The sequence below is a fragment of the Notamacropus eugenii genome, chromosome 5 (assembly GCF_028372415.1).
Source record: "Notamacropus eugenii isolate mMacEug1 chromosome 5, mMacEug1.pri_v2, whole genome shotgun sequence".
NCBI lineage: Eukaryota > Metazoa > Chordata > Mammalia > Diprotodontia > Macropodidae > Notamacropus > Notamacropus eugenii.
This window is the reverse complement of record NC_092876.1, coordinates 255590076-255734254: the sequence shown is the minus strand read 5'-3', so window position 1 is coordinate 255734254 and position 144179 is coordinate 255590076. Positions and strand designations below refer to the sequence as shown.

At 35.9% G+C, this 144179-nt stretch overlaps 1 long non-coding RNA gene and 1 pseudogene across 1 annotated transcript; both read right to left on the bottom strand.

Annotated features, from left to right (window-relative positions):
* Positions 1 to 76811: 76811 nt before the first annotated feature.
* Positions 76812 to 123838, bottom strand: LOC140505983 (uncharacterized). Its single transcript, XR_011967723.1, has 9 exons — positions 123731 to 123838; positions 120241 to 120300; positions 110322 to 110486; positions 102505 to 103680; positions 102243 to 102348; positions 87519 to 87741; positions 80721 to 80898; positions 78600 to 78719; positions 76812 to 77844 (listed from the first exon to the last, which is right to left on the bottom strand). It is a non-coding gene; the product is annotated as an uncharacterized lncRNA (long non-coding RNA).
* Positions 120816 to 121774, bottom strand: LOC140509133 (ubiquinone biosynthesis protein COQ9, mitochondrial pseudogene; annotated as a pseudogene).
* Positions 123839 to 144179: the final 20341 nt, after the last annotated feature.

Here is a 144179-nt window from a genome sequence, read left to right as displayed (position 1 = left end):
TTTAAAAGAGTTTTGTATGTACATACTTTTTTTTTCTGGAGAGCCAATTATTAAACATCTACCAGCATCTCTGATTAAAGCTGGTATATAACTTTCAGTTATAGCCACCTTAAATAGTAGGAAAATTTGACTTTTTCCCTTTAGTTCTATCTGCAGAGAAGCAACAAAGGGGGTAAAAGGTGAGTACCTCTATTTAAAAGTTGAATTTTGTGTTAGGGAACCAGATGTTTTTGTCTCTGTATGCTTGTGTCTTGCACATTAAATGCATCTGGCTTATCTAAATTCTCTGCTAAATAAATCCAGTATTATCCCCATCTGCACCCATGTAGAGTGTCAGAGTAATACTCTAGTGAATTGAAAAACACAGGGAGATATCAGGAGTTCAGAAGCAAACAAAAAAAGGGAATAAATCTTACTGGTTGGTTATATTTCTGCCTGGAAATTAGATTCTGTATTTTTCTGTTTTGAGGGGTAATAGGAATGAAAATATACCAAATGCCAATTAAAATCAACTGAACATTTTGTATTGAAATTAAAATAAGCCTTGACCTCAAAGGAGGGAATAGGCAATCAATGAACCATTACTGATTAAGCACTTGTAATGTGCTAGATACTATGCTAAGTACTGAGAATGCAAAGCAAAAATGAAACAGTTCTTGCCCTCAAAGAGCTTATATTCTAATAGCTGAGATGGTATGCATAGATTATAGTGATTAATCATAAGCATTAATCAAGAGAACTACCAAAAAGAAGATAAAGTCTATTGTGTTTCTGTCATGCAAAACAAAACCTACAGATGCACAAAGTATAAGCAGAACTTTGGGGTGAAGTGAAAAAGCAAGAGAAATACATCTCTATTGATTCATATGAGAGTAAATGAAGTCATGAAAGAGCAGAAGTATTTTAAGTTGGAGACAAAAATGAAATAGAAGTGAAGATAAGATATGAATTCTTACCTATATCAGGATCTATGAAAGATGGAAGAATGTCCCTGGAGAAAGAAAAGGAGAGAGACCACTGAACATTTGAAGCTAAGTAATAAACATGTAGCTCTTACTGTAGAGGGGAAAATAAGCCATCTCTGGAGGGAGTACTTATTTTGCTTCTGGTCAGTCACAACCAAACAACCAATCAATTAATCAAAAATGATGATATGGATCAATCAGGTCTATCAAATGAGAGATCCTTCAGTAATAGAGAAAGAGACGAGTAATGTCAGTTGGCACTTCTCTGATGATTACTTAGGAAAGTATTTATACACCTGATGTAAACTGTTCTTTGCCTTTGGGTGCATATCTTGGACATGGAAGAGAAACTAACAAAATTTATACAATGGGGTACTAGTATATGCCTAGAGTGCCTCAGATGATGTTACTAAATAGAAGATGCTAGGGAAAAGATGACATTTCTCCACATGGAAGTTAGCAGAGATTTACCTTCCCGAGGATTGTGATGATATGAGAAAGAAGTACTTTGGAGAGGCAGACTATGGAACATGTATAGATATCCTGTAACTGGTTCTGGTTAGCTTAACCAAGTGTGAAAATGAGGCTATTTGATTAGACAAGAAAGCATTCCAAAAGATCTCTTGGTTTTGGCTATGCTCTTTTGTCCTTGTAAAAAGACAAGTGATCTTAGGTGGAGCTTAGTGGCCAGTAAAAGGAGTGGAGTCAGGTCTAGAGGATGCCTAAGTAAATCATTGTTCAGAATTTGATCTTCATAGCAAGTGCAGCATGGATGCTATGAGAAGCAAAGAGCAACCCTTGGAAGTGACCTGTGGGACCCTAGCCCAGGACTATTGAGATATGGATTCATCCAACTTTCATGCTATACCTAGATATGAATCTTGTAGGACAGATTCTATACAGGAACTGAGATGTTTTCATGCTTATCCTTGTTATCTTTGAAAAATGTCCCTTTGTATGGAACTGAGCTGCTGCTGCTGCTGCTACTACTACTACTACTACTACTACTACTACTACTACTACTACTACTACTACTGCTACTTACTATTACTACTACCATTAGCTAACATTTATATAGCACCTGCTATGTGTCAGACACTGTGCTAAGTGATTTATAATGATAATCTCATTTGATCCTCAACAACAACCTTGGGAGGTAAGTGCTGTTATTATCCCCATTTTACAGATAAGGAGATTGAAGCAGGAAGAGGTTAAGTGGCACACAATTAATAAGTACCTGAGGCTGGATTTGAACTCAGATCTGTCTGACTCCAGGTTCAGAACTCTAACTATTACACAACTTGGACCCACAACAATTAAAGGAAAACAGTCAACAGGGGCTAAAGCTATTGGCAATCGAGAAAAAAATTAGCCACAAACCTTTCAGAATACACTTGAGACCTAAGAAGAATGTAACATGGCTCACCCTGTCACAGAGAGCTAAAGCCAACACCTTATATTTATCCAATCCCATGCCCACGATTCATTTCTTATGACTCATTCAGGGACCAATGATACCACCAGAAGGAATCTAGAAAAGATTGCTAAGGATTAGGGAGTCCTAGACAAAAAGCTGAAGGAATTTATGCCCACATGGTATTTTCATAACTACTTGCTTATTGAATGGAGTAGATTTAGAAGAAACATATATTTGGGAAGTGAATCGCTTCTGAGCTATCTGAGAAAGTAATCTGGATTTCTGGAGCATGACTTAAAATACAGGAATATGGAGCTATAAGGTATGACATTTTTACCTACCAAGGTCTGGTTAAAACACAGAGGATCATCAATTTAGAGCTGGAGGAGAGCTTATAGATCATCTATGCCAAGACCCTCATTTTATAAATGAGAAAACTGACTAGCCCCAGATTACATAGTAGGTCCTCAGGTTCCAAACTCCAGGGCTCTTATTGTTATCCTATTTGTCTGGCATCTTATAAATCTGATTAAGAGAAATTTAAACTAAAAGAAGAGAGATGTATATGGAGAGGCAGAAAAAGGGAGGTTGAAACACTTCCATAAACTAGGAGTCACATATGGAGAGGGAAATTAATGATCTACATACTCAAGGACAAAAGTGTCCTTCTTTAGGGATGAAGTGTGCCTCTATGGACCTTGATCCTAGGAGCCCTAACATCTCCGGGAACTTTGTAAACATAAGCCATGCTTGTCTAGGGAGGAGGAATTGCTCTTGGTCAGGGTTGTTGCCCCAAAAGATGGTGCTCTTCACTCCTTCAACCCCATCTCTGCTGACCTAGAACATCAGGGTTGAGGCATTCCGTGGTTCAGAACACAGGTTGGTTTCAATTGATCAGGATATGTTTAGGCAGAGTGAGATCCCTAGGGCAGGACATCTGTACTAACTACTGTCTTCCAACAGCAGCTGCTCTGGCAGAGTGGTAGGCCTAGCTTTCCACTTTGTCCTCTTCTGGCCTACCTTTTACCCTTACTCTCTCCCAATGTCCACCAGCCAAGGGAAATAAAGTATATCCACACCGTCTCCCCCCAAAAAGATATCTCTCCTATGTCAGCACCTGACCAATGCCCCACTGCCCCACACAAGTTATGATTCTGCCTGAGCTACTATTGGTTCTCCATGAGGGGTCTCAGAGAATGTGATGTGCAGTAGAGTGAGGAAAGGGAAGATGTTGGCGTGATTTTTCATTGTAAGGTAGAGTATGCAAGCTATAGACCAGGGATTTATTATTATTCTTGACAGAGCTTTAGAATTTATTAAAGAGATGGCTTCTAAGCAATGAGAAAGGGAAACAGTGATCACTAAAACCCTGATGACTTCATCAAATCTAGGTCATCCTACACCCCATTAGATTGTCAAAATGACCCAGAAAGGCAGATTACAATAGTTAGAGGACATGCGCAAGGAAAAGCTCACTAATTCACTGATGGGACAGTTTTGTTTGATTCAATTATTCTGGAAAGCAATTTGGAAGGATAACAAATCAAGTAATATACCTGAAAGAGGACAAATTCTTGAAAAGGACCTATTATGTATCAAAATAAACATAGCAGTACTCTTTTTGTGTCAAAAAATTGGAAATAAAACTATTTGGGTAGTAGCTTTTGTGCCATCAGAAGTGATACATTTGATAGGTACAGAGAAACCTGGGAAAACTTGTCTAAATGAATGGAGAACAAAGAGAACAGAACCAGGAAAACTTTGTACCTATATAATGTAAAGGAAAACAACTTGGAAAGACTTGAGAACTCCAGTCACTACAAGGACCAATCCCAGCTTCAGGAAAGGGATGAAGAAACGTTTCCCACCTCTTGATAGTGAAGTCATAGACTAGTTGTACAGAATTTTCAGATACAACCAGTGTATAGAAGTACTTTGCTTGATGACTCTGTTTATGTCTTATATGGTAGGATTTATTTTTGAAAGACAGAGGATTGGGAAATGGGGATGGGGAGCTACCTTATGGTGAAAAAAATGTTGACAAAATGTTTCAAAAGGACAAATATCGCACCTGATTGTTATACTTATCTTAAAAGGTTTCTGCACTGTACACACAGAACAAAGTAGTTCAGATGGACGCATATAAGCAGAGTAATATACAAACGCAGTTTGGGGTTCTAGATACAATTCTTTCCCCACACCGTTGTATTGAGATGCTCACAATTGTCAATAGCTGTTAATAATAAAAAAAGAAAAGTTAAGAATTTAAAAACAATCAGTTGACTGATATTATTTCCTCTTTTTTTGGAAAGGAAGAAGGTAAGGCAACTGGGGTTAAGTGATTTGCCCAATGTCACACAACTAATGTCAAATGTCTGAGGTCAGATTTGAACTCAGGTCTATCTTGACTCTAGGACTGGTGCTCTATCTATTCACTGTGCCCTGTAGCTGCCTCATAGTGTTTCCTTTTTTTGACAAGGTAACTAGATGGGTAAATTAGGAGAATTCTGCAGATTCCAACAAAGTATTTGTCAAAGTCTTTCATGCTCTCCTTAAAGGTATGATGAAGAATTGTGAATTAGGTGAAAGTACCGCTAGGTTGGTTTTAACTTAATTGTGCGACCAGGCCCAGAGAGTAGTCATTTGCGGTTCAGCGTCTAACTCTAAGGAGGATTCAAGCAGTGTCCCAGACATCTGTTCTAGTAATGAAATGGTACTTAATTTCACCAAATAGAGTGCTTTCCTAAAAAAAGGTGTATGTTATTCAAAACACATTTCTTTTTTTTTTTAAATTTTATTTTTATTTTTTAATGTTTAACAATCACTGCCATACAATTGAGATTTTATCCCCCCCACCTACCCCCCACTACCCCCCTCCCTCCCGCGACTGCATACAATTCTGTGTAGATTCTACATATACTTTCCTATTGAGTATATTTTCACTATAGTCGTGCTATGTAGTCAGACTAAAATAAATGAAAGAAATCGTATAAAAAATCAGAACATGATACACAAACACATACACATACACAAACATGATCTTCTACATTTTGTGAGTGACTTCCATATTTCTTTCTCTGAGTGTGGAAGGCATTTTGCCTTGAGAACCACCTTTGGGATTTTTTTTTTTTATAAGAAGTTCTTGCGTTATTACAAAAATCCAAGTCTACCAGAAAAAACTCTCACACACTGTGGTCGTTGCTGTGTACAAAGTTCTCCTGGTTCTGCTCCTTTCACTCAGCATCAGGTCATATAAGTCCTTCCAGGCCTCTCTGAAGTCTTCTTTTTTTTTTTTTTTTTTTAGCATAATTTCAAATAGCATTCTTTTTTTTTTAATTTTTTAATTTTTTTAATTTTTTAATGTTTAACAATCACTGCCATACAATTGTGATTTTATCCCCCTCACCTACCCCCCACTCCCCCCCTCCCTCCCCACGACTGCATACAATTCTGTATAGATTCTACATATACTTTCCTATTGAGTATATTTTCACTATAGTCATGCTATGTAGTCAGACTAAGATAAATGAAAGAAATCGTATAACAAATCAGAACATGATACACAAACACATACACATACACAAACATGATCTGTTACATTATGTGAGTGTCTTCCATATTTCTCTCTCTGAGTGTGGAAGGCATTTTGCCTTGAGAACCACCATTGGGATTTATTTATTTATTTTTTGTAAGAAGTTCTTGTGTTATTACAAAAATCTAAGTCTACCAGAAAAAACTTTCACACACTGTGGTCATTGCTGTGCATAAAGTTCTCCTGGTTCTGCTCCTTTCACTCAGCATCAGGTCATATAAGTCCTTCCAGGCCTCTCTGAAGTCTTCTTGTTCATCATTTCTTATGGCACAATAGTACTCCATTACATTCATATACCATAATTTATTCAGCCATTCCCCAATTGATGGACATCCCCTTGACTTCCAGTTTTTGGCAACTACATAGAGTGCTGCTATAAATATTTTTGTACATGTGGGACCCTTTCCCATTTTTATGATCTCTTGGGGATATAGTCCTAGTAGCGATATTGCTGGGTCAAAGGGTATGCACATTTTTGTAGCCCTTTGGGCATAGTTCCAAATTGCTCTCCAGAATGGTTGGATGCGCTCACAGCTCCACCAACAATGAATTAGTGTTCCAACTCTCCCACATCCTCTCCAGCATTTATCATTTTCTTGTTCTGTCATGTTTGCCAATCTTATAGGTGTGATGTGGCACCTCAGAGTTGTTTTGATTTGCATCTCTCTAATCAATAGTGATTTAGGGCATTTTTTCATATGATTATAGATAGCTTTAATTTCTTCCTCTGAAAATTGCCTGTTCATATCCTTTGACCATTTATCAATTGGGGAATGACTTGTATGATTATACATTTGGGTCAGTTCTCTATATATTCTAGAAATGAGGCCTTTATCCCCGAGCTTAGCTGTAAAAATTCTTTCCCAATTTACTACATCCCTCCGGATTTTGGTTGCATTGGGTTTGGTTGTGCAAAAACTTCTCAGTTTAATGTAATCAAAATTATCCATTTTGCATTTCATAATGCTTTCTATCTCTCCTTTAGTAAAGAATTCTCCCCTTCTCCATAGATCTGATAAATACACTATTCCTTGCTTTTCCAGTTTATTCATGGTATCAATCTTTATACCTAAATCATGTACCCATTTGGACTTTATTCTTGTGTACGGTGTCAGGTATGGGTCTATGCCTAATTTCCGCCACACTGTTATCCAGTTTTCCCAGCAATTTTTGTCAAACAATGGGTTCTTATCCCAGAAGCTGGGGTCCTTGGGTTTATCAAACAGAAGGTTGCTATATTCCTTGCCTACTGCATCTTGAGTGCCAAGTCTATTCCACTTGTCTACCTCTCTGTTTCTTAGCCAATACCAAGTGGTTTTGATAATTGCTGCTTTATAGTACAGTTTGAGGTCTGGTAGCGCTAGGCCACCTTCCCAAGCATTTCTTTTCATTAGTCCCTTTGATATTCTGGACCTTTTGTTTTTCCAAATGAATTTTGATATTATTTTATCCAGCTCTAGAAAGTAATTGTCTGATAGTTTAATTGGTATGGCACTAAATAAGTATATTAATTTAGGTAGAATTGTCATTTTTATTATATTAGCACGGCCTACCCATGAGCAACTAATGCTTTTCCACTTACTTAAATCTGACTTTATTTGTGCAAAAAGTGTCTTGTAATTGTGTTCATATAATCCCTGGGTTTGTTTTGGCAGGTAGACTCCTAAGTATTTTATACTGTCTACCCTAGCTTTAAATGGGATTTCTCTTTCTATCTCTTGCTGTTGGACTTTGTTGCTAATATACAGGAACGCAGAAGATTTGTGTGGGTTTATTTTGTACCCTGCAACTTTGCCAAAGTTGTTTATTAATTCAAGTAATTTTTTACTTGAATCTCTGGGATTCTCTAGGTAAATCATCATATCATCTGCAAAGAGTGATAACTTAGTTTCTTCTTTGGCTATTCTTATTCCTTGAATATCTTTATCTTGTCTAATTGCTACAGCTAACATTTCTAGTACCATATTGAATAATAGTGGTGATAATGGACAACCTTGTTTCACCCCTGATCTTATTGGGAATGCATCTAGCTTATCCCCATTGCATATAATGCTTGCTGAAGGTTTTAGATAGATACTGCTTATTATTTTATGGAAAGTTCCCTTTATTCCTACGTTCTCCAGTGTTTTTAGTAGGAATGGGTGTTGTATTTTGTCAAAAGCTTTTTCTGCATCTATTGAGATAATCATGTGGTTTTTGTTAGCTTTGTTGTTGATGTGATCGATAATGCTAATAGTTTTCCTAATATTGAACCAGCCCTGTAGTCCTGGTATGAATCCTACCTGATCATAATGTATTAATCTCGTGATAAGTTGCTGTATTCGTTTTGCTAAAATCTTATTTAAAATTTTTGCATCTATATTCATTAGGGAAATTGGTCTATAATTTTCTTTCTCTGTTTTGTCTCTTCCAGGTTTGGGTATCAAAACCATATTTGTATCATAGAAAGAATTTGGGAGGACTCCTTCTTCCCCAATTTTCAAAAATAGTGTATGTAGTATTGGAATTAACTGTTCTTTAAATGTTTGATAGAATTCACTTGTGAATCCATCTGGCCCTGGAGATTCAAAACACATTTCTAAGTGACTTTGCAAGAATGATATTTGAAGGAATCTTGCCCTGAATTATTTTCTAAAGGGAACAATCACCTCCAATTTTTGTAAATTCAAAAATTAGATTATTTTAAAATGATCAGAAAGTTTTCTTAAACTGTGGCACACCAACAGTTTAAAAAAGAAAGCAAATTTGGCTTTTTTTTTTATAGCCCTATAGTAGTAATAACTTTTCACAATATGTGCTGGGTGGATGGAGAAGAGGGCAGTAATTTGCTGAAACTTTTGGTTTGCTATTACAATTTAGAATGAATGATGGATGGCCTTCTTCTTTTAGACATCCCTAGGTTACAGTAGAATTGTTGGATTTCCTTTCCTCAGGGTGCCTTCCAAACCTACATTTCCCAACATCCATTTCCTTTTTATTGTAACTGAGCTAAATAAGTAGTGCATTTTCAAAAGCCACCCACTGAGTTATAGTAGGTGTCCTAAAATGGCTCTGCCTCAATCAATCTCCTGTGCTGTAGGTAAGGGCAATTGAAGTATTTCTGTTCATAAATTTATTAATTCATCCTCTGAGTGTTCTCAGGATGTTTCTGAAACCTAATAACACAATTGTCTACTTGAGTTAACTGCCCTTTAGAATGAATAAAGGGTGTTTTGAGCACATTGAAAATCTTGCCTTCAGTCAAACCACAAATTTAAAAGTTCTATTTGTAGAAAATTTTATGAAATTGTACTAAGAAATCCATAGGTCTGAATTCAGTACAAGTGAAATTAAATTCTATTCATAGTCACATTTCCTAGGATGCTCTGAAATTTGCAGTGACTTTTCCTTTAATTGCAGAACATATAATTTTTTAAGTATCTCTAATATTAAGCCCTACAGAAAAGGTAATCCAAGGAAAGAATTCGAATTACTTTGGCTTCCCTAATATTGAATCAACCTCCTTCTCCTCCTTCTCCTCTTTGCCCTAGGAAGCAAAAGGAGCTCTTTCATGATACTGTCTGCCCCAATTATAATATGATAACTCATCCACGAAAAATCTGTATTTGTGAAACAGAAAATATCTTTGTCTTCTGAACATCATTTTATCACATTCTACTGAAAGAACCAGAGGATTCCAATAAGTTATATAGAAACAAATATATTCTCTTTAGGGAAAATTCCTTGACAGAAAGAACAGATTTAAAGATATGCTGATACATGAACTTTGGGGTATTGCTCAAAATTCACAGAGCATTTCTCATGAAAATGTAGACGTTTCAGTCCTTTCCTCATTTAACCCTCCCCACCCCCCAAAACCACTCAAACTGTTAGGAGCTAAAGTAGTTGAGACTTAGTACCAGGAAATCCTGGACTCAGCTCCAACCATTGCTTGAGTTCAACAAGAATACAGCAGAAGGCTCAGGGAAATCATCACCATGCTGGAGGCCTGGGAACTGTAGTCTAACAACAAGAGGCATTTATACAGTGCTTTAAGGTTTACAAGACACATTATATCCATTACCTCACTTGAGCCTCACAATATCCCTGGCTTAGACAGACCAGATCACACTGACCTCTCTTCCATGAATTCCAAATGCACTTACTATCTATATGAGTGGTGTCAAACTCAAACAGAAAAAGACGGCACAAAAGTGTACAACATAAGAATCCCTGCTGGTCACATGTTGACTTAGAAAACCATATATTAACATTATCTATGTTCTATTTCATCTTATTTATCTTCTTAAATATTTTCCAGTTACATTTTAATCTGGTTCAGGTGTACTCAGGAGTGTGTGACAGCAGAATGTTTGACACTACATTAGACAACCCAACATTTTATTGGTTCGTAAATACAAAGTTAGAAGGATCCTTAGAGCTAAAAGGATTATAATCCAACTTTCTTACTGTTCAGATGAAGAAATTGAAGCCTAGAGATATAAAGTAAAATTAATAGCTTTATGATATTATATGGAAAATAGTTCAAAATATCCAAAGAAAGGAACTTGCCACTTCTGAATTTTTTCGGTGCTTAAACCTAAGACCACCAGAGTGGTTTTCTTTTTGTCCAAATAAAAATGCAAATCAAAGTTCCCCAAAGTATGATCCACATTTCCTTTGTCTAGATGCTTTCAGTTACTGGCCAGCAATGAAGACAAATATTTATAATAAATCCATCATTGGTTTTTATACTGTCTCTATTTTTTCTGGCTCCCAGCTGGACTGCATATCTACTTATTCGGATCTTGTTATTCTATTTAACTGAGTTTCTTAAGATGGAACTTAGAATTAAGAGGCTGCCTTTAGACTTTTTGTTGTTTTTTACTGAATTTTCTTGGATAAAGTAGTCAGAATGCATACCACCATCACCACCAAAAAAAGTGACTTAAAACCAAAAGTGAATCTACCTGATGAGACTCAGTATATAGAAGGCATCTAGGTGGGGATAGGGGATAGAGCACTGGGTCTGGAGTTCAAATCCAACATCAAACATTTACCGGCTATGTCTATCTGGCCAAGACACTTAACCTTGCCTCTGTTTTACCATTTGCAAGATGAGAATAATAATAGCAGCTACCTGGGGAGGGGATATTGCTGTGAAGACCAAATGAGGTAAGGAGCATTTTTCATCATGAGTCTATTGGAATTATCTTGGATCATTGGGTTGATCAGAATAGCTGTCTTTCACAGTTGATCACTTTTACAATATTGCTGCTACTGTGAATAATATTCTCCTGGTTCTGTTCATATCACTTTGCATCAGTTCTTCTCAGGTTGTTCTGGGTTTTTCATCATTTCTTATTGCACAATAGTATTCCATCATAGTCATTTACCATAACGTATTCAGCCATTCCCTGATGGGCATTCCTTCAATTTCCATTTTTTGCCGCCACAAAAAGAGCTACTGTGAATATTTTTGTACAGTTGAGTCCTTTTCCTTTTTTCTTTGACTTCTTTGAGATATAGACCCAATAATGGTGTTGTTGGGACAAAAGATATGCACAGTTTGATAACCTCTGGGGTATAATTCCAAATTGTTTTCCAGAATGGTTGGATCAATTCACAATTCACATCAACAGAACATTAGCTTTTTTTTCCTATTTTTCCATTGGTCCTCCAGCAATTATATTTTCCTTTTCTTTCATGTTAGACTATCTGATAAGTATAAGGTGGTACCTAAGAATTGTTTTAGTTTGAATTTCTCTAATCAATTGTGATTTCAAACATTTTTATATGACTACTAATAGTTTTGATTTCTTCCTCTGAAAACTGCCTATTCATATCTTTTTCTCTGTTGTAGTTTGGTAAGAGTGCCTCTCCTCTCCACAGTCATGAAAGGTTTAGATTTGTTTGTCCTTTAGTGGATATTTTTTGTTTGTTTTTTTAAAAGAGAGACTCCTCTTTTTCGTATTTAGGTAACTGTATCATTTGGAATTTATTGTATGGGATGTTGCTAATGTTACTATATTCCCATTTTCTACCAAACTACTACATATTTTCCCAAAAAAGTTGTTGCATAATGGACATATTGACTAATGTTTTATGATCTTAGGCTCATTGAATACTAGAGTGTTATATATTCTAGCTCCAACTTATTTTCTAATCTGCTCCACTTAACTATTATTGTGTCATGTGAGGTAATCTTGGTAATTATTGTTATATATTATAATTTGAGATATGAGATGTGAAAGCCCTCCTTACTTATTTTTGATTTTCATAATTTATTTTGATACTCAAGTTTTTGCTCTTCTAGATGAATGTTATTGTTATGTCATTTTATAAAGCAAACAGTTAGTATTATGATCAGTATGAAATTAAATTTATATATTAATTGGTGCAGCATGTTCACAATTTTGGTGGCTCATCCTAACCAAGCACACTTAATATATTTTCTAATCATTTAGCTATTTCTAGATTTTGATAAAGATCATTTTACATTTCCCTGTTTTAAAAAAGTACTATTTGTGTCTTGGTCAGTCAGTTTTCTGATTTTTAATATATTTTGTCATATTTAATTTCACTTTTTTTCTGACTTTTCCCCCAGACTTTTTTATTCAATTTGTCTAGGGTACCCTTAACAATAAAGGAGAAACTCCCTCCAATGAAACTTCCTAACTATTCTGAAATTGATAGTCTTAGAAAATTTTCTGGGGTATTGAGAATTTACTTTACTTGCCCAAGGCTGCATAGTCAACATATGTCAAAAGTGGGATTCCAAAGTTAGTTCTGTATCCCTTATATCCTGATGACATTCCAAAATTTTTTAGTAATGTGTTAACATGCTAATAATTTGTGTGGGTTTTTCATATATGGCTGCATAAATAGAATTCATAGTGCTATTTTGACTTACAATAGTGAGCAGAGGCCACTTTTATTGTTATTGCAATTACACTAACTTCTTAATAATTAACAACCTTTCTGTCCCTTGTATGAATCAAATTTGATCATAATGAGCTTCTTTTGATTCATTACTATGTTATTTTTGTTAGAATTTTATTTAATATTTTTATCAATATTCATTAACTACATTGGTCTATAGGTCTCAGTCTTTATCACATATCTTCACTGGTTTAGGAATCGGGACTATATTCCATCTTTTAGAAAAAATTGGGTTGTCTTATTAAGATATGGTATTTATATGTTATATATATGTTTTGTCATGATCCACATTGTATTATAGATCTCAGTTTTCCACGGTATATGTGCAATAATAATAGAAATAAAATCTAGAGGCACCTAAGAGTAGACCATCCTTTTCCCACCCAAAAATACATGCATACATACACATGTATGTATGTACATATGTGTATGTGTGTACATATGAGTGCATATATGCATATACATACACATACATACATGTAAACACATATAGCTTGTGTTTTAGGAATAGCACTCTTGCAACAGTGAGTAGTATAGTTTCATAGAGGAGAAAGACTAGAGGTGATAAGACCAGTTCAGAAGGCATTACAGTATTCAGGGAAGAGATAAGGATGGTCTGATGGAATGAGAGGTGGGGTGTAGAAGGGAGGTATAGGACATTGAGAAGGTTGGTTTGATAGCACTAGATACAGGCAAGGAGAGAAAAAGAGAAGTAAAGATGTCCTATTTGGCTGTATGTCTCTAAAAATGTTGTTGCTGTGAATGGAAGCATAGTAAGAAGAAATAACGCTCTGGGTCTGTTCATATAAAGCAGGAAAGGTTTAATGACAAATAGAATTTTAGTTACGTTGAATTAAAGGTCCTGATAATTATGCTAAGCTGGAAATGTCTAGCAGGAGCCTAGAAATGAGAAAAACTCAGCAACTAATAGTATTGCAGATAGCTTTGAACTGGTCTGATCTACAGATACGGTACAAGATGAAAGTCAAAAGAAAAGGACAAAAAAAGACAATGGCTGCGGCTACAATAGTCATTCCTTTTCTCTGCCACTTGCTGGTGCTAGATTTAAGACTAAGAATTTTCATGAGACATGAGCTATGGCAATCTTTAAGCAGCACCCCTTTTCAATTCTGTAGTTCCTGGGATCAGTTGGTATGTGAGTTATACCTCTGTGTAGCAGAGTTTATGGGCTGGTGGGGCTGGTGACCCTGTTGTGTAGTATTTTCCCATAAAGCTGAGGCAGAGAATTCATCAAAAGCTTTTGCAGTATTCTCCAGTTCCAGTGTGGAAAGCCATTGAAAACTTAAGTGACTATATCCTTTTCAAGTGGGAGATGTTGATTTGTGATAATATGTTTAAATTTTGAGTTGATTCTCAGGCAACTCAAGAGGGTGAAAAGATGGAAATAGACTCTGGGCTAAAAATGGCAACTAGATGACTCAGTGGATAGAGCTCTGCTCCTGGAGTCAAAAAGACCTAAGTTCAAATTCAGCCTCAGATGCTTACTAGTTGTGTGATCTTGGGCAAGTCACTTAACCTCTGGCTTCATGCCCCTGGAGAAGGAAATGACAAACCACTCTACTGATTGCCATGGACTGCATCAGTTTGCTCTATGTCCAATAGGGTCACAAAGAGTTAGATATGACTGAACAACAATTGTCTTGGGTGATATAAATGAAAAAGAAATTGAAATTTTGTATTCTATGACATCATAGACATCTACTATTTCATGATTTTACTATGATTTTGTACACCTAATACAAATATTTGCCATCTGAAATAAAAGATTAAATTAATGTTAACCACCTGGATCTACAAGTGACAGTCACCAATGAGTGAGAGGTATAAGCCAATTATTGTGAAGTAATAGGAGATAGATGGTCTAGGACAGGTATACCAAAGAAATTAATTAGTTTGAAATAGTTATCAGAACATATTTTCAAAACAAGTTCATGGATCCCAGGTAAAGAATTTCTGGTATAGCATATAAACATATAACCCACAAAGCAATGCAAACCAGTGCTCATCATCCGTGTTAGTGGAAGAGGCTGTTGTCTCTTATACATGTGGAAATGATGTATCACATGTGAAATATAATAAACTACCACCTTTTGCATAGATTAAGAAATTATATTGCATTTACTCTGTCTATTGACCATAAGCAAATCACTTCACTTTCTGGGTCTCAGTTTCCTCATCTGTAAAAGGAAGCTGTTGGTGTGGTGGCCTCTAAGATCACTTGAGTTCCAAATCTATGATCCTAGATTCCTGCTGAAATGGACAATTGTCTGTTTCCCTTGGTTTACTCTGCTCTTTTCCATCTCCATGCATTTATCTAAATCATCTCTCATACCTAGAAAGTAATTACTCTTAATTTTTGTTATTTCATTACTTATTCCTAATTCACTTATTCTTAATCCTCCTCTGAGAGTCATGTTCATATTTTTTGTCAGTTCTCCAAAAGAAAGATTACTAACATGCTTGAAGGTCTTCTTCTGTGCCTCTGACCCTTGTATAGCTACCAATTTAAAAGATGAGCTATCCTTTTTTTTCCCCATTCTTGCTAGGACTGGCACCTCTCCTTTCCTAATAATGCATTTCTTTGATAATATATACTATATCACTTTTCTTGTACCGTTCTTCTTCACAATATGTTCATTCTCCCCTGAGCTCTGTGGTATTGATTTATAGCTATATAACATCACTAGAAGAATATTGATGTTAAAATATGGGCCTATCTTTCAAGGAGAATGAGGGCATTAAAAGAAATCCATTCTACTCTCTTCCTCCTATTCATTCATGAGCTCTATTGAATTTCCATTTGCATTGTCTGACTAAGATATATGCACTAATAAACCAGCTCCAAATGTTTTTCATGAGTATAATAAGCATTCTTCATCTACTTGTTTTCTCCTTTATAGTTTAGTAAGGCTGAATTTTTGAATGATTATGGATCTGTTTGAAGAGAATTTATGTGATGGGTAGGCCAAGCCGATATAATAAAAATGATCATTCTACCTAAGTTAATTTACTTATTCAGTACTATATCAATCACACTACCAAAAATTATTTGATATGGCTAGAAAAAAAATCATCTGGAAGAATAAAAGGTCAAGAATATCTAGGGAATTGATGAAATTTTAAAAATGTAGAGTTAAGTGGCGTAGCCATACTAGATCTCAAATTATATTGTAAGGCAGTAATCATCAAAACTATCTTATACTAGCTAAGAAATAAAGTAGTGGATCAGTAGAATAGATTAGTTTCACAAGACACAGTTGTAAATAACCATAGTCATCCAGTATATGATAAACTGAGAGACTCTAGCTTTTGAGACCAGAATTTACTATTTGACAAAACCTTCTAGGGAAACCAAAACAGTATGGCAGAAACTAAGTATAGACTAACATCTTATACCATATACCAAGATAAGATTAAAATGAATATATGATTTAAACATAAAGGGTGATACCACAAGCAAGTTAGGACACCCAGGAATGGTTTACCTGTCAAATCTATGGAGAAGAGAAGAATTTATGACCAAACAAGAGGTAGAGAGCATTATGATATACAAAATGAACATTCTTGATTATATTAAATTAAAAAGTTTTATACAAACAAAGCCTATGCAACAAAGATTAGAAGGAAAGCAGAAAAGTGGGAAATAATTTTTATAGCCAGCATTTCTGATAAAGGCCTCATTTCTCAACTATATAGAGAACTGTGTCAAATTTGTAAGAATATAAATCATTCCCCAATTGATAAATGGTCAAACAGGCAGTTTTCAAATGAAAAATCAAATTTATCTTATAGTTATATGAAAAAATGCTCTAAGTCACTATTGATTAAAGAATTGCGAATTAAAACAACTAGGTTACCACTCCATACCTATCAGGTTGGCTAATATGACAGCAAAGGAAAACCGTAAGTGTTGGAGGGAATGTGGGAACTCTGGAACACTAATACAACTGTTAGTGAAGTTGTGAACTGATTCAATCATTGTGGAGAGCAATTTGGAACTATGCTCAAAGGGCAATCAAACTATGTATACTCTTTGATCTCTCAATATCACCACTAAATATCTGCAAAAGGGAAAAGAACCTATTTGTAGAAAAATATTTATAGCAGTTTTTTCTTTGTGGTGAACAAAGAACTGGATATTGAAGGGATGTCCATAAATTGGGGAATGACTGAACATGAGAAATTGTGAGCAGATTGATTTTAGAAAAGCCTAAAATGACACAAACTGAGGCAAAGTGAAGTGAACAGAACCAGGAACACACTACACAATAAGAGCAAGATTGTAAACTGATTAACTGTGAGCAATTTGGCTGTTCTCAGCAATATGATGAGCCAAGGCAATTCCAAAATGCTATCCACATCCAGAGAAATAGCTGATGGAGTCTGAACGCTGATTGAGATACACTATTTTTCACTTTTTAATTTTTTTCTTTTCATCTATATTTTCTTTCACAACATGACTAATATGGAAGTATGTTTTACCTGATTGCATACATATAAGCTATATCAAATTGCCCACTGTGTTAAGGAGAGGTGAGCTGAGGGAAGAGAGATAAAATTTGGAACTCAAAATTAAAAAAAAACAAAATAAATATTACAAATTGTCAACAGGAAATTGAGAAAAATAAAATACTATTTTTAAAAAGAGGCTTTACAATGTTCAGGGTTTATATATAATCACTACATCTATCATATTGAAATACTTCTCTTTCTTCAAAGTCCAAATCAAGTGTCACTTCCTCCATGAAACCTTTCCTGACCTTCCCATCTAAGAGCCTCCAAAGGCTGACACATTTTGTCTCAGCCTCTCCTTTGTGCTGATCATATTCTACCTTGTATCATTATGTGTATGCATCTTACCGTTAGCTTGCAAGCTCCTAGAGAACAGGAAATATATTACTGTTCACCCTTGTATTCCCAAAGCCTAGAATCATACTTTGAACGCAGAAGGTACTTAATAAAAGTTTCTTGAATTGAATCCATTATGCATGGAAAGGACAGTTGCAGTTGAAGGAGAGTATATTACCAAGAAAGATTTCCAGTTCATATGATCAACAAGATGGAAGACTAAACATTTTCTCCAATATGTGCAACCTCTCAAAATGCTCCAAAGCAAGGTTTATGCACAAGGTATAAAGCAATTATAACTGTCCCCAGGGATTAAAACAACAAAAACCATGATGAATTAACAGAAGACTATTCTGTAACTCTCCCATTCAGCATACCTTCCTCCAACAACCCTCAGTCTCTGTCAGGGCTGCACAATGGAACTTACAGGCTTGTGCTATGGTATTTACTCAGCTATTTCCTTGCTGCTCGTGAGTTTTCAGTCAAAACATTCCTCTGCCCCTACCTTCACCCAATTATTCTGTGGCAAGAAGCAATAGAATTTAGTTCTGCCTTCCCAACTCCCTGTGTGGAGGAGGTTTTGTTATTTTTCAGTCCTTTCAGTTGGATCAAATTCTTTGTGACACTATCTGTGATTTTCTTGGCAATGATGCTAGAGTAGTTTGCTATTTCCTTCTCCAGCTCAATTTATAGAGGAAGAAACTGAGGCAAACAGAGTTAAGTGGCTTGCCCAGGGTCACACAGCTAATAAGTGTCTACAGTCAGATATGAACTCTAAAAGATGTGTCTTGCTGACTTTATACCCAGCACTCTATTTACTGCACCACCTAGCTACCTCATACAGTAGACAGAAGTGTAGGAAAGTAGGAGAAACATGCTCTTCCTGGAGTGGCAAAGTGTAGTACTACATAGTAGCAATGAGCAGTGAGAACTGGGGAAGTATTCTGGTATGGGTGAAAGGGAGAGGCCATGCCAGATCTGAAGGAAAGAGAACTGGAATCCAACTGAGGCCAGTTCTGTCCTTCAGAAATCACTTGGAACAGGGAATGAGATGGTGAAAAGGGAATTCTCCAGCTTTGGAAGAGATTCAGACAACTATGTGGTACAGCCCCCGGGGAAATCATCAACGGAGAAGAAATCAGAAATCAGGCTGTATGGAAAGGAGGGGGAAAGTTTGAAGTGACCAAATATCTTAGCATAAGAAAACTCAGTCAAAACATTTTAGCACAAGCTAATAAATAGAGAATATATTAATGAAAAAGGGAGGATGACCTACAAAACATTAAAAGGAATCCAAGTATCTTGGAATAAATATTGCAAAACAAAAAAAAAAGTCATTCAATGCCTGGTGAAGCAGAAGATCATGTGATTTCTCAAGGGAACACGGAACCATAATAGGTTGTTCCCAAATGATCTGAGAGAAAAAAAATTAATCACAAGAGATAAATTTTTGGCTTGCACAGCAAAAATAATTGGTAGAATTGAAAAACTTGAATCCATGATGCTGAGGGGGGTCTACAAAGAAATAAAAGAGATAACAACTGAATGGGAATATAAATATACAGAGTGAAGGACAATCTAGAAGAATAAAAGGAGGAAAATCACATTTTTAAAAGCACTTATGATCTGTATAAAAGTTAAACATTGATTTCAAGGATAAGATGCATGGAGGCAACTTGAGAATCATAGGTCATCCAGAAGATCAAAACAAGTGAAAAAACCTGAACATCATGATGGAGATATGACACAGAATTGCAAGAGGAAAATAATATAAGAGAAAATGCAAAAGAATTGATGATGGACCTTTGGGTAATACCTATATATAGGAAGGCAGAGGGATAAAAGGAGTCTGAAAAACAAAAAATTTAAAACCTTTCCAAACTTTAGGAACATTTAAAATTAACACTACCAAAGGGACATTAGCCATTTCATGAAAATATCATTGCCTGTGCATATATTCATGTTGAAATAATGTGTATTTCTATCTACATAGTGCCATATAGAAATAGTTTGAACTTGGAATTGAGCTTGAGTTGAATGTGGAGCATGAGGTCCAGAAAATCTGTGTTCAAATCCCACTTTAGACCTTTACTAACTGTATGACACTTGGCACTTAACATCTCTGAGCCTCAGTTCCTCATTTATAAAATGGAGCTTCTTTAGTTTACCCCATAGGATTATTGTGATATTGATTGTCAAATAACAATGATGTTAAACATTTGGCAAGAAGTACTTTATAATTGTGAGCTATTATTATATAAGAGTAGGCACAGGAAAGAACATGGACCAATAAAATCCATAGAAAACCTGAAAACCTTTATGAAGTTATAAACACTTCCCCAACCAAATACTGCCATATTTGGCAACTAGTAAAGGGAAGTTTGAAACCCCTTATCCCACCTCCTTTATTTGTTTTTTCCTCCAAGCAGGGATCTAATGAAAATGGAAATTGGGTCAGCCAGAAGGGAAAATAAGAACATCAAACCTTTGTATGACTAATAACTATAATAAAGCCCTTAAAGCACTGAAAGCTGAATACATAGTCATTAATTACCATCCCCTACACTTCATGAGACATGAAACCCAACCCTTACAGCATACCACAGTTTCAGCAACATTCAAGTAAAACAAATTAGTCCTGACGTATATGGATATATCTACATATATATGCACATATCTAGCTTACGTATATACATATATACAACATGTATGAAATATAGCCTGATTTCAGTTAGTATCAACCATGAATCTCCCAAAGTGGTTGCTTGTATCTGAATTCATACTATTCAAAATTATAATTGTATAAAATATGTATGTAATTTTTAGTCATTGGTTCCAGCTCAGTGAAAACACAGAATGTGAATTCAAATAATTCATCCATTTCAGGGGATTCATTATTCACACTGATTGGTACCTAGCCATACTCCTTTCCCCTTCAATACAGCAAATGCAAATACTATCTGTTTTAATACAAATGACGCATGACAGAACCTACACAAATTCACTATAGGAATTGACTCTAAAGAAGTCATCGTATGTCTTCTTTTTTGTGATAGGGTAATTCCTCTTGAGCACTGACTTTGGCATTTTTAGTATGTTATTCACTACTAGAGAACTTGTTATATCAGTTTCACACAATTCTCTGCAGGGAGGAGGAATGACTTATTCAGTCATATATTTCACTTGCCATTGATTCCTTTTTGTCCTTGTAGGCTTGACAATGTATCCATTTCTTAAGTAAAATTCCCTTTCATTTGTAGGATTTCATGTTACGGTAGCAGTAGAAATTATAAATTACAAATCAGAATTCTGTGAGAGCTCCTCTTTCATTCCTTCATTTAGGCTATATAGTAAATGGAGGAGAAACACTCTTGACACAATGATTGCTATGAAATCCTTAGAACCAGGTTACCCAGCAGGTGGATGTTGTTGTCAGTGTTGTTGCTGTTGCTTATTCTTTGTTTTGGAAGAGGACCAATGACATCATGAGGTGACATCTTGACTTTCCTATGAATTGGATTTAAGTGAGGCAAAGTGGTACTCTTCCAGAGTCAGTGAAATCCAGTGGCAAAATGAAAGTCAAGATGATCCGTGATTGGCCTGGGATGCAATGGATGACTTTGTCACCTTTGATGTCTGACCAAGCTTCACATGCTCCACAGCACCTTGCTTCTACCACCTTCATGGACATTAGAACAGATTGTTTTCATCTGCCCATTCCACCAGGGGAAGTCTTCACATGGTTGGAGTAGACATTGCCCCAACTCACCAACAGCTCAAAGACTATCAGTTGCGCTCAACCTGGTGTAGTCCATCCACCAAGGTGATTTTACTGGAGTCTAAGCACTGCACATGTTACAGCTTTTTGCAGACACGGGTGAGAACTAGAGCCTAGGAGATGATTATGCAATGACAGATTCTATATTTTATTATTGGTCTATGGTACTGAGAGACATTGAGATGCCACCAGACACTTATGAAATACATGTTGGATTGGAGTAAGATGGATAGGATCATAATACCTTAGGATTCCATAAAGCTTTACAATTCACAAAGGGCTTTCCTCAAAAAAACTCTATGACTTAAACTGTACAACTATTATTATCCCCATTTTACAGATGAAGGAATCAAGGCACAGGTATATTAGGCTAATTACAAATGATTGGATTAAAAGATGCAAGAGTCAGAATTTGAACCCACATCTTCTAACTACAAGATCAGCCTCCTTTATGCTTACCTGAATCTGCTTCTATCAGCTTCCCAAAGATTAAGTCCCTTACTTTTCTTTCCCTTTGCAAGTCAACCTGTAAAACAGTTAGCAATAAACTCTTACACTTAAACCATCTTAACAATACAGACAGTCTCCACTGTACATTTACCACATTGCATAATGAGTCAGAAGCAATTCATCAAGTATTATCTTTTGGAGATGGAGATGTCCTTCTGAAATTGATTGTATCGTCAATTTCTTTCTTCCAAAACTACACATGAATCACTTTTCATGGACTCCAGTTTATCAAAACTAACAAGGGATAATAGTCATCTAAACTTTTCTTTTTTGTTTCATAATACACATTTTCAGATCTGTCATATCCATGGGTAAGATATAACCCAGATGACCTCTGGTGAATCTGTGCCTACTGTGGAATCCTTAATATCATGACTCTAAAAATGATGCTCATCTTTCCATTTTGAAGAGAGCTTAAAAATGCTTTGTGCATTTTTATATTATTTTATAGAAGCCAATGTGGGGGCTGACCTTTTTGCTTATCTAGGGGTGATTTGGAATGAGTCTTTCAGTACTACAGTCTGGCATTTAATCAGAGGGGAATACTCTTCGGTGGACATGAGCTCTGCATTTCCAGTTATTAAGTTATTATATCACTGACAGCTAGGGGAAATGTTTATTCTCATGTCTGTTCTTTAGAATTTGTGTCTTGTTTTTAAAACATGCTTAGAAGAGAAAACTGAGTGAATTTGTAAAACAGCAACCAAAAATTTCACCTTTTGACTTATTCTTAGTCACTGTTATTGTAATATGCATTTTGGGTCTATCCAGCTATGCTGGCCATGTCTCAGGAGCATGAGTCACCATTTGCTGCCGTTCACAGATGGAGAGGGCTGAAAAGTGTATCTCTTTTAATTCTTCTGTTTATAGTATCAGCTTGAGGAGAAGGGGGAAAACCTGATTTTCCCATGAAACATGATGACCCAGATTATTTCTATTTGTGAATAATACCGATATTTTTTGTTAATTGTATGAGATCAAAGCAATAAAATTGGGATGAGGAGACACTCTTCAGAGCAATCTCTTGATTATATCTTAGCCAGCAAATCCTTTGATGAGATCAGAAAACTTTTTCCCCTTAATTTAAGTGTCATGAATGCAAGAGATAAAATTCAGATTGCATTTTTTTAAAGTTCATAAAATCTTGAGGTCATAAGCAATGGTAGCATATAGAGAGTTTTCCTTTCTACTTCCTCACTCTCTAGGATATCACTCTGAGGTTTCAACTGTTGCCATTCTTAGAATTACATAGTTTGAAACCTGGAAAAGTCCCCAAAGTTTGAGTCTGTGTTCAAGATTTTAAAGATAAGAAAACTAACACCCAGAGAAAGGAAATCATTTGCTTAGCTAATTAATGGCTAATTAATGGCAAAACCAGATTCACAGCACAAGTCTTATGACTTCTAAGTGTTCCCTATACTACATCTCACTTTTTTGTCATTCTGTTGTCCAATAACCACTTTTTTTTGCACAAAAGTTTTAATAAAGCAAAAGAAAAAAGAAAAAATATCTCATGCAATTCTCAAATTGATATCATTCAGTTATTAACAGGAGGTCTGACAATTGCAAATCAAACTAGGGTTTGCATTTAACACAAGTTTCAATAAGTGGCAAAAGACTTTGATATAATATCAAGACTCTTCACTTTGATTGAAATCTGTAAAAATGGGCTACAAAAAGTGGTAGCTTGAGAAGTAAGCATATGTTATTGTCATTCAAAATAAAGGTACACTGATAATCATACACACACACTCATGCTTAAATGATGAGAACAGCCAGCTGGCTGACAGTTCCATTCAACACATTTCTCCATTCCCTAAAGAGGATAAGAGTTAAAGAGGCCAAGGGCAAAAGTGAATTTGAGGATGAAGACACGCCACGTAGACTCTCAGTAAAAAGACCAACAGAGAATGCTTGAAAGTTTATTTGGGAATGAATCCTACATTTTTAATAAATCTTTCTACTGAGCTTGACCAGTGAGTTATGGTGATAGTTGTTTTAAATGATTTTAATTACGTTAACCCCTTTAATACAGGCATTCTCGATGTTGATTCTATAACCTTGCTTTTTGAATATTCTGATAGATGCATTTCAATTTAATTAATTTTTTTTAATTTCTTGCATTTTATTGTATACATTTAAGTACATTCTGGAAGTGGTCCTTAGGTTTTCCAGACTGTTAAAGGGATCTAACACCACACACACACACACACACACACACACACAAACACACACACACACACACACACACACACATACACACACACACACACACACACACTTTATTTTAATAGAGTCAGTAATTCTCTTACATAGCCATGGCCATTCCCTCCAGACTCAAAGTTGCTTTTCAGGCTGAAGATCACAGAATTAGGGTTACTATTTATGAATAAGTTACCGTTATTCTTCCATATAATTGCACAATATACACAATATGTGACACATGCTTTCTGTGCTATTCTACTTTATTGAACAGTTGTTCTTAATATATGAAGATGATACTGTCTTCTTTGCATGGTCCAGCAGTGTTTTCCATGTAAAAAGTTAAAAGATCTGCTCTTTGTTTTGTGACTAGTTTCAATGACTATGGAATGCTGTACAGGACTTATACATTATAAATGAGCCAGAAAGGACTTTACAGTATCTAAGTCAATCTCTTTTGTTACAGAATAAGAAATGGAAGACTTAGAAATGTTAAGTGATTTGCACAAGGTCGAAGAGTAAAGTGACAACAGGATCAAGTTTTGACCCCAAGTCCTTTTGACACCAAATATAGTACAATTTCCCATACCCCACAGTATATCTGGGATCAGTGATTCCATCAGGGTGGTTCTTCTCTACAATCACAAAGCTCAGATTTCCTGAAGGCTTCAGTAGATTCTATCACATTCCATTCCTTAGTCTTCATGACTTCTTGTGGCTTAAAAAAATTAATCACCGGGAAGCCAATCTGCTGGTGATGAGCTTCTCCAGATAGCCTGAATTTTGATGACAAAGAAATCAGTTTCTCTATGTTAGTATAAATGAACATGTGAACAAAAGAAAAAAAATCCTTTACTACATACGTTTGTCCATTTTTCTAAATATTCTAATATTAATAATTCTAATTTAATTCTAGTAATTCTATATTTAGCATGTTATTTTTTTCCTCTTAGGGGATGTTCTTGATATTATTATGTGTTTATAAGCTGATTGTCAGTAAATTGTGTATGATGTAATTACTTTGACCCATCAAGCACCTCTGATTACATTAGTGGGTAGTACTTCTACAGATACTTACCATCTTTTTCAATTTAATTTTTTTTCTGGACAGTATTCATAAATATCTAGAGCCTACAACAGAAGTGTGAAATATGTGGCTCCAGGCCCAAAACACTTTCATGTGCAGCCTATACCAGATAAAAATGTAAGTGGGATATATTTACCAAAATAAATAAATATACAATAAAACAAAACTAATATAAATATGTGGTTTTCTAAGTCATTATGTAACCCACAGGGATCCTTAGGTACAGTTTAGCGGTCTCTGTTTCCATTTGAGTTTGACACCACTGACCTACAAAATACATTGCCTCATGTCCAATCCTGTGATAACGAGCATTTCCAAAATTATCCAGAGCAGTTTTGGTATGACTGACATGAAAGTTGTGGTCAGGCTCATACAGGACACGTTTATTTCTACTTAGAAGGACTTAGGACTTAGAAGAACATGTGCTCTGCTGGAGTTGCCTTGAAGAACTTAGGATCACCTACGTACTACAATCAGTAGAGGATTTTTTGAAAAACATGCTGCACAAAAAGTATCTAGATGTCTTTGAATGGAAGATTCCTTCAATTTAGCTCTAGTCAAAGGACAGTTACATTTCTCCCATGGTCAGACAAAAGAAATTGGTTTTGAAAAATGCAGAACAAGAAAAGGACATTGAGGAATTTAAATTCCCTTAAACAACCCTGACATACTATTGTCTTTGCTATTAAATGGAAACAAACCAATATGTATTTTCTTTCTTTCTTTTCTTTCTGACTCAAAGGGAAAATGTTAACTGTATAACCATAAAAATTTATAATTTGACAAAAACATTCAAGAATGAATACTTCCCAAGAAAGAATCCTTATAGACCTATGCTAATGAAACTTGAAGATATTAAAGTTTCTTTTTTTTATAATTAAACCCAATAAGACCAGTGTGATGTAGTTCCTGTTTCCATATCTATAAATTAACTGGGATCTGTAAAATACCTTATAGCTTCATGATTCTATAACTTGATGGTTCTAAGTCTTAAACACATCAGGTAATTACACTAGCATACCTGCTCTTAAGATAAATTTGTGTTTGGGAATATGTTAATTAAAAGCTCTCCTTTTATGAGTACATGGGATTGTAGCCTTGTTTATGACTGACTTTGGTAGGAAAAGTTTTATTTAGAGATTTTCCATAGCTCACATTTACATGACAATATATATACATTATCTCATTTGATCCTCACAATAATACCATGATGTAATATGTGGTTCAAATAATATTATTCCCATTTCACACATAAAGAAACTGAGGGTGATAGGTTAAGTGAAATGCAAAGGTGACATAGTTAATAAATGGCAGACCTAGAACTAAAATACAAGTCTCCTGGCTCATTCCCAGGATTCATTTCACTATGTCATGTTTTTTTCATATCAATTTAGAATGGCATCCTAATGCCAAACCAATCACCAACTCAATTGGGCTGTTGTTTATCTGAAAAGTGGGATAATTCCTTTATAGAAGCAATCCTTTCAGATATAAAGGAAAAAAATCCTGTAAGTGGGGGGCCATGGAAAAGTGACTACATGTGGCATGACACCCTGTAATGATAATTTAAATGTGAAGATCTTTCCCATTCATTAATAGGCCCACATGGAAGCCTGAGTTGCATGAGTCTAAGTCACATGAAACAGGAAGGGTGGAACAGGAAGAGGCAGAGCTACAGAGCAGTCAGAACTGAGGGAGAGAGAGGATGCAGATAGCTGGGCTCCTGAGTGTTTGTGGGAAGGCCCCAGCAAGGGAAGGGAGACCTGATTGGGGGAGGGTACAGCCTGGGAATGCCTTAGTCCCATGAAGTGATAATGTGTATTGAGTTCTTGATCACTATGAGGTATTTAGCTTTCTGGTGTCTGGATATATGTTTTTCTTCTGTCTTCTATATGAAGAGTCTGTTATACTTTGTGATTCCGAACTATGCTGGCATATTCATAGTCACTCTAGGTGCTGTGAATATTACCTGGAGGATACCCCACCTCCCCTTCTCCATATCATTTATGGCCTCCCTTCCTTCTCAAAGAACAACAAATTGGATACTAGGGGAACACAGGTGGTTCTCAGACTGGGGAAATGATGATCCTATTTTAAAAATCAATATTTGGGATGTATTTTCTAACAAAAACAATCCTTTACAAATCTTGTTTAAAATCTTGTTAGAAATATGTTTTTCTGAAGTTGAGGCTGTCCCAGGAAATCTGTAATATGTGATTACCATAGTCAGGAGCAGCTGGTGTTCCCACAGCTGGACTCAGACTTTTCTTGTATTAGGCCAAACAAGCAGTGGGAGAGATAAAAAAATATGGCTGGATTTAGCTGGGACTCTTAATGACCAAACCAACCCCACCATTTTTATTAGTCTCCAATCAAAGGGGTGTGAACTAATGGAAATGTAGGGATGCTTTTATTTCATTTTTTCAGCCTGATAGATTCATGAAACCCAGCTAGGAAAGCACTTAGTTGCACCAGTTTTATTCTGGCCTTTGGTCTCATTTGGGCTCCCTGGTTGTCCCACCCTTGGCTAAGGAACAGTGCTTTTCCCTTAAATCTGACAAGTCTCTGATTCGGCTATTCTTCTCTAGCATTGTTTGTTTGTGGATTTTTTTTTCGTGAGGCAGCTGCACTGACCTCCTCTGAGCCTCTGTGTTGGTGAAGCTAACATTTAAAAGAGAGGTAGTAATAATGATTTTGTATACATAGAGTCCACAAAATGTTAACTCAAACTAATTACATTTATTGATTGAGACAGGTACAAAATGATTCTTGGAAGCCTAAACTTCAATTTACTTGAAAAAAGAGAGAGATTCAGTCACTTCCGAGAATTTGGAAAGTAAATGATAAAAATGATGGTCACCACCATCAACTCAGCCCCAAATTGTTTCACGGTCATGTTGATTTCCAAATTCAAATGAACAATGGTTAATTGAGCACTTGTCTGGTGGGAATGCAAAGACTGGTGGTATTTTGGAAAGAACAATGTATTGAGGTTCAAGAGCTTAGGATCTGAGGCTAAATTCTTTCAAGGTCTCTCTCTCTCTCTCTCTCTCTCTCTCTCTCTCTCTCTCTCTCTCTCTCTCTCTCTCTCTCTCTCTCTCTCTCTCTCTCTCTTTGTCTCTCTGTGTTTCTCTCTCTCTCCCTGTCTCTTAATCTGAAAAAAAAATAAGGGCTTCAGACCAGAGGGTCTCTAATGTCTCTTCCAACTCTGAATCCTATAAAATAACAAAATACTTCACTGGCAATTTAGAGCTTACTAAGAGGTCTCCTAGGCAGCAACTTAGCTCAATAGGCAGCTACATAGGATACTGGATATTGCTGGGCCTAAAGTAAGGAAGATTCATCTTTGTAAGTTCAAATCTAGCCTCAGAAACTTACTAGTGATGTGAATGTGGGCAAGTCACTTAACCCTCTTTACCTCTGTTTCCTCATCTGTAAAGTGAGTCACAGAAGGAAATGGTGAACCATTCTAGTATCTTTGTCAAGAAAACCCAAAAGGGGTTCATGAAGAATCAGATATGACTGAAAACAAAAAGTGCTCTCCTGAAACTCCATGATGTAGATAACTCAAGTATTATTTCTTTAAGTTTGAGGTTCAGAAAGACTTGAATTATCCATGGTCTTACAGCTAATCATTATCAGGGTCCAACTTAAGCCCAGATTTAGCAATCCTCCCCCTCTACTATACTACTCTTATAGATGAGCAATAGATGGTCTCTAGTCGTGTGGCTATCAGTATCTGATAGCTAAGAAAATTACTTTTCTTTTTCACAAAACATGCATCCTACTAATAACCAGAAAAATGATCACAAACATATCCATTTTTATATAATGTAAAACAGGTGATGTATAATTTTAATTATATAATGTAAAACATGCGGAGCAGAAAAAGTTCAGGAAATAAGATCTGTAGGAAAATCAACAACATCACAGAGGCTTAAAGGGATCTTTGAACTACAGGGAAAAATAGAACTAGAAGTCACTACCAAGACTATAGCAAATACCAAATGAATCCAGTTATTTGTTATTAAATCAGGGTGCCTTCCCTAACTTTAAATACCGTTAATTCACTCTTTCATCTTATCAGGATGCCATTCAGTAGACCTCCTGTCTTTCACTGCCAGACAGCTCTAGTTGCTCATCCTACTCGTTTCTCAAACTGACTTCTCTCCCCACGTTTCTCTCAAAAGGTGCCAGTGATCCCTTAATTCTAAATTCTATGAGTGGTCTTTTATTACATTTAATCCTCCTTGACCTTTCTTCACATTTTAAAGCTATTGCTCATCTCAGTGTCCTAGATACTCCCATTCCATAACTTTTATGATACTACTTTCTCTTGGTTCTCCTTCTACTAATCTAACAACTCCTTATCAATCTCCTTGATTGGTTCACCTTTGTCCTGGACCCTTTGATCTCTCCACTTCTCTTCCTTTGTTATCTCAACAGCTAACAAGGGTTTAATTTTATGTAGGTAACTCCCACATACATATCTCACTGAACTCCATTCCAATATCCTCAGATACCTCTTGGATAGCTTTACTCATCAGTACCTCAAATTCAATATGTCCAGAAATGAACTCATCATCTTCTCTTCTAAGCCCATTTTTCCTCAAAACTTTTTTTTTGTTGCCTTTAGCATCTATCATCATTCTCCTAGTCACTCAGGTACAAAATCTGGAAGTCATCATTGATTTTCCCTTCTTTCTCAGAACCACTCCTAACATATAATCAAGTTACCAAGTCCTTTCAAGCCTATCCCACAGTGTGTCTATATGCTTTTCACCATTCATATGAACACCATCCTCATTCAGTTCTTCATCATCTCTCACCTATACTATTATAATTGTCTTCTAATTTATCTCCCTACCTTTAGTTTCTCCCTTTCCAATCAATCTTTAACACAGCTTCCAAATGGCTCAATGGATAAAGCAGAACACAGTAATTGGTTCCAGGGTTGAAGTCAGCAGGAGCTGAGTCCAATTCAACCTCATACTTACTAGTGATAAGACCTTGGGCAATTCCTTAGCCTCTGTCTTCCTCAGTTTCCTCATCTATAAAAATGGGAATAAAAATAGCACCTTTCTCCCAAGATTGTATGATGATCAAATGAGATAATATTTATAAACCACTTAGTAAAATATCTTGTATATAGAAAGTACTATATAAATACAAGCTCATATTATTAGCTTTTATTAGCTAAAGAATAGATCTGACTGTCACTCCCCATCAAGTACTCTCTATGGTCTTGTGACAACTTCTCAGGCAGGCATTCTAGACCCTCTACAGGCAGATCCTATCCTTCTTTTATAGCCTTAAATCACATAAAAATCAGGCAACTAGAGCTGGAAAGGAGTTTAGAGTCTGTTGAGATAATTTCCCTCACTTTTTTATGTAAAAGAAAACTGAGGCCTGAGGAAGTTAAAGAACACTTGTTCAAGCTCACACAGGAAATGATTGTCAGAGACAGGATTTGAACCCAGGTATTCTAGTTCTAGATCCAGTGTTCGCTTTACTGTCCCATATTGCATACCCTCTGTTCTAGTTAAACTGCACTACTAGCCATTTCCTGATTTCTACATTCTGGCTCCCACTTCTGCTCATTTGCATGGTCTTTTCCTGATTGTACTCTCACCTCATCTACAACTTTCAAGACCGGGTCCTTTGACATTTCTCTTGTAGAGCCTTCATTGGTCCCCTAGATGAAAGTAGCCTTTTCTGCCTCAGTTTTTTATCTGAATATCTACTTTTGACTCATTACTCTCTGGGGGAGTATACAAGTATACTCCCTAGTATACTTGTGCATCCTCTGAATTGCAAGCAGGGTTACTTCATTGAGCATCATCATGCATATTTTTACATGCTTCCTAGCAGGCTCATAATAATAACTAATAATAATAGCTAACACTTACATGACACTCATTATGTAGCAGGCACTGTGCTAAGAATTTTAGAATTATTATCTCATTTGATCCTCACAACAGCTGTGAGAGATAGGTGCTATTATTATCTCCATTTTACAGATGAGGAAACTGAGGCACACAGAGGTTAGATGACTTGGTCTGGATCGCATAGTTAGCAAATGCGAGGCTGGATTTGTACCCAGGTCTTCCTGACTCTATCCAGTTTACTACCTAGCTACACCAATCCCCGACACTGGTTAACTGCAGAGCTCCCTGCACCTGCTGCCAGCACTGGATCTCCAAATGGTTGGTCCCTTCCTTATATTTATCTGTGTACATTCTATATCTCCACTCCACTCCCCATTAACTAACCCAGTACAATGTACCCCTACCTCCAAGACAAGGAATGTATCATTTTAATTTGTGTTTTCTCACTGCCTAGCTCAATATTCCTCATATAGTAAGAGTTTAATTAACATTTTGGAGGATTTTTCTTCACTTCCAATTAAGATGGTCACTTATGTTACCTTTTTGAATCAACATTTTTGTTCTTATTTCCAGGTAGCAAATTGGATTTCTTAGGGATTAGTTTGAGAAATTAAGAAGACCCTAGTCAAGTGGCAGGATCTTAGAATAAAACTTGCTGTGGTCCATTTTTGCTGTCTATTTTCACGAAATAAAAATGTGTAAGCTCAAGAATTCCATAGCAAATTACATTTACTTTGGAGAAATTTGCTTCTGGATTATACTAAATTGTAAATTTCAGTGCATCCTTTCATATTCATAGATGTTAAAAGCTCACCTCATGTGTTCTCAGTTTTATGTAGTAGTACAGTAATGAACCTGTTTCGATTCACTAGTTACTGTTCCCCCCACTCACCTCCATGCTCTGATTATGTCTGTCATATTTTATCATGTTATTTTATATCATCATTATTTGAATATGTCTTATGTACTCCCCAGTGGACTCCATAGGGGCAACAACTGGATCTTCTTTAAATTATATTTCCTTTCCAGATTCATTGAAGTGCTCTACACCTGGGAGGTAATTATTAATTAAGCCTTTATTGAATTGAATTCTCACAGGATCCCTAACCATTTGAAGACAACTGCGTTAAGCTCATTTGCCAACTAAGAGGCAGAGTAACATTTATGAAATGTAAAGCCAATTAAAGGCCTTTGTGTTGTAAATGGATGCCTAAACATGATGACAAATACTAATTACTGTAGATTTAAATAATTTTACCAAATGGCAGTTGTTTTCAGAGTGCACTCTCTGCATGTATTCAAACATTACCCAATACTCTGCCTTCCTCCCATGAAATTAAAAGGGAAGGAGAAATTTGTTGAGAATATACAAGCTTCATTTAGGAAATAACTAAAAAGATGTGGCATAGTAATGTACCTCACTGGAATAGGAATTAGGAGACAAGGCTCTCAAGTGTGTCAATAATGAACTCAATTATCTTTAAGGAGTGACAGTTTCTTGGGACCACAACCTATCAGATGGTGATAGGAATTCAAATTCAAAACCAATCAACATTCATTAAATTCTCTATGTCAGTTTCTGTGCTACTTTCAACCCAATCTGTCAGACTGTTGTGAGCATTAGAGGAGATCAAATATGTTAATTTCAGTAGTACAAAGCCATATAAATGAAAAAGAATTATTCATTAAAGGGACTATAATGTCCTTTTAATAGTCAACCGTATGATTTTACAGATAAGAATGTTATTATCATTTTCACTAATGTCTGATTCTTCATGGCTCCTCAGACCACACTATCCATAGGGTTTTTTTAGCAAAGATACTGGAGTGGTTTTGCCATTTGCTTCTCCAGTGGATTAAGACAAACAGAAGTTGAGTGACTTGCCCAGAGTCACATAGCTAGTAAATATTTAATTTGATATGATCAGATTTGAACTCAAGTATTCCTGGATCCAAGCCCAGTACTCTGTCCACTGAGCCATCTAACTGCCTCATGGATGAGAATACCAAAGCACGGTTAAGTGTTTGATCTAATAAAACACAGATTGTAAGTAGCAAAGCAAGGATTTGAACTCAGTGCCTGTGATTCCAGGATCAGAGTTCTTGCACCAATATCATATGTAAAGCTTTCCATTCTTCTATTATATTTACCTCATTGAAATATCTTAAAAACCAATCTCAAATGACTTTCAAAATCTGTCAATGTTGGAGAAGGAAATGGCAAACCCTTCCCAAACCCTTGCCAAGAAAACCCCAAGTGGAGTCATGAAGAGTCAGACAAAACTGAGAATGATTGACACCTATGATATAATTTCTTTTTTGCATACTTGATCAGGTCTAGCCACTCCCTTCAGTCTCATCCAATTTCAAGCAGTTTCTCTCTGCTCAAAAAGCACATTGATTGTTTAAGTGTTAGAGTTCAAATGAAACTTCCACTATCACCACTGCTAAGACTGATCACTTTTGAAAAACTATTAATCTTAAACCCATTTTGCATTAGTAGTCCTTCATATTTTCCCTACAAATGTCCTCAGGATGTTCTAGCTAAACTGCATCTCACACCAAATTGTCTGCTGACTAATCTTCTCTGTTGCTTTTTACAGCTTTAGGAGCCAACACTTCATACAGTGTTCCTTCCTCCTTCAAAGTAATATATTGCAAATAACATTGCAATCAGACAGATTTCATCCTACTCACTTGAAAAATAGGCCCAAAGTTTCTGGAATGATTCAGTTTGTGGGCCCCTTTGACTTCATTTTGTGGGATTGTATTACATTTCTTAGACTTTTATAAGAAATGGCAACAATCACAATCTCGTTTGAACAATTTTGTGTTTTTAGAGTTCACAGCTTGCTCAAACAAGTAGGATGGAACTGTTGGAAATGTCCATAGTCTCTCATTGTTCTTTTATGCTTTTCTTTTAACTTGTGAATTTTGACCTCATCATCAAAGTGGTCCCCTTATCTACTAACATTCTGAGCATCATGTGATGAAATGAACAGTTACATGAAATGATATTTCTCATTGTTCCTGAGCATATGATGGCACCACTTCTATCAGTTTCCCTAGTTGTCTTTCTGAAGAAAATATGGAAAATAGTTTTCATTTAGCTGGAACTTCTCTATGTCTTCTAGTCTCATTTATGATTGAATGTCATTATGAAGTTTGTTTCCTCTATTACTGTATCAAAATATTGGTAGTTGTATTTGGATCATGAATATTATACATATGTATGTGTGTGTATGGAGAGACTTTTGCCATATAACATTTATAACACCAAATATTAAATTTACTTTTGCAAATGGCCTATAACTGTGATGCTTAGGCCCCTTTGTGTCCCCTTTTTTGACTCTACCACCATCATTGAGGAAGAAGAAGATTGTATGGGACAGAGGACTATTTAGCATTTTTTTTCTGTTTCATGGATTGTTATGGCCAAACAGTTAATTTACTAATGGAGAATATGCTCATGATGAGTCTGAACTTAACCTGTCTTATATAGAAGACATGTTAGCTTGCTGGAACTGTATTTGGAGCATGTCTAAATTGTTAGAACTTACTAGAGCTTATGCTACACAAACATGGCCTTTAGGAATCCAATCCACTCCATCTGATGAAGCATCAAAGTAGGAAAACTATGAAGGTATTATTATTATTATCAGCATTATTTTTCTTGTTATGACGAACATTTGATATCATTAATTTCTTTTATTTCACATATGTAATGAAACACATTTCTGAGCATAAATCCATGATTCCAGGCAGAGTTGGGAAACTCAGTGGAATGCATCTGAGAGGAAGTAAAAAGAGCAAAACATAGGCAATTCTGTGGTTAAAATGTCCCAGTACCATCTGCCCATACAGATGGAAAAAATTAATGATAAGTTCTTTGTTTCAGACCAAAACTGGAGTAGAAGTAAGTTATAATAATGATGACTGACTTTAATTACTCTCTGTAGAAGTCACATAGCCTTACAAGCTCAGTATCTAATAAATTCTTGATTTTTCCTCCTGTCAATTTGATTTTTCAGAAGAATGAGGAAAGGAATAATACTCAATGATGTGAAAGAGCTGGTTTATAAAGACAGAGTTAGGAGAGTCTTGGAAGAAAGTAAAAATACTTTCAGTCATGTGCATGATCACCATGGAATAGGAGACCTGGGTGGGATTGCACATATTTAGGAAAGAAGATTTCAAAAAGTCCATAGAAAACCTGGGCATGATTCCATGGCTAGAAAATTAAAATTGGCAAGCACAAAGGCTAGAAGCTTCTTTAAATCAGATTCAGATGATACTAAATCATGAATGATCCTAATAAGTAAGAAAGGTGAAGGCAGATATCAATATCAAAAAAAAGATCTCAGTGCAGCTTCATACAAGTTCTACAATGAGCTCAGACTCATGAAGGATATTCACTGGTAGTTGCAAGGCAACTAGTATTTGTTAAATACCAAAAAATGTGCTAAACAATGACAAAAATTGAAAAGAAAGGCTTTGTCCAAAAAAAAAAAAAAAAAAGCCAGCAAGCTAACACCTATAATTTCCTTGGAATTCCCCTTAGCAGCCAAATATAATGCAATGATATCTTAAGTGAGCATTGAATAAGATTCTAAAATTAGGATAGATTTTAGAACTTTAACAGTCACCTGGTCCCACCGTATCACAGGGCCACTGAGGAAAATGAGGGCCTGAGAATTAAATGATTTACTTGCCCGTGTTCATCCAGAGAGTAACTAATAGAGCAAGGATTTGAACCTTGGTCCTCAAAATCCAGTTCTCTTTCTCCGGATCCTGTTCTTAGCAACAATTAGGTTTGGACAAGTCACTTGACCTCTTAAAGCTTCAATATCTCTCATTTGTTAAATAAAAATGGTGGGGAAGTGAATACAATTATTTACAGGCTTTCATTAAGGCAGAACTATTAGTGTAGAAACAGTATAAATGAGATTCTATGCAAGTATTACCCATCATGTTTTTTCACTTGTCACTTCTATCCATCCATCCTTTTTTTAAGTTAATTGACTGGAACTAAATTAAATAAAAATGTTGGTAATTGGATTTTTGCCTTGTATTTCAAAGTTATAATATTGACATAGCTAGGGGAGTGAAAACATGAAGAAAAAGCAGATGGGATGTTCCAGTAACTTCTTTCCTACTGTAGATATCTGTATTTTACTATAAAATATACACAGTGCTATGATATCAGAAAGTTTAGTGCTCCCAATTTTTAAATTTGTATTAATTTATTTATTTTAATCAATATTCATTTCCATAAGATTTTGAGTTCCAAATTTTCTCTCCATCTCCCAATTTTTAATCTACATCAAAATCTGTATTTGAAAGGACCAAAGAAAAAAATTGGGAAATTTGTACTGACTCAGACCTATTGGCTATATTTTTAATAGTTGATTTCCTTAATCTTATTAGGAAAGCCTATTTTTGTGTTTAATTTGGTGCTGAGAGCCAAGAGAGAAGCATCTGCAATATTGACCCACTCTATTGGGGTATTTACATTTTATATTAAATATATGTGTGTATAAGACAGTACTCTCTTTCATAAGTAGACTTCACATTCCCACATGAACTCAACTGCTAGACCATTAACACTTTGCCTAGGGTTTAGTTTCTTACTTTAACCACTTCAGTTATTCACCACACTAAATCATACTAAATACTAGAGTCCCTATTTCTGAGAACAGGCAATCTATGGCATCTCATATAATTACCACTCATGTTCCTTTCCCACAAACCTCATATGTGTGTGTGTGTGTGTGTTTCTCTCTACTTTTGCTTCTCGTTTCCTGCTTCTCCTTATTGCCCATTCTTTCTCCCTTTTGCTATGGTTCTTAATATTTTTGTCTCTGCCTGAACCCTGCCAGTGGCAGATAAGGTAGACTGCTCCCCTAATCTATTTTACCTGGTTGTCAGATTAATGTTTCTGATAAACAATTTCAATCATCTTGTGGCTTGAAAACTCATTATTCCTTTAAAAGTTTCTTCTGAAATATCCTACTCCAAGCCCTTCGTTCATTTAATGTTGAAACTGCCAGATCCTGTGTTATCCTGATTGTATTTCCACATTACTCAAATTGTTTTTTTCTAGCTGTTTGCAGTATTTTCTCCTTGATCTGGGAGCTCTGAAATTTGGCCACAATATTCCTAGGAGTTTCTCTGTTCAGGTCTTTTTCAGGAGCTGATTGATGAATTATTTCAATATTTATTTTGCCTTCTGATTCTAGAACATCAGGGCAGTTTTCCTTGATAATTTCATGGAAGATACTGTCTGGGCTCTTTTTTTGATCAGGACTCTCAGGTAGTCCAATAATTTTTTAAATTATTTCTCCTGGATCTATTTTCCAGGTCAGTTGTTTTTCCAATGAGTTCTTTCACCTCATCTTTTATTTTTTTAAATTTTTGGTTTTGTTTACTAACTTCTTGGTTTAATGCATAGTCATTCTTTTCCCTGGACTCAATTCTCTCTTTCAATGAATTATTTTTTCCATGAGCTTTTGAACCTTCTCCTCCATTTGGCTAATTCTGCTTTTTAAACCCTCCTTCTCCTCGTTGGCTTTTTGGACCTCTTTTTCCAATTGAGCTAGCCTCTTTTTAAAGCTGCTATTTTCTTCAGTGTTTTTTTGGTTCTCCTTTAGTAAGCTGCTAACTTGATTTTTAAGGTCTTCTATTGCCTGAGACAAGTTTAATTCCCCTTTGGAGGGAGGGCCTTTGACTTCCTCTGACAGTATGCCTTGTTCTTCCTCATCTGAAGGGATGGGGGGAGACACCTGTTCCCCAAGAAAGTAACCTTCTATGGTCTTATTTTTTCCCCCTCTTTTCTGGGCATTTTCCCAGCCAGTTACTTGACTTCTAAGTTCCTCTCCACACCCATCTCACCTCCAGTTCCACCCAGCTAGTGCTTGGGGGCTGAGATTCAAATGCTGCTTCCCAGCTTCAGGGCTTTCGGCGGGGGTGGGGCTGCTATTCAGTGTGAGATTAAGTTAAGGTGCTCAGGTGGGGGCAGGGCAGCCACATGGGGGCGGGGGGGGGGGGGGGGGGGGGGAGAGCTCAGTTCCCTCAGGGAGTTTACGTGGAGACCTTCAACTATGGATCTGAGCTTCTGCCTGCTTTGGGAGCCCTTGTCTTCTGCTGCCTCTGCTGCTGCCTCCCCAGGGGGCCTGAGTTATGGGGACACCCCACTCCCCTCTCAGCTAGCCAAAAAGACTCTCTCACTGACCTTTGGCGCCTGTGGGTGGAGGGACCTGCACTGCCACTGGAAATTCTGCCCCTGAAGCCTGCTCGGATTTGTTCCTCTCAGTGCCATGTGGTCAAGGCAGGGCTGGGCTCTGCTCTGGCTCCAATGCACCACAGACCTTTGGTGTAGGTTTTTCAGGTCTCTCTGGAACACAAATCTCCTCCACTCCATTGTTCCGTGGCTTCTGCTGCTCTAGAATTTGCTGAGAGTTCTTCTTTACAGGTATTTTATGGGCTGTGGGTTAAGAGCTAGCATATGTGTATCTTTCTACTCCGCCATCTTGGCTCCTCCCCCGTAACAGTTTCTTAATGCTTATTAAATAGAGGTCAAAATTTTTTAGTCTGGCAATGTGCTCTATAATTTAGCTTTGGCTGTACCCTTCCCTGAAGCACATCCCCCCTTTGCGTTTCTGCCTATTAGCATTCTCAGGATCCATCTTAAATTCTATATTCTTCATTAATTCTTCCATGTTTTTTTAATTAAGATCAAGCCCTTGGGTTCTTGATGTCATCCTTTATTGAATTCTTTAGGAGTTAACTTCTTAATTTTTTTTTCTTTCTGTCTTCTTCACTTTCTCTTCATCCCCCACACCTAAAACATGCCTATGTTTCTTCAATCCTAAAAAAAACCCCTTTTATTTGACCTTGTTATCCCCTCAAATTATCATCCTGGATTTCTTCTTTTTGTTGAAAAAGTTGTCTGCTCTCCTTGCCTCCACTCTCTCCCCTCTCTCTTACTTATCAATTAATCCCTTATAATATGGCTTCCAAATCCACTACTTCATACAACTTACCTGCCAAGACATAAAATAGTATAATTTACAATGGTGCAAATAGATTAACTAAACTATCCATAACTTTTGACCTAGAGATTTATCTGAGGGACATACAGTAACAATGATGACAATGTTGATGATAGCGAACGTTTGTAGTGTTCCTTAGGATTGGCAAAGTGCTGTACAAATATTATCTTATTTCATTCTCACAAAAATCTCAGGAGATAAGTGCTATTTTATCTCTGTTTTACAGATGAGAAAGTGAGACAGAGAGAGGTTAAAGGATTGGCCAAGTTCACATAGATAGTAAATATCTGTGGCCAGACTTGAATTCAGGTTTTTCTATCTCCAGGTCTAATGCTTTGTCCACTGTGTGTAAATACTCTAAATACACCATATATACCAAAACATTTTTAAGAGCATTTTTTATGGTAGCAAATAAACAGAAGCAAAATAGATGCCCACTGATTGAAGAATAATAAACAAATTTGGGACATGAATGCAATGGGATATTACTTTGTAGTTAGCAATGACAAGCATGGGGAATTGAGGAAAGTACAGACAGACTTACATGATCTGATAAAAAATGAATTAAGTAGAACCAAGAAAATAATAGACATAATGACCACATCAATGCAAATAAAACAAATAAGAACCACAAAGCAATCAAAGATGAATGTTGCAAAGTTACAAAACACAAACCTGGCTCCAAAGAAGAGATATGAGAAGACATGGCTCCATCAGCTACTTAGGGTCTTCAGGTATGGAACATTGCATATTATTTAATAATTTTTCAGTATTCATCAGTTTTCTATGATTTTTTTCTCTTTACATTTTTAAAAAGGAATTCTTTGTTATTATAGGTAGCTGGAGATGGAGAGATACAGTATAAAATTTAGGTGACATAAAAACAAAATATATTAATAAAACTTATTTTAATAAATTATATTGATGTACTTTAGCTTGGTTGTTGAGTCATTTCAGGTGTGTCCAACTCTTTGTGACCCCATCTGGGATTTTCTTGGCAAAGACAATGCCATTTCCTTCTCCAGTTCATTTTACAGAAGAGGAAACTCCAAAACCTCTCAAAGAAAATATTAAGTAGGTTTAAGATATCACACATTTGGCATTTGACCGAATAACATAATGTAGATGAAATATTTTAATTACAGCAATAAAATGCTCATATAAACTTAGGCCCTTGGTAAAGTCAGTGAGTCACTCAGTCACTAAGCATTTATTAAAGATCTGCTATATACCATTTATTTAGGGTCTGCTATACTAAGCACTAGGAATGCAAAGGGAAACAAGAGGCAGTCCTTACCCTTAAGGAGCTCACAACCTAATGGGGAAAAAACAAATATGTACAAACAAAATATATAGAAGATAAAAAGGAAATAATTATCAGAAGGAAGGAACTGGAATCAAGAAGGATTAGGAAAGTCTTCTTGTGAAAAATGGGATTTCAAAAGGGACTTGCAGGAAGCCAAAGAAGCTAGGAGGTAGAGATGTAGAAAAAGAGTATTCTAAGCATGTGTCACAGCCAGAGAAAAGGCCTGAGTACAAGAGATGCAGAGTCTTGTTCCTGGAACAGTAAGGAGGATACTACCAGTGGATCAAAAAGTAACTTAAAAAAGGAAAGAGGTTTAACTTGTAATATGAAAGGTAAAAGGTGGGATGGGCTATAAAGGGTTTTGAATGCCAAACAGTGAGTATTCCATTTGATCCTGAAGGTGACAAGGAGCCACTGAATTTTGTTCAGTAGGTGAGTCACATAATCAGACCTGCAATTTTAAAAGATTACTGAGTGGAAGATGACAAGACTATTAAGGAAAAGGTGATCAAAAGTGTCAAAGACTACAGAAAAGTCCAAAAGAATGAGGATTGAGAAAAACCGATAAGGATTCCCACTAGATTTGGCAATTGGGAGAGCACTGGTTACCTCAGAGAAAGCAGTTTCAGTTGAAGGATGAGGTTGGAAGCAAGATTGTAAGTAAGACAAGGGCAATGGGTGAAAATGCAGCCAGTGCTGGAATGAGTGGCCAGAGTGACCATGTTTTCAATGAGGATTCAGGTCTGGATAATAGCCAGGAGATGGAAGGAGTGGGAGATGTAATTTATGAAGGTGAGTTTTTTGCCTACGGAAAGGGTATTCCAGAAGATGCTGTGGATGGGCTAGATTATTTTTGTCTTTGGGTTGGGGAGGGGGTGGTTTAAGAGGGAGGAAGATAAGGAATTAGATGTTGGAGGATGGAGAATAGGAAATGGCTGATGATTTATAGTTTTAGACTGGAATCTGTAGGGTATGACCAGGGCTGTGTTAATTATTAAGTGGAGGCACCTCTCCTCTTCCTTCCAAAATCTAGAGATCAAGCAGGAGACAGCTATATTAAGAGATGGGACTAGCAGGAAGTGGAAGTTCCTGCTCTCCACAGACTTTCCTCTTTCTTTACTCTCAGGGGATAGGCAGCAAGAGATGAAAGGCATTATTAGAAGCCTCAGGTCACATCAGAGATCAGGTGGCAGTTCAGGTGGGTTGGCAGGAGATGGAAGTTGAATTGCAGAGGGAGAGATGGAACCCAAATTGATGCCAACGGAAAGTTCACTGGATTGTGCTGTCTTTTCTTTTTCTCTGTGTAGCAGATGATGGAAAATAGTTGGTCATGTGGAAGTTCTTTCCTCTGGAGGCTGGAGATCAGGTGGTACAAAAGGATGTGGAAGTTGCGCTCAAACCTTTCCTCTTCCTCTACTCAGCAAGAGATGGAACCCATAGACCAGAACCTAAAAGTAACCAGATGTTACACTCATTCAGAACTTAAACTATTTTGGAAAGTCTGAAAGAGAAGGAATAGAATGAACAACATTGCCTCATAAAACTATAAGCAGTGGACCTAAAATAAAATTTAATGAAAGCTTAATGAGAGTTCCAATGAAAGAAAATCATCCTGAGGGCATTTAAGGATCATACTGAAGGAGGTCCACAAAGAGATGAAAAATGTAAAATGTCAATAAAAAATTTTAAAACAAATTCTTTTTCACCACCAACAAGTAGAGAGTCCACATTTGAACTCTTGTCTTACATTCTCAGATTTGCTATGTAAGGGAGTAGTAATGCTAATAAAGAAAACCAAGAACGGAAAACCAGCTAGACAAACTCCAACTCTGCTATGTGATCTTGAGCAAGTTACCTGACCTCTCTGAAGCTCAGTTTCTTTATTTGTAAAATAAAAGGGTTGAGCAGGGTGGCTTCTTAGGTCTTTATCAGCTCTCAATCTATGATCCTATAATCTTATGTTCCATTGTGCTTGGTATTTGGGATACAAAGAAAAAAATGAAAGAATATCTCTATTCTAGAAACTTACCTTCTATTGGGAGGAGCTATACAAATATAAACAAAGACAAAATAAACTGTGATTTTTGAAAAAAAAAACTAACAAATGTGGTATCTGGAATAGTCTCACATAGGAGATAATATTTGAGTTGAGCATTTATTGCTATTAAAGTTTCCAAGAGATTTCCAATAAAGAGATGAAACATCCTAGGCAAGGAAAATACTCTCTGTAAGGACATGTAATCAGGAAATGGAATGTCATATATAGAGAACAAATCAAACATAGCTGAACCACAGATCATTTAAGAGAGAGTAATGTGCAGTGACTAATTTTGAGGTTTAAAATCTCAGTAAGACTCCATAAGCATCTGTGAACTCAACAATGAAGTAAGGAGTTCCACATAAAAGATCACTTTACAACTTGACTTACATCATCTTGTCTAAAGCACTGCTATAAACTTTATAATGTTCTAAGACATAAGCAACATCTGCACATTCTCATTTTTAAAAATGCTTGGGTTTCTGTGACATTGGAATTCTTCCTCTTCTTAGTCATTTTACTGCCTTTACTACTTCATGTTGCTTTGACCAGATGATTTCAACATTTTGTTTGTTGCTGTTCACAAAATCATAACTATTTTTGTAGATAGTGAATTTTTGCTTTTTTGTTTACTTCATACTAGTTGATTTTTAACATTTAATTATTTTATTTTTCTCCATTATGTATAAGCAAATTTTTTTAACATTCATTTTTTAAAATTTTAAGATCTTTACTTAAAGTTTTGAGCTCCAAATTCTATCATTGTTTCTCTTTCTCCCTCCTTCCTGAGATGGTAAGCACTCAGATTAGGTTATGCATGTTCAATTACGTAAAACATTTCAACATTAGTCATGTTGTACAAGAAGACCATAATAAAAAGGGGAAAAATGAAAGAAAGTGAAAATCACACATTTCAGTCTGTATTCAATCAATATCAGTTCTGGAGGTGGATAGCATGGTTCATCATTGTTTTGAGATTATCCTGGCTCATTGCATTGTTAAGAATAGCTAAATCATTCATAATTCTTCATCAAACAATATTGTTACTATGTAAAATGTTCTGGTTTTATTCACTTTGTTATTCATCAGTTCATGTAAGTTTCTCCAGGTTTTTCTGAAATCATCATGCTTGTCATTTCTTGTAGCACAATAATATTCCACTACAATCATATACCAAAACTTGTTTAGCTATTCCCTAATTGATCCCTTTGTTTTTCAAGTCTTCATCACTACAAAATGAACTGCTATGAATAGTGTTGTACAGGTAGGTCTTTTTGCCTTTTTTAAATGTCTTTTGCATATAGACCTAACATTAGTATTGCTGGATCAAAGTGTATGCACAATTTTATAACCCTTTGGACATAGTTCCAAATTGCTCTCCACAGTGATCAGATCAGTTCACAACTCCACCAACAGTGCATTGGTGTCCCAGTTTTCCCACATACCCTCCAACATAGAACATTTTCCTTTTTTATCATATTAGCCACTCTGATAGGTGTGAGGGGGTACCTCAGAGCTAGTTTAATTTGTATTTCACTGATCAAGAGTGACTTCAAGCATTTTTTTCTTATGACTATAGATAGTTTTCATTTCTTTGTTTGAATACTACTTATTCATATAATTTGACCAGATGGATTCAAAGGTGAATTCTACCATGCATTTATAGAACACTTAATCCCAATACCATATAAAAGTATTTGGAAAAATAAGTGAAGTCCTACCAAATTCCTTTCATGACATAAATATGGTGCTGATACCCAAATGAGGAAGAGCCAAAACAGAGAAAGAAAATTACAGATGAATTATCCTAATAAATATTGATGCAAATTTTTAAAAATAAAATACTAGCAAAAAGATTACAGCAATATATCATAAGGATCATATACTATGACCAAGTGGGATTTATAGTAGGACTGCAATGCTGGTTCAATATCAAGAAAACTATCAGGATAATTGACCATGTCAATAACAAAATCACTAGAAATTATATCATTATCTCAATATATGCAGAAAAAGGCTTTGACAAAATACATCACCCATTCCTATTAAGCATATTAACATAGAAATAGATGGATCTTACCTTAAAATGATAAGTAATATTTATTTAAAACCATCAGCAAACATTATCTGTACTGGGGATAAGCTAAAATCTTCCCAGTAGAGTCTGGGGTGAAGCAAGGATGCCTATTATCACTTCAATTATTTAATATCCTACTACAAATGTTAGTGATAGCAATGAGGAGGAAAAGAAATTAAAGTAATTAGAATAGGCAATGGGGAAACAAAACTATCACTTTTTGCAGCTGATATGATGTTATACTTAGAAAATCCTAGAGAATGAACTAAAAAACTACTTGAAGTTATTAACAACTTTAGCAAAGTTGCAGGATACAAAATAAACCAAACAAATTACCACAATTCCTATATTTTACCAACAAAGTCTAGCAACAAGAGATAGAAAGAGAAATCCCATTTAAAGTAACTGTAGACAATGTAAAATATTTGGGAGTCTGCCTGACAAGACAAATTCAAAAACTATAGGAATACAACTATAAAACACTTTTCACACAAAGTCATCTGAACAATTGGTTCATGGTTAGGCTCATCTTTAGACTAAGCCAATATAATAAAATGGCAATTCTACCTAAATCATTCTATTTATTCAGTGCCATAACAATCAAATTATCAAAAAAAATATTTTATAGAGCTAAAAAAATTAAGAAAATTCATCTGGAAGAACAAAACCTCAAGGATATAAAGAAAATCAATGGAAAAATATGAAAGAAGATGGCTTAGCCATATTAGATTTCAAACTGTTGTAAAGCAGTAATTATCAAAACAGTCTGGTACTAGCTAAGAAAAAGAGTGGTACAAAGAAAGGTACAAAATATATTATAGTAAATGCCCATAGTAATCTAATAGATGATAATGCCAAAGATCTTAGTTTTTGGAACAAAAGCTGATTATTTGACAAAAACCTGCTGCAAAACTGAAAAAAACACTGTGGCAGAAACTGGGTAATATCTCATGCCATATACCAAGATAAGGGTCAAAATGGGAACATGATTTACACATAAAGGGTGGCACCATAAACAAATTAAGAGAACATGGAATAGTTTATCTGTCAGATTTATGGACAAGGAAAAATTTGGAAACAAAGAAGATATGGAGAGCTTTAAAAATGTAAAATAGATAATTTTGGCTATACAAAATTTAAAAGTTGTTGCACAAACAAAAACCAGTGCAAACCAAAATGATAAAGAATGCAGAAAGTTGGGGTGAGGGGGAAATTTGCAACAAGTATTTCTGATAACGTCCTCATTTTTCAAATCTTTAAAGAACTGATTCAACTTTATAACATTTGTTTTTTTAAAATTTTGTATTCCATATTCTTTCCCTCCATCCTTTTTCTCTCCTGTCTTTGGAAAGACTATCAATTTAACTTAGATTATACATGTTCACTTGAATAAAACATTTTCTTATTAGCCACATTGCAAAAGAAAGCTCAGACAGAAGAAATATAAAGAATATTTACAAAAACATGTGCTTCAATTTGCACTTAGAATTCATCAGTTCTATCTCTGTAGAGGGGTAGCATTTTTCATTGTTGTTCCTTTAGAATTGTCTTGGATCATTGCCTTGATCATAGCAGCTAAATCTTTCACAGCTCATCATTCTTAAAGTATTGCTGTTATTATGCACAATGTTCTCTTGGTTTTGCTCACTTCACTTTATATCAGTCCATATATATCTTCCTATGTTTTTCTAAAGCCCTCTTACTCATCACTTCTTATAGCACCATAGTATTCCATTACAATACAGCACAACTTGTTCAGCCATTCCCCAATTGATGGGAATCCCCTCAATTTCTAATTCTTAGCCACCACAAAAAAGAGCTTCTAGAAATATTTTTGTACATATAAGTCCTTTTCTTTTTCTTTGATATCTTGGGGTACAGATCTAGTAGTAGTATTACTGGATCAAAATGTAGATATGGTTTTATAGTCCTTTGGGTGTAGTTTCAGAATTGAATCAGTTCACAATTCTACCAATAGTGCATTATTGTCCCAATTTTTCCTACAACTTTTGTTATTTTCTTTTTCTGTCAGTGTTAATTAATCTGATAGAAATTTGCGTTTCTTTAACCAATTTAGAGCATTTTTTCATAAGCCTATAGCTTTGATTTTTTCTTCTGAAAACTTTGTCTTTTTTGGCCATTTATCCATCAGGAAATGCCTTGTATTCTTATGAATTTGACTCAGTTCTCTATATATTTGAGAAATGAGGCCTTTATCAGAGAAACTGGCTATAATTTCCTCCAATTTCCTGCTTTCCTTCTAATTGGTTGCATTGGTTTTGGTTGTACAAACCTTTTTAATTTTGTGTAAGCAAAATTATCCATTTTACTACCTGCTATACTCTCCATTTCTTGTTTGATATGCTAGTTGAAGTTAAGCAAAATTGTGAGGGAGGTAGATTGCTTTTGGAATAGTTTCTCAACCTAGTTTGACCTCTCTTCTTCTTTACCTTTATATAATGAAAGATTTACTAGAGGATCACGATATGATCTCTTTTGTATGCTTTTTAAAACTATATTTCATTATATGTTCTTCAGATCAAAAGCATTTTTTCTACTTTGAAAATCTAAAATGGAAAATCAAATTTGGCCTTGGTGCTGTCATGTTCATGCTCTATCCAGTACCACATCCTTATCCTAATAAATAGTTCACATTTATGGAGAACTTTCAGATTTACAAAGTACTTTTAAAATGCTGGAATTTTTTTACTACACAGAAATTTTGAATTCAGAAAAGCAAAATGCCACTCTAAAGGCCCTCTTCCATCAAGGTATCTCCCATGCATAAATCAAAATTATACAAAATTCCTTGAAAGATATAAAATAAAAAAAAAATCTGATCATTCATATTAGGTAAAGCATAAAACATAAAAACATGTGCTTACCAAACTCCTTTAGCACAGTAATCAAGGATATCCACTACAGAACTCAAGTTGAAGAAGGATTCCTTCAGTTTCCAGACTCTCCTGTTTTGTACATGGCATTGTGATGACTGCATAAAGCATGAGAAGTAGTAGAGCATGCTGGACAAGACCCATCACTATTCAAAAGAATTTGACAACCATTCATACAAGAAAAATCAAGTGGATAAAGAATATTTGTTTTTGCTTGGTCCTTTCAGTCATGTTCTACTCTTTGTGACACCATTTGGGGTTTTCTCGCAAAGATACGGCAGTGGTTTGTCATTTCCTCCTCCAACTCATTTTAGAGATGAGAAAATTGAGGCAAACAAGGTTAAGAGACTTTCCCAGAATCACACAACTAATAAATATTTGGGCTGGATTTAAACTCAGGTCTTCATGACTCCAGGCATGTAGCTCTACACACTGTGCCACCTAGCTGACCTGAAAGAATACCTATTGACATACAATTTAATTAGTAACCTCTGTAGGTTGCCTATAAATAAATGTATCTCAGATAAACATGAAAAATGGACAGTTAGTTGAAACCAGAATTAAATGAAAAGGGGAAAAGTAGGAAAACAAAGAGAAGAAAGGGGAAGAGGACAAGGAAGAGAAGGAGGAGGCTAGATTGTCTACAGGAAATTGTAAAATTCTTTTAATAACCTCAAACATCCCTGAAACAAAGCCACTCCCCCCTTTTTAATACCAGTTTTTTACCCCAGGATAACAGAATTTAAGTGCTGAGAGCAACTTCAAGGACCATATAATTAATTGATACACGACATAATCCCCATTATATTAAATCTAATCCCTCCTACACAATACAATCCTTCAGACACTTGAACAAAGCTATCTTCTTCCCTCTGAGTCTTCTTTCCTCTAAGTTAAACATGCCAAATCCCTTCAAACAATCCTCACGTCTCATTCACTCACCTTTGATTGCTTTCCTCCATACATTTTCCAGTTTGTTTCTGTCCTTACACAGTGGTGCCCAGAACTAAACACAATACTGCAGAGAAAGAATATGATGATTTTATTACTTCATTCTTCCTGTAAATTATCACCCAACTAAAATACTTAGGATCACAGCAATTTGACTCATATTGAGTTTATAGACCACTAAAACCCCCAAAGTCAGTCATGTAATCAACAAGATGGAGGAACAGATACTTTCCCTGGTTCTGCTAGCCTCTCAGAAACTATATGTGAAAGACAAAGTTATTTTAGCTCTTTCCATGATGTAAGTTATTCAGAATCTCAAAGAGGTCATTAATATTAATAATAATACTAATAACAAAAACCCCATAAACTGATATCAACAATGAGCTCGACATCCCACAGAAAGTGGTTGCACTATATGACCAAAGGATCCAGTACCGGCTCTCATAATAAAACCCAACCCTACACTTCAGTCCTCCTGCCTTCTCTCCATTGTCATGCACATCGTAGCTTCAGTCTGGCTGTTCCCTAAGCCTAGAAAACTCTCTTTCCCCTGCTCTGACTGTTGACCTTTCTGACTTCCTTTAAGTCCCAGTTAAAAACTCACTTTCTAGAGGAAACCTTCCCCAATCCCTCTTTCTTTCACTTTTTTTTTGAATCTCCAAAACATTTGGGTTTTAAAAAATTAATTTATTTTATTCTTAAATACTAAAACTTAAATAAAGAATAAGAAAAGTAAAAAAGCATTGCCATGTGCATAGCAGAATGTGAGAGGATTCAAAATATACAAAAATAAATTTCAGTTTCAAGAAAGACTATAAATAAATACCATACATTGTGTTGAGAGCTGTCCATTTTCACTTCCTTGTAAGTTTTCTTTTGTTCTCTGATGTGTACTTTTTAATTTGTTTCTTTTCCTTTACTTCCTTCCTCCCTCTCCCAATAAGGCTACAACTAAAGCATATACATCCCCACACATCCTCCCCACACTTGTAAATAAATATATATGTACATGTGTATACATGTGTATACACATACATACATATACTCACACATATACTTATATATCTATAATAATATGATCACACATTAATATGCATCTATGTAAGACTGTACTATACTTGTCTGTCCTCTGCTTCTCTGAGGATGGATAATATCTTCCTTCCTAAGTCCACCAACTCATCCTTTTCTGCCCCACAGCAATATTCTACTCTTATAGTGCTTGGTTATTTTAAATAGTCTGAAACAATATTGATTAATATAGTTGACATATAGTGTAGTTTCCCTATTTTTCCCTTTTGTTTGAATCTGTTTTAGTTTTAACTTTGTCTGAGATCATGACTACCTCTGCTTTTATTTTCCCTAATAATTTCTGCTCCTGATCTTTATTTTATCTTTCTGTGTATCTCTTATTTCCTATCTCTCCTACCTCCTTTACTTTCCTTCTACCACCACCTTGACTTCCTATTACTTAACCTGACCCCCCTCCAAAGGTCCCTCCCATATCCCCACCCCACCCTTTTCCCTTACCCTCTCGTTTCTGTAGAAATTTAGAGGACTTTTATAGCCTTCCAAATATATGTTATTCCTTCTTTATCCCATTCCTGTTCATCTAGACACCCCTCTATCTCCCTCATTCTATTTTCTCACCTTCTTATTTCTTTATAAATTTAGAAGACTTTTATTCCCTTCTAAATGTATATGTTGCCCAATGTCTCTTAATTCCAGTACTTTCCCTGTTAATTATTTCTCATTTAGTCTGTATATAGTTTGCTCTGTGTGAATGTATATGACGAAATATATGTGTATCACTTTATGTACATGTACAAATATGTGTGTGTTGTTAACTTCCCCATTTGATTATGAGTTCCTTGAGGGCAGGGTTGTTTTTTCTTCTTTTTGTCTCCTCAGTACTTATTACCTATAATAGCTGCTAAATAAATGTTTATTGAATGATTGTAGAAATTTGCTTGGGCCTTAGCAGTCAGCAATGCAGCAATGCTATAGGTGCAGAAATTTTCATAGGGGAGTTGGACAGCAGTCTATGCTACAAAAGATCTATGCCACAGATGATAGAGGGATAAGGATAGGTGTGAAATAGAGCTCAAGACCACACCACATACCCTTCCTTCCAGATGGTGACGTTGTGTTGAGTGTGATCTAGGGGATTTGGTGCTTGTAAGAACACTTTTTACCTTGGAAGGTAGGGAGTTAGAACTCCTTGGGGCAACTGACACTTGAGGTCTTAGGAGGGCTTGGACTGAGGAAGATGATTTTGAGGAAAATGGGGAAAAGAAGATAATCAGAGGGAATATATAAATCAATGATGGCCTAACTGGGACATGGGGAGGAAGATTCTTACCATGGGAAATTGTCTTTTTTGTCACCTGCAGGAATAATCTTGTGGGATTAAAGCACAATGGAAAAGAAGAATTCAAAAGGCAACTCAAAAAAGCAGTAACAGAAGCTGCCTAGAGAGCCCAGAATGGAAACTGTGGAAGTGTTGCTGATTCCATGGGGAATATAGAGAATAGAAGTGGGAGTCAAGAATTCCCGTAGGAGTCTGATCAGAGGATGAGCGTCTAGGGTAGACAGAAAGAAAAGATGGAAAACGAAAAAAGTGGAAGTAAGTAATACACAGGTCTAGTTGAAGAGGAATAGGGGAAGGAGGAATCTACTTGACTGAAAAAGTGAAAGGAAGGGTGTGCAAGGGAATTGTGTGCATGTGTTTGTCCTTCGTTGCTAAAGAAGACTATGCCATCAGAGAAATGATGACATGATTTGCACTTGACTTTGTTTTGAGTGAGGGAGGGCTGTGCAGGTCATCAGCCTCACTTCTCCTCCAGAGCCATCTGAACCCAGTGACCAGATATTCATCAGGATGACTGGAGATGACCCAGGATGAGGTAATTGGGGTTAAGTGACTTGTCCAAGGTCACACAGCTAGTATATGTCAGGTGTCTGAGGTGAGATTTGAACTCAGATCCTCCTGACTCCTGCACTGTTGCTTTATCCACTGCACCACTTAGCTGCAAGGGAATTAATAACCAGATGAAAGCAGGAAAGATAAAGGAACTAATAAGCAAAGTACAAAAGGAAATGATTGACTAATGAGAGGGGAGAATCAGGGGTGAGAGAAAGAGAGCCAGCGAGAATGATAATACCTTTTTAAAAATTAAACTAAAGTAACTGAAGGACCATAGTCTTGTGTTTACAGCAGAAGAGGGAAAAATAATTATTTAAAAAAGAATATTAGAGACAAATGGAGGAATATATAAAAATAACAACTTTAGATGTGAAGTGATTAAATAATCCAATAAAAACAAAAAAGTGATATTAAATTAAAAAAACATAAAAACCTATAATAGGCTGCTTATAAGAAGCACATTTAAAAAGGAAAAAAACATACAAAACAAAACTAGATGGGAAAAAATTACCATACATCAAAACAGCATTTGCGATCATGCTATCTAGCAAAGCAAAAGCAAACATTCATAAAATGAAAAGGAATAAACAAGAGCTACATTATAGTGAAAGGAACTATAGGCAACAAAGTATATCAGTAATACAATTATATACTATAAATGTGTTAATGCCCAAATGCATGCAGGAAATATTAATTGAGCTACAAGAAAACATAGGCAGTAACACATCAATGACAGGAGACTTCAATATTCTTCTCTGTTTTATATTAGTCTAACAAGAATTTTTCTTACAAAATAGGAAAAATATGGAACTGAACAAATTACTAGAGAAGGTAGAGTTAAAAGACTTTTGGCATCTTCTTGAAAGGACTGCAAAGGAATATACATATTTCTCAGCATCACATGGAAGCTTTACAAAATTTGACGATGAATTAGGGTATAGAAATATTGTGAACAATGTAAAATGGCAAAAATAATTAATACATCCTTCACAGAGCATAATTCAATAAAAACAGTCGTTGGTTCAGAGACCATGGACAAAAAAACTAGATCTCAATTGAGACTTAATAAAACCCTAAATAATGAGTGAGTTAAAGAAGAATTCATTACAATTGATAAGTATGTGAAAGAAAATCACAATAATGAAACAACATACAAAATTTCTGCCATATAACTGAAGCAGTCCTTAGGCAGGATAATTACGCCCTTAAAATATACATTGACCAAATAGCAAAAGAGAGGACTGACAAAAAAGACTGTTCATTTAAAAATTAAGCACTTAAACACAAAACAGAAGATTTTAAAGGGTATGTGAGAAATAGATAAATTGGGGAAAAACAGGAATGACAAAACTAACAAGTGTTTCTTTGAAAAGACAAAATCATTAATTTTTAGCTAATCTGATTAAAAAGAACACAGAAAACCATATCAATAGCAAAGAAAAAAACAAGTTAAAATCACAACAAAACCAGAAGAAATAAAAATAGTTATCTGAACACATTGTGCTCAAGTATATGCTGACAAAACTGAGAACACAAAAAAAAGAGAAATGTCTTCAAAAATATAAAATAGCCAAACTATAAGAGATCTTAAATAATCTAATCTCAGAAAATGAAATAGATCTAGCCTAAAGGAACAATGGGGGGAGAAGGGGGGAGGGATTGAGGGCAGAGGACTCCTTGTCCTGGTGAATTAACAGGAAAATTCCATCAAATTTTAAAGAATAATTAGTAGCAGATACTTCAAATATTATTCACAAAAATTGAACAAGAAATCCATAACCCTGTTATTAGACAAATATAGTCCTATTATCCAGGGAAGAATAAGACAGAAGGAAAACTATAGAATAAGATTATTAATGAATATTGACTCAAAAATTTTAAACAAAAGTCCTGTCAGATTGCATCAATCTGTCCAAAAAATAATTCATTATGACCAAGTGGGATTTCAGTGGGGGATGCAAAGATGGTTCAACATTAAGAAAGCAATTAATATAATTAATCAAATTATAAATCAAAACATCCACACCTTGACAAATTATTTATTTGAGCTAAAAATAAAATCTAAAAAGTATTAGCATAGACCTGTTTTAATATCATAAAAACAACTATCTAAAATCTACATTAATTATTGGTAAACAGGAGTGAAACAAGGATGCCCACTTTTATTTGATATAGTTCTGAAAAAGTTAGAAAAGCAATAGGACAAAAGAAAGAATTAAAGGCATAAAGATTGGTGAAGAAAGACAAAACTATCCCTATTTGCTGATGGCATAATGATATACATCAAATATCCTAGGGAATCAGCAAGAAAATACCAATTGAGACAATAGTTTCAGCAAAGTTGCAGACTACAAAATAAACCCTTAAAAATTCAATATAGAGTAATAAGAAAACTCAAGAAGGAATAATAGAAATGAAAACAGCATTTCCACATGACTCCAAAATTCATGAAGTATCTTGAGACTTAGGTAGATTCAGTTATCAAAAGCTCCTTAAAGAGATAAAAAGCAGCTTAAATAGCTAGAAGATACTCAGTGCTCATTTCTTGGTTATGCCAACCACTACCAATGCTAATTTGTCATGCCATACCAATCTAATTACCAATGGAAAACTTTATAGATCTTGATAAACTAATAATAATATTCATTTGGAAAAACAAAAACTAGAATGTCAGGGGAAATGATATAAAAAGTAGGGATAAAGCAGGCATAGAACTTCCAGACCTCAAACTACATTTTAAAGCAGCTGTCATCCAAACCATCTGGTATAGGTTAAAAGAGAGACACATCAATGGCACAGATGAGATAAGTGAGAATCAGAAACAATGAAACTCAATAACCAAGTGCTTAATAAAGTGAAAAACATAAAACTCCTTACATGATTAAAAAAAAAAAAGAACTGCCAGGAAAACTGGAAACAGTCTGGTAGAAATTAGTTTTAGACCAACATCTTACACCATGTTCCATAATACATGTTAAATAGATATATGTCCTTAATTATTAATGATTCATGAGCATAAAAATTAGAAGAGAAGCAGACTATATATCTCTCATTGATGAATTCTGTTTTGTTTTTCATCTGTGGAATAAAACAAACATGTCAGTAACATAGTTTAATAAAAAAGATGATCGCACATAAAACTGCAAGTCTATTATGTACAGTTTGCTATTCCTTTTAAATATATAATAAGGTTATCGTGTAAATTTCTTTTTCTCCTCCTCCCTCCACCCTGCCCTAGAAATGGTTATCATTAGAAAAAAATATGTATGAATGTGTGTATATGTATATATGTACACATATATGTATATTCTATCAGTTCTTTCTCTGAGTACAGATCACATCTTCCTTCATATATCCTTTGTAGTTAATTTGGGTATTTATAATATCTAAAATGACTTATTCGCTTAAAGTTTTTCTTAAAACAATATTGCTTTTACTGTATACAATATTCTCCTGGTTCTGCTCATTTCACTCATTATTATTTCATGCAAGTCTATCCACGTTTTTCTAAGATCATCGAACTCATCATTTCTTATAGCAAAGTAGTATTCCATCGCAATCATTTACCACAACTTGGCCAGTCATTCTCCATTTGACAGACATTCCCACAATTTCCAGTTTTTTGCCACCACAAAGAGAGCAGATATAAATATTTTAGAACACATTCATTTCCTTTTCCCCTAATCATCTTTAGAAACAGACCAAATAATGGTATTGCTGAGTCAAAAGGTATAGACATTTTAATAACTCTGTGTATAATTCCAGATTGTTTTCCAAATGGTTGGATCAGTTCACAATTCTACCAGTAATGAATCAGTGTCCCACTTTTTCTACATCCCTCCAACATTTGTCACTTTCCCTTTCAATCATTTTAGCTAATCTGATAGGCATAAAATGATATCTCAAGATTATTTTAATTTGCATTTCTCTAATCAATGATTTAGATTTTTTAGTCTTTAAATTGTTTTCATTTCTTTATCAAAACCTCCTGCTCAAGTTCTTTGACCATTGGTCAGTTGGGTAAAGACTTGTATTTTTATAGACTTGCTTGACAAAGTTCTTTATATATTTGAGATGAGACCTTTATCAGAGAAAGTATCTATTAAAATTTTTGCAATTTTCTACTTTCCTTCTGATCTTGGCTACATTTGTTTCATCTATTCAGAAACAGATGTATTCTTAAGTGAGAATAAGAGGCAATCACAAAGATAAAATGTAAAACTTTGATTACGTGAAACTTAAAAACTTTTGGACAGATAAAATTGATTCATGTAACCTAAGAAGGAAAGTGTTTGAATGGAGGAAAATATTTGTATCAAATTTCTTTGATAAGAGTTTTTATCTATGATATGGCAAAGAGTCATTCCCCAAAATATTAATGGTCAAAGATTATGAACAAACACTTCTCAAAAGAGTTGTAAATTATTCACAAACATGAATGAATGTTGCAAATTACTAATACTAAAAGAAATGCAAATCAAAGCAACCCTGCGGTTTCACTTTAATAACCTAAAAATTGACAAAGATGACCAAAAAAAGCAATAGCCAATGTTGAAAGAGTTGTGGCATAATAGACACACTAATGCATTGTTGGTGGTGAAAACATTTTACAAAACAATTCAGAATCATGTAAATAATGTAATTAGACTGTATGTACTTTTTGAGACTCCCTTGCTGAACTTACATCTCAAGGAAGTTATCAATAAAAAAAAGTCCTCACATATATCAAAGTATTTATAACAGTGCTTATTGTGTTGCCAAAGAATTAGATACAAAAAGATGCCCATTGATTGAAAATATCTAAACAAAATGTGGTACATGTATGTAATGAAATATTATTGTATTTTAAGAAATTACATCAGTGATGAATACAGAGAAACATGGGGAAAACTTACATAAATTGATGCAGAGTTAAGTAAGCAGATCCAAGAAAACAATATGCACAATAACTCCAGTAACAAAAATAGAACCTTAAACCAAAAATAAAAAGTGAATGTAATAAAATTTTAATAATTAAGTATGACTGAAGTGAGGATATATGAGAAGACACAACCAACACATCCCTTTGTTGTAGTGGGAGGTCCACATTTGTTACATATTGCACACATTTTCAGACTTTTTTCCATATAACAATCTATTGCTCTGATTTTTTGCTCTTCAAAAAATGTACTATTTTTTAATATGCCTGGATCTCTGGTGGGGGGAGGAAGTTTTGAGGGGAAAATGGAGCAGGATAGTAGTGATAAGTAGGATGATTTAAGAAAGAGAAGACATCAATAAAAATTAGTTTAAAAATAATATACTTTTCTTAAAAGAGAGCTTGGACTACAATATTTAAAAAGGAGTAAGAGTCAACAAGCATTTATTCAGTGACTACTATGTGACATACACTGTATTAAGCCCTGGGGATGAAGAGAAAGGTATAGGGCAGTCCCCTGTCCTGAAGTTGTTCATAAACTAATGGAAGAAACAACATATAAAAAAGAAGCTGAAAAGGCAGGGGGTGGGGTTCCTGATAAGGGGACATGATGAAGTCATACTACTATGCCTCAAAGTGATCCAAGGTGCTGTGAGTTTCTGAGTTGATTTCATCTTATAGAATGATGAGTTCCTGGAAATACTGAATGAAGTCCAGGAAAGCAATAAGGTGGTCAAAAGAAAAATAGATAGGCTTACAACCAAGAATGACTTACTCTGCAAAAATGAGTATAATTCTATAGGGGAATAAAAAAAGATCTTTAATGGGATAGAAAATTGTAAAATATTTGATGAAAAGACCATAGTTGACTAAGAACTTTGAAATACAAATGCAAGAATCCAGAAAAACCAAGAAACCACAAACCTACTTAGGTAAATGCAAGACAATACATATGATGTTATTATTTAGGTGTTCTAATAGAGGAAGGAGTGGTCACCCTTTGGAACCTTAATGTATCTAAAGGGTATTAAATAAGGAAAGCAGAGGTCTTAGAGGTTGTTTAGTTCTACTTTAAAGATGTGAAGAGGACAAAGGGAAGGGAGACTGAGGAGAAAGACACTAATAGTATAAGGGGAAAGAAGGGTTGGAACTTACTATTTCTCATAATTTGAATACCTGAGAAAAAGAGCATAAAAATATAGAGAAGGTGGGAAGTGGACCTCAGAAGATTCTCACTCTCATCTGAAATGAACAAAGGAAGGACAGATATGTTCTTGTCCACATGCATTCATAGACATTTTGGTGAGGAAATATATCGAACTTAGCAAGAAAAAAAGTAGAGATAGAGAGGGGAGAGTTCAGAGAGAAGATGGTATTGTGGATGGCATAGTCTCAAGCAAAACAAACGCTGATACTGAAAGGACTAAAAGGGGAAATGGACAAGAGTTACACAATATTGGGCATGACTCAATGGGTTGCAATCTGTAATGCTGGAGGATTATTTATGTGGATAAGATAATAGGATTCATTTGAGTTTTAAATATATGAGTTTTCCTCACAATAATTCAGTATAATAAGAGATATGGAAGCCTTTTCATCATCATTTAGTTGCTGCTCATTCTTCATTTTCAAAGAGCACCAATGACACCGTGATGAAATGGGTGATGTCTTGACTTGCACATGAATTGGATTTAAGTGAGACAGAATCTGGCAAAGTCATCCTCTTCACTCTCTCCTCCAGAATCATCAATGTCCAATGGCAGGACAAAAGTCAAGACCCATGGCCCAAGACGATGTTGGTGTCTTCAATGTCTGACTAAGCTCTAAGTGTTCCACAGCTCCGCCTTCAGCCACCTTCATGACCATTGGAACAAATTGTTTTCATCTACCCATTTCATCAGGGGAAGTTTTTACATGCTTGGGGACTGTTCAGTTATTCTCAATCTGGCTTAGTCTGTCTACCAATATGGTTTTACCAGGATATGGCTGCTATAGCTTCCTGGAGCCATATCTGAGAGATGGGTGACAAATGGGGACCAAAAGTAGATAAGTAACATGAAAAGGGCTCAGTAAGTCCTTACTCTAGAGGTGCTACTCCTCCCTGGGCACTTTGTACACCCTTTTAACTTCAATAGACAATTTAAGTAGCATTTATCTGCTTTGCACTATCTTCCATTGTTTTTAAATAATATTTTATCTATTTTATATATTTATACTCTGATTTTTTATTTGCCTTTATAGATGTTATATGGTTATTATGTTTCTTTCCTTACATGTATGGAAGAGCAGTGTTGTTTTATCTCTAAAAGATGATTGGATCAGTCTTTGTCCTAGAATAGAAGAGTTAGGCCATAATCCTGACCATCACTAGGTTCTTATTTAACCTTGAACAAAGCACCTGATCTTTGGGAACCTCAATTTTGTCATATATAATGTGAAGGGTTTGACTGGATGGTTTTAAAGGACCCTTTGACTTCTAGAATTCTAAGATTATGTCTTAGAGAAAAGAATTCTGAAGAGCCTAGTGAATTACTAAATTATATAGGATTTCTGTCTGCAGAAGGCTAGGTAGGACCTGTACCACATAGTGTAAATCATCTTACTCCTACCCCCATTAAGAGGTCTCACTCTAAAATCCTGATTGCTTGCTCTTTAACATAGTTTTTCATGATAATTTTGGTTTCTGAAATTTCCAGTTAATTAAAAAGAATTTTTGGATATAGGTGAATATGTAGTTTGACCTACATAATATTCCATTTCCTTACGTGGAAATGAGAAAACATTTGCTATAAAATGTTGGCAGTGGAGGTATAGTAGTAATATCTTAAGACATTTAAAATGAAAGAAAATTCACAGAAGGCTTCAGTAAACACTACTAAATTGGAGTGCATCTGCAAGCTATCTGTACAAAGTTCTTTCCCCTTTCCTCAGCCCACAGTTCAAAGTCTTCCTGTGCCAGATTGTGTACAGTAATAAGGAACATGCTTGTCTCAATTATGTGGTCTGAAAATGGAAAATTTAGTAGAAACCACTTCAGAATAATTAATGTTGGAGTAACAGTTTCTTCTATATTATCCTGGTAAAAATCACACAGAGCATAATTGTAGGTACTTCTATATCAAAAAGATCCCCCTAAAAGTTGGTGGGAATTAAAAGGAGGATAAAATGAAGATGGGAGTGCTGCATTGAAAATCTGGGACCAATTTGTGAAAACAGATGAAAAGAGCTAAATCTTCTCAACAAGGCCAACTGATGAGTAAGAGGAAAGAGGTCTAAAAGTATCTGAAGGGTGTGAACACAAAACAAGGACAGCAAATGTTTAGGGTTATGCAAATACTATGGTAAAATTCAAGGGAAAAAATGAAACACTCAAGCTAAATGCTGGTTTTAATAAAGGCATTCTTGGGCACAGAAAATAGATTGTCCTTGGATGGAAACTCCGTTGCCTGGAATATTCAAACTTAACTAATCAGATATGTCAAATGGAGGGATTGTGCTTTAGCAGCTGGAAGGCATCTCCAGCCTGGTCATGGGGAATAAGACCATGAGGATGACAACTATACTTGGTACCACTTTTTCTTTGCCATTCAAAGCTTGCTCAAATATACTAAAAACTAAAATTTTCTGAAGCACTTAATCTCTGGAAGATGGCTAATCAGTAGTCTATACATGTTCTGCTAAGGAGCCAGAAACACTGACTGTTAGATCAGATTCTCAACCATAGTTTTTAGTCACTGATTTCAATGGGCCTCCTTCCACACCTTACTTGGACCATTCATCCATTTAACATTCAATGGGCATTTTATGGACACCACTGTGCTCAACACATTGGGTTGCATGAGACTACATTGTGACATAGAGGTAACCCTGAAGTCTTAAAGGTTACCTAACACAGCACAAGCTCTGGCAGGCATACCAAAATGAGTATTGAGGTTTTGAGTGTGGACTCTATAATAGAGAATATGTCTGTTGATTGAAGACCAGGTGGGCTAAGTTGAGAGAGGATAATCACTAGGCTGACCTAGGTGATTAAGTTTTTGGGCGTGGTTACTCTCTAACATTATCTATGAAGTTATGAAAGGACTATCTGCTGATTGATATGTGCACCAAGGAAATTATGGATCTTTTGAGTACGGAAGCAATTTTAATTAAGATACCTCTCTTGCCCTAAAGAGATTGTTTGTTTGTTTTTAATAATTTAGTACAAATGTGTGCTCAGCCAAATGAATAGGGATGCATGCATATATGTATAGATAGCTATAATAATATTAGAATAATATAAGTGCAGAAAAGGAATAAAGAGTGCTATAGGATCAGATGAAGGAGGGATGGTTTACAGATATCTTAAGAGGTGCCTTATTTGTCATTTCAATAGTATTTCTGCTGATGCCACAAGCTACCTTGTTTGTGGTTTAATATTCATATTTACCTCACCACTAGGACATCTAGATTGTGCAGTGGAATGAGTGCCGGGCTTGTAATCAGGAATACTCATCTTCCTGAGTTCAAATCTGGCTTCAGCTACTTACTAGCTATGTGCCCCTGGGCAAGTCACTTAACCCAGTTTGCCTCAGTTTCCTGACCTGTAAAATGAGCTCGAGAAAGAAATGGCAAACTACTTCAGTATTATTTTGCTAAGAAAACCCCAAATGGTCACAAGGAGTTGGACACAACTGAAAACAATGGAACTCTAGCCATTTCCTCCAACAAAACCAATCCCAAACCCTGGTTAAATTTCACTGCCTTCTTTGCTCCTGAGTAGCTAAGAAGTGTTGTAGATGGGGCCAATTGGCTCAGTACAGTCCAGAAAGTCTTTTATTTATCTCAAAAGGCCCTCAATATGATTTGAAATCTTTGTTTATCTTTCAGATGCTTCCTGTAGAATTTCACACTAGAGTTATTCCAAGGAAGCTGTATTCAAGGTCCAAACCCCACCTCTGACCCTTTCCCTCTCTGCAGATGACTTTGTGTTTTACTTTTATTAAGATGATCAAACAGAAGATTATTAAACATGAGCTAACTTAGCTTAGCTTCCCGGCTCTCCATCTCAAAACTATTTGGTCTAAATGTTTTTCCTCTTTACTCTAGCTGGGGAGGAGGGAGGGAGGAAAAATACTTTTGCCAAAGTTAATCCTTTCATTCAAGTTCTTGTTCCCATCCTTTCCTATCTCCTCCAGGATCTTACTCCATCATGCTTCTCCTTTGCACTTATAGGTTCAATACCCCCCCTTTCTCAGTGGATTCTTTCCCACTTACCTAAAAGCATGTCTGTATTTTACCTACAATTTTTTTTCTACTTGTAACCTAGAGAAAAACCTTTCACCCAGAAAATTCACTCCACCCCTGGACTTTTCGTTGGACATACCCTTAGCCCCTGCAGCCTCATTCCATTATTGACTGCTTCCTCCCAGAACTGCAATTAAAATAAAAGTCCAGGCCAGCCATGTTTTCATCCCTTTTCAGGCTACACTCCTGACTCATGACTATCTCTACCATCATTGTACCTGAGTACTTTCCCACCTCTCTCATTCCCTAGCTTTTTAGATTCTTAATGTGTGTTGACTTCCCCATTAAAATGTAAACTGCTCATGGGCAGGGACTGTTGTGTCACCACTGAGAACAGTACTTGGAACATAGAAAAGACTTAATAAATGCTTCTTCACTTGCCTATAACTATCACCCTGTCTTTCTCTATTTGGCTTTCACTGACTGACCAACAACAGGCCTCAACTCAAGCCTCACTCGGTCACTGTTTGGGTTTTGATGGCTTAGAGTGAGTGCAAATAGCAATTGTTTCTCTTTTGGCCAGAAACTCTGAATGTCTTTCCCTTCCAAATTGATTTTTTTTTTAACTAGATAAAAGAGACCATTCTTTCCTTCATTTGTTACCTAGCCTTAATCACTTAATGGGTGTTGCCTCAATCAAACTTTGACCTGGGAAAGACCTTAAGCTTAAAAAGGCCAAGGTCCCCCACTGCATCCAGGACCATCTCCAGTTATCCTGATCTATATCTTTCCACTGGACTCCCCATGGCTCCAGAGGAGAGAGTGAGGCTGGTGACTTCGCACAGCCCTCCCTCACTGTAATCCAATTCACTTGGAAGTCATAGCATCACCTTTTTGATGTCATTGGGAAGGACAAACAACAATGACTGTATTCCCACCACTTAGAACAGTACCTGGAACATAGAAAAGAGTTGATAAATGCTTCTTGATTTGACTATAGCTACCATCTTGCCTTTCTTTGGTGTCAATCATCTTGAAAGGGCAGTTTACATATACTTCTTCTTCTACCTTACCATCTGCTTATTAGTAGTCTAAATTTCTTCATTATACTTCTGAAAACTCCCTCTCCCTCCCTCCCTCTCTCTCTTCCTCTACCTATTCCTCTCTCTCTCTCTTTCTCTCTCTCTCTTTGTCTCTCTGTGTATTTGGGTTTATCTCACTGTCTCTCTGTTCTTTGGTATCTCTTTCTATCACTCTGTCTTCTATCTCTTTTTCTCTATCTTTTACTATTTCACTATCTCACTCCCTCTTTCTCTGTCTCTCTCCCTCTCTCTCTGTCTCTCATCCAGCCTACATGCTACTTCACAAATAATCTTAATGAACATCTCTCATCGTTTTATTGGCCCCAATTCAAAAACCATCAATGTTCTCCATTGCCTGTAAACTAATATCTGAAATTGGATCATTATCAATCTGAAATTTGAAACCCTCCATGATTTGTCCACAACCTACATTTTTCAGACTTATGTTGCTTATTCACCTTCACATACCTTTCATTCCAAGTAAGCTTAACTATTTTTCATTACCTAAACTCTTGACGTGTTCTTCTTCCAGTTCTATCTCTTGGAAACCTGCCCAAACTTTAAAGCCCACCTCTGAGCTATCTTTTTGATGAATGTTATCCTGCATTCCTCTAGCTAGAAGGAACCCTTATTCTTAAGTCCCTTATCTTGTACCTCCCTTATTTCCTTTCTTTCAATTCCCAATACCAACAGTTTCATAGAGTGGTCTAGATACTACTCACTTGAACGACTTCAATAGCAGTCTAATCAAAATGAATACAAATATGCCCCATAGCACTTTTAGAAAAGATCTCTCTCTCTCTCTCTCTCTCTCTCTCTCTCTCTCTCTCTCTCTCTGTCTCACACACACACACACACACACACACACACACACACACACACACACACACACAAACTTCCCCAAAGGATGGGAATCACCAGAATAGAATATTAGGGAAACCACAGAATGAGGGAATTCCCCTTTAGCTGGTTAAGTTCCTCCAACAGTCTGGCCCACAATGGGTTGACATACCAGAAAACATATTACTTTCATGTTTATAATTAAATGGGAATGGTTTTTTTCCTCATTTCTCAAGACTGCTGATTATATATTACATAATCAGTTATATATTTCTTCTAACTAGAAACAGATTGCAGCATTTGACAATGCCAAAGATATGATATAATCCATCTACAAAATGGGTCAACACATTCAATTCAGTTGAGCCAGTGTTTTTAATGTATATTTTTTTCAATTATTTATCAACAAATTTTTTTACCTTTTTTTGAGTTGCAAATTCTCTCCTGTCCTCTTGCCCCTCCCCCTCCTTGAGAAAGCAAAGAGTCTTAAATAGATTATACATGTGCAGTCACACAAAATATTTCCATCTAAGCTTTGTTGCAAAAAAACAACAACCCAGAACACACCCTCCAAAATCCCAGGAATAATAAAGAAAACTTTTAAAGTATACTTCCAACTGCATTCAGATGCCATCAGTTCTTTCTCTGTAAGTAGATAGCTATTTTTATCCTAAGTTCTTCAGAATTATCTTAGATGATGGTATCGCTAATTGTTTACAGTTGATCATTGTACAATATTGTACAATCATTGTCAGTATGTACAATGCTTTCCTTGTTCCATTCATTCCAATTTGTGTCAGCTCATGGAAATCCAGGTTTTTCTGAAAGCATCTTGTCATCACTTCTTATAGCAAAATAACATTCCATCTCATATACCACAATTTGAACAAGTATTTTTAAATATCTACTCTGTGCCCCAAATTGAGTTTTGCATATTGAGGTAAACAAAAGAAGTATACGACAAAGTCATTTTCCTGAGGAACTCATTCTTCCATTAATTCTGTGCTAGGAACCATATGTGTTCATCCTTCGTTGCTGCCATCAGAGAAATAATGACATGACTTGCACTTGATTTTGTTTTGAGTGAGGGAGGGCTGTGCAAATAATCAGCCTTACTTCTCTTCCAGAGCAATCTGAATCCATTGACCAAATATTCATCAGGATGACTGCAGATGACCCAGGATGCACTGGGAGACCTTGGCCCCTTTAGGCCAAGGTCCATGCAGGTACTTAGGGTGAGGTAATGCCCATTCATTGAATAGGCCTGTTTAAGAAGTAGTCATGGCACGGCCCCTTTAAAGAGGCAAAGAAAAGAAAGACATCAGGCTGGGAGGGAAACAACAACAGTCATTATTGATAATCACTCTAAAGCCAGGAGGGTCTAGAAGGCAGCCCTTAGGCAGGGGGCAGGGCCCCATGGTGCCTGAGCTTCACAGTGCAGTAGGTTAACATTCAGGTCATCTGTACAAGCAAAGATACCAAAGTAAAAATGTATAGCATTTTCAGGAGTCAGAAATTAGTCCAGTCGCCTTGGAGTGAAAAATCTCTTTATAAGAGTAGTGGTAGATAAAATGGGAATAATAGTCATTCTGGTTTGAGGAGCAGAGCCTTGAATACTACATAAAATAGAATATCCTTATTCTATAGACAATGAAAGCCTCTGGGAAGGGAAGGAAAGAGAGTCAGTGACAAAAATTGTGAACCTGTGTATGATAAAACAAAAGTCCTATTTTGGTGAAAATTAATGCGGCCACAAGGTTCAGGTTGTGGTGGACTGGGTGGGGAGCTGATGGGGGAGGACTAATTTGGAGGACCAATTAGAATGCTATGGCAACTACATAAGATGAGGTTAAAAGGGTCCTTGAAATAAGGTAGTACTGGTGGGAATGAAAAGGAAGGGATGAACGTGAAAAATGTGAAGAACTCACAAGTCTTATTTCATAAAGATCAAAGAGTTTAAAGCTTCAAGAGACCTTGGCAATCACCTGTTAGTTCCTTCATTTTATTGATGAGAAAACAGGGCCAGAAAGAAAGCAGTAATGTTTAATATACCATGCAGGAACTACGTAGCAGAATCAAAGTCCAAAGTCAGGTTTTCCTAACTGCAAATTTATCTTTTTACCACTACATCATTCTATTTCTAATTTTTCATTTTTCTCAATTTTGTCTTTTATTTAAAAGAAATCTATCCCTGACATCCATTTGCCTACATCTCAAACCATGCACATTTTAAATGTTTCTATGTTTCTAAATGTTTTTAAAACTAAATTCATTAACTCTCCTCCAAAACATTGCCCTGTTTCTAACTTGTCTATTACCGTCAAGTCTACAACCATCTTCCTGGTTACCCAAGTTCACAAGCAAGGTAATATCTTCTTCTCCTCATTCCCTCACCACCCATATCCAACCTCTTGCAAAGTCCCATCAGTTCTTTTTCAACATTTCTGGAATATACCTCCTTCTTTCCTCTAGTACTGTCACCATACTGGTCCAGGCCATCATGACCTCATGCCTGGACTAATGCAACAGCCTGCTGGTTGGCCTTTCTGCTTCAAATTTCTCCCTGGTTGGAGAATCCATCCATCAGCTATCTAGTATCCCCCAACTCCCATTCAATAAACTAGAGGACTTATTCTTATCTTGTTTGTACTGTGATAAATTTCTGGGTAATTAATCATTTTATTAACTATGACTAGCCAATAATTAATAAAAAGATAGTCATTTGGCTTTTTCTTATAAGCCAAAGATGAATCTTGGGGGCCTCTGATTTCTTAAAAAGCCTTTGGAAAAGAGGGTGTACCTGAGGGTAGAAATCAGCTCTGATCAGTTAACAATCAGTGAGGGGGTAGACATATTAATGAGGAGGTAGGCAAAAAGTCCTTAGTTCCTGCTATAGGGAGTGTGACCTAATCATGAGATTCAGCCTCCTCTAGCAATCTGGGCCAAGGAATCCAAGAACTTACCAAGAACTCACTGGTTGGTTTTCTCCTTCATAAGCTAGGTCACACTAAATTCTAATGAAAGGTTCCAAGACAGGGGCTTAGACTGGATTCTGTTTGTAACATCTCCTGGGTGGGTAGAGTCCTACTTGAGATCAAAAAGCGCATACCCTGAGGATTTGGGCCACCTCTTCTATCAGGAATGTCCTTCAGATGCTGGCTGAAGAACTTATAAGGGATTGATTTCTGAATGGTTAGTATCTTTTTTTCTATTACTTTTATAATTCAGCTGTAAAAAAAAAAAAGCATATCAATACCAATTGATATCCATATCAATTCTACTAAGTTTTGACTTTGACCTAATGTGGATATATGACTTCAAAGAAATGTATAATGCAAAAGTAATAGTCTTAGAATATATAATTACTTGACTATGAATTAGGCAGTAAGTCCATTGTAGGCCTTCTATGTGCTGTATTTGATGTTGCAAAAGATACAGAGGAGAAGACATGATCCTTGTCTTTAGGGAGCTTACAATACGGGGGTAGGAAAAAGGCATGAGCTAGTGAAACATTAAATAATAATAAAAGCTTTAAATACCAGATCAAGGGAATGATAGAAAAGAGTTCAGCAGACAACTGTGAATTCTTATCTATCTGACATCCTGAGGAATATGCTGCTCTGGACAGACAGATGTTCTAAATTCCTGAGAATGCATGTCAACTCCTAGAAGACAGGGAACACTCTACATTGTCTTTTTATCTTCAGGGCCTACTTAAGTGTTTTGCAGGTAGTAGATAATTCGTTTTTGTTTAATTCAATTAAATAGAATGAAATATATAGTACAATCCTCTGTCTTCTAATATTACTGCAACTTGACTCCTAAATCTCCTACTTTGTACTCTCATTTCCCCTCCAAATGTTTTAATGGTCTGAGCCATTCTAGAGGAATTGGTTGGTCCTCCTTCAAGCAATCCTAGTCAATGGAGTTCCTGTTATGTTTTGGCCACAGTACTGGATACTGGAGATACTAAGGCGGAAATGAAAAAGTTATTGCCCTCAAGGAATTTATATTCTGTGAAATAAAATTTATATAGATATATATATGTATATGTTTGTGTGTGTGCACATGCAGAGTATATATATATATATGTATATCACATATGTCTGTATGCATGTGTATATACACTTATATAATGTATATAGAATAGATATAGAATATTTTTAAAAATAAATATAAGGCAATTTGGGGGGATAAGGAGACACAAAACATTAGGTGGATCAAGAATGTTCTCATGAAGAAGGTGGCTCTTGAGGTAAGCTTTCTGAAGGAAGTCATTTTCTAATAGGCAGAGAGGAGAAGGGAAAAGATTCTAATCATTGGGTATAGCCTGGGGAAAAGCAAACTTCATCTGTATCTTATATCCTATCCTCTACTATGTCTTCAATGATCATGAATCATCAGTTATCTCTTCTCATTCAGATATCTTCAATCACTCTCTCAATGGAACCTTACTCAATCCAAAAAACACATTGTATCTGATAAAATCTTCTCTAGACCCTACCATTCTGTCCAACTCTCAATCTTTCAGGGGCAGCTAGATGGTGCAGTAGAAAGAGCTCTGGACCTGGAATCAGGAAGATCTGAGTTCAAATCCAGGCTCAGACACTTGCTAGCAGTGTGACCATGATTTAGTCTACTCATTTGGAAGTATTTTACTACTGGAAAAGGAAAACCACTCCAGTATTTTTGCCAAGAAAACCTCAAATGGCATTACAAAGGGTCTGATGCAACTGAATAGCAATGCCAACCTTTCTCCCCATTTTTCAGGTGAAGAAATCTAGAGTCAGAAGGATTAAGCAATTTGCTTGTGATTGCACATTTAGTAATTGATGAAGGTGGGAAGTCTACCCCTTCTTCCTACTATTCCATGCTGCCTCCCTTAATACTATGGATCACCCATTTCCTTCTCGATAACATCTTTGACTATAATTTCTTTGACATGATTCTTTCTGGTTACACTCTTACCATTGTGGCCTTCCCTCTTTTTCCTTTCTTCCTCCTTCTACCATTTAAATATAGGTTTTCCCCCAAGGTCTTTTGAGCCCTTTATCTCACTATATTATCCACCTTTGAGGTCTCATCCATTCCTTAGGTTAAATTATTACCTATAGGCACAGGATTCCTAGACATATTTCTTAACTCTCAATTTTCTACCAGAGTTCCATTTTCATATTTTTGTCACTATTGAGACTGCTACTGATACTTCAAAATCAACATTTTTAAGATGAATTTTTCATCTCCTTTCAAAACTTTCTTTGTCCTACCTTCTCTATTTCTGTTGATGGTACTCCCAATTCCCTTTTCATCCATCAGACTCATTTTTGAGTCTTTCTTATTCCTTAGTCCACAGCCAAGTTCTGTCAGTTCAACTTCCCCAACATCTCCCACATCCATCGTATCCTGACCACTCCCACTCCCACTTCCCAACCTTAGATTCTCTTCTCTTCCTGATTAGATTATTGTAACAGATTCATGACTAGTTTTCATTGTTCCATTTATTTCTTCTTTAATACATTCTTTACAAGACTGACTAAATAATTTGCCTAAAGAATCACTCTGATGTCACTCCGTGACAATACTCTTGAATGATTCCTATTAACTACATGAAAGTTTGAATTCCTGATCCTGGCATTTAAATTCTTTTACAAACTAACTCTAATTTCCCTATGTAGTGTTAGCTAATTTAACTTTGTTTTGAGCCAGAAAAGGGTAGAGATGAGACTTGTGGTTTTGTTGATATTGAGTTTTATACTGATTTTGCTGAAATTTCCTAGCGGGAGCCTACCTCTGCCGATGTTGTTCTAGATTTCCTCTGCAAATTAGAATGTTTGAGAGTTTCCTAGATCACTGAAATGTAAATAACTTACTCAGGGCCACACAGCTGAACATGTCAGAAGTAGAACTTGAACCCAGGTCTTTCAGGCTCTAAAACCATCTCTTTTGCACTTAGCCATGGCTGTATCTTACCTATTCCACATAAACTAAATTAATCTTCAACCTTCACCCCTTCTCATTCTTCCCTCTCCTTTCTTTTTTTGCCGTGATATCCCCTCTACCAGAAATTGATTAGCCAATATTACTATACATTGAAGACCCTTGTCTCTCTCTAATACCAACTCTGTTACAATCTCAAGGGGTCTTCATGACCCCTTCTGTTGGGACTGGAAGCTCAATTCCGTGTGGACAGTCTCGGGCAGGTAAAAGTGGGACTTCTAAATCTTGGAGTCTTACGAGGCCCTCCATGAACAGCGGGGGTTCGAGAAGGTCAGACTGAGCTAGCTCAGGTATTTCTGCCTCTCCCCGGGAGATATGTGATGGGTGGAGTCTCCCTGCCCTCGAGGTCGTCCCGGATTGGAGCACACCTAGTTACCTAACAGCACGGTATTGAGATGCAAACTGTGTGGCTAAAGGTTAAGTAGGATTGAGGAAGCCTAAAAGCTCTCTTAGCACGTGTGGAGCCAAAGAGAAAAGAGGGCTCCGCTTCTTTTCTTTCCTCTCTCCCCTCCCCCTCTCTCCCCGCTTGTACTTCTACTTCCAATCCCTTAAGCTTAACCTCCTTAGGAAATCTCCCCCTCTTCCTCCTAAGGAAGACTCCCCTGCATTTGTAACCCGGACCCTGAAATAAAGCTCAACCCCTGTTTGACTCTGGAACGTCCTTTCTCTCATACGTTTATCCAGTTTGGCCAACCAAAGACCTGGGACAGGTAAGAAAGACTCGGGTAGCCCAATACAGGCCTCTAGGCTTGGCACCCTTCAACTGAAAATTATTTCTTTTATCATCATTCTCATATGTATCACTGCTTTTAATTTTTTTCATTCTCCCTGATATCTTTAACTTTATCTATTAGTCTTTCCATGATATAAGACTCTGAGCTGCTTGAAGCAGAGTCTATTTCTTATCCTTCTTTGTATCTCTCATATGATGACTTGCACATGGTAGTCCCTTAATAAATGTTGAAGAGCAATTAAGTGCTCTATTATAGCTCTGGCCAGGGATGCAAATATAGATGATATGGCAATAAGTAACAGAGTATCACTCTAATCCTATATGTAATGGAGCCCCTACTGCCTTCAGACTACTTAACTGTTCCATTAAACTGCCTGGCATATCTAAAATATGGCACATGCAATTTTTTCAAGAAGGTAGTGGAAAGAGTGATGAACTAGAAGCCAAGTACCACTGGAAATGTGAAGCTCTGCACTCTTCCAGGGTTTTTTAGTGGAAATAAGGATAAACTAGAAGTCTGGAAAACTATTAGTTATATGAAGCTCTGCACCGTTCTGTTGGGTTTAATGGAAATAAGGATGGGATAGAAGTCAAGAGAAACAAATGGCATTAGTTATGTGAAGATCTGTCCTCTTCAGGGACTTTATGCAGCTAGCATTTCTGAAAATAGGAGCATTGAGAAGATTCACCATCTACGGGGGTGAATTAACATTCTGCACTAGACCTCCTCCATGATTGCGTTGAACACCTTAGGTGATAAGTATGTGCTATTAGCTATAAATGAGGAAGGGAGACTAAGACAAGCAGGTCCCTTAGCTTTTCTGAACTTCCAATTCTTTATTTATGAAGTGAGGGTTTTGTGCAAGGATATCACCAGTGACCCTTCCACCTCCTGTGTTTTATGTTGGGGCAGCTAGGTGATGCAGTGCATAGAGCACCAGTGCAGGAGTCAAATCTCATCTCAGATGCTTGACACTCACTAGCTGTGTGACCTTGGACAAGTCACTTAACCCCAATTGCCTCATCCTGGGTCATCTCCAGTCATCCTGATAAATATCTGGTCACTGGATTCAGATGGTTCTGGAGGAGAAGTGAGGCTGGTGACCTGCATGGCCCTCCCTCACTCAAAACAAAGTCAAGCGCAAGTCATGTCTTTATTCCTCTGATGGCATGGTCTTCTTCGGCAACGAAGCACAAACACACACACACATTTATGATCTTATTTGTGATGTCAAACACAATCATACACTATCAGCTTCATGATGAAAGATAGATAAAAGATATATCTATCTGTCTAGAGATATCAATAGATAACTTTAGATAGATACTAGATAGCTATGTATTTATAGATAAATAGATTGATACCTGTATCTATTTTATAGATGAATGGATAGCAATTGATAGATGAAAGATGACAGTGACGGAGACAGTCAAACAGACTTTCTGTGTGACCAAGTTAATGACACAGACTCTAGTTATACAATAAGATTTTGTTTGTATGAAGTATTTTTTTCTGATATATATTGGTAGCATGTAAAAAAATAGAATGTCATATCCAGAAAACATAGTTTGCAAGTTCATGTATGGGTCATAATTATGATCCTGTTCTCATTAATGGATACTCCAGGCAACTGAGCTAGCAAGTTTAGATTGCATGACAATAGGCTTATAAATGATATAGAAGGATAAAAATGAACTTAAGTAGAAATAGAAAATTAATTATTAAAGAGACCTTTAGAGCAGAATTAATGCATAAGCAATTTATAAGTCCTTAAGCTTAAATTATTGTCATGAAATAAGTTATTTCAATAATCTTGGAATTGTTACTAGCTGATTCAATGGAATTGCATTGTTTCAAGGTGTTTAATTTTTGGCAAGAAAAATTATTCTGGAGAAACAAATGATTTTTCTTGTAAGTATGATTTTTACACATAATCCAAAAAACACTGAGCTGCCAAATACACTAATCTTTCCATCTATAAAATGGAGGTAGCAATCACATTATCTGCCTCACAGAGTTGCTGTTTTATAACCTTTAAGCATTATGTAAATGTGAACTTTTTCTTTCCTTGGGAGAAAAAGCATTGGATTTGGATTCAGGAGCTCTATCTATGACACACACTTGTGTGGTTCTGGGTATGTTAGTTAACCTTTCTGATCTTTATTTCTTGAGATAATATACTAACCAATTCATAAGATCCTTATGAGAAAGTCCTTTGTAAACTTTAAAAAGGTTATTAAAATATGAGTTAATATTATTTCCACCTTTGAAAAATAAAAGATATAAGACAATGATATGAATTAGTTTGGCATTAGTTTTGTGAATGGGTGAGTTTTTTAAAAAAATTATGTATTGTTTCAAAAAATACTTTTTTCACTGAGATTTGTCAGTCTTTTCTCACAAGTATTCATATTTTCAGATTAATGTTCACTACTTCACAGTTGTTGAGTTGTTTTTTTTTCCATACTTTAGTTTCTATAGTGTTGCTGTGGGGAATAGTCTCCTTTCAACCATCTGACTAAATAGGGATTGAATCAGTTATCCAGGTGATCTGCATACTGATGAAGCATTTGCATTTCAATTCCATTTCTTCAGAGAACCTTCCTCCCAAAAGTAGCCACTACTATTTCAGAGTTTATGGGAAATAGTTTCTTTCCTATAAGCCTAATCCCAGCATACCTTTGTACATCTACTGTCTAAAGCAAATCAGAAGATTATAGACCTAGATCTGGAAGAGAACTCATAGGCCATCTAATCTGACCCTGTTATTTTACAGAGGAGAAAACTGAGATCCATGGTGACTGGAACTTGCTCAAAGTCACATGGGGATAAGTAAGTATTAGAAAATTTAGGGGGAATATTAAAGTTAGTTTAATATATTTGGAAGGACATAGATTTGCTCCACTTGGTCTCTGAATGTAAAGTTAGAACTAATGAGTGAACCCGGCAATGATATAAATTTAGTCCTAATGTGAAGAAAAATGTTATAACAGAGGTCTTTTAAGTTCAAAATAATCTGACAGGAGGTGGCCCATTCACCTTTGTTGGAAATCTTTAAGCAAAAACAGGATAACCATTTGTTGTATGTTCCTTTCCAGTTATGGGTTGGATTAGATGGCCACCATCTTCTTCTGAAAGTCTATGGTAGTTTTTCTATGTTTGAGGGAATTGGAGGATCCCTACAATCCCCTTCATTCCCTGGTGTCAAAGGAAACTACTTGCAAGGGCTGAGAAATATTGGGAGAAATGTGAAGCAGCCAAGATTGTGACATGGGAATTCTCTAGAAGCTAGAATATTTAAGTAGTGAGGTGGTTCAGTGAATAGAGGGATGAGTCTAGAGTCAGGAAGACACCTCTTCCTGAGTTCAAATCTGGCCTCAGGCACTTACTAGCTTTGTGGCCCTGGTCAAGTCACTTAACTCTGTCTCAATTTCCTCATCTGTAAAATAAGTTGGAAAAGAAAATGTCAAACCACTCCAGTATCTTGCCAAGAAAACCCCAAGTGGGGTCACAAAGAGTCGAACATGACTGAAGAACAACTGAACAATAATGATTTTGAAAATTGTCTCCTAGCAACATCCATGGCAATAGCCTGCTTAGTGCCTCCATCCTCCCTGAGAAGTGCTGAAATGCTCCATGCTGTGGACATCAAGGGGATGTGGGATACTGGTCTTCAGAAAAAGGTGAGAGAAAACAGGCTAAAAAGCTAAGAAGCAGTGTGTTATAGTCAAAGGTACACTCTTCTTGGAGCCAGGAGAAACCAATTTGCTTTCCTAGCTCTGCCACCCAGTATGTGGCAGGCTGAGTTAAGTAATTTTGTCTTTCTGAGTCTGTTTCTGAATCAAAAAAAGGGTATACTTGTTCTGCCTGCCTCACAGGGTTGCATTTTGCAAACTTTAATGTGCTACATGAATATAATTTGCTTTTTTTTATCCTCTCCATCTACACTCAGATCAAAAATTCACAGAAATGTGGAATCTGAGAGCTGGAAAGAACCTTCGGGGCCATCCAGTCCAGTCCAAATGTCACTTTATGAAAGCTTCATTCACAGCAGCATCTGTCTCATAAGGGAAACAGAATTCCTCTTCCTGAGCCTCTTAGCATGTCCTTAGAGAGACCCTGGGTATTTCAGACTCCCTTTATTGTTACTGTTCTTGTTCATGTGTTTGTTTTTGGCAAAAAGGAAGGAAGAAAAGAAAGAAAGAAAGAAAGAAAGAAAGAAAGAAAGAAAGAAAGAAAGAAAGAAAGAAAGAAAGAAAGAAAGAAAGAAAGAAAGAAAGAAGAAGAAGAAGGAAGGAAGGAAGGAAGGAAGGAAGGAAGGAAGGAAGGAAGGAAGAGAAGGAAAGAAAGAAAGAAAGAAAGAAAGAAAGAAAGAAAGAAAGAAAGAAAGAAAGAAAGAAAGAAAGAAAGAAAGGAAGGAAGGAAGGAAGGAAGGAAGGAAGGAAGGAAGAAAGAAAGAAAGAGAGAGAGAAAGAAAGAAAGAGAGAGAGAAAGAAAGAGAGAGAGACAGAGAAAGAAAGAGGGAAAGAAGGAAAGAAAGAAGGAAAGAAAAAGGGAAAGAAGGAAAGAAAGAAGGAAAGAAAAAGGGAAAGAAGGAAAGAAAGAGGGAAAGAAAGAGAAAGAAAAAAATGGATCTGCTATGTTTTTTTATTAAAGGATGACCCCTAGAAAGAAGACAATATGGTTTATTCTTCTATCATCAATTTATAAAACTTAGAAATTTAATTTTTAACTCATGAAGCCTTATAGAAGTTTTTGTGTTCTATCCACAGAACTATACACAGTTTATTGTATCATTCTTTTCAACCCAAAATGTACTTCCATTTATCCATACATTCCTCACCTTCTACCCCTCAGCATCTGGATAAACACTTAAAATTTCCCACCCCAAAGAGACATAAAACTTGGAAAAATCTGCCTGGCAAGAAATAAAACTTTCCCATTTCTTTCCAATTAAGTTTTGCTTCACAAGGAAGCAGAGATAAATATGGACCATTGTCTAATTATGTTTTAATTTTCTACATCTGCTATGTTCATTTTGGAACACACAGGTTTTCCAGTCTTTCCTGTGCCTCATTCCTTGTTCCTGAGATAAGTATTGAATGTTTTCTTTTCATTTAATTCAACAAGCATTTATTATTAAAGACTTAGTATATGCCACAAACATAGTATGTCTCCCTACTACCCATTAGGCAGTGGAGTGACACAGACAAATATGAAAACATCCTTTGTCTTCGAGAAGCTCACTTTCACTGTGTGCTGAGGCATGTTATGTGGCACACTTTTTCCTGACCACTGATGTACATTTGCCTTTTCAAAAATAAAGTATGTAATTAGAAAGATGCTTAGTATGGTTCCTTGGCCGGGCTGCCAAAGCAACTTTCTCTTCCATAATTTAATATATTTACTTTTGTGTTATGGCACCTACCTATATGTCCCTAATGTTTCATGGCATAAGATAACAGTTTCTGGAAACATCCTGGGCCTAGCTCATCTACGCCAAATCAGTACTAGGATAGTGAAGCTGTACACAATGCATTTTTATTTGTATTGCCAACAGTCCTGATGTAAGCTGTCATGAACTAAGTGCCGACAGGGAGCTAGCTGTTAGATGGAAAAATGTAAGACGTGGCTGTTTAACCATCTAATAATTTCAGATGCACAAAAACCAACCACCCAGCAAGGAGGCATCTATACTTTGTAGAGTCACGAGAACAGGACAATCAGTGCTGTGGTTGGAATCAGCATCATTTCCCCCTCTGGAGCCTAAGTCATTTTCCCTGCAAACCAACATTTAGAAGCTCGTAATTTGGTCTCCACATTTCCTATTACTCCAGTACCCTTTGGCCCCATTCTGTTCTTGTATGTTTGTCCCAAAGGGCTTCAGGTTCAGACCACAGATGGTACTAGGAAAGCCCATGCTTTCTGCAAAGTATGCTGTTTTGTAAAGTGTTTTATAGCGTTGTTCTGAGCAAAATGCTCCTTGTCCACAATGGCCATGGAGATTATATAAATATTTTAACTAAAAGACAATCTTGCCAATACCCTTTATCTGTAGCATAGACTGAGTCCAGCTTTTGACAAGTTTGAAATATTCTTTACAGAGGTCATTTATTCTCTTGGGGTACTATAGCCTTGGATTTCAGAAATGTACTGAATTTGAAAGGATATTGAATTATGAAGTTCTCTTAGAGAACTAGAAGGGTGGGGATTGCGCTTACTCTTCAGTCTCCTGACACCATTTTCCTGGCCTTGGTTATGGGCCCCCACCCCTTTTTTTCTCCAACCTTCATCAGCAGATTTTCTGGAAAGATATTTCCTCGTAAGAGAAAAACACAACCCCATCATCATTCTGTAAGATTTTAAAATGCAAATGAACCAATCAATTACAAACAATTATGGGCCAGACAAGGTGCTACATGGATCAGTGATCAATCTTTTTCACTAAGTACCTTTCTAGGTTTCAAATGATGCTAAAGTAGATAGAGAACCCATGTTCCAAGGCTTGGTTTTGGAGTTAGGAAGACCTGGTTTTGCATTCCACCTTTTATGTTTAATGGCTTTGTGAGCTCCCCACCCTCACCCATCCCCTGTAGCAAGTTCCTTGTCCACCCACCAGACAACTCTCTGAGAACAGAAGTTGTAGAACAGTTGCTGTTTCGGTACAGGTTTCCTCTCAGGGAGTCCAAGAGTTTCCCATATCTAAGAAATCATAGATTTGGCTCACACAAAAAGAGTTTTGTTCCATATCAACTCTTATGTCTTCCAAGTATCATACTAGAAACTCACATTTAAATAGCGCTTGGTTATTTACATAATGCTTGACCTATATTTTCTGTGATCTTCACAATAATCCTTTATTTTAAGTATTATTATCCCCGTTTTATGGAAGTGAAACCTGAGGCTATTAGAAGTAAAGCAACTTGTTTGAGGTCAGACAGCAGAGCTGGAATTTGAGGCCTTCTGAGTCAGTGGTGTTCAACTCATAAGAATCAGATCCCTGTAGGTCACATAATGACTTAGAAAATCACAAATTAACATTATCTATGATATTTGGCATTTTTATTTTTTGTCTTAAACATTTCTCAATTATATTTTAATATGGTTCAGGCTGCACTTGGGAATTTTGCAGGTCATTACCCATAACAGTTTGACAATTTTGCAATATATCATATTGAAAAACACTAATTAACTTAACTCTGCAGTCCAGGGTCACTCCTCCTTTCTAGGCTTAGCTCATATCCCTATCTTCATATCCTAGCCCAACCAGACTACTGTCTGATCTTTAAACTTATCCTAATCTTTCTTATCACTGTATCTTTGTTAAGATATAACTAGCAAAGTATAAACATTTCCCGACTTTTGGACGATCTAATCACCTTAGTCTCTTGAGGCAGTGCACTTTCCACAAGGTTGACATCCAAAAGTAGCATTGCTATCTGATTCAGTTGGGCTGGAAACCCAGACACTTGGTCCTCAGGTTGCTGGGCTTATGGTAACACTTGGAGTAGATTCCTGCACTCTCAGATCCCCATGGTTCATCTTCCTAGTCCAGTTAGGATGCTCTACTCCGTATATCTAGAATTAAAAAGAATGAACTAAAAGACCAGAGACCCATAACTGTTTACCAGGGGCTATATGCCTCAAGGGGTCTGCTGGGGAAAGTCCCTTAGCTTTTTCCCTTAACAACAGAAAGTCACTTATGAAGGAGTCACCTTGCTCCCTCAGATATGATGCAACAAAAGCCACTACAAGGTGCTGTTGTGGGCCATTTTTGAAGACAACAACAAGTTGAGTTTTGCAACAAATTGAAAAAAGCTCTTTCTAACAATAAGGTGGACTAGTACAGAATGTTCACACAGACTACAGTCCTCACAAGTATCCCTGAAGCAACTGAGTAGTGCCCTCTCAGTGGATGATGCCTTCTTATCACACTGGATGAGGACTGTACGAATGCCATACCCCCACTACATTTCTACATATATTTCTTATCCCATATCCCATATCCTTTATCTCAATTTCCCCTCTACTGCCTAAAATAGTTCTCTAAATATTGCAGATACTTAATATATATTTGATTGAATTTATGTGACTTGAAAGTGAAGGGTTTAATTTAATTTTAAAGTTTGGAGAAAGATACTGCTATATAATAGTCACTTGATTTTATTCCTATATCCAACAATATTCCAACAGTATTCCTTCCTTACCAACCTATTCATTAGTAGGGAAAGGAAGGTTAAGTTTCTAATAATATTCCTCTAAATTATGGAAAAAAGACTCCTCCTAACCACATGGTAGGACAGCACAATTTTCAAGTAGGCCTCCAGACTTACCATTATACCACAGAAAGAGCCTTGTAAAAATGAATAGTTTTGAAAGACTTAGGAACTCTGATCAATGCAGTGACCAAGTATGATTCCAGAAGACTCATGATGAAAAATGCTACCAACCTCCTGCCAGACAGAAGACAGATTAAATACACAGAATGAAACACACATTTATGGATATGGTCAATGTGGGAATTTGTTTTGCTTGGCGAGGCATATTTGATAAAAGGTTCCTCGCTCCTTCCCCATTGAGGAAGGGAGGCATGAGGAAATAAAATAAATACTGGTTAACTGACAAAATAAAATTTAGTTTTAAAAAAAAATGTGCAAGAGATCACAAAGGCTAAGGGAGAAAAGCTGGATTATTATTTACAACCCTGGAGGGAATACCCTGTATCAGTGGGGTAATAGAGATCTGTCAAAGTTTCGAAGAGAACAGTTCATGGGGTTAGCAGCACTAAAGTTCAAGCAGTGGTTTGAGTCAGTATTGACCATTCAGTTCACCTCACAAGAAGATGATCCAAAGCCATTGCAGGTAGGGTTTTCTAACAGTGTCATAGAGTTTGTATTATCAGCATCGGTATCATTATTGTGAAATGACACTGGTCAGGGCCATGCCATATGGCACATGCTGATATAAGAGAAAACCTTGCACCTTGGGAGTAGTTGGAGAATCAGTGGTGAAAATTAGGAAACCATAAGCATCTCTGGGAGACTTTTTATATTGTAATGATACTAAAAGATGGTTTTGTCTGCTTTATTTCTACCCCCATTTTTTGATGTGTCCTTTCACCGTTTTTTCCCCTATCTCTCAGCTGAAATCTACAACATTTGGATCAGAAAATAGAGGAAGTATCAGCCTGAATAGAACTTTGGGTGTCTGCATATTATATAAAATCAGAGAGACTACTCTTACACTAAGATTCTTAATGTTTAAGGCACTGTTGATGTTTTCATAGAGTAATTGTTTCATATTTAGATGCCTGTTAAGGCGTAAGTATCTTGTTCATACAGGCTACCATGAAGTTATTTCTTTATGTTTGTGGGATGTGTAGTCCTCCTATATGAGCAGTAGCTTACCTGCATGAATCTCTCTAAATTTTCAATCTCTCCCTATCTAAAGGTTCATTTTCTGTTGCCTAAAATATGCCCTGATCGCCTACATCTTAAAAGACCTTCATTTGATCTTAATATCTTCAGCTGGTGTTCTATGTTTGTCTTTTTAGAGTTTAGAGAAAAAGTATCTACACTTTGTGCCCTCTCCCCACTTTATTCATTTCCAATTTTCTTGCAACTTTTTGCAGTCTGTTTGACTTTACTACCGAACAGAAATGACATTGCTTTTCTCAAGATCACTAATTGTATCTTAATTTCTAAATATGAAATCTTTTTTCTTAGGCCTCATCTTTCTTTCCTCTTTGTAGAGTTTGATACTGTTGACCATCCCCTTTCAAAATAGTTTGTTTATTTTGTTTAAGTTTCCCTGACATTTTTTGCTCCTGGTTTTCCTCCAAACTATCTGATCGTGTTTTCTCAGGTTTGCCTCAATGTCCTCTTTGACTCTATCTCACTTACCATTCTCCATATTCAACAAGTGACCACGTTATGTCAGTTCTGTCTCCACATAATCTTCTGTCTCAGATTTTTAAAAAAAAAGTCACCTTCCTAATTGTTGGCTTTTTTTGTGCTTTTTTGTGGCCATAACACCCACAAATGAAGCTGGAAATCTTTTTTTCCTTCCACCAAGAAGCCCTGGAGCATAATTCTGTTGAAGTGCTTTCTGTTTTCTCGCTGTCACCATCTTTCACTTTTAAACCTCTGAAACTACCTGTGATGACTTAGTTTCCAATAGAAAACAATCCTTACAGTTGTAGTAGAGTTCTTACTACCATAAGGGGCTTATCCTGGGCATGATCAAATCATTAACATGGAGGCACCTGTGTTTTTCTACCACATAATATACTCCTTTAATTGGCTATCTAACCAGAACAATTTTTAAAAACTACCAGACTGGGATAGTCTTTCTCTTTTCCTACATACTCTTTCCTGTTGTGGCCAGTGAGTGAACATCACAGTTTACCCACAGAGTGAATACCATAAAGTAAAACAGGAGAGGGGAATACTCACCCATCTTTTACCCATACTCTGAGAAATGGGCCTGAGGACTTTTGATTCTGTTCTGTTTCCTTTGTCCTTCTCAATTTTAAGTGATCCCTGTTGAATTGGTAGTTCAAGCCATGATGACTTTGAAGTCAGGATTCCAGCTGATCCCATTACGAAGCAAGTTCAGGAGCTGTCGTAGGTACTGGGGATACAAAAACAAAAAGAAATTAAATTGTCTGTGTTCTTAAGGTGCTTACAATCTAACATTTACAGAAGAGGTGTGGTAGAATGGGATGATAACTGGACTGAAAGTCAGAATATATGAGCTCTGGTACTGTCTCTGCCCTTAGGTAATCATTAAATTAACTTCTCTGGGCTTCAGTTTCCTTGATTGTAAAATGAAAAGATTGGAATTGATCACTAGCCCCTCAGCCAGAATTCTCAGAAAGTGTATAGGTTTTGTGAAATGGATATTGTTAAGTAAGGAGGCGCAGAGACAGGTAAGAGATTTCTATCAATAAGGACACTGAAAAATGTTAAAAGAGAAGAACTATATTCTGGTTCAATAACCATGAATGGTCATAATCATAACTCTGGGTCATCATGAAAAAGATTAAACTTTGTCTAGTATTCTCTGTGTCATAAGATAGAAAAGTACATAATGCTCTTTGGAAAGATTTCCGTCAAGAGAAGGCAAAAATAGTCTTCATGAAAGGTTCTTGGCACTTGAAATAGGTAAGTTTCATCTGTCTAGATATGAAAGTACTCATTTCTCATTAGTGCTGGACAAATGAGTATTACCTTACTTGCTTTTTTCCTATTTTACATAATTACTTATTCTTTTCATCTTAATATACCACGAGGTTCTGATTTATTTCTTTGGGGGTCTTAATGCCCTAGTGCTTCCCTCTGGTCAATAGATTAGCACATTTTACTATTAATAATTGGTGATTAGCACCAAGCATGCAGTTTGGAGATGAGAACTCAGTGTGCTCATCTTCATTTTTCCTCTCCCTCTTCAAAAGCCTGATCAAAAACCCAAGTATGTAAAAATAAGGATATTTTTATACCTAACTTGAATCAATTTCTTTTACCGGTAAGCATCTTTTTGAAGTCTAACTAAAGACTATGTATGCCATACCAGATGCTGCAAATTAAAATGCATATTCTCTTCTCAGTTCAAACTGGGGAAGGCAGGTGCAGACAATATATCTCTTTCTACCAAAGAGGACACACGTACTACCATGAATGTTTGTCTAATTATGCAAACTTGGCAAAGTTCATTCTTTAGCTTTCCACCAGTTTTTTGGCAAATTACATTAGTGAAGGAGAATAAAATATATTTTGTACCTTAAGGGAGAGCCATAAAATTGGAGACATGAAAACTGAACATATAGTACATTTTCAAGACATTCATTCCATGATTTCTCAGCCAAATGTGACTCAGTTTTCCTGGATCAGTAAAAGAAGAGTTATGCGATCTTTAAAAAATACGTCTTACAAAGCCTCTCAGTTCCTCAGTTTACCAGCATTAGAAAATTAATACTGTGAACCACAGAATGGAAATGGACTTGAAATGGTAAACCAACCCAATCTCCATGCTCACTCCATTCTGAGCTTCTTTTGTGCCATCATTCTTGCCAAGTGATCATTTAGACTCTGACTAAAAACTTACAGGAAAGGGGCTTACTTGCTCATAGGATGACCCATTTAATTTTCAGGTCAGCTTTAATTGGAAAATTTGTTTTCTTTTTATTGAATCAAAGTCTGCCTCTTTGTAACTGCAGAGAGCCATTTCTTATCAGTCACTCAACAGTCAGTCAACAAGCATTTATTAAGCTCCTGCCATGTGACAGATATTGTGGTAAGTGTTGAGGACAAAGAAAGGCAAAAAGATTAATCCCTACTCCTGAGGAGCTCTCCATCTAATGGAAGAGACAATATTCAAACAGTTATGTACAAACAATCCATAAGCAAGATTAATTAGAAGTAACCAACAGAAGGGAGGCACTAGAATTAAAAGGGATTTAGAAAGGCTTCCCATAGAAATGAGATTTTTAGTGGAATGAGCAATAGGTTAGAAACCCAGCTGTACTCCCTCACTAGGTTGACGATTCTGGGCAAGTTTTCTTAACTGTAAATTTTGAACTAGATGACCTTAAAGATCTTTTTCATGTCTTTGATAAGATGGTATACTTAGAGAATCCCTGAAAATCAACTAGCAACTTTAGCAAAGTTGTAGGATATAAAATAAACCCACACAAGTCATCAGCATACCAACAAAGTCCATCAGGAAAGAGAAATTGCTTTTAAAATAACTGTAGATGACAAAATAAACTTGGGAGGCTATGTTACAAGACAAACCCAGGAACTATATGAACACAGAACATGAACAAAAGAGCAATTTTCACACAAATAAAGTGAGATCTAAACAGTTGGAAAAATATTAATTGCTCACAAGTATACTGAGCCAATGTGATAAAAATGGCAATTCTACCTAAATTAATTTATTTACTCAGTGCTGTGCCAATCATACAACATAAAATTGTTTTATAGAGCTAGAAAAACATAATACAATTCATCAAGAAGAATAGAAAATCAAAAATATCAAGGGAATTAATGAAAAAAAAAACAGCAGAGGAAGGTGGCTCAGTCATACCAGATCTCAAACTGTATCATGAAGTGGCTATCATTAGAACAATCTAGCCAAGAGATAGAGTGGTAGATCAGTGGGATAGATAAGTACACAAGACAAAGTTAGGTAATGATCATAGCAATCTAGTAGTTGATAAACCCAAAGCCTCCTGTTTTGAGGGTCAGAATCACTATTTGACAAAAACTACTGGGAAAACTAGAAAGCAGTTTGGCAGAAACTGGGTGTAGACCAACATCTCACAACATATACCAAGGTGAGGTCAAAAAGGGTAGATGATTTAGACATAAATGGTGATATTATGAACAAATTAGGAGACTAGAGAATAGTTTATCAGTAAAATCTATGGAGAAGGGAAGAATCTATGACCAAAGAAGAGACAGATATAACCTTATAGGATATAAAATGGATAATTTCGATTAGACAAAATTAAGAAGTTTTTGCACAAATGCAAAATGCATCCACAATGAAAAGGAAAGCAAGAAACTGATGTGTGTGTGTGTGTGTGTGTGTGTGTGTGTGTGTAGGGTATTAACAACAAATTTCTCTTACAAAGGTCTCATTTCTCAAATAAATACAGACATGAGTCAAATTTATAAGAATACAAAGCATTCTGCAATTGATAAATGGTCAAAAGATATGAATAGGTAGCTTTCATATGAAGAAGTCAAAGTTATCTGTACAAAGGAAAAAAAGCTCTAAATCACTATTGATTAGAGAAATGAAATTAAAATAACTCTGAGATACTACCTCACATATATGACACTGACAAATAAGACAAAAAAAGGAAAATTACAAATGTTAGAGAGGATGTGGGAAAATCGAAACACTAATGCACTGTTGGTGGTGTTGTGAACTGATCCAACCATTCTGAAGAGCAGTTTAAAATTATAGGGCTATAAAGCTGTGCATACCCTTTGACCCAGCAATACCACTACTAGGTCTATAATCCCAAAGAGGTTTTTAAAAAGGAAAAAAAGGATAAGGTCTTATATGTATAAAAATATTAATAGCAGCTCTTTTGTGGTGGCAAGGAATTAGAAATTGAGGGGATACCTATCAATTGGGGAATAGCTAAACAAGTTATGGCATATGATTGGGATGGAATATTATTATGGTACAAGAAATGCTTTCAAGCAGCCTGCTTTCAGAAAAACCTAGGAAGACTTACATGAACTGATGCAAGGTGAAGTTAGCAGAGCCAGGAGAACATTGTACATGGTAACAGCAATATCTTAAGATGATCAACTGTGACTTGCTGAACTACTCTCAGCAATTCAAAGATCCAGGACAATTCTGAAGGACTCATGTTGAAAAATTCTATTCATCTCCAGAGAAAGAACTGATAGGGTCTTATATGAAACTTGAAGTATAGTTTTTTACTTTATTTTTTCATGGGATTTCTTTTGTCTCTGTTTTCTTTCACAATATGATTGATATGGAAATGTGTTCTGCATGACTGCACACATATATATATACACACATACATATACATATATATGTATATATATACACATATATATACACATATATATATGACAAATTCTTGCCGTTTCAAGGTAGGGTGAGGGGAAGAAAAGACAGAGAATTTGGAACTCCTAATTTTTTTTATTTTTTTATTTTTTTTATTTTTTATTTTTTATTATTTTTTTTTATTTTTTTAATGTTTAACAATCACTGTCATACAATTGCGATTTTATCCCTCCCCACCCACCCCCCACTACCTCCCTCCCTCCCCACAACTGCTTACAATTCTGTATAGATTCTACATATACTTTCCTATTGAGTATATTTTCACTATAGTCATGCTATGTAGTCAGACTAAGATAAATGAAAGAATCCGTATAACAAATCAGAACATGATACACAAACAGATACACATACACAAACATGATCTGCTACATTATGTGAGTGACTTCCATATTTCTCTCTCTGAGTGTGGAAGGCATTTTGCCTTGAGGTCCACCATTGGGATTTTTTTTTTTTTCAGAAGTTCTTGTGTTATTACAAAAATCTAAGTCTACCAGAAAAAACTCTCACATACTGTGGTTGTTGCTGTGCATAAAGTTCTCCTGGTTCTGCTCCTTTCACTCAGCATCAGGTCATATAAGTCCTTCCAGGCCTCTCTGAAGTCTTCTTGTTCATCATTTCTTATGGCACAATAGTACTCCATTACATTCATATACCATAATTTATTCAGCCATTCCCCAATTGATGGACATCCCCCTGACTTCCAGTTTTTGGCAACTACATAGAGTGCTGCTATAAATATTTTTGTACATGTGGGACCCTTTCCCATTTTTATGATCTCTTGGGGATATAGTCCTAGTAGCGATATTGCTGGGTCAAAGGGTATGCACATTTTTGTAGCCCTTTGGGCATAGTTCCAAATTGCTCTCCAGAATGGTTGGATGCGCTCACAGCTCCACCAACAATGAATTAGTCTTCCAACTCTCCCACATCCTCTCCAGCATTTATCATTTTCTTGTTCTGTCATGTTTGCCAATCTTATAGGTGTGATGTGGTACCTCAGAGTTGTTTTGATTTGCATCTCTCTAACCAATAGTGATTTAGAGCATTTTTTCATATGATTATAGATAGCTTTAATTTCTTCCTCTGAAAATTGCCTGTTCATATCCTTTGACCATTTATCAATTGGGGAACCTAATTTTTTTTAAATCAAACATTAAAATTGCTTTTACATGTATTTGGAAAAAATATATTAAAATCTGTTTTGTTTGAAAAAAAGTATCTTTCAGCTCTAAGCTGATGATCCTATGACCTTGATCTTAAGATAACTTAAAAACATGCAATTCTCTTATAATTAGTTTAAAAGAACCACTTACAAGAAGACATGGCTAGACAATAGTTTATGTGAAAACTGTTTGGAGAATTTAGCAGACTATCAACTTAATATAAGTCAATAATGTAACATCAAAGCAAATAATAAGAATAAAAAACCCCCACAACCAAAACAAAATCAAATGCAATATTTGGCTATATAAAGAACCATGATGTTCAGAATGAGGGAAGCAACAAGCCTACATGCTCCACTGTTATAAGACCACATCTAGAGTACTGTTCTCAGGCCTGATCACTGCAGAGAGGAGATTGATAAACTCAGGTATGGCCAGAGGAAATCAACCAGGATGGCTAGGTGACTGAAATCATTACATACAAGAATAGGCTGAAAGAACTGGAGAAAGGAAGATCTGGGGAAACAGGAAAGATATATTCAACTGACTCTGTCAAAGATGAATTAGATTTATTTTGATTAGCTCCAGAAGTCTGAACTTGGAGCAACTGATAGCAGTCTAAAAGAGACAGATTTCAGCTATTTATAAAGAAGAACTTCAGATAATTCTAGTTTATCCGGTAATGAAATGGATTGTCATAAGAGGTAATGATTCTTTGTCATTGGCTCTGCTTTAGAGAGCTCCAGTGTCAAAATTCTGAATAAACCAGATGACCTCTGAGTTCCCTTCCACTGATGAAATTTGTGACTCTGTGGTTCTATAAAGAAAACAATTTTTCAAATCTAAATATCTTTTAAATGCACTAGCAAAGATTGCCTTAAAATCCTTTTATAGGCTCAGATTCAATCTAATGGAGATTCAGTCTGGCCAGCTTGTCAATAAAAGTGTCATAAGTGCTTAGATTCTATCTAACCTGTTTACATTTGCTTTACAAAGGCTCATATTCAATGTGGCTTCCTGGCATTAGAGTCTACCCAATATGACGAATCTTTGAGAAACTTTGTTTTTCTTTAGCTGAAAGAAGGCTTAGGTTGAATTCATTTGGGCAGGACCTGTGTATCTCTGTTTTGGAGTCCTAGTGTCTTTAAATCTCAACAGACCCAGTGAAGAACTAGTAGGACTTGTGCTAACTTTATAGGAGCACTGTTTTTATGGACTCACTGAGATTGGTGCCCCAAACCATTTAAACCCCAGTTAACATGGAAGCCCATATTCAGTTAGTTACCCAGGCAATGATACCCCTTACAGAATAAACTCATCACTTCCAATCTCATCACTATCTTGCTAACTCAAGCCTTGGATACCACCTCCCTCAGCCTCCTCTCCCCTCTGAGTGGAGGGCTGGAAGGTAGAGTACTAAACTCTTCCTGAAACCTATCTTTGTAGAGGGCAGAAATTGGATTTTCAACTCACTCCATTTTTTTCTGCAACATTGGTTGGTTTCAACAAGATGCCCAGTGCCAGGTATCACCTCAAATCTTCCTTCCAGCCTCTGTTTTACATTTTCGTTTTGTTGTGTTGTCTTTCCCCATTAGATTGTAAGCAACTATATTGCCAACGAAACATTCACAGAGCCCATGGTGGCTATGAATATCACAGCACAGTTCTGTATTGTGAAATATAAGAGAATCTCCATCTGGAAGACAGAACCAAAACATTTTTTCAGACAACAGATAGCCAAATTCAACATAGTAAGAAACATCTATGCACAAAAACAATGCAGAGGGCAACACCATCCCCAAGCCTTCCCCTAGTTAGGTTTCCCACAAACCAGGTCCCTTAAACAAATAACAAACAGACTTCCCGTAAACAAAATGCCCTTTTCACTCTCACAGCCAGCTGTGCACTTGCCTGCATCCTTCAGTTTTGACACTCTCTCACTAATTTCCTCTTAGCTCTGCCCTAGCTTTACCCATTCAGCAAGCTCCTCCCACTACAAGCTCCATGTGACTCAGACTTCCATGTCACCCAGGCAGGTCACATGGGCCTACTAATGAATGGGAAAGATCTCCCCATTTAAATTACCATTACAGCACCTTGAGGGCAAAGGTTGTCTTTTTTTTTTGTATCACCATTGCTTTTTAGCTCAATATCTGGAACATAGTGCTTAACAAACATTTATTAAACTGAAAAAAATTAATTTGTTTTCTATAGAAAAATCTTCATGTGGCAGTTCTTGTTATTGTTTTTTAAAAGGATTCATCCATACATCAGTGAAACAAAGCATGCCATTATTTCTATCTAAGAACTTTAGTGAAATGCCAAACTGTCTAGTAAATTTATGGCAGATGGCTGTTTTTTACTAGACCTTCAATGAGAGAATGATAGGTCTGAAAAGCACTTTAGTGATTACGTAATTCAGCTTTAATTTACAAATGAGTAACCTGAGGTTGATAAAAGTAAAACAACTTGTCCAAACTAACACAATTCATTCAATAAAGTCAATGCCAAAACTTTTGATTTCAAATATAGTTACTTTTCCATTACACGAAGACTTTCTTCCTCCCTTCAGAAAAATGTAGTTTTGATACCCTTTGTTTTTATAATACCCACATTTTCAAACATAGTCCTTCCCCAACCAGATCCAGAGAGCCATCCCTTAGAACAATTTTTTAAAAATTAGCAAAACTGCCCAAATAAATAAACTGAGTCATATTCATGAAGGAAGATGTATTTTCTTTTGTCTTCCTAAGATCTAATTACATAGTATATTATAATTACACAGTATTCATTATAAATTACCTTTTTAAGTGAATTATGAATTTAAAATGATTCATTAAAATATCATAAAAAGTATTTTAGCTGATCAAATTAAAAAAATAATTTACCTTTTCCTATATCTAGAAGGGACTTAGAAAGTGATATGTTGCAAAGATTGACTATTAAAGTGTTTTTAGATTATTTTTTAAAATTATTTTTCAACACATAATTTATTTTAAAAGAAACTTTTCAGTTTTCATCTAACTCAAAAAAGCTAAAGAGTCATTTGTTTGTTTTTCCCCAAAGGAAGAAAAAGAATCCACAACAAGAATTGTGCATATTTTAGTTATAAAGAAAACCATTTGGAAAGGTGAGAGAAAAAAGTAAAAGAAGATATTAAGTTGAAAGGTATTTGGGATGTTAGTCATAAAGCATCTTAATGGGAAGATGTCTCAAGATAATAAGCAAATTTCAATGTTTTAAGTATCTGGGTTGTAATGGGGGCAGAATAAATATGAAACAATGAAGTTTACTAAGAAGCATCCTTGAAAAAGTAAACTTAGGTAATTAACATATAATGAAAACCAAAATGTAAATACAGTAAAACTATTCATTTCTAGAAGATTCGTGTTCACACTATGTAAAGCACTTTCAAACAGAGGTGAGCTTTTCACCTTACCCTTCTGTTTCTTAATATTTTAAAACGTTTTATTTCTTGCAAATTGTTCAGCTGGGCTGGGTGTCCTCACTACTATCCAGGATCTTTCACAGATGAAGTAATTGAAATCTTCAAGTCAATGGGGACTACATTATTTTTGAATTTCTCACAATAAATGCAGTGTTTCTTCCTAATGGAAGATTCCAAGATTGTAATCTGTTGATAATGTATTCTTACAAGTGGAATTCTATGGCGATCCAAAAAATGCTCATTACTTTCTCTCATTTTAGAGATGAAGGAATAAGCACAAAGAAATTAAGTGATTTCTTTTCCAAGGTTATACCACTAGAGCTAAAAGATACAGCTTTTATACCAAGTCAGTAGACCCATTCAAATCTCAATTCTGCTATTTACTTATTAGGTGTCATCAGACAAAACAATTTTCAGCAGTCATGTAGCACAGTGGATGGAGTGCTGAGCCTGGGGCCTGAAGTCAGGAAAACTTGAGTTCATATACAACCTCAAACACTTACTGGCTATCTAACTCTGGGCATATCACTTAACCTCTGTCTGCCTCAGTTTTCTCAACTATAAAGTGGAGATCATAATAGCAACTACTTCCCAGAGTTGTTGACAGAATCAAATGAGATATGTGTAAAAGGCTTAGCGTAGCAGGTGCTCATTCCATTCCCCTCCATTTGTAGCCCTAACAGTTAGAACAGTGCTTTCCATATAGTAAACTTTTAATAAATAATTTTTTAAAAATTTGTTCATTCCTTTATCCTCCAGGCCTCTATTTGCTTATCTTTAAAATGATGCTGCTGGATACAATGAATTTTACTGTCCTTTCTAGCACTAAATCCTGTGGCTTATGGCCTTTTGATACTAAATCCGGTTGTCCTACTTAACTACTTCTGTTGGAAGAAAAATGAGCAGATTCAGTATTTTCTAGTTCCACAGTGAAAAGTTATTTAAAAGCATAAGAAAGACTTCATAGCTCGATAGCATCTATAGTGTCGGTGAATTAGATTTTTCTATAGGCCTCAGTCCCTGTTAAGAACATGTGAAATTGAGTTTGGAGGTTCTTATTTTGTAGTGGATAAATTATTAAATCGGGGGTAATGCCACTAAGTATAAATCCCAACTCTGAGATTTACTATTCATATGACCCTGAGCAAGTCATTTACACATTCTATTCCACAGGATCATAGATTTCATGTTAGAAGAAAACCCTCTCATTGGTTCTGTGAGGTTCAAATTCAGTAATGGATGTACATAGATTTGCAAACTTTAAAATGCTATATAAATGCCTGTTGTTGTTAACCTGTAGTCATTAGGTCTCTGCTCTGGTGATAATTTTGAGTGAAATGAGGACATTGTAAAGACTTCTCATAATGAAAATATGGGGAATATTGTCTTTTCTTTAGCATGGGATGAATGAAACTTCTTTTCCGTAAGGTCTCTCTCCCTGGATGCCTGATGTCTAGGAATCCAGGGCTTGTGGGTAGTTAGGGCCCTTCCCCTCCTTTCTTTCTGAAATAGTGCAACCTGAGCACTGATATTTTACCAAATAAGGACATGATGGATTGTAGCCAAAACTTGGAAGTTAATCAAATCTCTCTTTGTTTGAAGCTCTCTCCCTGCCACCCTTTTTACTTCAGTTGTAGAATAGTCACATCAGCAGTTCGTTAGGTATCCAATAAGGAAGTATGTTTGGATATGTGGATCCTGGTTACCTGATTTCTCAGGTCTTGTCTAGTTTTTTGCTCTTAGACTGTAAGTCCACCTCCCAGCCAATGTAGAGGTGGAATAGTGAGTGGTGGGATTCTCTGCATTAGGATATATGATGGTTCTTTGTCCTCTGTAAGCTACCTCCTTCTATTAGCCCTGTCCTGATGGAGGGATGCCCTTTCTCGCGAGAATTGAATAAAACACTTTCTGTTCTTACCTTGAGAAGTCTCTTTATTTTTCTAGAATTTTGGGTAAGAGTCTTGTGACCCACACAATTTCATACCTAGCCCTATACTGCACTCTCTTGAGCTCAGTCAATATTTATAAAACAAAATAGGTATGTGTTGGTAAATAGCCACTGGCGTGGGAAGAGGGGAAATGGGAGGATTTATGCATATACTTTAAAATTTAATCTGAATTTTTAAAACTTTTTCAAATTTAGACAAACCACAAGACAATAGATCAAACCCTGATTTGGAGCAATTGCCCATCATTGAGATAAAAGCTCAGAATGAAAATGTAAAAAATCAATCAAAGAGCAAACCTGTTAGAACTGGTTCCAACACTCACCTGTCCCCTCCACCACTTAATAGAAAAGAAAAAGACAGAAAAGTTCAGTGATTTGTCCAAGATTGAAAGTTAGTAAGTGGTAGAGCTGGGATTTGAACACAAATCCTTTTACTTCAAATTCAGTTTTCTTTCCCCTTTCCTACTTCACCTCCTACCTCAGTCATAAATAATTACGATTTAGCAATTGTATAATGACTTCTCAGTCATATAATGACTTCTCAGATCCCTTATCTATCATGTTTTTATTGCTTATGTATAGCAAAGGTCTTCAAATAAATAAAAAAAGTTGAGAATAGAAATGAAGCTATAACTTGAATTAATGGGTTTTATAGTGATTGATCTTTTCAGACAGTTTAAGGCAATAAACACTGATCAACAAACCTACATATATGCCACTATGTTAAATTCTGGGGATAAAAATGGGAGGGGGGGAATAACCTAGTCCCTGCATTCAAAGAACTGACAATCTAATTAGAGAGAGAGGATATAATATATGAACAAGCTATTGTTATCATCCAAGAAAGGAAAAGGCAAATTTTGTCAAAGTGTTTTTTTGTTTAGCCCATATGCAGAAATCATTACTCAAAGAAGTCATATCAATTGAACTGTTTATTGTCTCTTGATAAAACTCCCCCATGTATTTTGTTCTTATGGGGAGTATACTCCTATCATACATTGAAATAGGAAAGCTGAATTGTGCCTTCAGGGAACACTTCTTTGAAAGGAAATCAATGCTCCTAAAAATGTGCTGTTAACAGGTATTATTCTTTAATGTCCTTCTTGTTGTAGTAGGATCTATGAGAGGAATCAATTAATCATCCTTCTCTTGAAAAATTCTGTTGACATTTATTCTGAAAAAACAATCAAGCAGAAATTATATTTTAAATAAATTTTAAAATTAGAATCATCCAACACTTATCATGTATTAAGAGCTTAATACAATAAATGATTGTTGATTGATTTATATGTGATGAGAATTTCTATTCTGCTTGGTATTTGAAGAGTTGTAATTAAATACACTTAAATAGTAGATGAACTAACCTAGGATTGTGTAGAAGGATTTTGTCAGCCTGTGAAATGACATAAATGTAGGGGAAATAGATTTTTGTTTGAATATATGTTTAAGGGCAAACTAATCAAAACAGTGATTCATGTGGAAGACATGAGCTGACAGTCTGTACTTTTAAGGACATGCACACCCACAGCACTCAAAGTGGTGCAGCAGTACAAGCTGTAAAAATGGATAGTGTTGAATATTGAAAACTGCATGAATTATTTTTTGCCATAGTAACGCATGAAAATTATTTGCTGAGTCACAGAGGACCAGTGAGCTACATTGATTTTAGAAATAGGCACTGGAACTGATTCATAGTTTAAAAAAATATTGAAGTATATCTCTGATGGATGAACGACTGTGGAATTCGAAAAATTAGGGAATGGGATATAACAATATCTGTTATAGTCGAACTTGACCTGTATGGTTCTTTCATTTAAAAAAAAAGAAAGTATTCTGCCTTTGCCAAAAAAATCAGATACCATACTAACTAGATATATACCAGGTCCTCCCTCTACTCCAACACATGTGCACATGCACATACACACACTGCAAAGTCTTAGTCTTAAGTTTTAATAGCTTAAAAGTACACTAATACTTTTGGGACACCCTATATAGTAATTGAAATGTTCGGTTATGTTGGGTACTTAAAGATTTTAAGGATCATTTCATCAATGAAGGTTCACTATATGTATGTGTATATGTATGTGTGTGTATGTGTGTATGCATGCATACACACATAGATGATTTTTTTTATAAATCAGTGGATGGTTTTCAAGAGTAACTATGGGCAAAACATCCTTCATCCTACAGATAATATAATGAGTTGTCTTTCTAGTGATAGGCTGGTCCATGAACAATAGACATAGAGTCTATCACTGGGCCTACACTTGAAACCTTTCTAACTTAATAGACCTTATAAGAGCTTGTGCTTGACTGGCCTTCCTACATGCCCAGTAAAAACTAAGTGGATAAAGAATAGATGATATACAGACTTTGATAAGCAATTGGATGGACAACCTATAGAGACAGATGATGGATAGATAGGTAGATAGATGGATAGATAGATAGATAGATAGATAGATAGATAGATGATAGATAGACAGATACAGACATACATACATACATACATACATAGATGAAAGGAAGATTGACTGATAGATAACTGTAGTTAGCAATTTTCCTTGGGAAATTGAGCAGGAAGCTGTAAGCCAATGAACATGAAAACTCGGCACCCAAATTCCTTTGAACAGAGGTCAGGATCCTTCAGAACTGAACCTGGGGAAACCATAAATACAGATAAAGGACAGGGATTGACATAAATTCTCAACCTCTGTGGCCTTAGCCACATGATACTTAGCTAGCCATTGTACTAAACTAACTAACTAGTATTCAGAAAGAGCTATTTTAGACCTGATGAACTATTGATTTCTTAGCAGGCTACAATTATTATTCATCATACCACAGGAACAATACATTCTCTTTCCCATGACTATTTTAGTATAATATGAGTCATTTCATAAATACAGTGAGAAAAAAATCCCTGGGCACTTAACAAAAGCAGACTTCACTTGACCTTCAGTGAACTAGGCCATCACTGAGATGATTTAGAGACTTGTATCCATCAATGCATTTCCTTGCCAAGAGTTTTGTTTTAAAGCATTAGATGAGAATATTTGCTTTGTTTTTTTACTTAAAAAAACAACACTTAGCACAGTGCCTGACACATAGTAAGCACTATATAAATGTTTATCTTCCTCATTCCTGTTAAAATGCTAACATCATCATCATCATCATCATCATCATTATCATCATCACTGTTGGTGCTATTATTATCATTATTTTCATCTGCTTAATTCAAACTCTTCAGATTCTAAACTTACAACTTGCCTTTGGTGCCTGTGTGCCCTTGGCCCAAGACAGTCAGCCAGGAAGAAAACTCTTTTTTGCACAAAGCTAATTACTATGATAAAAATATCAGGAGGCTTCAAAACTTAAAATTGTTTAACTTCTTCAAGCAACTCAGATCACAACCCTTTATGTGTTAGTAGATTGTCTCAGGAATTGCCAAGGCTGCAAATGCCATCATCCTACCCACAGCCAACGTGGTGATGAACACTTAAGAATTCAAAGGCTTTCCAACACAGTGGAGTCTGACAGAGCTTGCCTTTGAAAGATCAGATCAGTTCCTTGACCTCCACACCATGATGTGGATTCAGAAGAGAGCTTTAACAAAAGGATAGTAATTACATACTTCACATATTTTCTCACTTGATTAGATTAATAGATACACTATACTTTCTATTGCACAGAATAATTAAGGAATTTTCCTTAGAGAATGGAAAGTAAGTTTAAGAGGAACCACAAACGTTTTTAAAGAAGGAGAGGAAAAATTCCGTTAATATCCTCAACTTATATCATTGTAGAAATCGTTTCCAAATGAAATTTAATTCTCAGCTTCTATTCATCATCTCTCTTCTCTCTATTTCTCACCTACTTTAGAAACAGTAGTATTAATTGAGTTAATAAAAGGTGTGATCTGAGTAAAAAGAGTGTTTCTTGTTTCAACTGGCAGATTTTTAATATTAACTCTTGAGTGAATTTGCCAGTGCTTAGCATTGATCATACAAGTATTTTTTTGTATCGTGTTTTGGGCAACCATTTTGCTAGAGGATGACATTTAACATTTTCTGTCCAAAGGGGTTTCTGATTCAGTCATTTACTTCCCGGAATAATGGCTACTTGCTGTTCAATATAATAGCATCTTATACCATGTGGTTGGCCAGGAGCCTTATCTGACTTCATAACTCCCCAAAAGAGACAGAGCTGCTTTTTATTCTTTACTGTAGAGGAATTTGGAAAATATTAAAAATTTAACAGTCACATAGACTCCCATGAGTGACTGTATTCTCAAGAACAAAAAGATATCTTATAATTCATAGTACTAAGACCAGAAGTTCAAAGGTCACCAGTTTTGAGTCTATGCTCTCTGCTATTGCTTATGATAGTTTTTCACTATTTCATGTTCATACATCATCAAAATTAAGTGTTTTTAAAGGAAAGCTAGGTAAAGTGTAAAGTCAGCTACCAAATTTTTGTTTCTAGGAGAAACCATTCTACAGCAGAGATTAGAACACAGTATTGAACATAAGAGAAATATCTCTGGATTAGTCAAAAATACAGAAGAGAACTGACAAGATAGCAATATATTCTGGCTTCTGAGCATCACAATTAACTGTGTAAGGCAGATGTTGATGGAGAGGATATGCACTTACATAAAAGGAAGAAACTCACAAAATGGATAAGAATTGGAATATGAATCTAGTCAACAATCAATAAACATTTATTAAGCACCTACAGTAAGCTAAGGACCATGCTAAACCCTGGGGGTATAGATATGAAAAGAGAAAGTCCGTGCTCATAAGTAGCTTATGATCTCATGGAAAACACAGAAGGAAACTAAAAAGTGAGTGAAGGGTAGGAGGCAGAGGAGAAGGCAGAGAAGTCTTAAAGGAGTGAGAGATGGGATGTCTGTAAGTGAAAGCTTGGAGTTCATGGCCTTCCCTCTGATCGGAGAAACAGAAGATGATCAGGTGGAGTACAAAGTTACTGAGATCTTACAGGATGATGAGGTTATCTCAATAACCAGCTTCCTGAGGTATGGTGAAGTTAGTCAGAAAAGTCACCAAAACTGCAGCAAGGTGAGGAATGAGATGTCTAGAATGAACACTCTCCTTAAATGAAAGACTGTAGATGTAAAAGCAAGGAAATCAAAATGCAAAAGCTGATCTGTGCATATGTATATTTATCTATTGATAAATATGCATGTATATACATATATACATATATATATATATATATACATACAAAACACATGGGCACAGGTTAGCAATAAAAGCACTTATATAAATCTTAAAGTAGGTATCATGGCACTCATGTAGAAAATAACAAAGCCCTAAGTGGGCCAAGCAGACTGCTAATTTTGAGGAAACAATTACCACTATATAAAAACATTAAGTCTACTTGTTCTCCATTCCAGCTAATCTAAAGTTCAACCTTTGAAGAACTATTTCTCTGCCTTTCAAAGGCATCAAAGCCAAAGCTTGAAAGGCTGAATATTTCAAATGTACCTCCTAAAGAATTCATTGTTTTGGCTATTCTGTTTAGCTAAAGTCACTTATAACAATGGCTGTATTTGTTATTTATACAACTCTTACAAAGTGGGTTGGCACTTGGTTGATTTTGAATTATTCAGAAATGTTCTCTTAGATGGTCCTCATCTACTCATTCTTTAGGATAAAGACACCCCATGTAGGGTTACGACCCATAGTTTAAGAAGTACTTAAGGGGTTGCAAGTGGAAAAAGTTTAAGAAGTCATGCTTTAGATCATATTTAAAGGTTGGAATTTCGGTGAAGTCAGAAGCAAGACCCCATAGTAGCCTGTTCCATAGAAGGTCAATGAAGTCAGTGTTTATTAAGAGAGCCTTTTAAATGCCTAAAATATACCCAGTCCTATTTTCTCGTTATATCTATGCAGCAATTCTTAGCATATTGTATTTTTTCAGGGGAAGAACATAGATTATATTGCTTAGTCAATCAAAATTGGGATGTACTTCTTATGGAAGTTTTGAATTTTCCCTTTATTATTCAGGAGTCAGGGACATTCTTACTGCAATTTTTGTGTGACTAAAAGTTTTTCTTAATAATAAGCTCACCTGACGAAAATCTGTTCCAGAGAAAGTGAAATTTTATTTAAGAGCATTAAACATTCCTTAGATAAAAAGACAGAGGAAGAATCTCACCTGTCCCCCAACTCCTTGACATGTAAATCCTCCTCCTCAATCTATTTGTGAATCTTCTAAATGTAATTTAATCTGTAACCTGACTTCGTTTACCTAGAGTTTGATAAAGTTGGTTTTCTTATGGGATATATGACATTATTACTCTTTAACTAAATTGGTTTAACTTTTATGACATTAAAGAGAGTATGGAATTATGGCTCTATCTTCTCTTGAACTTTTTCTGGCCAAAGAGGAATGGACAATATTCCAATTTGTAAATTAATTATTTTTCTGTCACTCTAATGTAATTTTGTCTATAAAAAGCCTTGTCCAAATTCTCATAACTGTTCAGGTTTTCTCTGAGGCACAGACCTATGCTTGAGAATAATTTTACCCTCATAATTTCTGTGTTGTGGTAAATATGTATTTGGCAGCAGTTACTCACCACATGAACTTAGAGAGGAGATACTTCCCCCATGGAATACTGAAGGATCAAAATACTCAGTCCAAGGAAGCAATCAGGAATTGGAGTCTATTCTCTAACAGGGGCAGAAATATTGGACTCATGATTGAGGGTAAAGAATGTGCATTCAGTGGGAAGAATCAGGATCCCTGCTTCTTAATTAACAGAAATGCTACAGGGCTGTATGTAGGCAAAAGCTGTCCTGGTTTTCAAAAAGGGGAAGAAGGCAGATAATTCAAATTACAGGTGCATGAGCTTGATTTGGATTCCTAGTAAAGCTAAAACAGATTACTAAAAAGATCATTTATGAATATTTAGAAAAGACAACAGGTGTTTGCTATAAACCAATGCATATTTATTTAGCATGAATTATGCCAAGTTGAACTTGTTTCCAATGTTGCTAATGTTATTACACAAATAAGGCCAGGGAATGCTTTGGTCATATATATTCGATTTGAATTTTGAGCATTTGGCAATATTTCTCATGATATTTAGGTGGATAAAAGGCAGAGATATAAGAATGATTAAGAGTACAACTAGAAAGCTTTGGAGCAAACTGAATATGGAGACTTCAATTAACCAAACTTCCTTTATGAGCAGGAGCTATCTGTGCCAAATAAAGCAGCTTATAACCTCTTGATTTGCTTTGATGGTGATTTCATCCTTCAAAAGTTAAAAAAAACCAACTACTATTCTCTACCTGACTCTCATCAACAAGGAAGGAGTGGTGGTTGAAGTAGAAGTGATTGTAATATGATGAGAAAGTAACCACTATAACTTAACATATGAGATATAGAAGGACAGGGAAGTTGGGCATGGTCTAACATGTACTTGGGAAGTAGATTTCTTTTTTTAAAACATATTTTACTTTTTCCTCATTTACATGTCAAGACAATTTTTAGCATTCATTTTTACAAGATTTTGACTTCCAATTTTTTCTCCCTTGCTCCCTCCCCTCTTCCTAAAATGGTAGGCAATTTGATATACGTTATAAATGTGCTATTGTGTAAAACATTTCCATATTAGTCATAGTTGTGAAAAAAGAAAATGATCAAAAGGAAAATATATGAAAAAAGAATAAAGCAAATGAAAACAGCATACTTCCATAAGCATTCATAATCCAACAGTTCTATATCTGGATGTGAATAGCATTTTCCTTAATGAGTCCTTTATACTTATCTTGGATCATTGTGAGAAGAGCAGAGTCACTCATAATCAATCATGACACAATGCTGCTGATACTGTGTACAGTGTTTTCCTGGTTCTGCTCATTTCACTTTGCATCAGTTTATACAAGTCTTTCCAGGTTTTTCTGAAATCTGCCTGTTTGGCATTTCTTATTCCATTCATTACATTCCATTACATTCATATACCACAGCTTATTCAGTCATTCCCCAATTGATGGGTATCCCTTCAATTTCTAATATTTTGCCACCATGAACAGGGCTGCTATAATATTTTTGCATGAATAGTTCCCTCTCCTTTTTTTATGATCTCTTATGGGATATAGACATAGTAGTGGTATTGATGGATGAAAGAATATGTACAATTTGCATATACCCTTTGGGCATAGTTTCAAATTGCTATCCAGAATGGTTAGATCAATTCATAACTCCACCAACAATGCATTAGTATCACAATTTTCTCACAGCTTCTCTAACATTTATCATTTTTCTTTTCTGTCACAGTAGCCAATCTGACAGGTATGAGGTGGTATAACTTGGTATAGCTGAGTTTAAAACAATGCTGGCTTATGGGAAAATCTACATTCCTGGGATCCTTGTGTGAATTGCTTCATTTCTTATGAGCTGAACAAAGACTGAGACCCATGGATGGTCTTTGGACACTAGAAGAAACAAATACAGTTATCCCTTCTACATGGCAGGGATTAGAGGTATGGTGCCCCTCAGATATGGAAAATCATGTAAAATTTTTTGGCCCTCCCTTGGTAGCAGAGAAAAAAATGAGTTTTTGTCTTTTTTTTTTTCTGGGATTTTTATAGTACCTTATTGTAAGATTTGAGTTGATGTTATACAATTATATATATATATATATTTGTCATTTGTGATTCCTGTAAAAATCCTCCAAAATTTCCATTTAATTTCTTATGCCAACCCATGATATATCAAAATCACAATGGGGAAAATTGCTATGTGGAAGGTATAACTGTAGTTCACTCTCATTAGGTCCATGGAGTATTCTTTTTACCTTCCACAATTGAGGGAAATTATATGTCTAGCCCATAGGGTTGTTGGATAAACATTTGTCAAATATCTTATACTGGGAATTCCTTTCATATATGAGTTGAATTAGATGAGTACTGAGGCCTCTTCAAACTTACAAATTCTGTGGCTGTGAGGATTAAATAAGATAATGAATTTAAGGTACTTTGCAATATATAACCTACATGGAATTATTCACCTTCTTAATGAGGAAGTATGAGAAGAGAGGAAGAGAGACAATTTGGAAATCAAAATTTTTAAAAAGAAAGGTTAAAGTACTTTGAAAACTTTAAACTTCTTTAAAAATATTATTTCTTGGGTGGAACCAAGATGGCAGAGTAACAGCATGGACTTGTTAGTGTTCTTCCCCCAAACCCATTCAAATTCCTGTAAAAATGAGTCTAAACAAATTCTGGAGCTGCAGAACCCACAGAATGATGGAGTGAAGCAAATCTCCAGCCCAAGACAGACTGGAAGGTCACTGGGAAGTGTCTATCACATGACACTGAGAGCAGAGCACAGTCCAGTGTGGGCTGCACCAGCACAAACAGGACCTGAGCAGGCCTTCTGGGAACTGTATCTTGGGCACCTGTGTTGAATTATCGACTTTATGACCACAAAATATCAAGGACAAATTGGAAGGTCAGTAGCAAACATCTGTGGGACCTGTGTGAAAGAATAGAGTGGATGGGCCCAGGCCCAGGGTGGCAGAGTGGGTAGACAAGCCCTCAGAGGAGGATACCCAGGCAGCAACAGCAGGAGCAAGGGTAGCAGGAGTGGCAGCAAGTATTTCTGGAGCTCTAGGCCTACAGATTGTGCAGTGATTGAACACGTGAGAGTACACCCTCCACCCCTACTGGAAAAAGAGAACTACCTTAACAAAGAGGTCAAAAGACAAGCAAATAACTGGGATAATGAACAAAAAGCAGAAAAAGAATCAGACTATAGAATCTTTGGTGATAAGGATGACCAAAGTATACAAACAGAAGAAAAAAAAAGTCAAAGCTCTTATATCTAAAGCCTCCAAGAAAATATAAGTTGACCTCAGGCCATAGAAGAGCTCAAAAACAATTTTGAAAATCAAGTAAGAGAAGTAAAGAAAAAATTGGGAAGAGAAATCAGAGAGATGACAGAAAATCATGAAAAAAATGAGTCAACTGCTTGCTAAAGGAAACCCAAAAAATGCTGAAGAAAATAACACTTTAAAAAATAGACTAACCCAAATGGCAAAAAAGATCCAAAAACGAATGAAGAGAAGAATGACCTAAAAAGCAGAATTGGCCAGATGGAAAAGGAGATCCAAAAGTTCACTGAAGAAAGAATTCCTTAAAGATTAGAATGGAGCAAATGGAAGCTAATGACTTTATGAAAAATCAAGAAATTATAAAACAAATCCAAAGGAATGAAAAAATAGCAGACAATGTGAAGAATCTCATTGGGAAAACAACTGACCTGGGAAACAGATCCAGGAGAGACAATTTAAAAATTATTGGGCTACCTGAAAACTATGATCAAAAAAAGAGCCTAGACATCATTTTTCAATAAATTATCCAGGAAAACTGCCCTGATATTGCAGAACCAGAGGGTAAAATAGAAATTGAAAGAAACTTCCAGTTGCCTCCTGAAAGAGATCCCAAAAGGAAAACTCCTAGGAATATTGCAGCCAAATTCTAGAGCTCCCAGATCAAGGAGAAAATATTGCAAGCAGCCAAAAAGAAACAATTCCAGTATTGTGGAAATATAATCAGGATAACACAAGATCTAGCAGCTTCTACATTAAGTAATCTCAGGGCTTGGAGTATAATATTGCAGAGGTCAAAGGAGCTGGACTTAAATCCAAGAATCACTTACCTTACTAATCCTTCAGGGGGAAAAATATCATATTTCAAGCCCTGAGATTACTTTTAAAAAGAGAAAAAATTGTTAGTTATTATTATTTCCTTACAAGAGAAAATACCTTCATGAGCTTAACTTAGTAGCTGTGCAAGCCTTCTCCAAGCTATATGTTCTGTTTTTCAAACATGGCATCCAGATCTTCCAACTTGGTCATAGAGAGGTTGTTGCTGGAAGGGAGATAGAATTTCCATGTCATCTCTTGCTCTGACACATCATGGTTTTACTCTATTTGTGGACAACTGGAATACCAATCCCTACCACAAATATCCAAACATACAAGCATACAAAAATACAAACAACTTGTGTCTTCCCTTATTCCTTACCTTATTACACAACAAAAGAGGGGGATATAAAAGTGGCCTTCTTTGGCTCTGGAACAGCTTTGTGTTCAGATCAATTTTCATGAGTATTATTTTAAAAATCACAGTACAGACATCATGAAAAATAAATCCAGAGCAACACATTCTCACTTCAACTATTTTTCTTTTTATCTGTGGAAACAAATCTCATTTTTAATGATTAGAAGGTACAATTAGGTTTGGTAAACTGAACATTACTTCTACAATCAATAGATATTCTTTTTTAAAATTAATTTATTTGTTTTCAGTTTTCTGCAATGACTTCCATAAGTCTTAAATTTCCCTCCCCCAACTATTTTTCAAGAATGTAATTTGTTGTTGTTAGTTTCTCAGATGCATTATTCCTTGTAAATTTTTCCCTGTAAAAGACAGGTTTACTTATTGGAAACATATTCTACAGGCAAATTTCAAAGCACAGGGGTTGTACATAGGTTTTACTCAGAGGGAAACATTTGTAGAAGATGCTATTTCAATTTGTAGAAGTTAAAAACTAAAATTACAAACATGCATAAGTCAAAACTTGGATCAGATGACTTATTATAATCACCCTTTCAGATGTCTGGCTCTGAAAAACTAAGATTTCTCCCACCATTTCCTCTATCATTACTAGTAAGTATTGCAAAGAAAGAAAATGCTTAAGCTTCACAATTTTAATAAACAATAGACAAAAATAATGCTTTTTGAACTATGACATATTAAAATATCAGAATTTATTTATGGCTTTGATTCTAATCAGCATAGTATCTTGATTGCATATTTATAATGTCAGTAGAGTTTTCTTAATTATGGAATGTAGGTCAAAGTTAAGGATTATTTGTAGGTTGGGAAGCAAGTTTGTTCCTATAGACAGAAAGTTTCAAGATAACTTTCAACTAGGCAAATTAGAAAACTTCTTGGATTTTAATATTCCTGGCAAGTATGATAACCTTGCCAAGATCTATAATCTGTTTCAAGTTAGTCAATTTTTCCTGTGGAAGCTTCTAAAGTTATTTAGGATTGTAATACTCCCCCTGTATTTTTTTTTTCTAGTGATAGCCATGAACTTGAACTTGGAAGCATTGCTTCATATTCAGACTTTTAAGAATTTTGTTGGAAATGGAGAATGGTGAAGTCTTCAATTCTTATCAGAAGAGTTGAGTCCTGCATGACAGATAGAAAAAAAACAAAATTCTTATCAACAGGTCAAATACTGAAACTGACTATTCTTCATTCCTTAAACAAACATTTATTAAGTTCCTTCTGCATGTGTGGTACCAGAGAAAATGCAAAATTTAGAATAAATATGACCACTGCCCTCAAAGAGTTTGCAATCAAGTATACAAATAACCCAAATATATATCATTTAATGTGCAGTACTACATTTAAGTTCCTTTAAGCATTGTGAGCAGAGGAGAAAATAACTGTACCCTTCTCCCAACCTCTTACTTTCTTTCACTCCTGTAACTCTTATTCATAGAAAAGGGAAGAAAAATAATTACTTTTCATTTTGTGAATTAGACTAATCTATTAGCCATATTTTTGTTCCCTACTGCAAATTATAAGATGCCAAAAGAATGAAGATGCATATTTCATTGCTTAGCGCCGTAAGTAACAAACATACTAATTTTCCAAAGATTTTAGAACCTTACATTGAGACTGAGGGATCTTTGTTCATGAGAGAGATATATGAACATATGTACATATTTGCCTGCATGTGTGTGTTTAAGGTGTGTGTGTGTGTGTGTGTGTGTGTGTGTGTGTGTGTGTAAACACTTGTTCCTAGCTGTGCTTGCAGTTTCTATGATGGTATCCAACAATGATGCCTGGGCAGTTGAGTGGCTCAGTGTATAGAGTGACTGGCTTAAAATCAAGAAGACTCATCTACCTGAGTTCAAATCTGTCTCCAGATATACTACTGTGTGACCCTGGATAAGTCATTTAACTGTTTGCCTCAGTTTCCTCACCTGTAAAATGAGCTAGAGAAGGAAATGGCAAACCATTCTGGCATCTCTGCTTAGAAAACTCCAAATGAGGTCACGAAGGGTCAGACAGTACTGAATTGAATGAACAACATCATCAAATCCAACCATGTATGAGTAATGATGAGGGAATATGAGTATTTTCTCCTACTTAAGGGTATAGAAAAATTTCTCCTCCTTCCAGTATGGGTAATTATTCCCTTTTAACTTGAGTGTGATCAAGTGAAGAAATTTTTTCTGGCTTCTCATACATGATGAGTGACAACAGACCCATTGATAGCCCTTAACTATTTCGTGATTGCCATTGTTGCCCCCTCCTTCTAGGAAATTCTGAGGGACATTTTTTCACCCTTGTGAAAAACAATAGACTCTGTCAAACAGTTATGATAATGGTCAGCCCAGCATTCAACAGGTTTGCATCATTAGGCCCAGGCAGCTGAACTGGGAAAGTCAGCTAATAGACTTTCTTACTCTCACTGCGCAGTGCAACTTATTGTCTTATTGATTCAAGATGTTGAAAACGCTATCTGGTGGCCTTGTGAAAGTCTTGATGAAAGATAGGATTTCTTGAAGCTTAAGCATTGTTGTCATGAAAAGGTCAAGTCTAAAATAATATTTTCAAAGAAAACATCCAGATGTTCATGGGCATGGGAGACCGACCTTTTCCAAAAGTATAGGCTACTAGCTCAGGTTCACACTGGGTGTAAACAATTAAGGGCTAATTTGGTCTAAAAGGAAAAAAAAATAAAATAAAAGCAAAGCTCTTGCTCTTTTCCTTGAATTTTTATAATGGTTCAACTCCCCAACGAATGTAACAGACATGCAATTGTCATTTTGATGGAATTAGTTAAGTTGCAATTAGATACCCTTCACATCCAATGGGTAGGAACAACTTCTTGCCGCATATTTAACATTTGTAAATAATTCTACGTAGATTGAGCCAGGCAAGCAATCTGCAGTTTTATTTAGTCAACCTGGTTTTATGTAGGAAGTCATGCAATGAATCACCTTCCCTCCTGCTATGGACATAGTACCTGAATGCCTGCAATAAACTCCAAGTGACAGACAAAGTAGGAATATTTTGCATGTCCCAGGTCCTAGGCCAGCTCCCTTTCTTACTTCATGTTACTGGAAAACAGCACAGGGCAAACCCTGGAGATGAAGTAATAAAATGGGTTAGCCAAAATGGCTTTTTTTTCTCTCTCTCTTTCTTTTTCCTGGCTTGCTTTAACTGATGTTTTTGTCACAGATGTTACTAATGACACATAAATCGCTGGAACCAATATGGAAATAATTTTGCACAAGAAATGCTATCCTCTTAGTTTCCATGCCAGGTATAAATTGATTCCATATATTCTTGCCATCATTTTTGTTGACTGCGCTCCTTCCTGAACAGAAATTGATCTGTTTCCATTGACATCTGAGATCCCAGATCTGCTTAGTGAGACAACTACCCTTCACTGCTAATACTATGTTTTTCTTAAAGGGGACCAAAGTTTTTGTTTTCGTTTTTGCTTTTGTTTTAAACTCTTGGGTGGTGGTGGAAGAGACATAAAACAACATGGAAAAAATCATTTCTATTCTTTCTTGTTTATTTTTTCTAATGAGGTATTATTTTTCAGCTGCCAAAAACAATTTGACTATTCAATATCCGTCTTTGAAATCATCAAGGGTTGAAATGTACAATTAATCATTTCTAAATGGCATCATTTGCTATAAAGCTAAATAGGTCCGTTTGGTTTCCATATGTAAATGTTTCCCTTGGTACTATATGCAAACTGATTCTTCTCACATTTTATTCTTTACATATTCACCTCCGATGTTTGAATGCTTCTTATAATAAAATCCCCTTAAATGCCTTTACTGAAAGTTAGACTGTAACTGACCCAATACTTTAACTAAACTTTAGCAACACTGTCCACTCCCAGAAATTCTCCATGCAATAGGCTCTTTTCTGATGATTCATATGTCTGGGAATCCTACTGGAAAATAAACTACTCAAACTTTTAAAAAATGGTTAATTTGGCAGTTTTACAGCATTGCATGTTTTTTTTTTTAAAGGTTGAAGCTAAGAAAGAAACGTGAAAATAGGTTGAGTAATATGTGGTGGGTTCTAGAAAAATCACTTTTTCCTTTTAGTTCTTACCTAAGGACCAAAGGTATAAGGCAAAGTCATTATATCCCCCTCCTACACCTCCCCCCTCACTCCCTTACCCCCACCAATGTCTGACAGATTGAAATGATCTCAGTTTTTCCTTTGGTTCTCTGTCTGGGGTTATTCAGAAATGAGGTAGATAATACTTGAAGAGGCATAGAGAAGTTGGATTATGAAGGCTTCCAAATCTTTCTTGCTTATTAAACAATATCTTCCATCTCCTATACCAGCAGGTTTTCAAAAAACTATTCAGGCATCAAAGCACCTGAAAGTGTTTGCCGATATGCAACATGAGCAGCTTAAATAAGACCCTTTTATGATTCAGATTTTTTGGGAGGAAATTATATTCATCATTTTTTAATGTTATCACAAAGAGCCACTGACTGCAAAAGATTCCTCTTGTCTTTTCCCTGTGTAAGACATTTTACCATATCCATAGCACAGCGATCTGTGCTTTCAACTTCCTTTTATTTCTCACTACCAGGCTTTTTCTATACACATTAGATCAAGATGTATGGTCTAAACTTGTAAGGACTATGAGGTCAATGATTTAGAACTGGAAGGAACCACTTGATCTAACTCCTTCATTTTACACATGAAGAAACCAGGACTTACAGATGTTAAGTGATTTGTCCAAGACCACAAAATAAGTGACAAGTGGCACTCAAATGTGGTTCCAAATCTAGTGTTCTTTCTAATGTACCACCTCGATAACAAAGGCAAAGATAATTTATGATAGGATATATCATGATATGATGCATTGTGCATATGATATAAGTATACCATGCATATATATAGTGGTATATTGATAAACTTATGAAGCAGCAAATGGTAGATAGAACACTTTGGTGAAAAGCAAAACTTGGCTTCAAATCTTGCCTTGATATTAGCAGAGTGACCTGGGGTGAGCTATTTAGCTTTGAAAGGTCTTGGGCAACTCGGTAGAACTTATAGGCTGGTTGTTCTCATGTGGAAAAAAGCATGTTGAACTTCTAGTGTGGTAACTCCCTCCATTGGTGCAGATTACAGCCTATCTATGACTTTGATGATCATAAAATCACTGATCTTGAGTTAAAAGAGATCTTACAGATCACATATTCCAGACTCTCCTCCTCATTTTATCGATGAGGAACCTTAGATACAGAGAGGGAAAGTGATCTGTTATGAAGTTGAAATAGCAGACTTAGAATCTGAACTCATAAATTCTAATTCTAAGTACAGTGCTGCCTCCCCTAAACCAAACTGCCTCTTACAAGTTCAATTCAATAGACATTTATTAATTGCCTACTGTGTGCCATGCACTACATTAAGCGTTGGTAGTACAAAAAGTGCCAAAAAAACCAGTCCCTGCCTTCAAAGTGCTTATGTTCTAAGGGGAGTAGCAACATGCATGGAAATATATACCAAGCAGACTACATACAGGATAAATAGAAATAATTAACAGCAAGAAGGCACTAAAAATAAGAGGGTATAGGAAAATCTTCCTGTAGGAGGTGGGATTTTATTTGGAACTTAAAGGAAACCTGGGAAGTCAGTAGTTGGAATGGAGGAGAGCAAACATTCCAGGCATGGGAGACAGCCAAAGAAAATGCTTAGAGCTGAGAAATGGAACATTTGGTTCTTGGGGACAGTTAAGAGGCCAATGTCACTGAATTGAAGAATACCTGTTGGAGAGCAAGGTGTAAGAAGTTTGGAAAGGTAGAATAGGACTAGGTTATGAAAGAGCTTGAATGCCAGTGCCTAAGTCCTGACAAATTGGCTGAGGTATATACAATATAAGTGAATCTCTCAGGGTCAGGCAGGAAGTATAAAGAGGTAGGATCTGAACCTGAGCTTTCATGGTTCCAAGCCTAATATTGTTCCTACTATATTAGGCTGTTTCATAAATACAAGTACATATAGAAATATATGCATGTAAGGGGTCCCACCCCCACCTCCATTAATGTAACCATTGTAAGGGCAGAATAAAAATTTAGTAATCTCCTGTATCAGGTGCAAAAACTTCTTTGAATCAGTTAAAGAATCTGTCAATCTCTCAGCAGTTTCATAAAGTAATCACAAAGCAGGTAAAGAGTTGTAAGGAATTTTCCTACAACCACCTCATAGTATCAATCAATTTGAAAGTAGTCTAGAGCTTTAAAAGCCATTGCAAAAAAAAAAAAAAAAAAGGTGACATCATACAGAAAACATCTTGTGATTGGTTGAGAGAATGAAGGAAACAAGATGGTAAACATAAGGCCCCTACACCTGGGTATGACAAGAGTACCTAAAAAATTCAGAAATGGCCAGGCCAGGGGTGGAGAACTCCAAGTTTAGAAGTTCATTATTTTGGAAGTTGGAACAGAAATGAAGGAAGAAGTCTCATCAGAAAGAATAATTATGGAAGGAGTAATTGGGAGGAAAGGGTGTTTTCTCTCCTTCCTCTTCATCTCTCCCCTAATGGCCATGACATTGGATAGATAGGAGCAGTGAAGAAAACTGCCTCTAGCTGGAAGCAGAGAGTTATACCAATAAATAGATGGCTACAGAGAAACCATTACCTAAGGTGGGAAAGGGGAAGGGGGGAAAGAAATGGCTTCAAAGAGTATGATTCCTAATGGTGGAAAGGTGTTCCAGCTATGGACTTATTGAAAAGATATAAGTATTAGAAACTGGAAGTCACCTCTTTGCCAGACATATTCCTTATATCTCATTACCATTGTGTTCCAAGTTTAAGCCAACTCTTTCCACAAACATGACAGGTATTGTTGGGAAAATGATCCTCAGGCTTTTGGGTAAAATGTTTTATACCTGTTGTTTTTAACATTTTATTGTTGTTAATCACCCATGTCCAAATTTTTGTGATCCCATTTGGGGTTTTCTTGGCAACTATACCAGAATGATTTACTATTTCTTTTGCCAGCTCATTTACAAATGAGGAAATGGAGACAGACAGGGTTAAGTAACTTGCTCAGAGTCACACAGCTAGTGTCTGAGGCCAGATTTGAACGAATGTTTTCCTGACTTCAGGCCTAGAACTTTATCCACTGAGCCACATAGCTGCCTTGTTCTTAGGAAAGATCTTAATAAATATCTTTATTGAAAGCTAATTAAGGCTACTCATTTATTGTTAATGAGAAGCACACTGCTGGGGGTTCATGAGCTGTAGTACTAAGAATAGCTAACCACAGGATGATCCCAAGAAGTAGTAGTTACCCTCTGTGGACCCATATCATTTCTGGATCTCAGTTTTCTCATCTGTGAAATGAAAGGATTAGATTAAAGAACCCAAAAGTCTTTTCTGGCTATGAATCTGTAGTCCTATAGTGTATGTAGGGGAACCAGACCTGCAATTTTATTAAGGCTCTCCAATGAAGGGCCTTCTTCTGCTACAGCTCATCAAAACTTTTGTTTAACCTTTGATCTTAGAGAATTAAGTGACTTTCCCAAGGTCACACAGTCAATATGTGACAGTGCCCACATTTTCTTGACTCTGGGGTCAGTTTTCTGACCACTATGCCTTGCTCTCTTTCCCCATTGTACAAAGTATGTGCTATGGTGAATAGATATAGTTGTCTACTCTGCTGGAAGGAGTACATACACTAATAAAAATAATTATTTCTGTTTCCACCTACCCTGTTCGTGTCACATTGGAAGATCTGAGTAATAATCTTTCCTCTGAAACTTACTAGTTATGTGATCCTGAGCAGATGTTCAATTGGGCTAGCAGTGACAGCCTTGGCAAGAATTCTGAAACCAGGGTCCTGACCTTCCTTTTGTTTTTGAGGAAGACACACAGTTCAGAGCAGAGACAAGCAAGGTATCCCAAGTTACTATCACTGGAGATCCCTGGTCTGAAGGAAAGAACAGAATAGAAAACTTCTGTAAATATATACATACACACACACACACACACACACACACACATATATATGCAAATATATGCATATACATATAAACACATAGATATATAACGTACATATATACATATAAATATACATATATACCCACATATACACATATATTTATGTTAAATAAATAAATCACTATATATTTAAATATATTTCTTTAAATATAATTTTTCTTCAATTAAAAATATTCCTCTCAATGAAATACTTATGAAATACTTTTGAATAAGAAAGCAGCCTAGTAGGATACATTTGTTTATTTTCCATTCTTTACCCTGAAGTGCTCATTCTAAAGCAAAATTTGATGGTACATATGTAGGAGGTAATGGAATCATAGAAGTACACAGCTGTTTGCCAGAAGGGTGGACAAGGGAATTTTACATCCTTTGGTTATAGGCCAGGACTCCAAAAGCATTGCAGCTGTTGGAGGCCAGGGCCTGCTTTTAGCTGAAGTATGAACAGTGGCAAAGTGGGGACAAGAGAAGGTAGAGAAGGATGGGGAAAAGAGGATTTGCTAGTTCATTCACAGGATCCAAGGCCACAGATGTTGGCAACCAGGAGGGTTCCTACAGAGTTTGTGCCAATGCCAGGCCTTTATTGATAGAAGAAGAGATTGTTAAGTGGAAGGCTAAGGAGACAACATAAGGGGAATTCTTTTGAGAGACTCTCCTTATCTTGTTTTTCAAAATATTTAGAATATAATGTGATGGTGAGAAGTGGAACACATAAGCAACTGAGGCACTGTTCCTACTGGGAGAACTTTAATATTGAGAACAGGAACAAAACTAAATCACCAAATTGATTTTTCTTTGACCTTGGAGGATAAAGAGACTTTTTCAGCTTGAGCTATAAATAACTTCAAGAGAAAAACATATTCACAAAGAAGGAATTTCCTTAATAGTGATACAGGTCAAATTCTGTTAAAATTCCAGGGAATAACCAATTTAGCCTTATTGCTTGAAATAATAAATAAGTAGGCAATGGATAACTTTCTTTTATCCCGGTGAGATTTCCATTTTGGTGGTATGTGTTGTCCTGGAAATTGACCTACAGATAAATCTACTAGTTAGTCACTCATAGGACTAAAACTAGACATTCTTAGGTCAGCTTCCTTTCTCTGTTTCAATAATATTAATTATTATAGTTTATAAGCATAAGAACCGCATGATGGCTAATGATTGAACCCTGACTAAAGTTTATAGCAGGAAATAAAAAAATTAGTAAATCCTTTCTTAAATGCATACTTATTTTTCTTTTTTAAATTAATTTATTTTAGTATTCAAAATTCATTTTATAAGATTTTGAGTTCTAAATTTCCCCCCTTGCCCTCCACCTCCTCTCTCTAAGATGACATGCAATCTGATATATGCTATGATGTATGATTATATTAAACATATTTCTACATTAGTCATGTGGTAAAAGAGGAATCAAAATAAAAGGAAAAATCATGAGAAAGAAAAAAACAAGGAACAACAAAAAAAGAGAAAATAGTATGCTTCAATCCGCATTCAGTTCTTTCTTTAGATGTGTATGGCATCAGGAAGCTTTTGGAATTGTCTTCAATCATTGCATTTCTCAGAAGAGCTAAGTTGAACAAAACTGGTAATTGTAAAATGTTGCTGTTCCTGCATACAGTGTTCTCCTGGTTCTGCTCACTTCACTTAGCTTCAGTTCATGAAAATCTTTCCAGGTTTTTCTGAAGTCTGTCTGCTCACCATTTCTTTCCATTTCATGCATACAAACATTCCATTCCATTCCATTCATACATACATTCCATACACAACTTGTTCAGCCATTCCCCAATTGATGGGCATCTCCTCAATTTCCAATTCTTTGCCATGACAAAAAAGAACTGCTATAAATATTTTTGTACATGTGGGTCATTTTCCCTTTATATGATCTCTTTGGGATACAGACCTAGTAACGGTATTGCTGGATCAAAGGAAATACACAGTTTTATGGCCCTTCAGGCATAAGTCCAAACTGTTCTCCAAAATGGTTAGATCACTTCAAAACTCCACCAATAATACATTAACGTTTCAATTTTCCCACATATTCATCAACATTTGTTGTTTTCCTTTTCTATCATGTTAACTAATCTGATATGTACCTCAGAGTTGTTCAAATTTGCATTTCTCTAATCAAGAGTGATTTAGAGCATTTTTTCATATGAGTATAGATAGCTTTAATTTCTTCACCCAAAAACTGCTTGTTCATATCCTTTGACTATTTATCAGTTGGAGAATGAATTGTATTTTTTTATAGATTTGACTCAATTTTCTATACATTTTAGAAATGAGGCCATAATCAGAGACCCTGGATGTAAAAATTGTTTCTCAGCTTTCTGCTTCCCTTCTAAACTTGGTTTAAATCTCTATTTCTGTTTGGTCATAAATTCTTTCTTCCTTCATATATCTGACAGGTTAACTATCCCTTGCTATCCTAATTTGCTTATGGTTTCACCCTTTACTTCTAAATCACGTACCCATTTTGACCTTATCTTGGTATACGGTATGAGTTGTTGGTCTATGCCTAGTTTCTGCCAAACTGTTTTCTAGTTTTCCCAGAGGTTTTTGTCAGTAAGTTCTGATCCTAGAAGCTGGAGTCTTTGGGTTTATGAAACAGTAGATTCCTGTAGTCATTAACCACTGTGTCTTTTGTCCCTAACCTAATCCACTGTTTTGATGATTGTTTCTTTATAATACAGTTTTAGATCTGGTATGGCTAAGTTACTTTTCCTTGGATATCTTTTCACTAATTCCCTTCATATTTTGGAACTTTTGTTCTTCCAGATGAATTTTGTTGTTATTTTTTTCTAGCTACATAAAATAAGTTTTGGTAGATGATTGGATTAGCACTGAATAAATTAATTTAGGTAGCACTGTCATTTTTATTACATTAGCTTGGTCTACCCATGAAAAACTGATGTTTTTCCAATTTTTTAGATCCGACTTTATTTGTGTGAAAAGTATTCTGTAATTTTGTTCTTATAGTTCCTAGGCTTGTCTCAGCAGGTAGACTCCCAAGTATTTTATATTATCCACAGTTACTTTAAATGGAGTTTCTCTTTTTATTATTCTCTTTCTGTTCTATTCTCATTCTATCTCTCTATTCTATTTTGATTCTATATTTTCTCTTGCTTCTGGGCTTTGTTAGCAATATATAGAAATGCCATTGATTTATATAGGTTTATTTTATATCCTTCAGCTTTGCTAAATTTGTTAATTATTTCAAGTAGTTTTGAATAGATTCATTAGGAATTTCTAAGTATACATATCATCATATCATCTGCAAAGAGGGATAGTTTTATTTCCTCCTTACCTATTCTAATTCCTTCAATTTCTTTTTCTTCTCTTATAGCTAAAGCTAACACTTCTAGTACCATGTTGAATAGCAATGGTGATAATGGACATCCTTGTTTCACTTATGGTCTTATTGGGAAAACTTCTAGTTTATCCTCATTACATGTAATGTTTGCTGATAGTTTTAGATGCATGCTGCTTATCATTTTAAGGAAAACTCCTTTGATTCCAATGCACTCCAGTTTTGTTTTGTTTTGTTTTTTATACAAATGAGTGTTGTATTTTGTCAAAAGCTTTTTCTGTATCTATTGAGATAATCATATGATTTCTGTTAATTTTGCTATTGATGTAGTCAATTATACTGATAGATTTCATAATGCTGAACTAGCCCTGTGTTTCCTAATATTGAACCATATAAATCCCTCTTGGTCATAGTATACGATCCTTGTGATATATTGCTGTATTCTGTTGGATAATTTTTTTTTAAAACTTTTTGCATCTATGTTCATTAGGGAAATTGGTCTTTAGTTTTCTTTCTCTGTTTTGGCTCTTCCTAGTTTAGGTATCAGTGTCATATTTGTTTCATCAAAAGAGTTTGATAGGACTCCATCTATTTTTCCAAATTGTTTATACAGTATTGGAATTAATTTTTCTTTTTTTATCATTCTTTCATTCTCATATAAATTTATTTTCAGTTTTCAACATTCACGTCCATAAAATTTTGAATTTCAAATTTTCTCTCCATCTCCCTTTTACTCCCACCCCAGCACAGTTTGTATTCTGACTGTCCTCTCCTCCAATCTGCTCTCCCTTCTATCACACCCTAATCCTCTTAACCCCTTCCATTCCATTTTCCTGTGGGGTAAGATAGATTTCTATACCCCGTGGCTTATGTATCTTATTTCCTAGTTGCATGTAAAATCAACCTCTAACATTCATTTTTGAAGTTTTGAGTTTTACATGCTCTCTCTTCTCCTATATCCACCCACCCTCATTAAGAATGAAAGCAATTATATAAAATTATGTATGTGTGGTCATGCAAAATGCTTTCATAAGTCATGTTGTGAAAGACTAACCATATTTCCCTCTATCCTGTCCCCTCTCCATTTATTCTATTTCCTCCTTTTACCTGTCACTCTACAAAAGTGTTTGCTTTAGATTACCCCTTCCCCCAATCTGTCATTCTTTCTATTATCCCTCACCCTCTCTGATCTCCTTCCCCCCTGCTTTCCTGTAGGGTAAGATAAACTTCCATACCCATCTGAATGTGTATGTTATTCCTTTCTGAAGCCAAATCCGATGAAACAAAGGTTCACTTATTCCCTCTCACCTTCCCTTTCTTCCCCTCCACTATAAAAGCTTTCTCTTGCCTGTTTTATGTGAGATGATTTATTATACTCTACCTCTCCCTTTCTCTTTCTCCTAGTACATTTCTCTCAACCCTTAATTTTCTTTTTTAGATATCATCCCTTTGTATTCAGCTCACCCTGTGCCCTCTGTCTCTCTGTCTCTGTCTTTGTCCCTGTCTCTCTCTCTCTCTCTCTCTTTCTTTGTGTATGTTTGTACGTGTATGTGTGTATATATATACGTGTGTATACACACGTATATATATACACACATACACATATAAATGCATATACAAACATATATATACATATACATACACACAGATATAGATATAGAGATAGATATAGATATACATCCTCTTCAACTATCCTAATACTGAGAAAGATCTCATGAGTTACAAATATAATCTTTCCATGTTGGAATATAAACAGTTCAACTTTAACAAGTCTCTTATGATTTTTCTTTCCTGTTTACCTTTTTGATTCTTGTATTTGAAAGTCAAATTTTCTATTCAGCTCTGGTCTTTTCAACCAGAATGTGGCTTTTAGGTAGACCAATAATTCTTAAATTGTCTCTCCTGGATCTATTTTCCAGGTCAATTGTTTATCCATTGAGATACTTCACATTGTCTCCTATTTCTTTCATTCTTTTGATTTTGTTTTATAATTTCTTGATTTCTCATAAAGTAATTAGCTTCTGAATTCATACTGAAAATGTACTTAACTGAGAAAAAACAAGACTAACAAGGGAATAGTGGAAGATTAGGAAGAGTTGTAGAAGGAAATTCTCATAGAAGCAGAATAAAATTAAAGACCTCTTAAAACACACACACACACACACACACACACACACACACACACACACACATCCACACTCCTGCAGAATCAGCATGCTATAGAGAACTAGCCTCAAAATGAGGAAGAACTGGGTTCACTCTCCATGTTTGATATGCACTGTCTATGTGACTCTAGGCAAGTCACTTCACATTGAGGCAATTCTTTAGTCTATAAGTTTCAGAACAGGTGCCAACCTACACTAGCATAGAGAATTTCCTTACCTTAGAGTTTGCTCTTCCAATAAAATCACAGATCTAGTGTCTACCAGGGGTAGGGAACCTGCAGCCTTAAGGTCACATGTGGCCCTTGTAATGGTAATTTAAATGGGAAGGTCTTTCCCATTCATTAATAGGCCCATGTGACCTGCCTGGGTCACATGGAAGTCTGAGTCACATGAAATCTGTGGTGGGAGGCATTTGCTGAACAGATGGAACAGGAAAGGTGGAGCAAAACTGAGAAGAAATTGGTCAGAGAACAGTCAGAACTGAGGGAGGGAGAGAAAAACAGGCAGCTGGCTAGTGTGAATGACAGAGTTTGTTTGTAATTTGTTTAAGGGAGCTGGTTTGTGGGAAGATTAACAGAGGGAAGGCTTGAGGATGGTGTTGTCCTCTGCATTGTTACTGTGTATAGATTTCTTTGTTACTATGATGGATTTGACTTTCTGGTGTTGGGATCCGGCTTTCTGGTGTCTGAATAAGTGTTTTAGTTCTGTCTCCACAAAAAAATAGTAATAAAGTAATTAGCTTCCATTTGATCCATTCTAATTATTAAAGAATTATTTTCTTCAGTGAGTTTTGGGCCTCTTTTTCCATTTATCTCATTCTCTTTTTTAAGGCATTCTACTCCTCATTGGCTTTTTGGACCTCTTTTGCCATTTAGGTTGGTCTAATTTTAAAGGTGTTATTTTCTTCAGCATTTTGAGGGGTTTCCTTTACCAAGCTGTTGACTCTTTTTTTCATGATTTTCTTGCATCACTCTCATTTCTCTTCCCAATTTTTCCTCTACTTCTCTTACTTGATTTTCAAAATCCATTTTGAGCTCTTCCATGACCTGAGACCAATTCATATTTTTCTTAGAGGTTTTAGATGCATGATATTTGGCTCTCTTATCTTCTTCTGGCTGTATATTTTGATCTTCCTCATCACCAATGATGTAAGAAAATACCACTTCACTGAGAAAGAATCTATAGTCTGTTTCTTTCTCCCCATTTGCTCATTTTCCCATCCAGTTACTTGACTTTAAAGTTTTGTTAGGTGGAAGGTTGCAGAAGTAGCCTCTACTTCAGCAGTGACTGCAGCCACCCTAGGGTCAGGACTGGGGCTGGTATGAAATCATGCTTCCCTCTAAGCCAGAGAGACCATTACCATTGACCTCCAAAGCTGTCTTTAGTGTTTGTGGGCTGTCTGGAATCCACAGCAGTGGCCAGCAATTCAGCCCCCTAAGGCCTGTTTCTACTCAGTCTGTGCTGACACTCTGCTCCTAGTATGATGCAATAGATCCTTCCCGTCCGCCTTCCAGATTGTCGTGGGATGAAAATTTGCTTCAATGTGCCATTTTGTGATTTCTGCTGCTCTAGAATTTGTTTAGAGTCATTTTTTACAGGTTTGTTGAGTGACTTGGGGGAAAAACTGTAGCAGGTCCATGCTTCTACTCCACATCTTGGCTCTGTCTCCCAGAATTAATTGTTCTTTAAATGTTTGATAGAATGCACTTATAAATTCATCTGACCCTGGAGATTTTTTTCTCAGGAAGTTCATTGATTGCTTATTCAATTTTTTTTCTGAAATGAGATTATTTAAGTATTTTATTTCCTCTTTTTATCTAGGCAATTTATATTTTTCTAAATCTTTATCCATTTCACTTAAGTTGCTGGATTTATTGGCATACTATTGGGCAAAATAGATCTTAATTATTGTTTTAATTTCCTCTTCATAGGTGGTAAATTAACCCTTTTCATTTTTGATACTGATAATTTGGTTTTCTTCTTTTTTAAATCAAATTAACCAAAGGTTTATCTGTTTTATTTGTTTTTTTCCATAAAACCAGCTTTTAGTTTCTTTATTAATTCAAAATTTTTTTAATTTCAATTTTGTCAATATTTCCTTTGATTTTCAGAATTTCTAATTTGTTGTTTAATTGGAGATTTTTAATTTGTCCTTTTTCTAGCTTTTAAAGTTATATGCCCAATTTATTGATTTCTTCTGTCTCTATTTTATGCAAGCATTTAGAGATATAAAAATTCCCCTAAGAACCTCTCTGGCTGTATAGGTTTTGGTATGTTGTCTCATTTGATGAAGTTATTGATGCTTTCTTTTATTTGTTCCTTGACCTATTCATTCTTTAATATTAGATTATCAAGTTTCCAATTAATTTTAGTCTTTCTATGGCCCTTTATTACATGTAACTTTTATTGCATCATGATCTGAAAAGGATGTATTTAATATTTCTGCTTTCCTACATTGGATTGTGAGGTTTTTATGCCCAAGGACATGGCCAATTTTTGTATTAGTACCATGTACTACTGAGAAAAAGGTATATTCCTTTCTATCCTCATTCAATTTTCTCCAGAGGTCTACCATATCTAACTTATCTAAAATTCTATTCACCTTCTTAACCTCTTTCTTGTTAATTCTGTAGTTAGATTGATCTAGTTCTGACAGGGGGAGGCTGAGGTTCCCCACAAGTACAGTTTGTTATTTCTTCCTGTAACTTACTGAATTCCTCTGAGAATTTGAATGCTATAGCACTTGGTGCATATATATTTAGTACTGATATTACTTCACTGTCTATGGTAACTTTTAGCAAGATATACAATTTCCTTCTTTATTCTCTTTTAATTAGATCTGTTTTTGTTTCAACTTTGTCTGAGATCAGGACTGCTATCCTTGCTTTTTTTTTTTTTAACTTCTTCCGACACATAATATATTCTACTTCCACCTTTTACTTTTACTCTGTCTGTATCTCTCTGTTTCAAATGTGTTTCTTGTAAACAACATACCATAGGATTAATCCACTCTTCTATCTGCTTCTGTTTTATGGGAGAGTTCATCCCATTCACATTCACAGATATGATTATTGACTGTGTCTTTCTCTCCATCCTGTTTTCCCCTCTGTTTATCCTTTTCTCTCTCCTTTCTCCCTTTCCCCCCTTACCAGTGTTTTTTTGTGACCACTCCCTTATCTTTTCTTTGCCCCTTTCCCCTCCCACTTCCCTATAGAATATGGTAGGTTTCTACAGCCAACTGAATGTGTATGTTATTTCCTCTTTGAGCCAAATCTGACAAGAATAAATTTAAAATAATGTTTGACCCCCTTCTTTTCCTCTACTGTAGTAGGTCTTTGTGTCTCTCATGTAATATAATTTTAGCCTTTTCTGCCTCCTCCTTTCATCTTCTCCCAATATAATCCTTTTTAGCCCCTTAATTAATTATTTTTATTATCACCTCAAATTTAACTAATTCCCACACGCTCTGTCTATGTATACCCCTTCTAAATGCCATGATAAAAAGACATTTCTCAAGAGCTACAAGTATCATCTTCCCATGTAAGGATATAAGTAATTTCACCTTATTGAATAACATCTTTATTTTCCCTTTTTATCTTTTTATGTCTTTTTGAGTCTGGTATTTGAAGATCAAATTTTCTATTCGGTTCTTGGTGATTTTGTTTTAATCAGGAATGATTGAAAGTCCCCTGTATCACTAAATGTTCACCCAAAAGATTATACTCAGTTTTGTTGGATAGCTGATTCTTGGTTGTAATCCAAACTCTTTTGCCTTACAGAATATTGTATTCCAGGTCTTGTGATCCTTTAACGTAGGAGTTGCTAAATTCTGCATAATGCTGACTGTGATATTTAAATTGTTTCTTTCTGGCTGCTTGCAGTATTTTCTCCTTGACCAGATCATTCTGCAATGTGGCTACAATATTCCTTGTAGTTTTCTTTCTGGGGTCTCTTTCAGGAGGTGATTGAGGGATTCTTTCAAAGACTACTTTATTCTATGGTTCTAGGAAGTTAGGGCAGTTTTCCTTGATAATTTTTTGAAAGATGCTGTCTAGGCTCTTTTTTTTGTTCCAAACAAATTCTTTTCTTATCTTCTTTACAGAATATAAATTTACTAACAGTTCCTTAACAGAGTAGGTATAAGGTTCCCTAAGTAATAGGGCCTAGGACCATATGCAAGGAATAGATGGGCACAGCTATCTGGCAAATACCTGAATCAAAGATGATGCTCACCCTCCTCTTCTCCATAGGCATCCTATAGGGACTTTAGCCTGAAAAACAAAAAAAGATTTCAGTGTGGGACCACCTCAAAGAAAATTATATGTAATACACATTAATTATTTCACACTGCTCAACTGGGATAAATGGCAACATAACAGTACTCACAGCAGAACCATAGTGGAGTTCAGTTATCAAATTATATCCTTAAGATGTTCTTAGGAGACAGTTAAGACATGATCAATATATTCCTGGGGCCTATAGTGTATTGGGGTGGTGAAAGTAAAGTACTCAGTGGGCATCCTTGTCTGGTTAGCTGAGTGGGGGTTTGATGAAGACAAGAGATCTGATGTGGTATCAGTAACTGAAGAACTGACTCAGTTTCTGGTCAGGAACAGTCAGTAAAGCATCCAGCACATAGATGGTTCATTGCACAGGGTCATGTTTGGGGCAAATTCTTATTTGCTCTGAATAATACCTTACATTGGTACAGCACTTTATGGTTTTCAAAAAGCTGTCAATACACTTCCATTTTCTTCTGGGTACTCAGACTAACTCTCTTTCCTTCTCATTGATGCTGGTTTAGGCTTGTTAAGTTGTTGAGAGTCACAGTTGTTCCCATCATTCCCTGCACAAGTGCTTCCCCAGTAGATCCTATCTGTTTGACTGTGTGTCCCATGTTCATGGCAACATTGATCCTGTTTTCAAGGAAGCACCAAGTGTCTTCAAAGTCAGGAGATGAGTCCAGCATCATCACTAGCTCTGTAGTGTTATAAATGCCAACCAATACTGCCTTATGTGTGTACCAGTCAATATCAGTGGACTGGTCTCCTGCAGAGTACCACATGTCATCTACAATATTGTTGAGGAGGCTTAGTCTGACTGAGATATTACAAAGGAGCACAAGGATGCCTAGGACCTGGGGTCAATGTTCAATATATGGGGTCAGCATTCTCAGCCTGGTTTCCACTGTATCCCTTAGGAACTGGTCTGTCTTCCTTTTCTCTGCCTGGCCGAACTACATGAGCTTTTCTTCCTCTTCCATTACATGACACGACTAAGTTTAGCATTGCACTGTGTCACAAAATGCAGGATCAGTTCACTGCCATTATTTCCAAACTTGCAAGCTGCTACACTAAGGAGACCCAGGGAATGATCTCCTTCTTCAATGGCTTCTGGGGTCCACCCATAAGTAACAAACTCCAAAGCTCCCATCAGAATCCAATGCTGTAGCTTTTCCTCACTTTCATCGTCTTCATCCTCCTTACCATTAATCTGTGTAGGGCAAGGAGTTTGAGCATGAGGACTCTGGGTTGGGCTCTTCATTCCCTGTGACTTGGAGTGCTGTGCAGAGGAAGAGGAAGGGGGCTGGTACCTTTATTCATCTGAAGATTTCATTGTCAAAGCTGAAGCATGGAAGGGATGTGGCATCAAGGAGGGCTGATACCTGGTCACGGGCCAGCACTGCAGTCAAAGGAACCTCCATCCTGTTTGACAGAGGACCCCAGCCACTGCTGTCACCATCATGGAAGAAGGCACTCTAAGCTCTTTTTTCTGAATGTGGCTGTCAGGTAGACCCATAATTCTTAAATTATCTCTCCTGGATCTATTTTTCAGGTCAGTTGTTTTTCCATTGAGGTATTTTACATTTTCTACTATTTTTTCATTCTTTTAATTTGTTTTGACTGATTTTTGATGTCTCACAGGGTCATTAGCTTCTACTTCAAAATTATTCTAATTTTTAATTAATTGTTTTCTTTAGTTAGTTTTTTTCCATTTGGCCATTTCTACTTTTTAAGGAGTTGTTTTCTTAAATGGATTTTTTTTTCTCATTTGGCCCATTATATTTTTAAGGAATTGCTTTCTATATTAAATTTTTGTCCTTCCTTTTCCAAGCTGTTGACTCTCTCTTGAATACTTCTTTTTTTCTCCAATTTTTTCTTTTATCTTTCTTATTTGACTTTTTAATTCCCTCTCGAGTTCTTCCAAGAAGGCTTTTAGGGCTTGAGACCAGTTCATATTCCCCTTTGAGGTTTTAGATATGGGTGTATTGATAGGGTTAGGGTTAGGGTTAGGGTTAGGGTTAGGGTTAGGCGGTTCACCCAGTCTTTCCACAGACTCTGCTGTTCCAGGAACTGTTCTGGTGGTGCGAAGGCTGTTTCATGAGTGTTCGGGTACAAGAATAGGAGAGGGATGGCAATCTTACTGCTTACTCTGCAATCTTGGCTCCTGGAAACTCACAGCCCATACTTATTTTTCTTTTGATAAGTTTAATAATTTGCTCATTTTATATGGAAGTTGTGACTAAATTGAAGCTGTCACTGTCCATGCAGAAATGACAATGTATTTTATTTTCTTCCTAATCAGACTAGCTGAGACCCAGATCAGTTAGTACTCTCATATGAATTTAGTCGTTATTGATTCATAATATCCTATTGCAATTACCAAATTAACTCACCTACCTTCCCTAAAACACAAACAAAACAGATGTGAGATTAAAATGAGCACTCAATTTTGAGATAAAAGACACAAGCTCAAATCTTACCTCCAACTGTACTATCTATGTAACCACAGATAAGACATAACCTGAGATACATTGTTGACTTTTATAAAACAAGAAATAAAAATATTCATACCATCTTTCTCACAGGGTTACATAAGAAAAGTACTTCATAAACCTTAAAGTACTACTTAATCACAAGTGAAAAATAATTTAATGCATGTTCTTCCCAGCTGTACATATCAACATTTGATTTACAGCAGTGTGATATTCAATATTTTTTGTGACCACTAGGGAAGCTATTATGATAACTTTTTAAAACAGTCCAAATATTATAGGAGAACTTATGCCATACTATTTTCCTGAGTGGTAAATGAACTTTGACATTATACATTTAGCCTACATTTTCATACTTAAAGATTATTCAAATCAAGAGGGCAAACACTGGAGAATATAAAATGAAGTTACAATCTGACCGTCATCCATCTAATATGATCACATACTGGCAAACATATTGGATAAATGAGCTCAGCAAATGTATTTTTTGTAGTAAATGAAAAATGTTGTTCTGTCATTTTTCAGTCTTCATGACCCTCTTTGGGGTTTTCTTGGCAAAGATAGTGAAGTTATTTATCATTTTCTTCAGCAGCTCATTTTATAGATAAGGAACTGAGGTAATCAGGGTTAAGTGACTGGTCCAGGGTAACACAGGGTTATATCTAATAAGTGTCTGAAGTCAAATTTGAACTCAGGTCTTCCTGACTCCAGGTCTGGTGCTCTATCCACTACGCTACCTAGCTGCCTTGAAAGAGACAAAACATCATCCTAAAAAACTGGCTTATAGTGAAATTATTAAATTCAGTGACTACTACAACAGGGGCTAAGAGTGGAATAGGGAGAAAGAAATAGCCCAGAAATACTCAGGAGCCATGGTAAAGCAAGAGAAAGAACACTGCATGTCCAAATCCAGAAAAGATACTCACAAGCAGTACTGTTCAGTATTCCAAACAGCAGGAGATCAATTGTCTCTAAGTGGGATTTAAATATTGTACTTTTCACATCTCTGCTCCTGGAAAGACTGCTTTCCTTCAAAACTTTACATAGGTCACCTGACTTTAATTCTCCCAACCTTATCCAAAGGGCCAATCTGACCTTGTTTTAATGGTTATTTTTCAAGCAAACAATGATATGTGAAAATCTTTCCCTATGAGTCAACATAATTCTATTTTAGCTGCCTTGTAAGCAAGTTTGTACATGTTAACATGAAAATGGAAAACAGATGCATTCTGAGTTTTGTAAAATGAAAATTCATTTTAGCTGTTTCTGAAAATGTGCAGGTTGCCTCAGGCATTTTTTCAAAAGCACATCCATTCTTGTGAAAAGTAAAAGCAATTTCAACATAAAAAGGACTTAAAAATTTAGATCTAGATGAAGATGGAGATATGAAGGACAGACAGAGACAGAAAGACAGAGACAACTTCCATTTAAAAAAGAAATCTAGCATATCTAATTGGCAACATCCTTTGAAACGTTCAAGATACAGCAAATTTCAGGAACTTCTGTATAAAACAAATTTGCAATTTCACTTTCTTATATCTTGTATAAGTTGTTCTAACCAAATAATACAACTCATTGAAGTTAACAAAGGATTTAGAGCTTTTCTAGTCCAGTTCTTTTATTTTATGGAAGAGGTAATTGAGTCTGGGATTGATTGAATGCTTATGCAATATTTCCTTCCTTCCTTCCTTCCTTCCTTCCTTCCTTCCTTCCTTCCTTCCTTCCTTCCTTCCTTCCTTCCTTCGTTTTTCTTTCTTGCTCTGTTTTTTCCTTTTTCTCTCTCCTTTCTTCTTTCCTTTATTGACATAGGTAAATGTAGTAGATCTGTTTTACATAACTATGTATATATATATATATATATATATACATATTATATTTATACATGTGTATACATATACACATGTATATATACAGGCTATTTTACATGTGTGTGTATGCATATATATATATATATACATGTATATATAAATGTGTACATCCAGGGATGTACACATTAACAATGAAGTTGACACACACATTGCCAAAGCTAGCTCAGCGTTTGGGAGGTTTTGTAGAAAATTTTGGGAGAGAAGAGGTATTAGGTTGGCTACAAAACTGAAGGTCTACAGAGCTGTTGTGCTGACCTCATTGTTGTAAGCCTGTAAAACATGGACACTCTATCAGCACCATGCCAGGAAACTGAATCGCTTCCATTTGAACTGTCTTAGGAAGATTCTGAAGATCACCTGGCAGGATAAGGTATCAGACACTGAGGTCCTTCCTTGAACTAAACTGTCAAGCATTCAAACTATGCTTCAGAGAGCACTACTTCAATGGGCTGGCCACATTGTTTGAATGCAAAATGTACACGTGCCAAAAAGACAATTTTATGGAGAACTCACACGGGGCAGGCGATCACATGGTGATCAGAAGAAGCGATACAAGAACTGGATTTGATTGTGCAACATGAAAGACACTGGCACAGAACTGCTCAGCATGGCATGCCCACATTAGAAGAGGTGCTGTGGTCAATGATTGCAGCAGAATTGAGACAGCACAAAGTAAATGTAGGATGCACAAATTTGGAGTAACCACCCCAAATGTTTACATGGACTATCTGTGCCCAATCTGTGGTAGAGCATTCTGAGCTCATATTGGTCTGATCAGCCACAGTTATACACTTTATCATGGTGATGTCATTCAAGAATGAAGAACAATAACCAACCAACCACCTAATGTAATCTTTGTAATAGGTTCTTCTTTTCTTGCTTTCTTAGTGAACGTGGGAGAGTAGGGAAGGAGATAATTCAACCCTAAAAATGTAATAAAGTTGCACTAAAAAGAGAAAAAAGAGCCACAAATATCTCATAGCATTGCTACACTTTGCTCTAGAGGCCTACGGAATTACTCCTGAAATATTCCTAAATAAGCTGGCAGACAGACAGATAGATAAATAGATAGATAAATGGATAGATAGATAGGTAGATAGATAGATAGACAGATAGATAGATAAATAGATAGATAGATAGATAGATAGATAGATAGATAGATAGATAGATGATAGATAGATAGATAGATAGATAGATAGATAGATAGATAGATAGATAGATAGATAGATAGAAAAAATATAGTTGCCGGTTCATTTGTCTATTGACAAAGGACTTTTTGTATTATAAATTTGATTCATTTTTATGCATATGTATCAGAAAATCTTGCTACAAAGATCTCTTTTCCTAATTATCTGTTTCCCTTCTAATTTTAACTGTTTTAGAATTGTTTATGAAAAACCTTTTGAATTTTCTATAATATCACATAGTGAAAATTATCCAACTTATTTTTGTTAATCCTCTTTAACACATTTTCCCATGTATATTTCCCCTGTCCATAGATAAGAAATATAATTTCTTCCTTGATCCAATAATTTGCTTATGATGTCACTTTTTATACTTGTCACATATCTATTTGGAGTTTATCTTACCATGTGATATAAGATATTAATCTATAACTAAATGAAGGACATAATTTCTAAAAGAAACCACCTCACACAAGTGATGGTTATCTAGAAGGGGTAGGGATACATGAGATAGTTATGATGAAATTAAAAAAAAAACTGAAGAAATAATAAAAACTTATTTTAAAAAAGTGTGTTAGAACTCCTTTTCATTGGGATTTTTTCTTAATGAAAAACTCTTTCCAAACCATGCCTCATTACTTGGCCCAGTTTTATTCTTCATGGTGAAGCATTTGTCCATGAAGAGAAAGACGTTGTTAAAAATAAATTATGCATGGCCATTGACAGATGACCACAGGTCAAACATTTAGATTAAAATATTTTAGGCAATTACATTGTAAGAAATGATAAAGTAATAGAAGCATGGAAAGACATATGAACTGATGTAAAGTGAAATAAGCAGAGCCAGGAAAACAATATGCACAACGACTAAAACAATATGAATGGAAAGAACAACAAAACAAAATAATCAAAAATGGATGTTGCACAATTTTTAAAAAATTAGCATAGCCCCAAAGAAAAACTATGAGAAGATACCTCCCCACACATCTTTAAAAATTTTTTTAAATAGTTTTATTTATTTATTTTTAGATTTCGACACTCATTTCCACAAAATTTTGAGTTCCAATTTTTCTCCCCATCTCTCCCCTCCCCCACCCCATAACACCTTGCATTCATCCTGATTACCCCTTCCCTCAATGTGCCCTCTCTTCTATCACAACCCACCTTTATCTTATTCCCATCTTCTCTCTTTTCTTGTAGGGCAAAATAGATTTCTATACCCCATTACCTCTGTTTCTTATTTCCCAGTTATATGCACTACAGCTAGACATTCATTTTTAATACTTTGAATTCCAGCTTCTCTCCCTCCCTCCTTCCCCACCCATCCCCACTAAGAAGGCAAACAATTCAATACAGGCTATATACATGATGTTTTGCAAAAGGCTTCCATAACAGTCATGTTGTATTGCCCTCCATCCTCCCTTGTCTCCCCCTTTTTTTCTATTCTCTCATTTGACCTTGTCCCTTCCCAAAAGTGTTTGCTTCTAGTTACTTCCTTTTCCCATTTTCCCTCCCTTCTATCACCCCCCCTCACCCAACTTGTCCCCTTCTCCCCTACCTTCCTGTAGTGTAAGATAGATTTTTCACACCAAGTTTAGTGAGCATGTTATTCCCTCCTTAAGCCACATGTGAAGAGAGTAAGCTTCACTTTTCCCCTCTCACCTAATCCTTTTTTATTCCACTGAAAAAGATTTTTCTTATCTTTTTTATGAATGATAATCTGTCCCATTCCATTTCTCCTCTCCTCCGAATATTTTCCTCTTTTATCCCTTAATTTATTTATTTTTTCTCTGCTGATTCAACTCAACCTGTACTCTCTGTCTATGTGTGTGTATGTGTGTGTGTGTGTGTGCATGTGTGTGTGTATAATCCATCCAAATACCCAAATACTGAGAAAAGTCTCAAGAGTTATAAATATTATCTTTCCATGTAGGAATGTAAACAGTTCAGCTCTAGAAAGTCATTTATGATTTCTCTTTCCTATTTACCATTTCAAGCTTCTCTTGATTCTTGTGTTTGAAAGTCAGATTTTCTATTCAGTTCTGGTCTTTTCATAGTGAATACTTGAAAGTCCTCTATATCATTGAATGACCCTTTTTTCCTTTGAAGCATTATACTCATTTTTGCTGGGTAGGTAATTCTTGGTTTTAATCCCCGTTCCTTTGACTTCTGGAATATCCTATTCCAAGCTCTTTGATCCCTTAATGTAGAAGCTGCCAGATCCTGTGTTATCCTGATTGTATTTCCACAATCCTCAAATTGTTTCTTTCTAGCTGCTTATAATATTTTCTCCTTGACCTGGGAACTCTGAAATTTGGCCACAATGTTCCTAGGAGTTTCTCTTTTCGGGTCTCTTTCAGGAGGTGATTGGTGGATTCTTTCAATATTTATTTTGCCCTGTGGTTCTAGAATATCAGGACAGTTTTCCTTGATAATTTCATGAAAGATGATGTCTAGGCTCTTTTTTTGATCATGGCTTTCAGGTAGTCCCATAATTTTTAAACTGTCTCTCCTATATCTATTTTCCAAGTCAGTTGTTTTTCCAATGAGATGTTTCACATTATCTTCTATTTTTTCAATCTTTTGATTTTGTTTTGTAACTTCTTGGTTTATCATACAGTCATTAGCTTCCCTGAACTCAACTTTCATTTTGAAAGAACTATTTTCTTCAGTGAGCTTTTGAACCTCCTTTTCCATTTGGCTAATTCTGCTTTCTAAAGCCTTCTTCTCGTCATTGGCTTTTTGGACCTCTTTTCCCAATTGAGTTAGCCTATTTTTCAAGGTGTTATTTTCTTCAGCATTTTTTTGGTTCTCTTTTAGCAAACTGCTGACTTGCTTTTCAAGCTCTTCTATGGACTGTTCTTCCTCATCTGAAAGGATGGAAGGAGATACCTGTTCACCAAGAAAGTAACCTTCTATGGTCTTACTTTTTCCCCCTTTTTTGGGGGATTTTCCCAGCCAGTTCCTTGACTTCTGAATCCTTTGTCAAGAGGAGGATCCTAGTGCTCCTTCTACCCCCAGGATGGTGCTCAGAGCTGAGATTGAGATCAGCTACTCAATTCCCCCAGGGGCTTTGGGTGGGGGCAAGACCACCACTGAGGGCTGAGGTTGTGATCCCCTACTCAATTTCCCCAGAGGCTTTAAGCTGTGCTGCCTGGACTATGGACCCAGGCTGCTTCTGTGGCCACTGTAGCTGCCTGCTGCCTGCTGCTGCTGCTGCTGCTGCTGCTGCTGCTGCCACTGCCTCTGCCACCACCTGGGGCCAGTTCTGGGGGACCCCACTCCCCTCTTGCCCAGCTGGGAACACCCTCCCACACTGACCTTTGAAGTTTTCTTTGTTGCTTGTGGGTTGATTGATCTGGGGCCCTCCCTGCTGAGGATTCTGTCCCAGAGGGCTGATCCGGTCCTGATCCTCCCAGTGATGCATAGCCAGGGCTGGGCTTCACTCTGCTCAGCGTCCTGTGGGATAGACCTTTCCTGTTGGCCTTCTAGCATACCTTTGGCTAGAAATTTCTTTTGCTCTGTTGTTCTGTGCCTTCTGCTGCTCTAAAATTTGTTGAGTGTAATTTTTTACAGATATTTTGTGGGCAGTGGGGGAAGCGCTAGAGTATATGCATCTTTCTACTCCACCACCTTGTCTCTGCCCCCTCTCTCCCCACACATCTTGTAGAAGCAGAGGGTGCACGTGTGTATAATATTGCATAAATTGTTAGATTTTGTCCTATGAATTGATTGGTTTTACTAATTCTTCCCTCTTTATGGTTTTTTTTTTTTATCTGAGATGGGGAAAGAGAAAAATACAGGGCAATTTAGGTGATATAGAAACAGAAGGTAACAGGAAAGGTATTTATTTTCAAGTGTATAGATCAGAACAAATATCCTATATCATGAAAAGAACATTAGTACATTTTTATAATTAGTACTTTCTTCCAAAAAAAATTTATTTGATCTGTACAGATAATTTAAATTAACTGAAGATGATGAAGAGGGAGAAAATTACAGTACTATTATATTTTTCAAAGCATTTCTCCATCTCTCAACTCTTAGAATATTATATCTTTGGAGGAGAGATAGTATAGAATGCAAAATGAATGCTGGGCTTACTTTCAGGAAAATCTGTATTTAGATATTGGCATTTATAGCTGCAGTAACCATGGCAGAAATATTTTAACCTTTCTTAGTTTCAATTTCTTTATTTGTACCATGAAAATTAATAATAATAACAATAATAAGTTTTTGTATAACACTCAAAAGTTTACAAATATCTCATTTTATCCTCACATCAATACTGAGAGGGAGCTGCTATTATTTTTCCTATTTTACAGATGAGGAAAGTGAGGTAAATTGAGGTTAAGATACTTACAAAGAGTCATATAATGTTTCAACCTGAATTTGAACTCAGTTTTTTTAACTCGAGATGCAATTCTCTATTCATCATGCTGCCACTTTACAGGATAGCTACAAGGATCAAAAGAAATAACACATTATTGGAATCAGAAATAGTAGAATGTCAGAGGTAAAATAAACTCTAAATATCATTTATTCCAACCTTTTTTATTTTACAGATTAAAAAAAACTGAAGCCTATAAATGAATAAAATATTCTCCCATAGTTGCTCTTCTTTGCTTGTTCTGGAAAATATAACTTTATTTAATAGCAATTATTGCATTTGGACATTATCTGCATTTGATAAACTGGTCTTCTGGGGAAAATCAGCCAACTTAGGATATATCTTTGAAAGGTAACTAATGATAATGGTATGCAATGATAAAAATAAAACAGAATTTAATGATGATGTTACATCATAAAATTTGTTGAAACAGTTTGTAAAACATGTTTCATTAGTGTATACCATGATCATTGAGTTACATATTCTTATGGATTATGAATAACATAAAGAATAGTATCTGTATGATGCCATTGATATGTCCTTTGCCTTCATAATCCTTATAACAATCCAAGATAAAGATTTTCAAAGTTTCTGCTGATGATTTTGTTTCTTCTCATTTTTTTAATTTTAATAAGTTTGTTTTTCCTTTTATTTTTATCTTGATGTGAACATATTACAAAGAGTGAGGTTTTAGCAATTTTTTTTTGTTCAACCAGGTGACAGTAACATTCAGAGACTATGAGACCAGTAAAATGGAAACAAATAAGAAGAAAAATAGAACCTTTGCCCTCTGTGTAATTTCAAGGCACTTTAAAAATTTTTTTAGCATTCCCAGCTAAAATATTAAAATAGAAAAGAAATAGGAAGAAGATGTTTTGGTCTTCATGGAGAAAAAACTTGTTCCCCCAAGTAAAAACCACAGGGTCAATAATGTCTCTCTCATCTCCTTTATCTTCCCATTTCACAATCATTTTCTCAAGCAGGTGGACCAAGAGACTTAACATCTTCCTACTAAGGAAACAAGAATTCTGTTTCTCATCAGAGAATTATAGCAAGGGGAAAAAAGTTGCTTTCAGAATTATTCAAGAGTTAAAGAAGTTCCTAGCTTCTACTGAGTTTTCTCTCTCAAAGTTATTCAAAAAGGGAAATAAAATCAGGGATCTTGGATTCTTCTAGCACACCTGTTCTTTCAGTTTGTAAATGTTCTCAGAATTTATGTGGAGCTAGCAACCCCTGAGTTTGTCTAACTTATGGGGAGAAACTGAGCTTTGAAATTCCTCAAGTCAGTATTTCTTAGTTTATACTTTATAACCAGAGTTCACTTTAACCTGGATATAACAAACTTAGATAATCTTTCCATTTTTTGGTGAAAATGTCATCTTCAAAATTAATCAGTGGAAAAAGAATTAACCAGTGAACACAGATTAAGTTTTAAGAATTTAGATGCTTACTAGCAGCTTGACTTGAAGAAAGAGCTTGCTCAGCTAGTTACTGCAGCTATTAGATTAAAATTAGAGTCAATTCTGTTATCTGTGAGTGGCTTACCCATGTTACCATAGAATTTCTCTTTTCTCCATTGTATAAGGAATGCCAGGTTTCCAATAATATTCTGGAGCAGTTTAGATACAGGCCTAAAGAGGAACAGTATCTTGCATGCACATGCCTGTGTGTGTATGTGTGTGTCTTATCTTTCAGAATAAAAATGGTTTTAAGATTGTAGGGAAAGTACGATGTCTCTGTTTTTAAAACATGTCAATAAATGTTGAAAATTTTTCAATAGTTTACAAAATCTGAATAAGTTATGCCTTAAGAAATTCTCCATAAGAACATCCATTTGAAATGAAGCAATATGAAGAAAGCATAAACAGAAGAACCATAGATATGTGCAGCAAAACAATGATTTCAAGAGCATAAGTGAAAACAATGCTAATTATCACCCTGATGCTAATTAAATGAAATGATCAAGCACAGTGAGGAGACTAGATGATGACTATACCTCCAAGCTCTCAGTAGAGAGTTGCAGACTAAGGTACTATTGGTTGGTTTTGATCATCTGTTTTTCTTTGTTACAAGGCAGGGTTCAAGAAGTTGAGGTGGTACATTGGGAGGTGATAATGGTATAAAAACAAGTCATTAATAAAACACAAGAAGAAATCCTTTTTAATTTTGGTTTTATTTGCAAAGCTCCCAAAGTCTACCTATTGACCTATAGTCAAGGAGATGTTAACAAGAAAAGGAGAAGTATGGATCACAAATTATATTAGAGAGACTTAATGGAAACTGACACTGACTCACTTGCCCCAATTCATTCCCAGTTCCTCTTAATTCTACTGTTTTCTCTCTGTCGATTATCTCCTATTTATCTTGTGTCTAGCTTGTCTATACAGATTTTTTTCATATTGACTCCCTCATTAGACTTGGAGCTAATTGGGAGCAGAAATTGTGTTTGCTTTTCTTTATATCCCCAGCACTTAGTGTGAGAGATGCTTATGTGCCTAACACATAGTAGGTGCTTAATAAATACTTAGTGACTGATTGACTTACTGAAATGGGAACATGTCAAGTTAATTTAAGTCTAGGCATTGAGTTGTTCAACAGCTCAACAAACTCAACAAGAAACCCAACCAAGGAAAAACAATGAAGCCATAAAACCCTTAATAAAAATAGAAATATTAAAGCGATAGAAAATATTAGCCACATTCCTAAATAAGAATGCCTTTCTACTTCATGGACTTGACTCTAACTTCCATAGAATATTGGTGTATCACCAATGCAATATTCACAGCGCCTATGAAAGCCATTAATATCCTGTGGTTCAAATCTGAATTGTGAAATACAACAAACTCTCCACATGGAAAAGAGAACCAAAACATTTATTCAGACATCAGAAAGTCAAATTCATCATAGTAACAAAGATTTATCAATAATAACAATGCAGAAGACAGCACTATCCCCAAACCTTCCCCCAGCTAGACTTCCCACAAACCAGCTCCGTTAAACAAATCACAAGCAGGCTCCTTTAAACAAAATCACAAACAAACTCTTTCCCTCATGCCAGCCAACTTCCTGCTTGCCTTCATCCTTCCTAGCTCTGACTGCTCTGATCAAACTTCCTCTCAGGCTAGCTCTGCCTCTTCCTGTTCCACCTTCCTGCTCTACCCCTTCCTGTTCCATTACTTAGACTCATGTAACTTGTGGTTCCATGTGATCCAGGCAGGTCACATGGGTCTATTAATAAATGTGAGAGATCTTTTCATTTAAATTATCATTACATTTGGGAAGCTATATACTTCAAGATTTGCAGTTCTTGCAAGGGAGTCAAGGGCCTAGGTTCCTTTTATAGCAAGAGTTGGGTTCTAGAGTTGAAAACTTTTAAAAAGGACTAAGTCTATATTTAGTATCATCTGTTTCTCCAGATCATGTCTCTCCATCTCTATGCCCATGCTGTCTACATTCAGGTCTTGGCTAGACTTGACTCTTTAGGGAGATGAGATGGGGAATAGGGAGGGAATGGGAAGGATTTCTGTTCCTTACTTCATTAACATTCTCTCTTTTCGTTCAGAATATGCTTAAATTTGGATTGCAAAGAGTTTTCAGTTAGAGATTAGAGGTCTCTAACCAAAGATCTGGTTAGAGAGATGTTGGCTTTCTAGTACCGGAAAAATTATCCATGGATAATAAGTTTATTAATGGCTGTCTATGCTGTGTTTGCATTCATTCAATTTTCTATGTTACTGATCTATTTTTTGTTATTTGAATGAAATCTATGATTTCATTGGTATAAGGAGCTCAGTGAGAAAGTTCTTTCTAACAATGCAAATTGGCATCTAGTCTACAATTTATATTCATAGACAGTTTTCTGGAATACTTAAAGGTCAAGTAGTTTTCCCAAGGTCACACAGTCACTATGTGATAAAGGTCTGACTTGAACATAGGTCTTCAGAACTACAGGACTGGCTTTCTAGTCTTTATACCACTCTGCCTCTTGTCATTGGTACATCAATCTTATGTCACTGAGAGGACTGGGAATATTTGGGGTTATTTTATTTATTTTCAGAAGACCTTCTAGAGAGTAGTATATTTAAATAGTAATTGAAAGTGACAAAAATAAATAAAATCATCTCTTTTCAGACTCTAACACTGTTTGCCTGGTGATTCATTTTAATAAACAGAAAGGTGTCATGAGTTTTGTTCAAATGATTGAGATGATGAAGCTAGAACATTCAGTACCAAAAGGGCAGCTTCCTAAAGTACATTTTAAATGGCTTCACCAAACAAAATGTGTCTTTCATATGTGTCACAAAAGACCAATGTGACTTTAGTTATTCCAGATGTCATCAAAGAAATGTATGATCAAAAAAGAAGATGGTCTGTTCATGGAGCAGGAGTGAAGGAAAAACAGTAGGCAGCCTCTTCATTTGATTGAGAACTACACAGTATCAAGAGAATATAAAAAAGCCCCAAGCTCATTGTGTGATTCCCCACAGGGATAATTTATAGGATGACATGAAGGAGAATCCCACAGGATGGGAAACCATGGATAGGTTGAAATCTATATTGCTGGAAGAGAGATTCAGATAAGAGAGATCACAATTGTTGTTGTTCAGTCATTTTTCAATTGTGTCTGACTCTTTATGACCACGTTTGGGGGTTTCTTAGCAAAGATACCAGAGTGATTTGCTGTTTCCTTATCCAGCTCATTTTACAGATTAGGAAACTGAGGCAAATGGCGTTAAGTGACTTGTCCAGGGTCAAACAGCTACTAAGTGTGTGAGGACACGTTTGAACTTAGGAAGATGAGTCTTCTTGACTTTAGACCTGGTACTCTATCCACTACACCACCTAACTATCCCTGAGATCACAGAACCCCTGGCATGTTTGAGTATACTTTGATACTGAGGGCTTCTAGTGCAAAGGTGAGTATAGGTGAGATCTTATTCCATGCCATCTCTCCCAACAGATTGCATCCTCTATCATCACCATATTTTTGCTTATTTTTAATCTCTCCTTATCTATTGGCTCACTCCCTGTTGTCTATAAACATGCTCATGTTTCCCACATCCTAAAAAAATATAATAATCACTTGATATTTCCATCCCAACCAACCATCACTCTATATCTCTTCTGACCATTGTAGCCAGACTCCTCTAAAATATAACTTACAAAAGGTATTTTCACTTTCTCCCCTCTCTTTGTCCTCTTAACCTCTTATAATTTGACTTCGGATATCATTCCACTGAAACTGCTCTCTTCAAGATTACTAATGATCTCTTAGTTTCCAATTCCAATGGTCTTTCCTCAATCCTCATATTCTAGACCTCTCTGCAGTCTTTTGATGCTGTTGATCACTCTCTCCTCCTTGATATTCTCTTCTCTCTAGGTTTTTAGGACCCCACTCTTTCATGGTTATCTCCAACTTATGCATGTGATCATTCCTTCTTTGTCTTCTTTGCTGGGTACTCTTCTAGATGTCCTCTTCTAACTGTCCCTCAGGGTTTTTCTGAAGGCCTCTTCTCTTCTACCTCTTTACTACTTCATTTGGGAAGTGATGAGACAATTTAATCCATGTAATTAATTATCGTATCTGTCCTGATGATTCTCAAATATACCAATCCTGCACAAAATTCTCTTCTGATCTCCAATGTCATATCTCCAACTATGTTTTGGGTATCTTGTACTAGATGTCCAGTAGACATCTTCAACTCAATATATCCAAAATGGAACTCATTATCTTTGTCCCTAAGTCCTCACTTCCTCCTTCTTTCCCTATTACTGTAAAGTTTTTTTCTGCAACACCATCCTCCCAGTTCCTCAGGCATGAAACCTAGGAATCATCCTGGATTCTTCACTATCTCTCATCACCCATATCCAATCTGTTGCCAAGGCATGTTGGTTTCACCTTTGCCACATCTCTCAAATATACCTCCTTTTCTTTGACACTACCACCACTATAGTGAGGACCCTCATCATTGCATAACTAGACAACTATCATAGCTTGCTAGTGGATCTGCCTGCCTCAAGTCTCTCCCAATCCTTCCTCTATTAAACCACAAAACTTGTGTCCCTAAAGCTCAAGTCTGATCATGTCAACCTCCTCCCCTCCCACAGACACTCAGTAAACCTTCTGCTTGGTGTTTGAAGTCCTTCATAACCTAGTTCCCTCTGCCTTATCATTCCATCAAACCATTTTTCAATCTTTAGACGCCTTACTTAGAGATTCAGTGACATTGACCTCTTGATTACCCCATGAATTAGTATCTACATTTCTATATTCTGGGCATTTTCTCTACCTGTTCTTCATGCCTGGAATGCTCTTCTACCTCAGTTCTGCTTACTGCCTTCCCTAGTTTCTCTTAAGTCTCAATTAAAATTCAATCTTCTATAGGAAAGGACATCAGAAGGCATCTAGTCCAACCTCTTCAATTTAATGATGACAAAATCTAGGACCAGAATGATTAGTGACTTGACCAAAGTCATACATGTATAATAATCAGAACTGGAATTTGGACTCAGAATTTCTGACTTTAATTCTTTCCAGTTCATCACTTTTGTTTCAAGTCCGATCCCTGACTTGTATGAGCTCTGTGACCAAGGAATATATTGCAAAATAAGCCTGGGAAGATTAGTTGTAAATATCCAGATGAAAAGTTGTTGGTGGATATATGATGTATGATACAGGACCAATAACAGAGAAAAAGTCATGATTCAAAAAAGTCAACCTTGTTCAAAATCAATATTTTTAGCCCTGAACAGAATTATTCTAACAATGGAGAAGCACATGTTGTCTTTCATGTGACACCATAAATTAACAGTATGAGTTTGAGCAGAATGATGCAGGATCTTGTCTTATAATTGAGTAGGATGATGTACCCACAGGAGTGAGGGAGCTTCTTACTTTCTAAGTCAAGCACAGCTGTCTTGAGTTTTCCAAGTTCAAGTACTATGATCTTCATGGGAAGCATGAGCACTTCATTTCTGAGAAGCTTCAGTTCCCTCAACTCTTAATTTGACTTGAGATTTATGAAGAACCCACAACAATTTGTAACATGTCTTATTTGAAGATCCAAAAGGAAAATTATTTGGCAGCATATGGAATTAACAAAATAACTTTAGTCACTAATTCATTGAATTTCTCCATGAGTTCCTCATCAAACAGCAGATGGCTTACAGATGAGGCTTCAAATTTAAATTTAACTAAAAGAACAACCAAATGACCATCACTTACACCTTTTTATTTTATTTTTTATCTTTTGTTCCTATTTTAAATTGCTTTCTTTTTTTTATTCTCCGTCATCCCATTTAGGGTTTTCTTGGTAAAGATACAGGAGTAGTTTGCTATTTCCTTATTCAGCTCATTTTACTGATGAAGAAACTGAGCTAAACAGGTTTAAGTGACTTGCACAGGGTCTACGTAAGCTAATAAGTGTCTGAGGCTGGATTTGAACTCAGGAGGATGAGTCTTCCTGACTTCAGGCCTGGCATTCAATCCACTGTGTCACCTAGCCCAACTCCTTGATAGTTGATCACTTGTTAAAAATTCTGTTTGAGACTGATTTAGGGGGTGGATCCAAGATGGTGAATAAATAGTACAGATTTGCTAGTGCTCTTCCCCCAAGCCCAGACAAACACCTGCAAAAAAATAACTCTAAACAAATTATAGAGTGGCAGAATTCACAGAATGACAGTGTGAGCAAATCTCCAGCATAAGACAGCGTGGAAGCAGCTATCACACTGTACTGAGATCAGAGCACAGTGTGGGCCACATTGGCACAAACAGACCTGAGCAGGCCTCAGGGGACTGAATCTCTTGCACCTTTTGGTGGTTTCCAGACTTCACGACCCCATAACACTGAGGACAAATTAGAAGATCAGTACAAAAAACCTATGGAACTTATGTGAGAGAATAGAGTGACCCAGCCCAGGTCCTGGAGCAGCAGAGGGGAGATGAGTGGGGGTAGAAACCCTCAGCAGCCACAGCAGTGGCAGTGGCAGAGGCAGTGGGAGTGACTGCTGCTGGAGGTCTAGGCCCACAGATTGTGGGGGCAGTCAAATGTCTGATTACACCCCCAACCCTACTGGAAGCACAGAACTATCTTGATAAAGAGATCAAAAGTCAAATAAATAGCTAAGGAAATGAGCAAACACCAGAAAAAAGAATCAGACAGTAACATCTTATTTTGGTGAAAAGGAAGACCAAAATATACAAACAGAAGACAACTAAGTCAAAAATTCTGCATCCAAAGCCTTCAAGAAAAATTATGAATTGGTCTTGGGCCATGGAAGAGCTCAAAAAGATTTTGAAAATGAAGTAAGAGAAGTAGAGCAAAAATTGGGAAGAGAAATGAGAGTGATGCCAGAAAAATCATGAAAATTGAGTCAACTGCTTGCTAAAGGAGACACACAAAAAATGCTGAAGAAAATAACACTTAAAAAAATAACATGAACCCAAATGGCAAAAGAGATCCAAAAAGCCAAAGAGGAGAAGAGAGCCCTAAAAAGCAGAACTGGCCAGATAGGAAAGCAGATCCGAAAGTTCACTAAAGAAAATAATTCCTTAAAAACTAGAATGGAGCAGATAGAAGCTAATGACATTATGAAAAATCAAGAAATTATAAAAGAAAACCAAAGGAATGAAAAAAATAGCAATGGGAAATATCTCATTGGAGAAACAACTGACCTGGAAAATAGATCCAAGAGAAGCACTTTAAAAATTATTGGACTACCTGAAAGACATGATCAAAAAAAGAGCCATCTTTCAAGAAATTATCAAGGAAAAAAGGAAAACTGCCCTGTAATTGTAGAACCAGAGGGTAGATTCTATTTTACCCTTCTAGGAATATATTGTAGCCAAATTCCAGAACTCACAAGTCAAGGAGAAATTATTGCAAGCAGCCAGAAAGAAGCAATTTGAGTATTTTGGAAACACAATCAAGATAACACATGGTCTTTCCACGAAACAGAAAACTTTCAAGCATTCTTCATGAAAAAACCAGAGCTGAATAAAAAATTTGACTTTCAGATATGAGAATCAAGAGAAGCATGAAAAGGTAAACAGGAAAAAAAAAATCATAAGGGGCTTACTAAAGTTGAACTGTTTACACTGGAAAATGTAAACATGGAAAGATCATTTTTGTAATTCTTGAGACTTTTCTCAATATTAGAGAAGTTGCAGGGATTATATACATATAATATACATATACATACATAACATACATATACAGGTGAGTTGAATAGAGATGATATTTAAAAAAATAAAATTAAGTTGTAAGAGGAGAAAGGGAAAAATAGAATGGGCCAAATTATCTCTCAAATAAAAGAGGCAGGAAAAAGTTTTTCCAATGGAGGGGGAGGGAGGTAAGAGGGAAAGAGTGAACCTTACTGTCTTCACATTTGGCTTAAGGAGGGAATAACATGCTCACTCAATTTGGTATGAAAATCTACCTTACACTACAGGAAATTAGGAGGGAAGGGGATAAGCAGGGTGTGTGGGGGGATGATAGAAGGGAGGAGGGGATAATTAGAAGTAAATACTTTTGAGGAGGGATAGGGTTAAAAGAGAGAATAGCATAAATGGGGGATAGGATAAATCCAGGATAGAATGGAAGGAAACATAATCTTTCACAATATGACTATTATGAAAGTGTTTGACATAACTACACATGTATAACCTACACTGAATTGCTTGCCTTCTCAATGGGGATGGGTGGGGAGGGAGGAAGGGAGACAAATTGGAACTCAAAGTTTTAAAAACAAATGTTAAAAATTGTTTTTACACTCAACTGGGAAATAAGAAATATGAGCAATGGGGCATAGAAATCTATCTTGCCCTGCAAGAAAATGGAGAGAATGGGGATAAGAGAAGGGAGGGATGCTATAGAAGGGAGGACAGATTGGGCAACAGGGTAATCAGAATGCACACCATCATAAGGGGAGAGAAAATTTGGAACTCAAAATCTTGTGGAAGTGAATATTGAAAACTAAAAATAAATAAATAAATTTTTAAGAATTAAGAGATGGAAAAAAATCTGCTTAAAATATTTTTCCTTTGATCTCTAAGCTCTCGGATTTTAGTGATATTGTTTTTGGAACTTTTTATTTTGGGGTTTCTTGTAGGAGATGGGCAGTAGAGATTTTGCCTTCCGGTTCTAATCGGTTTAAGCCATTTTCAATTTTGATTTTTCAGAATAGGATGTTCAAACTTTTTTTTTGGGGGATGATTTTCTTGTTGTCTGATGATTCTTAGGCTGGCCTTCTGTTATTTTCCAGATTATTTTTCCCTTAACAGAACATATCTTCAATTTCCACTTGTTTTTCAGTTTTATTCTTTTAAAACTACGTTTGCTGTCTTATGGAGTAATATTCCTTTTGGTACATCTTAGTTTTCAGAGAGTTCTTAAGTAAGGTTTATCACTACCTATTTTAATTGCCATTCTTAGATTACATTACAAGATTACATTTTGTACAAAACCTTTTTAATTAAAAGAAATCAAAATTATCAATTTTACACCTAACTTTGCTCTCTCTTGTTTATTCGTAAATTGTTCACCTATCCATAAGGATTAGAAGGAAACCAGAAAATTGAGGATAAATTTATCATTTATCAGATAAAGGTTTCATATGTAAAATATATAAAAATTTTGTCAAATCTATGAGAATATGTCATTCTTAATTGATAAATGGTCAAAGGATATGAACAGTCAAATTTCTAATGAAGAAATCAAAACAATATTTAGTTATATAAAATGTTCTAAATAATTTTAAAGAAATGCATATTAAAATGGCCTTAGGATATCATTTTACAGCTACCTGATTAGCTAATATAAGTGTCAAATGTTGGAGATGATATGGAAAAATTGGAAGATTGTTGGTAGAACTGTGAACTGATCAGACCATTTTGGAGAGAAATCAGGAATTATATCCAAATAGCTATTAAACTACTTATACCCTTTGACCCGGTGATACCACTGCCCAATCTATTTCCAAAGATGATGAGGGGAAAAAAGAAAAGAACCTATATGTTTCAAGACTACATGTATGTGTGTGTATGCATATACATATGTGCATATATGTAAACACACATATGTATGTGTGTGCACATACATATGTATATGTATGTATATACACAGTTTTGTGTGTGCATATATACACATATATATGTATACGTGTGTGTGTGTGTGTGTGTGTGTGTGTGTGTGTGTATACATATCAGCTCTCTTTGGTAGCAAAGAACTGTAAATTGCAGGGATGACTGTCAATTAGAGAATGGCTGGACAAGTTGTGGTATCTGATTATGATAGAACACTCCTGTGCTTTAAGAAATGATGAGTTCAATGATTTTAGAAAAACATGAAAGATTTGTATGAAATAATGAAGAGCAAAATGAGAACCAAGAGAACATTATATACAGTAGTAGCATTATAGTTTAAAGAACAGTTTTGAACAAATGAGTATTTTATCTATTATAAATGCCCAAATAATTATAAAGAATATATGAAGAATGTCATCTGCATCCAGAGAGAGAACTGATAAGTAGATGTACAGAATAATTTTACATATATAGACCAATTTGTGTCTAATATTAGACATCTCTAAGGTAGGGAAGGTGGAGGGAAGAAAAAATACATAATAATTTTGGTGTATATTTGAAATGAATAGTAAGTTATACATAAAAGATTTGCAGTTTCATATCATCTTTTTTGTTGTACTGTTATGGAAATGCGAGTTTTATTCCATAAATTACAAATATTTTTTAAAAGGTTGCATTTTCTATCTCTTGGATCATTTCTTTTTTTCTGGATGATTTAATAATTTTATTAATAAAGCCAACACATTACTAACGAATGGTCATTTGGCCATCTCTCTTACACCAAAGACTGGATCATTTTTTAAGACAATTTTAATCCTTGTGACCAAGATATTCTTTTCTCAAAGTTTCTATTTTAACTTGTTGTAGAGTTACTGTCTTCCTTTGGATTTACTTCTTGGACTTCTCTCAGTCCTTAGTATTTCTTTACAGTAAACAACATTTTCTTCTGTCTACCTTGGTTTCTGGATTGAAGCTTTGTTCTTGGTCAGACTCTGCTCTCCTTCTGATACTTTTGGATGGTGTATGCAGTCCCTGGTTAGGTGAGGTAGATAAAATTGATCCTTGCCTCCTTCTTAAAAATGTTACTTATTTTATTCTGAATTTAAGAAATAAGACAGCATTTCCATAATGTAGTAGAATACAAAAAAAGATGATTGCACATGATACTGCAAATTATGTACTTGCTATTTCTTTTAAGTACATAAAAAGTTATCATGTAAACATTTTTTCTTTTCCCTCTGTCCCAATGGCTACTATTGGACCCAAATATGTATATTTATAACCATATAGATAGATAGACATGTGTGTGTGTGTGTGTGTGTGTGTGTGTGTGAAAAATCATTCCATACATACTTCTATGTCTCAGTTCTTTCTCAGGATGCTGATAGTGTCTTCCTTCATAGGTCCTTTGGAATTAATTTGGGTATTTATAATGGTCAACATGATTTACTTGGTCACAGTTGTTCTTAAAAACAATGCTCTCTTGTTCTGCTCATTTTGGTCTTCTTTGTTTCATGTAAATCTACCCATGTTTATCTAAGATCATTGCTTACAAGAAATACATTTTAAAATGAGATACACACAGAGTTAAAATGGAGAGTTGGAGGACAATTTATTATGCTTCAGCTGATGCAAAAAAAAAAAAAAGGCAGGGTAGCAACCATGATCTCAGAAAAAGTTAAAGGTAAAATAGATTAATTCAAATAAATGAACTGGATAACTACATTTTGATAAAAGGTACCATAGATAATGATCCTGGCCTGCTGAGGGGATTCTTGGGTTTTGTCTCAGTCTCCTGGCAGCCTGACTTGCATTTTAGCCTTTGACCCTTCTCTGTCTCTCTTCTGCACAATTATAAACATAGAGTTAGCTTCATCCTTTGCATTGAACCTGGTGGTTCCCATCCTGGTTGGTGGTAGGTCTCCTGAAAGATTTGGGGCATATGTGCACCAGGGTTTTCTGTAGTCCTCTCTGCTGTTGTGACTATTGCTTGCCTTAGTACCGGTCAGGTCCTGTGTCCTTCTGTTCCTTAGACACAAGCTGCCTGGATCCTCTACTAGGCACTGATTGGGCCTTGTCTTCTATTCTGGATCCATACTGGTTATGAAATTTGCTTCTCTCTGGTTAGAGTTTCCTTAAGATTTTGGACTTCTTATTGTGCATTTCTGGACTGATAGAGTAGTTTATTACTGTTCGTGTTTAGTTTTCTTTATCATTTTTTGTTTTGGTACATTTTTGGTACATTTATTTCAGTGTTTGTAGGTGAACTGGACTCCGCTAGATTCTAACATTTCCATCTTCCACAATTCCTCCTCATTATTTATCCTTAACAAAAATTAATTGTCCAGACTTCAAAAAATTAAACACTATTCAGTCAATCTCCTTTTAAGTATATTTCATTTAATGGAATCCATAGTGATAGATGCAGAGAAACTTCTTGCATTTTCCCCAGAGAACTCTTCAATAATCTAATTAATTCTATTTTTCAGTGTGGCTAATGGAAAGAAGCTGGATCCTGCAAGCCCTGTTTAGCTCCCCCCACGTCATCTGCATTCTGTGGAGAAATGGTATGTTGGGGTAATAACCATTGCAATGTCCTGATTTGTATGTGAAAATATGTATTGATGTTTAAAAGAAAATGGCAATTCCTCTAAGGAATTTCAGTTTAGAACATGCTGGGGAATGAAAGTGGGGGGTGAGAGGTGGGATAGAAGGGGAAGTACAGGAGAATGAATTCAGTCTGTTTATGTTGAAGAGCTTTAGTAGAAGAAAATTTGCTCCCCTCCACCTTTCTACTCAACATGCATGCATACATTTACATGCATGAACCTCTCAGACTTCTTTTTA